The sequence below is a fragment of the Scatophagus argus genome, chromosome 23, assembly GCF_020382885.2.
Source record: "Scatophagus argus isolate fScaArg1 chromosome 23, fScaArg1.pri, whole genome shotgun sequence".
NCBI classification, from domain to species: domain Eukaryota; kingdom Metazoa; phylum Chordata; class Actinopteri; family Scatophagidae; genus Scatophagus; species Scatophagus argus.
In genome coordinates this window covers 13,232,141-13,362,296 of record NC_058515.1, presented here as the reverse complement: position 1 = coordinate 13,362,296, position 130,156 = coordinate 13,232,141, and the positions used below count along the sequence as shown (strand labels likewise).

Genomic DNA, 130,156 nt, shown 5'->3' with positions numbered 1-130,156 from the left:
AAGTTAGTGTTTTGTGGTTCAGGTTTGGGAAGTTGATTAATGCCTATTTTTGAAAATTGCACGTTGGCCTCAGACCCCCACATCACTACCAGGAGTGAACCAAATGAGTAGCTGTGGGTCATGGATTAATTAATTACCAGATCCAGGGTGTAACAAACTACATACATGTTTGTTTTAGGGTACAGAGCCAGCTTAAGTACAAATCCTAAGCTTTGACTGACTAGTGAATGAACCTGTGTGCCCTTTATTGGGTGACTGCACTGTCCAATACTACGTCAGGGTATATCTTTAAATAAACCTGCCCCACTACATGTGATGCATACTTTTTCAAACCCTAATAGTGAACCCAGTCCAAATACTTGCACATGTTAAAGTGCATGTGTGCACAGTTAAGCCCACAGTACACATAATTTGCGGCCTTGCTTGTATTCATCTCGCGGACACAAAACATACAGGATTTAAAACAAACACAGTTTGTCGGCGTGTTTCAGTGCCTCCTCTCAGTTGTGTCCAGCTCGACTCTGTTGTGTTCGCCAGAGTTTTGTCTTGTCTTTATTAGTACATCTGTTTTCAGTTGTTCTGTTGTAAGACAAAATGTCATGAAACAATTTTGCCTTCACTGTGATATATTATGGTGTTACGGCCAAAGAAGTAATTCTAAACGGTGTTCATTCAGATATTATGCTGTATATTCTTGATCACTGGTTAGATTCAGTTTGCAGTCGGGGTCAGGCAAATTACTCAGCAGAAATATATTCACCGTAAAATTATCTGTCAGCATGATTTGATTTAAAAACTCCAAACACAAAACCATCACGGTCTGTAATTATTTCATGGTGTTGATACAGGAACCCTTTTTTTCTACTAAACTGAAGAGTTTTTGACCAGGAAATAATTCTCTGCACATGATTTCTTTTTATTACATTCTTAAAGGATTTTCCCAACAGAGGCCTACAGTTCACAAACTGGATAGGCTGAATCATGATTTAATGGCAATAGATAATGGATGGATATAACTTTAACACACTGGAACTTTACCTCTCTTACGTGGATTTATTTTTGACAGTTTATGGCTTATTCTCCCAATTCATCAGTTCTGTTGGAAGAAATCTAAAGGGTCAGAAGCAGAAAAACAGTTTTCTTTAGGTATTCCTCCTTTTTCAAAGCCTTTAAAACTTACTCACACGAAAGCTTTTGAGAAGCAAAAATCTCTTTAGCGATGTCAAAAGTGAACATTTCATTGTTTAAGAGGTTGGATTACGGCTCAAGTCCATCGTCCTCAAGGGGGTGGAGGGGTGGAGGGCTAAGCCAGAGCTTTTGTTTGATGTAGACTTTGGTGTATTAAAGGAACAGTTCACCAAAGATGAAAATTCAGTCACTAACTACAAATGTAGTGACATTCATGGTCCCTTAATGACTTTGACGACGCCTTGACTTTTCTTCTAATGCTACCAGAAAGTTGATATGTTCTGGATGACCCCTGTGTGTGTGTGTGTGTGTGTGTGTGTGTGTGTGTGTGTGTGTGTGTGTGTGTGTGTGTGTGTGTGTGGTTCTTTGCAGACCCTCTGGGTTGAAGCTGTCGCTCTCGACTCATCGTCTCCCACAGCGAGTCAGAGCTCGTTTCTGGCCACATAATCTCTGTGAGAAGAAGAAGTTTGTGTTAATCTGTGGTTAGTTTGTGTTTGCGAGTTTGCATGTGGTCGACATATCTGTGCGTGAGTGAATTTTTCCGTGCATGTGTGGCAGGATTCCTGTGAGAACAGGTAAAGTGTGTGTGTGACAGGGAATGTGAGCGTATTGTAGCCGGCTGGTATTGACTCAGTTCCTGTTGCTCAGACTTCACATGGGGCTCGAGTTACTGTTACTGCTCATGGCTTCTGCACTCTCACACCTCAAGCACACACACACACACACACGCAGGTTGTATTTCCGCGTACTGTGCTTATCTTTATTTCCTCCTTTTTATAACCTGTTCGATTTTCTGTTTCTGGTGTTTTCACTCGCTGTTCCTTGTTCATTATTCTCTGAGATTTGTTGGCCTTACCTCCTGCCTTACCTCACGTGCTTCTCTCTCTCTCTCGTGTCAGTCGCCGCGTTCCCAGGCCTGCCATTGTCTCGGTGCACATTACAAAGCCGAGGAAACATTTCGATGTGGTAATCGGCCAGTTCAAGGTGTCATCCTACACCCTGAAGTGTCGTATCTCTTCTCCTGCCTTCCCTCTCTCCCCCTGTGTGTGTTCATCTCTGTGCATCCTCAGCATGCAAAGAGATGACGTGTGTGTGTGCGCTCTCCTGAGGGCAGGAATGAGCGAGCAAATGTTTATGAGTTGGGTCGCTGTGTGTGTGTGAAGCTGTTTATGTGTGTGTTTGTGATTCAAGGAATGCAATCCAATCCGCCTGGCAGTGTTGTTGTCTGCCCTCTTGGCCTCACCTGAGGTTATAAGGTGGAGGTTTCCCACAGCTGCTCATGTAACTCAGTGGAATAATCACATTGACCTTTCACTGCCAAACATGTGCACCAACCCAGGGACAATGAGATAATAAAAATGATTCCTGGTGGCTTTTTTAGCCTCCTGGGTGCTCCGCAGTACTAATTGTCAGATAATTATACACTCAACGAAACATAATAATTTTGATGTGCAGCGCCATCCAAAGGAGGACGGAGAAGAGCAAGTAGCCTGACAAGTTAGATGTTATTAATCGTCTTGTCACACACTGTTTGACTGATGTGTTTCTACTCCCGAACACTGGTATGCATCTTCACTGCTCCGTTCATGAGCCAGGCTGCCCCTGTGTGGGAAAAGCACTGCCATTAATCCGTGTGTAGACAACATAAAAACACAACAATTGTTGTGAAGTTTGTCATGCAACCAGAAGATCCAAAAAAGATAACTTAAACCTGCATTTTTTGACCACAGGGGGGCAGTGTGACAGGCTGTGAGGATAATTTTGACATAATATCATTGTATAAAGTTGACCTGCCGCGCACGTTTGCAAACGCTTGCCTTGTTTCCTCATCCACGTTCATTTGAAGTCATGTTTCTGGCCACATAATAAATGACAGCCCCATAATCTCTGTTTTGATCTCAACTCTGTAGTGACAACAATATTTTATTTGGCCGCTAAATGTTTCATGATGTTCACCAGCTAGTTGCTTGTTTTGGTTCTGGAGAGACGGCAAACAGGAAATCAGAGCTCGGAGACATTAAAACACTCAGGAGCTGAGGAAAACTGCAGTCGGGTAATAATGACATTGGGGGTCTCAAAAGGTGTGACCCTCTGCACTTTAAACAAGGAATTTCAGAGAACTGATTTCTCCCAGTAGACGCACATCCAAGTGGTAATCAAATAGTTTGAACCCCTCCTGAACTCAGAGTGTCAGCGGAAGGTCAAGAAGCTATTTATGCCCTCTTAAATCATCTTAAAAACTTCTTAGAATTCATGAGGATCAGTCTGATAATATACAACTTTGAACCCAAGTGGTTAAATGTGCAGCCCTCTGGTATTTTTGTGCTAAATTGGTGTCGTCTAGTGATGTACTGCAGGGTTTTTTTGTCCCCTGCCGGTAGCTAATCAAATGAAACAACCTGAGAAGGGAAAGTCATTTCCTCGGGCTGAACTGTAAATGCAGCCTCTGATGGGGTGACGCGAACAGGCGCTGCTTCTTATTAAGAGCTGACTAGGCGGCGAGGTCGAGAACCGCTGGACGAACTCAAGGTTTAAAGAGGTGATAAGAGTGTGACTGAATCCAGAGAAAGTCGGGAAATGGAAAGAAAAACCTCCATAGGGCCAATACATACTCTGGAAATGATCTGAACTATACCAGCGCCGTCAGTTCATATTAACTCTGGTGGTTCTGGGTTAACCCCAAACGCGTCACGTATTGAGATGGCTTGGATCGGCCCATCCTTTTGTATGACGACTACTTCTGACCTCCACAAGGCACCAAAAACGGCGCACGTGTGGTTGCAGTCAGATTGGTTTCCATCCAACGTGGTCCACCCCTGAACTGGCATGTTGCAACTGTCCTCTGCGGGCAAACGGAGACCAGCTTGAGGTCAGGCAGTGGGACGCAGTTTATGTCCCCGAGCTGCAATATAATCCCGTTTCTGCACTTTTTTTTGTGACTTGGTGGAACACGTGCCAGACCTTTAAGGCACTCAATGAGTCCATTACCTCACAGAAGCCCCCCCCATGTGGACTTGTATTGTTGAAGTTCTAGCACGAGCCAAACCCATTTCAAACCTTCTCTACATGACTGGCTTGTCATGTTGCGTAGCACCAGTGCGATGGAAAGTTATTTGCACATTTTGGTTTGATATTGTTGAGATGAATACTGTTGGACACAGGTTTTGTGGCCTGTCACATCCCAGTGATTTCTCCTACCAGTGAACGACCACTCGGGCCATCAGTCTGGGATTGGGCAGACAGCTGCTTTGAGCCTAATACTTTTCAACTCCATTAAAACTGTTTGTTTATTTCTAATATCTCTGCGCAGTCAGTAGCTGTGACTGACAATGCAATACCTCACAAACGTCCACTTGGGCTCCAGGATGAACTGATTTGAAGTTGGTGTTCAAAAGGTCTTTCACTATTTTTCCTTAAAACTGAACATGTAGAAGTCATTTTATACACAGTATGACATGGTTGTAGTATAGAGACAGTAATTCTAAAGCACCATAATCCTGGTAAAATGTACAGGATTTACTAATCCTAATGTGAAAACCTTTCACCCCTATCATCCTTTCATTCAACAAATCTCTGTAGGCACCTTGAACGTCCCTCAGTGTTGTAGCCATCAGCACGGTCGGTTAGCTACAAAAGTTATTTTACTCTCCCACGAATATTGGCCAGCTTACAGCTCTGCTCGGGTTGCAGCCGTATCGCCTGTTTTCATCTTAGTCCGAACACTGTTTGATTGCCTTGAACGTAGCTCGGGAATAAAGTTACAGAAACAGCCAGTGGACGCTATTGGCAGCAGAATCGGTCACGCCTGTCACTCAGCGAATGTCCGTTCAGTTTTTAAACAAACCCCACTTGTAACAACCGCCTATCAAATTATTGACAAGAATTTTAATTGTGCTTGATTTGTTCCAGTGTCGCCACAGCGGTTTCCTGTGCGTCAGATGTTTTTTTGAATGTTTTCCATAACGCGGCCCAGAGTTCTATTGCCACGACCTCCAGCCAGGTTTGTTTTCTTAGCTAACGCCTTGCTACAGGAACTTTGCACGCTCCCCTCGTGTTCCCAGTCTTCTCCAAAACACTCTGCAGATGTTTGGTTTAGTGACCTGATGTCCACTTGATATATTTGACAAACGGTTATTATACCTGTCATTGATTTATAGAGGCTGTATGGCTGCTTAACTGCGGTGCCGTGCATTCATGTGCGTCTTGATTCCAAGTCTGTGCATGAACAGAACTTTTCCTGTGTTTCCATAAAATTCGTCCATCCTATTTAATGTTCGATTTTCGGGAACATCCGTCACATGCTCAGCCTTTAAATGATTCCAAATCTCAGTCGGTGGAGGGTTGTGTTGCCGTTTCTGTCAGTAATTGCACCTCTGATGTACCAGAGAGAGGATGTCTAAAGCTGTCATTCACCATATGATGACATTAGAGAGCACAGAAGTTGTTTTTCTTCCTACCAATACTGGATATTTGAGGCCAATACCGATATTGATTTGATTATGTTTCGTCCCTCTGGGGCTGCAGCAAGATGTTTTGACAGTTGGACAATTCAACTTGTCGGTTCTCTCTGGTGGTCTCTTGGTGTTCACCCAAGTTTTGGGTTGTTTTCTAAATGTTTGACATTTCTGCACAGACTTTTTTTGCTGAACTGATTTATTAGTGCAGCTTTATCACTTGCTTCATCCTTCCTCCTTCCTCGCCGTCATCTTTTAACAAGATGCATCCAAGCGAATGACGACGATGATGATGATGTCACCCCGATAACATTCATCAGCTCCCACGCAGTCAGTGTTTATCTTGTGTTTTCCTCATCTTCATTCATTTGTGGGGCGAACGTCGTCATCCGTGTGTGAAAAACACACGACTCTGAGCCACACGGCTTTTCATTTTCTCATTCTTCGCGGGTTGTTTCCTTCAGCTTCCTGCGACACACCCCTTTGTGTGCCAACGGACGGGGGGGGGGCTGCTTTAAAGACCTTATCAAAGGCTCAGTAATGTTTGTTGCTTTGCTGCAGGAATAACCGCATTGTTTGGGTGCCCTGCAAGGTATTCTGATAGCACCACTCCCACTGATTCTGAAATTCTCATTTCCAATGGCCGGTAGTCAGGGCATCGAGGTTGAAACAGTAGTATTGTTCTCCTGAAAAAAAGTGTGTGTGTGTGTTAGTCAGGTTGAGCGCTTGTCTGGCCCCACTTAGTCTCTTCAGGATGTTTTGAGTTTTCTGTGTGTGTCCGTGTGAGTGTATGCGTTGCAGCTTTTATAAAACTAATTTCCTGGCTGGCTCTTAGGAAAACAGAGAGCATGTTGGGTAATAATGCGGGGAGACGAGGAGAGAACGGCAGCAATGTTGATATGAAGGGTGTGTGGCAGCTCTGTGATGGATGTGTTGTGTCGGTGTGCGTGTGAGAAAAGGGGGAGGATGGAGGGGAAAACGGGTGCAGTATGGAGAGAATGCTGATATGGAGATAACTGCTGCATGTAGGTGACCGGGTGGTGTGTGTGTGTGTCAGGAAGGGTGTTTCTGTATTGAGGGAGCAGGTTAAAAAAGCCAATAGGTCCTTTGTTAACACGGATATGAAAACAGAGAGAAAAGTAGATAAAGTCCTAAATACGACCAATGGCCTCCATTAATCAAAAAGCACTCGACGAGGCTCCTTATTCGCTCGAGCTTTTTGGTTTAAATAAAGTTGGATGCAGAGATTTTGGAGGTACTGTTTGCTTTTGATAACGATGCTTTTTTAAAACGCCGTCTCAGAGTGAATGTGGTAATGATGTTAAATGCTGCATGTGGGACCTCTAATAGAGCATATGCATCACACACTATACAGACAAAAGTATTGGGACACCTGACCATCACACCAACAGGGACTTTAATGTCGTCTCATTCTAAACCCACAGACAGCTTTGCAGCTCTAACAGCTTCCACTCTTCTGTGAAGGCTTTCCACAACATGTTGGAGTGTTTCTGTGGGAATTTGTGCCCATTCATGCAGTAGAGCATTTGTGAGGTCACACACTGATGTTGGACCAAAAGGCCTGGCTCACAATCTCCGTTCCAGTTCATCCCAAAGGTGTTGGATGGGGTTGAGGTCAGGGCTCTGTGTGGGCCAGTCAAGTTCTTCCACACCAAACTCATCCAACCATGTCTTTATGGAGCTTTGCTTTGTGCACTGGGGCACAGTCATGCTGGAATAGAAAAGGGCCTTCAACAAACTGTTGTCACAAAGTTGGAAGCATAGCATTGTCCAAAATGTCTTGGTATGCTGAAGCATTAAGATTTCCCTTCACTGGAAGTCAGGGGCTGAGCCCAAACCCTGAGGAACAGCCCCATACCACCCCTGAATTCATTAATAAAGAGGTCTGTCCCAATACTTTTGTCCATGTAGTGTATCTCTTTTTCTGCATGTCAACGTAGCCATCATGCACATCCCCAAAAAAATACTTCTAGCCATGTCTGAGTATTTTTACAGAGTAGTATTGGCACTTTTACTTCAGTGAATATCCCTCCACCAGTGTTCGTATGTCATGTCTCACATGTTTTCGTTTTTTCCTCCTCATGCCACACACACATGCTTCCCCCGTTCCAGAAAATGTTTCATTTGTCTTGGGAGTCTGACGTTATGGTGGACGCTTTAACTTGCACACACTATTATTCCCGGTCTACACGGATGCACACCGAAGTCTTTGTTCACGGAGCGGGGAAGGTGAGAGGCAGAAAACGTAAAGGAGGGAGACGGTTTCATCATCAGCCTGCGATCAGTCATTTTAATGGCCTCATTCGACTTGTTTGAAACCCATGAACTCCAGCGCCTGGATGTTTCATGTGCAGCGATGATGTATTGGCCACAGGTGCAACCGAGGCCTTTACAGTCACTCTGATGTGTGCGTCTAATGAAAAGCAGTGAGCGTGATATCCCCAGACTCTGCTGGTCCAACTCAGAAGAAGTTTGGCACTTTTTGTTCTGGTTTTAAGCCGTTGCACCGACTGGGCGGGATTTGAGAGGTAGGCAGGCACTGGTGTGACTCCGGTGGTTTGATACCTTTTGTTGCCGCCGCTGCTTGTTTCCATGCGACCCTGTCAGGCATCTGCAGCCTCAGTCAGCGCGAGAGACAGCCGGAAGAAATACATCACAGTGAGTCAGAAATTCCAGTGGCCCACTGCTTTACTTTTAATTTATTGGCTCATTGTTTTAATGGGTGCTCAGGATGTTGTCCTTGGCCCCCCTCTGTGAAGCTCCTTAGCATCGTCATAGTGGGTCAAAGGGCAGCAGCTGGAGCTGAGATCCTGAGAGACGCATGTGAGATGAAAATAGATGAATTGTCCGTGTCATACATTAGTGTAGCGTAGCTCTTTGTGCCGCCACATTTTCCCCACAGCATCTGCTCTTTGGCTGGAATTAGTTACCATAGCTTAGCAATGGGGAGGCTAAAATGTAAAAGCAGCAGTGTGGCTGAGCAGGACTACTAGTTTTGAGAGTGTTAAAGATTTCACTTCACATTGTGGATTAATTCACAGCAACATGTGCTGTGATCTGAAAACCAAAAGCAGCATTGCGGCCTTTGCAAGTCTTGCTTTGTGAGGATATTGCAGCTTTATTGGGTGAGCGAGATTAGCGGCAAAGCACTCGCAGATGCTTGCAGTTTTGATGGGCTGCCAGAGTTCTGTGTTCACACCCACACACACCCAGAGCGCCATACCTAAGAACACACTGATGTTATTATTAAGACATGTGTTTGTTGCATCGCTCTGTGGAAATGCAGCTGCTAATTTTATCTTCCTCTCGCATACAGCACAGAATCTGATTGGTGGAAAAGCGAGATGCTGTATGTCCGAGCAGGTTTGGCTGCATGTCGCTCTTCTTCTTTTGAGATCATTTTGATTTTAAACTTTGTGGAAAACAGGACAAAGACATAATCAGCTTTCAAAGTCATTGGGAAACATTAAATCAAACAGGCATAACCTCCCCCAGTGCTTACATGGGCATCTAATTCACTTTTTCGTCGTCGTGAGGTTTGGCATTGTAAACTCCTTTGTTAATTTCACTCCCGCGTCCGTATTTGGCCGAATGAATAGCAAAAAAGAAATCCTGCCAAACGTTTCTCTGCAGTTATCGAGAGCTCAGTTTGCACAAGAGCTTTATCATCGGGGGACCTCAGGCCTAACAAAATTATGGTTGGCAATTTGTGCTGTAATTTTTATTTGACAAATTACAGACGTGGTAGACTCACATGAGGGTGGAATTACTGACAGTCTGTGCAATTACTGGATGTCCCCAGATAATGAAAACCCCTGCAGGAATGTGGCTCAAAGGTGAGCTGCAGCTCTGCGCTAACCTTTTAACTGATTGAAAACATCTTTGTTATTTCAGTGGCTTCGGGGAACAGTTGAACGTATAGTAGCACACGTATCGTTCACGTGTCCGTGTGCGATTATGGCGTCCAAGCTCAAGCTGAGACGGCGTCTGTAGGCGATCACAGCTGCTGTGCAAGCTGGGTCCTAAACGACTGGATTTTAATGAGACACGGGCTGCTGTAAATGCTGCCGCATGCGTGTATATGAGCAGAAATTTGCTAAAATTTTGCCTTTCATAGCTTCATAAGCAGTGGAGAAATCCCAGTGAGTTCACTTCCTTGGTAGATTTCCTAGCTAAGTTTAATTCAGACAAAAATAAGTGAACCGACTCTGACGTCTGGCGACGGGCACTTTATTTGAGCACAACATAACACAAAGGAACATTAGTTTAAAAGGCACAATCAACAGAAGAACTTTACATTCCTCAAGTGGTGTCAAGAGGAGAAAAATGTGCTGAACAACATCTACATTCATAGACAATGAGTGTGAGTGAGCGGAAACTAAAATATACAAAAGATCTGGCAAATGCAACCGAGGAAAAGGGCGCAATCCAGCTGTGTTACGAGGTTCGCTGATGAGAAAATAAATTAAGTGTGAGTGTGGTGTTTGGGATGCTAAATTGGCTTGTAAGCCTCAGCTTCCTCCTACGAGTCAGAGGAGGGAGCTGAGAAAAAGAACGTGGCAGAAACTGCCATTGTTTTTAATTTCCACATGTGGAGTAAACCTCACCTCCTCCGGGACAGGACGGGGGGTATTTATGCCTTAGTTAAGCTTGATTTTAGGGTCCTCACTAGTCATACACGTTACCTCCCCACCCCCAGCTCATCCCCAAATACAAAAATCTGGATTGGTTTTTTCGAATGTGATTGTGCTGCTTCAAACGCTGTTTTTCATTGTGATGCACTGGGACAAACCCTGGCAACAGACACCACGTCAGAGTCTGCCGGACAACATCTTTGTGCTGCCTCGACGCCCGCCAGGCGACGTCGCAGCGTTTCTTTTCTCACTGCGGTCTGATTGTGTTAATTGCCAGCAGCAGTTGGAGGGTGGATTTCAAAACTTTTGCCGTTTTAACAACCCTAAATTTTACGAGCGGCACGTGTTTCTCGGAGCTGACGCGGAAGCAGATGTAAGCTCGCCGATTGGTTCGGTGGCACCTCGAGCAGCAACACTTTCTCCTTTCCAAGGAGGTTTAACTCAAACTGTGACTTCATGTCTTCCTCTGCTGTGAGTACACCACGCTGCACAGCCAGAACCACAGTCCGCTTTGTTGACTGAAGGCGCCCAGTAGAGATTTTGACCACCAGTGGAACTATGGAGAAACATTTTTAAGAGCTGATGTTTTTATTCAGATCCCAAACCTGTTAATGTGAGCATAATTTTGTTTGCAAACAAATCTTTAATGTTCATTTTAGACAAACTGTGGTAGAAGAGCCTACAGCAACATTTTTCACCACCATCTCAACAGGGGCTGGTTGCTGTTTCTTTTGGACAGCCAGGCTGTTGTACTAGAAACAGGGTTTGTGATATTACCCTTGGAAATATATAATTTGGTTCAGCAAGCCGCGCTATTTTCAAAACATAAACACAGCGTGGATCTTGGATGGCAGCTCAGCGCCGAACGTGGCCAGAAACTGGTCTCAGTGCTGATCTGCGTGAGGTTCGGGGCTCAGCTCAGACTCTACTGGAGTCCAAATGTTGGACAACATGGAACATAATTTAACAGACAATAGAGACTTTAAGTATGAGGCCATTGTTCCACGGCTTAGGCCTGTTTTCATCTCTGAGAATATAAACGATTGAGTCGGCCTCGTTTTGGATTCACAGCAGACCACTAACAAAGTGTTGGTTTCGAATGTCAGCGCACACACATACACACACGCTCCCTGACTCGTGTTCTGTTGGTCCTGCCGATCTGATTTCACTTGTCTAATTGGCTGTTTTCCATTCAGCACGTTTCACAGCAGCGCTCGCATAAATGGAAATCTAATGTGATCACCTTGGTTGCATAAATTTCCTTTGGGTGCCGCCGTGGCTGAGCGGTTGGTTAAAAGATGTTATTGGCTGGGAAAACTTTGGTCCGGCTTTGATTTCTCTTCCTGTTTCAGTGCAGTCAGAACATTTCTGTTGTTTTGTTAACTCCGAACCTCCAACGCATTGAATTTGAAATGACACGGTGACTGATGTTTAAGAGCGAGGTCTGGGCTTCGGTTTGAGGGTGTTTACATCCAGTTGCACAAACAGTTAATGTAAGCTCAAATGAAGTCATTCTCATAAAACAAAAATCTCCCGGCCCTCTTGGTGATACTCCAGAGCTCTTGCTAGTTTCACTGGCTTTTTGCCTTCTCTTTCTCTCTGTGAGTGCAACACATGGCCAGTTGAATTGAGGTCAAGTGTGCAGTCATAAAAACTCCCACACTGTCCACCCGAAGTGGATGAAAACACCCTTAAAACTGAAAGTACAGAGCTAAAACTCTGCTAATAGTTCCTGATTTTTGATGACTGAACTTGCCCCTATTCGAATGATGATTAAATTAAGAGTTTTGTTCTTTATGCATCAAACGGCAGCTTTCTTTGATTTAGAAACCTCCAATTACTGAGATGATTTGTGACGACATGGCCTCACGCTGAGCAGGCAGGCTTACACTTTTTATGCACTTAAATATAAACAGAGGTCGGTAATAAAGCAGCATGTGTGCGTGTGGCTCATGCATTCATCCTCGAACAGCGAGTGAAGCGTTGTGTGACAGTGCTGAGCGCTGAGCGAGCGCACTCTGCAGGGCACCGCAAATGAAAAACATTTAAGCTGCACAGACTTAATTAATCCACCAGCAGGAGATCACATCAGATGTGTTTCACTTGAGAAAATAATCTTTGGACTAAATCTCAACAGCACTACTGCTTTTGATTCGCAGCAGGGCGTGTTCAATGGACCTCCGGATGGAATTATGTTTCCTCGGCCCGTTGCTATACAGGGAGGTTAAAGGTCATGGGTTCAGCTTCAACTGTGGAGGTCAGCAGAGTGAGCAATGACTAGAAGTCCAGGTTAAAATAATAGTTAGCAAAACAAACCCACTGGAGGGGACCTAAATGACGAATAACCAATGTTTCTAATGACTACACGACTGCGTGAAGGTCATAACTCTGAAACAGCCACTGAAATGCTAAAATGGTGGTTATTCAGGATCAATAAACTTTCAACCACTTTTATCCCGGCTTCTGAAGCAAGCTATGAATTGGGTTCTGAGTCCAGCCGGGTCTGTTCCAGTCAGGGTCGGTTAGTGCTGACAGTCAGCAGACAAAGTCATGTACTTAATGTGAAATCTCACCCAGACTTTTATGGTCACCCGTGCTTGTTTTGGTATAAGAACAGGCGTCAGTTGGCGTTCTCGGTCTTTCAGTGTGTTGTCTACTGCAAGGCTCCCTGCTGACTGTCAAAGACTAACGTTGGTGTCCGGACTGTCCAGAGAGTTTCTGAATGAATGCAGCGGCCGAGCAGTTGCAGGAGGTTCTCTTTGCTCTCTCTGTGCCACCACACTGTAAATCTCTGCATACAACGCAGGAACTTCAAATATTTGTTTATTTCCTCAGCAACAATGTGCTACACATGTTCACAGCTACAAAACCATCCAGTACAGACACATTCAATGCAAAACATTTTCCCAGCTGGGCCCGGGGATTTATCCTCTCATGAGTGTGTATGTTGCATTATCATCACGGCTGGACCTGTTCCAGCTGACTGCTTGTTTTGTTTGGAGTGCGAGAAAGAGAAAAGGCCGTACGATTGTGGAGGTTTGCCCCGGATAATAAACCGACTGAGGCTCGAGTTCACAGAGGAAGAGCGAGCTCGGTGTGTGTGTGTAACGAGATGGAGCGTTGGTGGGCTCAGAGCAGCGGTTCCGACTGAAACATGACCAGGTGCAGGCCACAAGGCCGGAAAGCTGCTAAAACAGCAAGCTTTTAATTTTGTGCTTTGCACAAAATATAATCAGGACGTGCTGTTGCGTTTTGACGGCTTCCCTAACAAAACTTGAGTGTAACTTACATACATACAGGTATGTGTGAACCACAGTGCCAGGAGGATGGGATTAGCATGGATATTATCTCATTAAAAGTGTGTGTGTGTGTGTGTGTGTGTAAGCCAATAAATCCTTTTCTCTCAGGGGAAAAAAAACACATTGAAGGTTGAGTACAGAAACAAAGAAAACTGCGTGTCTAAATTTGCTTGACCTCTTTTTAAGAATTATCCATGTGAACCGAGCCCTTTGAACAAACACGTCCTGTAAACTCACACACACTCACACACACACACTCTCCCTACACGCCTCCGACTGATCACTGACAACTACCAGATGGCAGAGGGAGGCCAGACTGTTGGGATAAATGAGATCGTGTCAGAGTGTGTTTGCATCTTTACACTGGATGTGACACCGGTTGATATGTGTGTCTGCGGAGCTCAGACTCGCCTGGATGTGGTGCGAAGTGGTGTGTGTGTGTCTGTGTGTGTGTCCTCTATGCGTACGTGTGGATGTGTGTGCCAAAAAAAGAAAAAAACATGTGTAGGGGTTGAGTCTGTGCTAGTCGCTGCATGGTTTATGTCTGCAAATATCCTCTCTCGCTCCTCGTAATCTTTCTTTAGGGGGGCGTCTGTGTCTCGTTACTAAATCTGCTCTGTGTTTTCCTAAAATTCACCTTTTCTGTGTTCGCTTCATGAACCTTTTTTTTTTCTTTATAAAGGAACTTGCATCACATGGGAGTGTTTCCACCTGCCATGTTGTATAAGAATTGTGCAGAATGTTTTGCGAATGCTTTTTATGCCTAAATGCAGCCAATCTGCAACCTGGTCCATGTGACTAAGACAGTGATGGTCACATGACAGGAGTCACCTGACTTCATCCTGTCCTGCACATCTAAGACTCGTAAAATGACACATGAAGAGCTTGTGGGGCAAATGTTCTTAACAGTGACTCACAGTTTATACAGCAACCCATGAAAACATGTTGGTTTTAGCGGCTGGTGGTTGCACATTACGGGCATAGTTTGACATTTAGGGAAGTACACTTGTTAATTAGGTGAGTTTAATACATCTCAATTTGCTTAGCTGAGCACAAAGAGAGGAAACGAGCGGAAACGGCCAGCGTGGCTCAAAACCTTCCAGCGTGCTGGCCGTTTCCCCCCTGATTTCAGCACTTGTGCTAAGCTAGCTGATGTACAGACATGATGGTCAAATTCCTCGTCTTTCTCCAAACTCCAGGCTGTTTCTGTGGTTTTAATCCTGTGCTAAAGCAAGTCAAGTCCAGATGTTATTATTAACATCAGTGATGAAGCTCCAAAGCAACTGTTTATTTGTGATTTGTGGGACCAAAAAATCTTGGTTACAACTCGGCTACATTTGGTTCAAAACTTGAAATAGTTTTGCACACATCTGGGTGTTTTAACAACATTTCAGAGAGTTTATTTCAGTGTTAACCTTACACTTAAAACATGCTTCTGGGAATGATTTTTGTTTTTGTGCGACCAGGTCATCTTGTTTCCTACACCCAGTGTCTCTTGTTGTCTGGTCGAGTTGCTTAATTGATCCCGAAAACAGAAAAGTGAATGCAGCTTCACAGGGTAGACAAGAAAATCAACATGAACCGAATTCTTGACACGAAAAGAAGGAGAAAGCGAAAGAGAGAGAAGAGAGATCAACAGCAGGCCTGTCGGGCTGCATACCACCCTCTGCCTTTTTCTCTTTCTTTGCTTTTATCTTCTTTTGCCGGACTCATTCTTATTGGCATTTACGAGATTTCTCCCTCCCCCTCCTCCTTGTTTTCATTCCTCCTCTCTCCTCGCAGACTCTTAGGTTCAAAAGGCACTCTTATGTTGCTTCTCACAGTCTCATTAGTGTATCCAGTACAAAGAGGCAATCCGTATCCTCCTCTCAAAAATGTCCTTGCATTAAAATCCACAGTTCTAAGTGTCGATAGATAGTCCTCAGCAAAATCCAAGTGGTTTTGAGTCCAGTCACGGTAAAAGACATATGAATTACTTTTGAAATCAGCGCAGTTCATCGTCTCAACTCTCACTCTCAGCCATTCATATGTACAGTCCTCTCATGGCACGCTTTAAAAAAAATTATATTCCACAGATTTTTTTGCTTTGGTTTGATCATTTTCTTCTCTGCTACCATTTCACTGTCCATCCACACATATTCGAGTTTTTTTTTGTTTGTTTGTTTTTGTGTGTGTGTGTGTGTGTACATTCTTCGGTCTGGAATCTAAATCTGAGGGTCCAATTGCTTCCCATAAAAAAGGCTGTTGACGTACGAGATAAGTTGAGATTCATGTGTTCATTTTTGTTTTGCAGGCAGCAGGGAGGCCTAATTTTTCTTTTTTTTTTTTTTTTCTGGGGTGGGGTGGGGTGGGGGCGACTCTCGTTTAACAGGTTTATTTCTCTTCTTGACATCCATAAAGCAATTTTCATTCCCAAAAATCAACTTAAAATCGCTATCCTCACATTTATTTTGATTGCACATGTATCTCTGTATGCTCTCAAAGGTTTGGTTTCGCTTAATGGAGAGTAAGGAAGGCAAATCCACTCTTTCTTTTCCCTTTCACCCCATCCTCTTGCAGCGTTCACTCAAGCAAAACCTTCAGTCCTTCCATCCTTCAACGTATCCGTCCAAGCAAACGCAGAGGATCCGAATTCCAGGCCGACATCCCACAGCTCTTTTTCCAATCAACGGATATTCAAAAACCTCCAACCATTGTCCCCATTTTTTTTCTTTTTTCCACTCTTCCGTCCCCTTTCCCTCAGAGGTCCAAGCGGAAGGCGCCAAAGTAGCTTGAGGAGTCGTCCGCGTTGACCATCGTTGGGGAAGACACGGAGACGAAGAGCTCGTCGCCGGCCCTCAGCTCAAACAGTCCCCCCTGGTAGACGGAGTGGAGGGCGTACTCGGCGTCCGGGGCCCAGCACTTTGTTCCCACCCCCTTCAAGAGCTGCACAGAAGCGGAAATTCAGGTGAGAAAGACACACGCATGCAATGTGGCCACCTTAGTTCACGTGAAAATGGATAATGTACCTGTATGGGGCTCCGGTAGGAGGTTTTCTTGTAGACACATTGCACCAGCTGGTGGCTGGCGCTGCGCTGGTCCCCGTCACTGGTTGCTGGGGACGGATATCGGAAATACACCTGGAGGGGACAGGAGAGGGCAGGGTAGAGACAGAAGATCAAAATAAAATGAAGATTTGCATTTGTTTTTGATTTTAACTTGTAGTTCAGGCAATTTATGGTGTAAAACCTGAATTGATGGGATATGCACGGGCTGATTGGTTGAGATTATTAATTAGAAAAATACTCATTATTTGTAGATGCACGTTTGTTGAGAAATTCCATCAGTGCACATGCTGTTGGGTGAAATGAACACAGCTAACAATATAGTGTGATCACCTGCGAGTACAGGTAGTACCGCCCATCCTGTGGCACTCGCAGCTTCCCATTGGTCAGAGTCATGTTGTGCAGGTGAGCTCCAAAGCTCTGATTGGCCCATGACTGGACCACATGGCGGCAGGACTGGTGGAGATCCTTTGTGGGGATCGAAGGAGGGAACCCTGTTGGCGAGAAGAGACCACCGTGGGGTTAGGAATTATGCAGAGGAAACTGAACTTTCCAAATGGTTGGAAAAAACGGCTGACTGGAAATAACATGTGCATCAAGTGTTTCAAGCAAACGGCGGTAAACTCTCAGGTGTCCTGAGGCTTCCTTTCTCAAGTCCCTCATTTTCTACTTTATTGTCAGGACACAGACGCTGATTCAGAGCAGTTAAACTTCGGATCTTAACTTCCATCAAAGTGTCCTGTTTAATTTCATTTTGCCTGCCAGTCAAACAGTCTGTTTTCTGTGCCTGGAGAAGTCAAAGCACCATCTTTTTGAAAACACACACCACCCCTGATCTGCTGGCTGGTGCTGAGCCAGCCGGCCATTAGTCAGTGGCCAGCAATTCCTGGGTTTTCCTTCCACATTGAACAAGCGTCTGTTCCTGTAGATGCATAATTTCCTGTCTCTCTGCTTTATAGCTTTTTCATTCTTGTGCATGTTTAGATTTTGTGCAGCAATGCACGTAAATACTGCAGAATGCGCTTCCTGCTGCAGTACGGGAACTCTGGGTGTTATTGCTGTCATATTAAGGGATTTGATAATGTATGTGGGTGCGTGTGTGTGTGCGCGCGTGCGTATACAAGTGTCTGGTATTGCGCAAGCTTGGCTAACACGCCATTGTTTCCTTCACATTAGTAAGATAATGGCTTATTAGAAAATGACAGCCACTTCCTTATGAGAACTTCGCCCTCTTTTTGCTCTTCCCAACACACACACACACACACACACACACACACACACACACACACACTCAGACGCATACACACATATACGACACCGTCTTCGCCCTTTCAATGGAAATAACATCAGGCTGCTTTTTCCATATTGTCAACACCCCTCAGTTTGCACGCCAGCCTCAGATGAAACAACACAAAGTTATGGATAACAAACACACACACACACATACACACACACACACAAAGAAGAACAGGCCCCGCTTTAAATTCCATGTTTAATGGCTCACATAAGTCCATCATTATTCTATTCCATGACGCTGTCCTTATAAATATGTGTTTTACGGCTGTATTCGCCGATATAACTCACTCGCTCAGGCCTTAATGTTCTTCCTCCCATCATTTTAATAGACACACATAGGGATTTTAACACAAAAAAATAACCCATTGATGCACACAAAATGATAACTTCTACGATAATCAGCTTCCTGTCCTGCGCACGCTGCCTGAAACCCCTCCTGGACGAGATCGTATCGGCCTCCTCACCTTGAGAGCTGGTGTCTCTGAGGGTTAAGTGGGCTGATGGCCTCTGGGTCACTGAGGTCACGAACTTTGACCCTGAGTTGTTGAAATGGCGAGGCATGGTCCTCGCCTCTGGGGGGAAGAGAGAGGAAGTGGTTGGGGGGGGAGGAAAAAAAATCAGGAGCTGCGTTTTTAGCATTGCGCTGTGTGTGTTTGTGTTGGTATGTGTGGGACACTCACCTATGAAGGTTTGTTTGGAGATGATGTTCTCTGTCACCTGAAAGACAACGAGGAGACAAATCATTCAGTGAGATCTTTGGGCCACGGGACATTAGAGTAAAAATTAACCAGAGTCGATAAATGTAAATGAGTTTTTAGTTTTATGAATATGAAGTTAACTATTAGCCTGCAGCTGTTGTGTTTCTCCTTCCTGTGGCGGCTGAATGCTGATTGTGAGTGTGTGGGCGAGCAGACTGAAATGCTTGCAATAAAAACAGGGCTGTAATTTATTCAATCATTGACTCCATTCTGTTTTGTCCGTGGAGCCGAGGTTAGAGTTTGGTTTGAAGTTTGAACACAGGCCACGTCCTGCTTTCCTCCATGGCCGTTCACCTTTTAACCAAAAAGTCACATGTTGAATCACCTGTTATGGGTCACGTGGCCTGTCTAAAGCAACGCTCTGAGTCTCGCATGGTATAAATCTCCCAGATTAATTTGCTGAAATGCCACAAAGTCCTGAATTTGATTAATTTGGCCACTGTTTTTAATGGTCATCCAGCTATAACTGTGGTGTTATTCTTGGCAATGGCCTGTTTCTACTGCACTGAACACTCAACCCGACCTGCAAATTGGACATGATGGCTCTGTGGTTTCGGTGTGTGTGTGTGTGTGTGTGTGTGTATGAGCGTCCGTTTGAATGGCGAGCCCTTGTGTATACCCTATATACTCCAAGGGGAACCCAATACGTTAAAAGTAAAGAGCGTCAGCCCGCGCTTGCTCGTCTCGCTAGGCGTAGCGTGTCTGCCTTGGCCTCATGTTCCTCAAAGTCCTGAAAGCATAAAATTACCCGCACGCACACCCACATACACTTAAAGCAAGAGAGAAAATTGCCAACAGATTTTCTGCCCTGCATGCGGCTGCAGCTGAACAAGAAAAGTAGGAGGAAAAAGAAACGCAGGGCTATTTTTCAGACCCTTGAACCCACTGTGAGCTTTCAGGCCTCTGTCACGGTGACTCCAGAACAGCATGTTTTCAATATAGCCGACACGTCTGCTGTGTTTGACGGCTAAAAGCTCACCTGGGAAACCACTGGACGGCTAAAGAGTGAAATGGACAGTGAAGGCTGCATGCATAGTTTAGGTTCACAGCAGTGGAAGCTTTGTAATTCATTACGAAGGTGAAAGACTACAGTCATGTAGGGTTATGGACCATTTACAGTGTTTTCAAAACGCTTTGCATCTGGTTTGTATTTTGAGCACACCATATAGAGTTAGATATTAATACATTTAGAGTGAAATGCGTGAAGTTTAAAACTCAGAATTAATGTGACAGTCAAGGTTTTCAGTACCTTAAATATTCGGGGTCATTGGTGTATGGGTTTCTGTGTGTGTCAGCCTTGTGAAGGACTGTAGACCTGTACCCTCTTCCCTCTCACACTGTCAGCTTTTACATGTGGTCTTAAATGAAAACAACATTCAGAATGTCTAAAATGCAATTTGTATGTCTTTACAGTACACAGGATGGGTAGAGTAAGAAGGTTTTGGTGTTGCCACCACAAGATGGCGCCCATTCTTTTAATGTCAACTGCTGGAGTTGTGGTAAAAACCTGACGTCTGGCAGTAACAGCAACAGCGAAGAAGATTTTGTGATTCCCTCAGGGCTGACAGTCCTTCTATTTGCCCTGTTTGACACTGTTTTCTTTGGCAAGAAATGGGACACGACGTTTTCCGGCAACCGTTTCAGGATGCTAAGCTAACAAATGGTTAGCTTACCCCCTTAGCGAAAACAACATCAAAACATTTAGAACTATGAAGAAACAGTTCAGCCTGGGCGGCACAGAGGGTTCCAGTGTAGTAAAGTCACAGGAACCTGCGGGTGCTTTCCATTTCCTTGCCTTGTTTGGACAACTGCAGCTTGAAGTCATTATTCTGCCCTTTTAAATGAAAGGTCAATTATGGCTAACATCATGGGATAATCCCTGGTAATAAGGGCTTTAGCTTGTTGTAGCAGTTAATGACAACAGCAAGCACTGAGCAAAACCAACGTCAAGATTCCAACGTTTCTGTTGGCCAAACCATTGATCAAACTGGGTTATTTGCACCACACAACTCCATGAAAAATGAAGCCTTTTGAATTGAAGCTTACATTCATGGGAACAAGCGTAAAAAGGCATTTTTCCATGAAAACACTAACCACTGGCAGCAAGTTGACCATTGGCCTTTTGCAGCCTCAGTTAAGTGGATTCCAGTACCTTCTCACTGCCATGTTTGTCAGATTGGAGGGTCTTTGTTACCCAGGTCATTAGTACTTCTTTCTTGGCTGCAGTGAACACTGTGCACTAACAGAGGAGTAGGAGTTTTAGTAAATCTGTCTCCTCTTTCCAGTCTGCCTGACCACAACGGGCTCCCTGGGCTGTTGGGGTCGTCGTCAATCCAAAAGTCATTAAAGACCCAACACTAAACTCTCCTCCACGTCCCCCTTCAGTCCTCACTGCAAGGACTTCTGAAATATCCACACCCTTCGATTACATTCACCTCTTGTTTGAGGATTTCACTTCATCCTAGTGATTATTTTCTTCTATTTTCTTCTAATGGCCACTGAGATGACCTGTGATAGCATCGTGGGGCTCCTGCGGCTTTACTTGCCCTGCAGTGTGTGTTTCTAACACTGCTAAATGCTTGATATATCAGGAAACGCAGTAAGTGATACAAACATTTTCATACTTAACTAACCAGAGGCGACACGGATTTGAACTGACATTCCTCAGTTTGTAGGACGTCCACTGTTGACAGCTGCGTCATTATTCTTCCATTGTCAAGTGGGCGAGGATGATTTGAGGTGCAATACTGTTTGGGCATGCATGATCCTGCAGGAAAGTCTTAAACGTTTGTCAGGAAGAAAAAAAAAATCTTTTTGATGCTTAAATGAAACCCAGATGCAACATCAAACTTAACCTCAATTTTCGAACCACTAAACAACAGCCAGACAAACAGCCTTTGCCACTCAGTGAACTGCTTTGTGAGGGACTTTGTTAACGCAATAAATACTGCACGTCTGACCGTGCCAGAGGGTTAATCGCAACCTCTTGCCCCATGTGGAGCAAAGTCCTCTTTGCCTGCTTTCTGCCACCAGGAAGTAAGTCATGTTTATGTGTTTTTGTGCCTCATGCTTAACGAGCATTTTAACGGGTTGTTACGTGGTGGTTTACTGTGGAAGACTACACAGCTTTCCTCGTTAAGTGAGCCGCTTTTGTTTCCAGTAAATCGGATCGTGGCCTCTGATCTGACAAGCCCCAGAGTTCAAATTCGCTGCCAGCATAACCTTACGTGTGCTCATGTGGGCTCAGGCACTTTCAGTCTGTGTGTTCCTGCAGGCTTTAGGACAGTCTGTAAGAACACAAGACCAAAGGCCTTCCCAGCTGCAATAACTACAACAGCAAATAAACCGTGAGTTCTCCTCTTTCACCATGTTTAGGGCAACAAAAATAGTCTGATTTCTTCATGTTATACTTCCTCTTGCTAAAAGCGGAAAAAGAAGGCATAAATTAAAAAAAAATGAAAGGGGAAAAAAAGCTTACTGAACAAGGGAGAGTGATGGAGAGTAAGACAAGATGGTGCGAGTAAATCCTTTTTAAATTCCTCCTTGGCAGGTCTAATCCATTACATGCCTCCTGTCGTAGTTGTGGCTGCAGCTCAGACTACTTATACAACAGCAGGTGTTTTACCTTTAAAAATGTAATCTTAAAAGTGCATTTGGCGCTTTCATCGAGCTGGGAGGCTTGAAAGAGACGTAGATAAAAGAATTTTCGAAACTGAACTGCTGGGATGACTTTTAGGTCCCGCTGTGTGCCAGGCTCCAAAAGAACAGGTCCTGCACAAAACCACAAGTGTCAGCCTCATGTTGTTGAAGTGCTCCTTTAAAAACTGGAAACGTCAGCTAGCTGGTTAGGGTTCAGCCAGATGTGATTTAAGCATCGTGATTTTCACCTTATGATTGCTGTAGCTGCACAAGACTGACTGAGTCGGTTGTGGAGAGCAAACGTGAACCCGTGCATGCGGACCTAGCCAGACCGCAGTGCCAAAAATCAGAAGTTGGTGGGAAAAGAGAGAGAAAACCAGAGAGCTAAAGATGACGGACAATTATGGGAAACAAGAGAAGAAGAAGAAGAAGAGGAATGAGGGCTAAAAAAAAAAAACGGTGGGGAAACAGAGCAGAGTCAGAGTGGAAAAACTAGAGGAGGAGGAGGACTGAAAGAGAGGATTGAGAGAGGAAAAAGAAGGAGAGTGAAAGAGGGACAAGTATGCACATGAAGGAGCGTTTCTTCTGCAGATTAGCAGTAGCTGCAACCCAATACTTTAATATGCTGCTCGACCCCGACAGGCCCGGACTTGAAAATGTCTGTGTGCTGCAGAGTGTGTGTGTCAGCAGTGTGTAGTTCTTTGAGCTACGGTGGCAAACTCTTATCGACCCTGATCTGGCCCATGAGAGGCTACTCATTCCTCACTGTGTGTGTTGTCCAGTTTGGGGAAGTGCGGTTCACAAAGAGCACAGCAGCCAGTCGAGCTCATGTGTACCAAAGATGGAGCTGAAATGCCTGAATGTTTGTGTGTCTTAAATGGCCAGTGCTGCTCCTTTTAAGCTGGGACGATAATTAATAAGTAACTCAGACTTTGCTCAAAGCCAGATTGGTATGTAGATTTGAAGCAGGAATGTCCACAAGGTTTTTGTTTTGTTTTGTTCCTGATAAGGTTGTGTCAAAGGGAGCGGTTCTGTTAAAAAATAAGCCATCTGTCATTCTAGCAAAGTGGCACTGGGTTCCTTGTATGTTTGACTGAGAATTTAAACGAAGCACCTCTGCATCAACAATCTGTCTGCTCCTGCAACATCTTGCTTTCCCTTATCACCGTCTCTTTCCTTTCTAAAAGTTCCCCTGAGCCAGAACAGTAATTGATGCCTGACAGCTTAAGCCCCATGGAAAATTTCTACCCCAGGTGGTTCTCCACGCACACATCTGCGCTGATTTTTACTATATTATGTCCAATTTGGGATTGAAATGATATTCAAGGAGAGAAAAGGAACAAGTCTTTCCCACTTGAGATTTTTCAACTGTCTTTCAGCGTCTTTCAACCGTTCAAGCAGACCAGCCAGACCGGCCCGGCAGGAGAAAATCCAGCATGGGAGCCCTGCTGACACGGCTTGGACTCGACTCCTGGCTGATGTCTGGATGCAGAAAAATGAAATGGACGAAGCGAAACTCAAGAAACAGACTATCAGAGGCCGTCTACACCACAACATCCTGGATCAAGATGTGATCTTCCAGTATCTCTGTGAGAATCAGGCGTTGAAAGGTTATCAGACTCGCGGTGGTGGTTTGAGTTCCTAAGACCAGCTGAGTAAATGTGTGTGCAGAAGGAAAGTATTATCCGTGCACCGTACAGAAGCCAATATTATGTAATAATATAAACTTTCACTGCTTCCTCCACAGAGAGGCAGAAGAGCAGGAGGTTTTCAAAGATGCAGTCAAGAAACCTAAGCCTACGTGGCTTTTTTAAAATCTTCACCGTAAGGCCAAATGACTGGGCCGTCTCCATGACAACTGAGCAAACTCCTGATCATTTCGAGTACGTTAACCTCCTCCTTTCTCTGACGTTTTTCTTTATAAAACAAAAAAAAAAAGACTTTACAACTTAAACTTGGACTGTGGAAAACATTTTCTGTCGTGCTGTCACCGCAAGCATGAAGCACAATCTGTCTGGCTGTGATTCAGTGACTCGGCGGCCAAACAGGAACCGCTCATTAGCGCTTTATCGTTGAGAAGCGAGCGAGAAGCAGCTTTATGACAGGTAACGCACCAGTGGCCAACCCGATGCCAGGCACTGATAACTGACCTGTTTGGTGTGGGAGTTTCCTGCCAGACGAATGTTGTGTACAGCTAAGGAAGCTGGTGACACAAACACACACACACACAAGGAAGAACAGATTGATATCAAGGCCGTCTTTATTGGAGTGCTTTTCGAGTTTAGTCCGTCCAGTCACATAGATGAGACTCTGGGCTACTAGCTCGGTACTCTTCCTCTCGTCTGTGGACTTCAGCACGTGGTTTCACCACCAGGAACCAAAACGGGACAAAGTTGTTTCCACGCAACAAACGGAGCGTTACTGACTCACTCTGTTTGTGCATTTACCGCGCTGTAAATGTATTGTCCCGTTCGGTTTCCGTAAGCGACTGTAATATTGTAGGTGACGAAGCAGTTTTCTACGCAGCTGACTAATGCTTTCATGAATCTCTTTGTCTTCCTTTGCATGTGTCTCTTAATCTCTATTTCGCAACATGGTTTTCACTCCCGGGGCCACAAACAGCATGAAACTAGGCCAGGGGTGGGGTTGTTTTACAGCCTCAGTCCTGGTTACACATGAGTAAATATTAATAATCGGTATCAATGCCCATGTGAGGACATCATAATGAAGACATGTAGAGCCTTTAGGTCATGTATGTTCTCTGGTATTGGCTCAGATGAGTTTCCTCTGGGTGGCTACGGCTGTTTTGTTGCTGTATTTTCTCTTTCTGCCCCAACTTTTAATCATAGTCAATCAATTTCTAATCAAAGTGGATGTTGTAAATGGCACAACAACATGCTGGGTGCTCGCCTCAGCTGTCCTCATGCGTTGGCGTATAAAGAATTACTTTTAGTTTTATTGATTCGGCAGGAACTTGGACCTTCTCAGCTGCCACACCACAGGACACACACAGCCACTGCATGAATGACATGAGAGACAAAACCTGTAACGCAGAGATAACCACAACCGCACGTGACGGAGGGTCAGGTGGAGAACCGCCTTTGTACATATGGTAAAGGATGGAGAGAATGTTGAGGACATACAATATTCATTTGGTTTTCACATTCTTTTGGATTTGGATATTCTTGCGCTGGATTTATACTTTGTAATTGCAAAGGGAAGACCTCGGCTGTGTGGGCACTCTATAAAATGAGTGATAAGATAAGACAAAGTAAGATGAAGAATCACCAAATCATCACAGTCGGCTTAGCTAACGTCGTCATGTCCAGCTGCTGTGACAAAGCTTCCTTTTTCTGCTGTTTGAACTGTAACGTTATGTAAAACACACCACACACACACACACACACACACACACAAAATAGACCATTTCAAGGTTTTCTCTGCATCCTGAACCTACACAATTCACAACGAAATTTAATCAAATGGAGCAGCAGTCAGACTTCAAGTTCATCAAAGCTAATTTTTACTCGTCTCATAATTATGATTTATTTCTGTCTGTGCTGCAGTTACACTCAGATGATATAGCTTTACACTGTGTGGTGTGTGTATGTGTGTGTGTGTGTGTCCTGCATGCGATACACATGGCCTCTTCTAAAAATATGATCGGCTGAGCAAACCAGTGAAGGGGGATTTTTGGATGCTGTGACCTCCTCTGACAGAAAGTGGGATTTAGTCCAATTATAAAAAAGCAGCACAGTTTAACTTTTGCGAAATCGTGTGTGGTGAACATGCGTGGTGGCCTGTCAAACCCGGCAGACAGCGGCGGTTTGTCTCTGACACTGTTTGCTGTTCAGGGCGCAAACATTTATAAAGAGTTGCTGTTCATTTTCTTTAATTTTTTTTTTCCTTTAACACTAATTAGTCACGTTGCATGCTGATTAGATTGCTGCTTTCATGTTTTTTTTTTTTGTTGTTTTTTTTTGTGGTGTAGTTGTGATGTTGTCACGGCTTGAATTTGGCAAATTTACAAGGTTCAAAAAAATCGCTGATTATGTGCTCAGTATCCTTCAGTGATGCAGAGGCCGAGCCCATCTGCTGCATCGGGCAGGTCAGAACAAACGTCAAGGTTCGGTTTGGCCGAGACTCGACTTGAACTGATATCGAATATCTTTCTGTCTAAAAAAAAAAAAAAAAACTCTTGAGAGATGCATTTTATAGAAGACGAATTTGGCGAGCCTTTCCAAAACCCGCAATGTGGCGAGCCTCAAGCGCTTATTGTTAAGACTGTCAGAAGGGGCTCATTAATCAAACGTACAGCGAGGTTTCAGACTCTCCGCTTCCACTGTGATGACTTCATAGGAGCCGTGTGTTCATGCTTTCATCTCACACTCGTGTTTATGCCAGCTTTTCTGTTTTATTTTTCATGCTGACAGCGGAGGCAGACTGTGGTCAGGAAGTCAGTGCACATCGAGGGAACGGCTATAAATAACAAAGAGATAAAAAAACAGAGCCAAGGACACAGTGTGGTCAAAAGATATTAGACATGGATGCAACAACTTAAGGATTCACAGAAGCTCTTCCTATGGCTGAGGATGTTCTGTAAGGACTTTATTTTCAACAAGAACATCCTTGATTGTGGTAATGAAACCGTGACTTCATCGGGCGGGATGAACATGTCACATTTTCAAGGTCGCAGCAAAAGCCTGCAGTATGTTTTAACAGTGACAGTGCTGGGCCTGTTTGTCCTAACAGACTCACTGTTGAGTTTTTTTTAAAAAGAAGCCAGAAGCCAAGTTCTGACATTAAAACAATATTTGGCCTGTTTCTGCTCCATGTACAAATAATGTGGATCCTGGGGACCTGCTGGCCTGAGGTTTTCCATCCCTATAGGTCCACTGGAGCAGTGCTGCCTCTTTTACTTTGAAAACAGGCAGAATTTCAAAGTAACCATGGACAAAACATTGCAAAACATACAAGCACAGTGATGATACGATGACACTGAAACATAATCGTGATGGCGTAAATAAAACCCAGAAAAGATTTTATTAGCATCATAAGTCACACAGGATGACACCCTGAGACTTCAGACTTATTTCCTTTAACAGTGAAAGCTGAGTGGGTTGCGATCTGATAAACGTGTCGTCAGGTTTCGTCAAGAGCAAGAAAAATTTAGTCTCATCCTTTCCTGTTTGTCTTTTCGTCTAATCACTCCGGTTGAGGTTCACCCACTCATTAAGCCTGCTAATTTGTTCTTGTATGATAATGCTTAGCAGGAAATGAAGGCGGGCTGGGGATAAATCCGGCTTTAAACACTCCGGGTATGTGCTATTTATAAACTTACAGCAGGTGAACATGATTTAATTCATCTCACGGGAGCTCTGGGGAAATTCCCCAAAATAAGCACTGAAGCTTCTTGTCTTTTCTGTCAAACAGCTGATGACAAAGAAGCCAAAGAAGCTTCATTGTCACGGTGGAGTCGGGACATATAGATGGAGGGATTTTTTGGTGGGGTGAGGTGGGGGGGGAGTGTGGTCGACGCCGACACAGAGGTCTTTTGTGTTTGTGTATCAGCTGGAAATCACTAACAACACAGCAGCCCTCCACCCCTCCCTGTGTGTGTGTGTGTGTGTATACACAGCATGTCAGTGACTGACATTTGCTTTTGAATAGCCGACTGTAGGGCAGAAAAAGATAAGGAAGTGCTGCTGAGGAACAGACCCCAGATCAGACCACTTTAAATAGCAGTTGCGTCACGCTGGCCTATATCTCTTCATCCTCGGTGAGAGTGACAGGACCTTCTCATGAGGTGGCTACACCGACATTTGTCACACGAATACAATAACTTTTATCTTTAAGCCGACCGAAACTATAACCTCCAGCTTTTCTCAGCCATAACCAAACCACTCCATCTTCGTAAAAAAAGAAAAGAAAGCAGACACTAACACACGTCACAGCAATCACATAGTCAGTTTTAGTTAAAGAACTCTATAAGGAAGAATTTATCTTGCTAACAGGCGTTGATCTTTGTGTCCAAGGACTGAGATATCTTTTTGTCCAATGATATATGGCCTAGAAAATAAATCCCCCAGAGAACGCGTACGTGATGGAATGATGAATGACTTTTGATGAATGATGATGAACGACAGCAGTCTTCAATGCACCACATTCAGGTCTCATCACCGTGTCGGGCGTGAGGACACCCCTGGTTTGTGGACAAAACAATGGGTGCTGGTGTTTGGATGTACGTCACACGCAGCTTGTGTGCGCTGCCCTTAAGTGGGCCCGCTGCAATAAAAACACGGGGCCATCGAGGAACCACAGCAGGGAAACACTATTATCTTTGTGCGCATCACACAGTCGGACCAGTGTGAAGAGATTTTTGGAAAGAGAAGTAACTCTGGTCAGGTGCTGTGAAGCTAATAAGCATGGCCATTTGTTCATTGATGTTAAAAGACTGCGCCCGCTGATGAAGACTCTTGCATGGGCTCATTGATTTCATGTTGGGAATCAAGCTGTGGAGCTCGTGAAGTTTTTAAAGAAATCCTTAACCTGTTAAAATCCACCGGATCAGGGTTTGGTTTTGAGGACGCCAGTGACACCAGGAACTGTGAACTCACTGGCTCTCATAAAATCAGGCCAGCACGTCTTAAATCGTATGCAGATGCAGCTGACGTGTTGCTGAAGGTATCCGGTGGTTTTCATAGGCTGTAACATAGAGAACGGCGCCATTAATGCTACGCAAAGATGATTTACTGAAGACGAGGATCAGAAAAGGTTAAAAGGGTGACGGCAGGGACTCTGATGCTTTTTCTGTTGCTGCTTCTCCCTTTGGCTGCGTGTCTGAAGAGCTCATCCGGGTCTGTTGTTAATTGTTGCGTACTCAAAGGTGATGACGATAAATCGCAGAGTCATGTGTCTCTGACTTTCTTCTTTGGGAGCTTTGTGAATTCATGAGGTCCGGTTAAAGTGTTGCTCTGTGTGCCCGGGGTCATTTCAGTGCAACCCGTTTGCTTTCCTTCGAGTGCAGGTGATTCTTTGACCAATTCCTCGATTAAAGAACCAATTCAACACTGATTTTAAAGCATGCGCTTGTAAAACACAACGGCCTTTCAGATGGCAAACAAGAGACAAGCGCATGGAGAGCCAAAGTTTTACTGTGTGATGCCAAAATAAGATAAGATCTGCCTGAGATGTTAACCATTTTATTTTCACTTTTATTCATCAGTACTTAAGCAAATTGTTCTGAGGCACAAAGACTCCCTTGAAGAGAGCCTTCAAACATCCAAACGTCTCCCTTCATTTCTGAGCTCAAAGGGCATAATTCGGCTTGCGTGGTGCAACCGCGCCTGCTGCGTGTCCGTCCACACCCTGACCAGCTGTTCTGTATCAGCAGTCAAAAGCCAGATATTTTCTATGACTTCAGTGCTTGGACATGGAGCAGATTTAGAGATATGGCTCCCACAATGCATCTGTGTAGACAAAGAGAGCACAATGGAGTTGTCTGAAGTGACCTTTGGGTCAAAAGTTAAAATAAAATTGTTTGTTTTTGTCAGTCTTGATTATGTTTCTGATTATTATTTACTAGATACAACCTGAAAAACATGCAAAAAGAAGTGTATTCTTGAGCTCAGAAACAGGAGTTTCGAGTACTGGCTTTTAGGCACTTTCAACCATATCATGTGGTCTTCATCACTTCTGTCCTAAAGGTTAAGCATCAAAGTTCTCTTTTGACCTTGAGCAGTTGAAAAAGGAAACATTCCTCTTCTGTGTTGGCCATGACGAAGATGATGTTGCTGTTTCTTCGGCCAAGAATTAACTCAAAAACTCATTTTTCATGATCGTTACGGCACAGGAAAGTCTTTCTTACTAAATCCATAGATCCAATAGCAGACGCGGATCAGGTTTCAGTTGCTATTTCTAAGTCTCATCTAAACCCGGCCTCCCTTAAAAGACATAAAACCCCCGTTTCCTGAGCTGGGGAGCCACTTCTCACACTTTGACCTGAAGGCAAAACATTAAAATATATATACATAGATATATATATATGTATATGTATATACTGAAACAAGTAAAAATCTTTCAGTCTGAAATGCAGCCATCATTCACCCCGATGGTCTTTCAGTAAGACTAATGGTTAAGACCCAGGAGACAACATTTGACCAGGCTCTAACAGGAATTCCTGAAGCGTATATGCTAATCTTAACCCTGTTTCTGAGAGTTATCCATCACTGCAACTGGAAGCTGAGAGCTGACATGTTGGCAGTTTATCTCAGCAGGTGCAGATGTTACTGCGCTGTGTCTTAAACTGAGAACAGCAGGGGAGAAGAGTGGAGGAAAAGTTACAGCGGTCTCAGCTGGATCTGGAGGCTTTAGACTGGAATACCTGAGCTTAGTACGCATGCCATCCTAAACCCTGTGCTGTTTCTCTCCTGCCTCTCATCCCTTCTCCCGTCGTGTTCTGTGCTTCATCGTAGCTTCATTGACATGACCCATGCGTGTGCACAACACGATACAATAACTGCACATGTGCAGTTCATATGTTCACCAACACCACGAACAAAGAAGGAAATTCCACAGCTTTACCGTCTTCCTGTCTCTTTATTTTTGCCCTTCAACTCCATACTGGTTGTTTACCAGAGTCACCAGCTTTATATGGTTTATACTTGGCATTAATACCGACCCTTTTACAGTATGTATGGATGTAAAGTATGTTAGCCAGCGGCTGCTCACTGACTCGATTGCTGTAGTTATCTTTAGCTGTAGCTACAGTTAGCTCAGTCAGGTTTTGTAGACTGTCATGAAATGAACTGAAACCAGTGATTTCGAGGATGAGAAGCAGCTTGGTTTAAATGCTTATATGCCTTGGAATACAGTCAGCAGAAATGTTAAATGTATCTGACAGTGCAAAATCATCGGTGTGGTCCTGTAAAACTGTGTTTCATGTCGAGTCACTATGGAGGAATAAACAAAAAGACAGCAATAGGGACAATTTTGTGCTAAACTTTGGGTGATGCCCACTCAGACTGAAGCCTCCTTTTAGCTTTGGCTGTGAGGGACAGGAGAATTAAAGCTTAAATCTTCACTGTGATGTCCCTCTCACCTCCTCCTCCTCCTCCTCCTCCTCCTCCTCCTCCTGTTTATTTTCTCCCCTCTTTTCCTCCACGTCTCTCATCTCTTTCTCTTTTATTTGTTCCGGTCCGGTTGGGTTTGTTAACAGCTCCTTTCCTTCCCTCTTTCCTCCACACTGGTTTCCATTATTCCTCCTTCCCTCCCTCCAGTTCGGCTTCGCTCGGCTCAGATCTTTCGGTACACTCCCACCAGTCTGTGCACAGTCATCACCATCTTCATCATGTCATGCATCTCATGCCAGCGACTCTGTCATCATTATCTCCTCCACGTATTTGTCACATCATCATAATCATCATCATCATCACTCACTCACTGTTGATACTGTTTTGAGGCTTGTGTGCCCCGCAGAGGAATCCACATGCTGAGCCAAAACATTTTCTAATGATTTCCAGAGGATTAAACTGCAGCACACAAAGTGGGCTAATGCTCCTCTTTTTCATCTGGTTTTATTAGTTTTCCATTCTTTTCTCTTCACCTCATTCTTAGCACTCTGCCCGTCTCGCACTCATGGCTTGTTGTTTTCTGTTTTGTTTTTTTTGGGGGTTTTTTTCTATAGCAGACATGAGGGGCGAGGCTGAGCTATGTCCAGACCGCATAGTTTATCAGTGAACCAAATCCGAGCATCTGTTCTGGACTTGCTGGACTGTGTGCCAGGGCCCGAAGGCACAAAGACAGCAGTGTGTGTGTGTGTGAGTGCATACTGTGACTTATAACTGAGGTTTACTGCATTTCTGTGGGTAGTCAGACATCATTTTTGACTTTGGATTTGTCAGATATTGCAAATCTAAAGTCCAAAGTTAGCAAAACTAGTCTGGAGACCATTGTCATCTCTTTTCTCTGAACTTGAACGGATACAATTCGCTGTTTCGCCATCCTGCCAGCACTCAGGGCTTACAGTAAGTTCAACAAGCCAAAAACAGTTCAACTTGTTGCAAAAGAGAACCGGATCAAAACGCTTCGGGTAGATGATTTGCAGCCCAGAAGTCATGATCCTCCCAGCGTCCGTTGGTTGCAACAGCTGGGACGCCTCACAGACACCAGCAAGCTGCAGCAACAGGCCTCACAAGTTAGTTCACTCAGACTTGACCTCTATTTACCCTCAGAACCTCTCTTAGAGATTTACACCTGCCCAGGACACCAGTACAGCCACCGCGAATCAAAAAAAGCTTCTGGTCAGCACCATTGAGGGTTAAAGGAATAGTCTGGCATTTAGTTTGGAGGATATGTTTATTCGCTTTCTTGCCAGCAGTTTGCTGAGAAAATCTTAAATCTTAAGTATCAAGCAGGAGCCAGGAGATTCACCAGCAATGTTTGAAAAACCAAGACGGTCATTTACAGAACCTAACTATTGTTCTGAACATATTTTCAGAATCAAAGCCAAGATGGCAGCTCACGTTCTGGATAAGAAACTGTGTTGCAGCTTTGGGAATGGATGAATGCTTATGGATTGACCAGACTAGATTGAACATTTTAGTGCGTTTCAGGTAGGCAGATCATGGAAAACAACCGTTCCCTTTGAGCGAGGCGACTTCGCCTCCAGATGCCAACCGTGCAGGAGCCAGCTAAGGAATGTCAGCTAAACGCCAAGTCCAGTGAACCGGACCATGTGAGCTACATGGCTCAGCAAATCAATCATTTAGCAAGAAAAACGGCTCCTACCAGCCTCTAATGCACCACCGGCAGCTTATCACGGGCTACATCAATTGCAGGCTTCGATGAAGACATACAGCAGGCCTCACCGGGCGCTCGGTAGTGTTGGATCCTGAGCTCCTTTTCACAGCTCCCATCTGCTTTCTTGTGCCTTAGAAACACCAACATGGGTGATTTGAGGGCTCATTTTCCCACCTCTAACTGAGAATGCTGTGCACACGCTCCTAGATTATAATATATAGAATATATATACAAAAGTATTGGGACAGCTGACCATCAAACCAAAAGGGACTTTAAAGACATATCATTCAAAACACACAGACAGCTTTGCAGCTCTTACAGCTTCCACTCTTCTGGGGAGGCTTTCCACAAGATTTTGGAGTTTTTCTGTGGAAGTTTTTGCCAAACTCATCCAACCATGACTTTATGGAGCTTTGCTTTGTGCACTGGGGCACAGTCATGCTGGAACAGAAGAGGGCCTTCAACAAACTGTTGAAAGTTGGAAGCATAGCATTGTCCAAAATGTCTTGGTGTGCTGAAGCATTAAGATTTCCCTTCAATGGAAGTCAGGGGCCGAGTCCAAACCCTGAAGAACATCATCTGTCCAAATACTTTTATAGTGTATACTATATAGTGTATGTTTTAGTTTGAGAAAGCATTGCTCATTTAACTCCATGTTTGTCTGATAAATGGAACTGGACATAAATGAAATAAAGTAATGAGAGCTTATCAGTCATGGTTACATACTGCAGGTAGTAAACTTTATTAAACTGGAAATCTGGAACTCTAGTACTTTCACTGAGGCATTTTATAAGGAAAAAGATGGCGCCTACTCGGTCTGGCAGCCCAAACTAACCACAACTTTGGCTTTTTCGACTCAACGGCTCATTTTTTGAGAAGTGATGCAAGCTGACAAATAACATAACACCATGTTGTGTGCGTGTGTGTGTTTTTAACAAAATCAGCATGGAGGAATCACTAAAGGTGGACAGCTGTGTTGCTTTGTGTTACAAAGACACTCTGCTGGAGCAGATGGGAGTGTAAATGCATCAGTTGGGAAAAAATGGAGGAAAACACGCTTACGTGCTGACATGGAAATTGATGGGCTCTGAATTAACTCGGTGTGTGTGTATCTGCATGTGTGAATGTTTCAAACAAGGGTAATTGGATGTAAATTTTGTACACTGGAGGAGAAACTAGACATTCCTGTTCCTGTCCAGTGAGGACCAGAGGGGCATGGAGCAGGACCCCCCCTCCGATTGTATCGTACAAGTGGAGCAGAGAAAGAGATGGCGGGTGGGGTGGAAGGTAAAAGGAAAGAAGAAGCAGATAAAGTAAGCCAGAAAGAGAGAGACAGACTTAAAGAAAGAGGACAACAGGTTTAAACAAAGACAGACGTGAGTGTAGGAAATGAGGTGGTTGAAGACATACTGTGGTAAGCCTCCAGACGTTTAGACTTTAGTGGGAAAAGTCCTTTTGGCTGTGTCTGCAAGAAGATGACTTATATGAAAGAAGTGGTCTCTTATGAATGACTCTCTGTGTGTGTGCGTGTGTGCGTGTGAGAACAGAGCGACGACGGGGGATTCTCGGCAGTAATTGGTATGTTCATGCTCATTCACTGAGGGACGTCTAATGTAAATGCGTGTCACTTGCGGCCTCTCTTCTTGCTGTACGAGTGCAATGCGTCACATTAATGTGACTTGTTTCTGTGGACACTTGTTAAACCGTGCGACTCCCCAGAGGAAACCGTACTTACCAGAGCTACCGATGACAGTGGGTTGATTTGTGTTTTTCCATGGAAGAGCACACCTCAAGTCAAGTGAATTTTATTTACGCAGCTGAGAACCACAAATCACAATTAGCCTCAAGGGGTTTTTTGCAGTCTGCCCAGCATACAACACCTTCTGTCTCTTTATACACATCTTGGGATATAAATTCTTATCTTCGTGGTACAAAACAAAGATAGTAAAATCTGTTTGATCAGATCCCACCCGTCGGCGCCAAGTAATACCAGGTGTTTATCTACCTGAACTCAGTTGAAGCAGATGGAGAGACACCCTGTGGCTTGCCTGAAGATTATTATATTCATGCGCGCACACACACACACCTGAGCTACAGCTGACCCAAGAACAGCAAACAGCTCACGGAGGGCGAGACGAGAGGACTGAGGACACTGTGTGAGGCTCAGACATGATGGACAATTTCTGTGGATGTCATAATCCCGGATGTCCATTGTGAATAATCATCCATAAATCTGCTTAGAAATCATAGCACAAGAGGTGTTAAATCGGCCCAAGGAACGCAACTGACAGTGTCTGCGTTTCATCAACAGGAGTTGCACAAGACAAGTTTACTGTAACGCTTGACTCAGGTTTGACACAAGTTATCCAACCGTCTGTGAGTGGGCGGACACTTTTCACTTAAACAGAATTTGACCGGGGTCTGGCACAGGTTCACCACACGTCAGATCTCCAGATAAAGCTGACAGAAGCCGAGCAGGACGGACACGCACGCGCAGCTAGGACATGTATTAGCAAATCTGCTTGTGGTAACGTTTGCCTTAAAAAACACCCCGAAGCACAAAACTCTCAAGTATACGCAAGCTGGAACACGTGGATGGAAGCTTGTTGCAAAACAGGCGCAGGAGTGTTTATGCTCTGAAGTCTGACTAGTAACAGAAAAAAATAAGGCTCAAAATGCACACAAGTTCCAGAGATGCTCATAAGTCCCAAGCCTCTCGTCATTCTGTAATCTGCTGCACGCCATCTGAACATCCGTTATCATGTGGCATCAGCACTGATCCATTGCTCGGCATATGATCCCTTTAAACAGACCACTCGGTGGAATATGAAATGCCCAGACACTGCGTCATGTGTGGTCACGTCGCTCCACACGCGCCCCCAGCTGCAGTGAAGCATGTTTGACATTCTCCATGAAGGTACGACGGCTGAGTAAGCGGAGGTGAAGGTGAACAGTCCGGCAAGGAGCAGAGCGGGCGAAAAGGCAGCAAGACAACAACCAACAACAGTTCTTTGCTTACGGACTTGCAAACTTCCAGTGTACTGCTGGGTGTTTCTAAGTGAGTCGGCGAGATGTAGGAGACAAGTTAAGCAGCCAGCTGAGGTGCAAACTGAGAAAAATGAGGTGTCTCGCTTGCAGCGCTCTCATTTTCCAATAGCAGTAGGTTTTGTTCCACCCAGTCCATCATACACCATATGACAGCATCCAAGACAGCTGCACATTTATATGATTAATACGGGCTTGTGTTTTACTGTTTCAAGGTTAAACTTAAGTTCAAGGCTGGAAATGGGATGAAACTGGCCATCAAGTCAATATGTGAAGAGTGTGAAACATTGTTACTTTTGCTGAATTTATCATAGTCATTATTGTCAAAAACTGCATACGTGCCATTTTGACACTGTAGCGTCTCGTCCAAACGCCTCCCACGTAATCTGTTCAGCGACCTGAAACTCGCAGTAAATTTTTAGCCTTTTGTTGCACGTCTGAAAGTAAACCGTCCACAGTAATTTAACACATATGTATCTGATGGGTGTTACTCCCCAGCTGAAGATTTCTCCATGATGACGACGAGTACGCTCAGTTAGCCTGAACCCCAGTCTACAGGTTCAGTTCTGCATCAGTCCCCACAGCTCGCTGGATCTGAAACCAGCCTCCATCTGTTCTTCAACAGAGCCGGCGGCACGCACTTCATTTAGGGTTATTATTCATAATATATATCTTAGGGATTTTACAATTACAGTCTGGGTTTTATTAGCTGACACTGTTGAGATGTAAAGTAGATATTTCAGAATTGGCATATTGCTTTCCTGCAGACTGGACAATAGCAGTACAATATTCTGATAATATTCAGGTTATTTACCATTAAAAGACATTATTTCTAAAACGCAGTATTACGCAGTAGTTAGCCCTCTAGCGTCATTTCTGGAGTATAAAGACTGAGAATAATCCTGGTCAGGAGGTGACTGGGGTGCTTTGATGGGTCGAACACGTGTGGAAATATGAAATGTGCACTGGACTTGTTCTGAATGCCAGTGATGTTTTTCTTACCTTGGAGATGTATGCTTTTATGCCTTCGGCCAGTTTGATGCAGGGCTCTCCGAAGAGCTGGGCCAGCTGGTCGGGGATGTCCTGGTCCTTATCCAGAGCGTTCAGTAAACTCAGACACTTCAGCTCCTCTGTGACGCCTTGGCTACGCACCTGAAGGACAAATACACAGTCATTTGACATTACTTTTACACTGAATGAATAAAAGTCCTTCATACTGTTCCTCGTTGAGTCACTGCAGCATGTTTGATTTAATGTATGTTCACACCTGGACGAGTCTTGATAGAAAAAAAACAACAAAAACAATCGAATCTAAAGCTGTCGGTGCCCCCTGCCTTTGGAGTATCTGGATTTAAAAAGTGCCAAATATGGCCCGTATTTGGCACTTTTTAAAAATATGATTGAAAGTAAAGTCCCACATGCTGTTTTGATCACAACTTTTATATACTTTATGCACTGCATATTTAGATGAATCAGAGGGCTAGTGATGCACGTAATTTCAAACAAAAACCGTTAGCAATAATGATTATTAATGATTCTGCTTTTTGATGATATCCGACCGCTCCATTAATTTCATATAAACATCATTACTTTCCTTTTCATTGCCCTCATGGGACACTCAAGCAGCCATTTATTTCTGTGGCTACAAGTCAAACAAGCGTTCCTCGAGCCAGCCATCAGTCGCTCTGCACTCCTCTAATGCAGCGTGTGTCGGCTCGTTTCCGATCGCTCGTCTTCGTTTTGTTTGTTTCCTTTACGTTCTCTCGAGGCTTGTCCATTTGCGGCTTTCTGTAGCACATTTTTGGATTTCTTTAGACGCACTGGAACTGTCCTCAGTGTACTTGCCTTATCACGACGAGGCAAAGAAAGTGAAAGAAATAAAACCACATCGTGGATGGACGTGTGACCATCCTGAAAAACTGGGCGTCATACAACCTGAGACCAAATGTTTTGGCCTGCTGGATCAGACAGCCGAAACCCGACCCCTCACGAGACATCTAATAAGAGGCAATTAAAACAACAGTTCCTCTTGGGTGGGGACGGAGGGGAAATTGTTCCATTCTCCTTTTGCTACGCCTTTTTTGGGGAAAAAAAGCTTTCATGTAATTTCGGGCCTCATGGGTCAGATGAGACATGTTTGGGAACTGAACTGTCGAGGGAGGCTCATGTGTGTGTGTACTCTTCAGGGAGGTTGTAAGCGTCACGGTCTGAAAGCCCTGCTAATGACTCTGTAACAAGCGCTGATGAGGAGAGAGAGATTACAGAGCTGCACTCCTTAACCCCTCTTCTTTATTTCTTATTAATTTCTTTCCGCTTGACCTCCATTTTCTAATGAATCCCATTCCTCTCTCTCCCGGTTCTCACTCGTCTTTCTTTCTTTGCCACACAGCTTTCTTCAGGCCGTTCTTCAGGCTGATGCATGGGTGGGTTCCCCTCATGAAGTTAGCGATGTGTCTGGCTCTAAATGTGTGCCCGAATGAGTTCAAACTAAGCGGAGAAGGACGCAGGACTTACAGGAACGGCAGGGTTTCTTTGGGAAAGAAAGGGGCCACAACTCAGCAGTCTCAGCACATTGCTCAGGATGACTCACGTCTTGAATGGCTTCAAATGTCTATTCATGGACGAATCACAATGAGCCTAACAACGCGCACATGTCATCGGTCCAGTTGGGGCACATTCCAGTTGGTGCTGTCCAGATTTAGGTCAACTTCAGGAGGCTTGTGACATTAAATGAGGTCAAACACGCAAAGAGCACAAAGTTGTGAAAGACGCCGCTGACAGGCCCGACGTTAGATTATTCAGGAGTCCAGAGACGATGTGACGTGTCAGTAGTCTACACACGACACGTTCAAGCACGAAACCAAACCTACATTTGATCATTTCGAGGAAAAGGAATGCTAATTTAATTTGAGGGAAAAACATTATATTGGCTTGGATGGAACAGTCTTTCCAGTTACAGCCCCTTTGTGAAGCAGTATTTTTTATTACACTTTAGCATTGCTAGAATATTCTGAGCACTGCTTTTTATTCACAAAGGGCAATGTTAAAATTCCAACAGAACAATATAAAAACACTCTCCAGTACTCATTATTCTTATTAGCCTCTTTCAGCGTATTTAATGTATAATTTTGGACTGTTATCACCGACACATTAACATTAAAGCTGCTTTTTAATGGTATTCTGGTCAAGGTCAAGCTGATTTTAAGTGTTTTGGATGCACATTTGAACCTGAAATGTAAGTAATAAGTATTAAAGAAAAAAAAATCCCCACAGTATTCCCCCTCGTGTATCCATGTACTCTTTGATGTCTCTCAGTACTGCGATGAGAGAGAAGGAAGCGCGGCAGGTCGTCTGCGTACAGTCAGGACAGATCTGAACAAAAGAACTGCTGACGGTGGAGTCGGGGCAGAGACAAAGCAGTGCGTGATGACAGCTTCCACCAGCAGAAGAGTCCGGGAGGCTCACACATGCATGAGCGGAGCCGAGTCGCAACTAATGGAGTGAAAGTTTCTTCCTCACGCCTCTGCCAAAAACACACTCCCTGCTTTGGTGGCTCTGGTTGAAGGATTAATTGAGGAGTGTCTTCAGTATGTGAGAATAAAAGGTTAGGCTTTCTGCAGGGCGTGCATGTGTGTCCATTACGTTTTGACAGGGAGAGTAGGGAGGTTCTCATCCATGCTGGGGAAGAGATAAAGCTGCACTGATGCAGCGATGTGTGCAGGACAAGATGAGGAGAAAACTTTCCGCTCCATTAGTGTATGGAGACGAGGCCAGAGGCCAAAACCGAGCTACACAGAGAAACTTTATCTTCACGCTCATGTGCTTTCTTTTCCCTGTGTTTAAGCTGCAAAAAAAGTATATGGCAGGAGTGGACATACATTTACATGACATGTGGCTTATGTAGAAACTAACTGAATTGTGTCGGTTTGTTTTGTAGCCGGCTGCCATTTTACTGTGTCTAATGGTCTTTTTTTGTGGCAAACCAAACTTCCCGGGTGTGCTGGTCTGATGTATTCTGCCGAGCTTGCGATGAACAAAGCAAACATGCTGAGTTTAAGTATAAGCATATTAACACACCAGCGTTTGCTAATAAAAGCATTAAACACAAACCACAGGCTGGGGCTGATGGGGATGTCAGGTATTTTTGCAGGTATTTGCTCATAAATGACCCGTTGATGGTGCTAGATGAGAAGTCAGAAGAGCAGCAATGTTATTAGAGATCAACCTGAGGGGGAGTTTTAATGGAAAACCATCCAATAATTGTAGGGGAATGTCACTCAAAAGCACAAATCAGCACAAATCACATCACAAGGGTTCAGCCTCTGGGCACTGAGGACTTGTGTACCCAGTTTAATCCATCCAGTAGTTGTAGAGAGATTTCAGTGCGAACTCTCCTCTCAGCGGTCGTTTCTGCATTCAGTCGTGATGTACTGGTTGAGCAGCGAGCTGTCTGGTGTCTGGCTCCAACTGAAAGTCTGCACCACCACAGTACCAAAGCTGGTTCTTCCTTCATCCGGTTTCGGTCACCCCGCAGGGTCTTCGTTTACTTTTTCTGGCACGCCGAAAACCCTGCAAGTCTGCAGCTTTTTGTGTATTTTTGTCTATTCCGTTACATCGTCCTGTCGCTGACTTGCATCACAGCGCTCCTTTTGAGGCCAAAGAACAGAAAGTAGACTTTATTTTATTTCCTGTACTCGTATTGTGCTTTTGGTTTCGCGAAACTGCTGGAAAGCAGAGAGGAAAATGTAAGGAAAATTTTCTCCAGACCAGTAGAGACATGCAGGCCTCCTGAGATGGGGAGGGAGGGATCAGCCTCTACATCCCTGCCATGCCCTGGGAGCAACTGGAACTGCTCCACAGCTTTTAAAGAGGAACTGTCTGAAGAAGACCCTCCCCCCTTTGACAGCGGATTGTCTTTGCCAAGTCCTGACTCCGCTGAGCCAAATCTGCAAATCTCTCACCATTAGCTATCATTTCAGGTACTAGTTAAGGTGGTTCAACATTAACGAATCAGTAAGCTGACAGCAGGTCATCCTCAGGTGTGTAACCGACCTGATGTCTATCAAAAACTTGATAAATTACTTTTAATGTCTTTAAGAGGAATCCTAACATGGTTAGTAGCCCATGATCTGCTTTGCAGTCGTGCAGTTTTTCTTTAAAGCTGCAGACTTCATCCCTCATAAAGAGCGTATCTCCATTTTTGGCAGGAAACCGAAATTCTCGTCCCTGTAACTCGTCCCCTGAGGGGCGTATTTTCTCAGGGAGTTGACGCTGATGTCTTGTCCTTCCACGGCTCTTAAGCAATGAGTCCGTCGGGCCCGTCTAACAGCCAAACGTAGGCTAACACATGCTAAAAACATTCACCACCAACACACACACACGGGATCTGATGTAACTCTCCGCTGGGTCGAATGCCTGAATGTGTGATTTTGGCTCAGATGTAAGAAGAGAAAAGGACGAGAGCATCTGTAAATATGGTTTGTTCACAACCTCACATAGATTCTTACTCAGCTAAAGCGGTGCGCTACGGCGTCATGCGGCCATGTTGGTGGTCTTTGAGGTGGATTCGAGTATGTCTTCGTGGCCTTGGCGGCTTTCAGTTTCTATGTAACGCTGACAGACAAATTCAACAGTTCCTCGTGCCTAAAACCCTCTTATACTGCATGTTTTCTGATCTGTCATTGCTGAGTTTAGGGAAGGATTACAGATTATTTCTTTTTTCTTTGGCAGAAGCAGACATTCTAAACCCACAAAAATCTGTTTAACACGTTTACATCGAGCGAACGGGCTTTTCTCGACAGTTTGTTTTGTGGTGAAACTGCAGAGCTGCACACACGCCTGAATGATCTGAGGGTTTTTGTGTTTTTTTCAATCCCATCTTAGCCAGAAGACATGTGGTCTCTCATGGCTCTCCATAGTGAACTGGATGACGGGGCTCCAGAGGGAGACAGACGGAGAGAGGAAGGGTCCAGGCTGACAGAGCTCCTGTGATCCTGATGCCGGCCCTCTCAGGAAGCACTGAACAATGCTTCACTGTTCCCTCCCTGTGTGAGTCTCTGCGTGTATGTGTGTGCGTGTATATGTATTAGCTGTGTGTGTGTGTGTGTGGCCTGTCGCTCAGTGTGTGTGTAATTGTGTGTGTGTGTGTGTGTGTGTGTGTTTGGCTGGCCCTCGTTGAACACCAAACCCTGAAAAGAATATCTCAGAGGGCCACTTGGAAACCCGGCTACACTTTTGTGCGTGTGTGTGCGCGCGTGCATGAGTGTGTGTGTGTGCGTGTGTGTGTGTCTGTGTATGCATGCTTGTCTGGGTGTTCTTTGGCAGTCCAAAACTCTCATTTAAAGGGATTAGCAAGAGGAGAAGGTGGCCACGTAACTCAAGTCCAGCAGGCCAGAGGTCTGGACCGAGTGTGTATGTTCGTGTGTGTGTGTGGGTGTGTGTGTGTTGTGGCACAAGAGGGAAGAGAGAGAGAGAGAGAGAGAGGGACAGAGCTGGCTGTATCTCAGCCTTGTGATGAGACAGACAGGACCAGTGGACGGGGTGAAACAACAGCTGAGGCCTCTCCTGCATCGGCACAGCACATAAATAACTTCAGCCAAACACAGAGGCAGGGACGTACACAAGTCCAGAAGTGAAGTACAACACACTGGAGCCAGCTACTCATGTTGAGTTACGCCCTGCTGCCTCCGTGTCTCTAGTCTGACTTGTACTTTGCTGGATAATTTCATTTTCTGCTACTCCGTGATAATTCAGAGGGAAATGTTGCTGCTATGTTTATTTGGCAGCTTTAGTTGCTGGTGAAAGTTGCAGATTTAGTTTAATAATACAACATGTAGCTGAACCACCTTTAGCAGCTTCAACATTAAAGTGATGTACTTCTCTGAAGTAAGAACTGCATGACCTTTCCTTGTAACAGAGTGTTTCTACACTGTGGTATTGCTGCTTGTACTTAAATGTACTTCCTCCACTGTTAAAGTTTGCAAACTAAAACAAGTCAAACATGACGCGAATGAATCCAAAGAAACTAAACGACAGTCCGGTCTGATCAATTTGCATGCAAAATAAAAGAATAATAATTTAAAAAAATGCTCTTACTGCTTTAAAGACATACTGTAGTTTTCCTGACAGCCATTAATGCTGAGGAGTGGTGATTAGCAGTTGCTGGCTGTTATGAGACGTGGGAGGAAAATGAATTGCGAACTGATTTAGTGAAGTTGTGTATTCATAAACACTGGCACATTGTTTTGATTATGAGCTTAGGTGTGCTGGAGATTTACCACCTTTGCACTTACACAGCGACAACTCGACTGTTACGATGAGGCTCCCGGCACTTCGACTCTCTTTTGTGGGGAAAAAAGCGTCCCAAAGCAATCGTTAAAAGCTACGCCGCGCACGTCGTTTCGTTTCTTGACCCAAACCAGAAGACTGGCGTGTTTACGTGGCCGTACAAGCTCCTGGTGATTAGGTACAGTGTGTGTGTGCGCGGGTGAGAATGTGTCAGTTTTAGGTTTTATTTCACAACGCGTGCGTGTGTTACTGTGCTCGGGAGTTTATGTCCATAATTTGTTAAGGTATTTAATGTAAATGCATGTGTGTGTCAGCAGGTTTGTGTGTGTGTGTGTCATTCCTTCAGGGTTTCAGTGCATCTGGCAGACGGCCAGCGCGGTGCTGACATTGATTTATTTGTTAAAGCTGTCTGATTCGTTTAATGACCAGCACCTTTCTCAGCAATCACTCACGTTAAAGAGCAATCAGCCCGGGCACAATACTCTGACTTTTTTTTTTTACCGCGAGCCGTACACATATAGGAATAAAATAAAAAAATTGCTATTTGGATCTCTAGGAGGGGATAAACTATGAGTTTCTACCTCCCCTCGCGGTGCCGGCCAAGTTTTTGTCTGCAGCGAAAACACAGACTCTCCCTCACAGAAAGGCTGCCAGAGCTCAGCACACATACACAAAGGCTTTCAGGGGAGTATTCTGAACATCCGAGCCAAATGCACAATCATTAGAGGGTTTGGGGAGCACAACCCACTGTTTTCAACATGGGTTCGTGCAACCGCATGCGACCTAACATGCCAGCATCGGTTTCCTTCAGGAACAACAACAACAACAAAGGAAAAAGGAACAAGGAAAGATTTCAAATATAAATCAACTGAATTAATATGTATATTCTGTGGGTTTAACTTGCTTTTGACCAGTGGACTCGAATCAAAAGGGAGGCTTATTCTGCTGCTCTGGAGAGTGCACACAGATGTATGAAACATTCGCACTATGAATCCAGAAATTGTTCTTCATCTTCAAACATGAGGAAGTCCCAGCCCTGTCCTAAAGGTGACTCTAAACTTCCAAAACTTCCAAGCTCTTCCTCCCCGCCTCAATGGCTCACTCGTCTTTCCCTTAAAGATAAGAGCAGCAGCAGGTGCCCTAGAGATGAGCTGGCTTGTCAGGGTCAAGGTGACATTTTTAAAAACAATCTTCTGATGAGTAAAAAATGAAATCCTTAATAAAGAAAAATATCCTGAATGACAGGAGAGTTTTGCAGTTTCTCACCACATTTTGGCCATTTAGTTGATCCTCACTCCCAGTTTTAGTGTGCATTTTTGTGGCTCAGATTTCTTTCATCTTTCCTGCCCTGCAGTGACGTCACTCACGGTCACAGCTTTGATTTCTGCTCTTTTTACATGAATCAGCGTGCATTTTGCTGATAAGCTTACATGAAAGCTGCTCTGATTGCAGCTTTAAGAGTCATTTTAAAACGAGGAGGGGAGGGGTCTTCATTTTGGAGAAAGTGTGACTTTAATCACCACACACAATCAAAAGAGAGAAAGTGCAGAGGTTAGCTCCAGCTTCAAAAGTACATGCAGATATATGCTGAGTGCAGCACATTGTCCGATAATGAGCAACCGTTCGTCACCAAATCTGACCCGAAAACGCCTCGTCCTCACATTTATTTCTCCTGCAGTCTGTTTTATAATCAGCTCAGAGGAAATTACATGTGTGCTTTCCCTTTCAGTGAGGAATGCTGTTGGTGAGCTACATGTGCTTGAGGCTTTAGAGCTCACAGGTTTGTGATAGTGAACACAACCCTGCAACAAAAAAGCAGAAAACCACTCCCAGCCTTTGCATGAGGAACTATGACCTCCCTTTGTCAGTTTTGCTGTTTTGGAGTCCATCCAGCTTAAATAAAGTTTAGAGACGTACAAAAGCAGGGTGGACCTGCCTGCTGATATTCCGGTCGTTTCTTTCTTTCTTCTTGACATCCTTGTTCCTCAAAACAATTGAGAATGTTACTGTTTGGGTAAAAAGGGAGCAGTTAAGATTAGTTGTGATAAAGACGCAGGCTCTCTGTGGGAGTTTATTGTAACTCTGTTTATGGGAGTGTGGACTGCAATCTAAGTTAGTGGCATTGAGAAATTAAGAGTGGCCATAAACCTGTGCTCTCTCGTTCCAAGGGTTAAGTTTCTGGTTCTTGTCATCTGGCTCAGAATGGGGAAGAGAAGAGAGCGGGAAGAGGTCAGGACTTTCCAGTTTGTCTCAGTCACCTGTGCACACATACCGACAGAAATGCTCGAGGCGACTGATGTGACAGAGATACAGAGCGATTTACAAGGAGGAGAGTTGAGCTGTGTGTGCTCGCATGCTGGAATTTCTTAATCCCAAAATAAGACACATCTCAGAAAAGATAAAACTAATGGTGACTAATTCAGGCGCATCGGTCATCTCCAGTCGTCCCAAAACTTTCAATACTGGCTGGTAAAGATGTGATGTGAAACTAAAACAAATACTGGACAACTGGCAAGCAGTGCATCAGATCTATCAGCGTGACTTCTGTTTATCTGTAATGCGTAATGTCCAGGCTAATACGAAGAGCAAACAATGGTGTTTACATCTGGCTTCCACGCTTAGAGCCTTGGAGGGTTTTCTTGTTCTACTCCATGTGAAATATTCACCAGTGACTGATGACTTGCGCACAAAGACTTGACATGAATTCTTGTCAACCCTCCAAATAACCGAGAACCACAATAGACACTTCTGTTGTGTCCACCAAATTCAGACATTTGGGTCCATTTGGGACCGCTGAAGTATTGTTGTTTATGTAATCTTTGTAGACATGTGGACTTCTGCGCCAGCCCCAAATTGGGATGCAACTAGCAATTGAAAATGATCCTAATGGTTGCTACCTGACAACCAGTATAAATCAGACAAACAGCTGGATGTTATTTGCAGTCCTGGTGAACACTTTTACCCAAGGTAACCTCACATTCTTTAACTGTAGTTTTGACAGGTTAAACAAGTGGTTTTAGCTTAACTGCACATCTGCTTCATGCAAATAAGCCTGCATTCAATATTAGAGTTTCCTCCACTGGATGATTGCCGTATGGGTCGTATTTGGGAAATATAAAGTGAAGAAAAGTATAAAAGGCCAATGCTAGAATAGAAAGCACACAAATGGAAGTTGTTAAATGAAACACAGTTTGGGTCAGCATGTTGCTGTGGGGTCCATTCGGGTGCCTGTGGGTGGGCAGGTCCAGCATGGGTGGGCAAGCGTTTCTCTGAATGTGCTTCTGTGTGTGGAGGCGGTGAGCAAGCATGACTCAAGAGGGGCCTTTACAAGTGTTATTGTAGTGGTACAAATTGTAGGTGATCTCCGTTTTCTCTGGTGGGGTCCAGACGTCCCCACAAGAGCGAAGAAACACAATAAAGTGGGCAGTTTGAATGGCTGAAAAGGTTATTTCTAAGACAAAGGTTAGAGGCCGAACAAGGAGGGGAGTGAAAATGCCAAATGCTTACCACTGCGTTTACTTTTTATATAAAGCTTTTTTTTTTTTCTAAAATGGACTTTACGATCCTTTTAATTAATAAATGCATATAAACTGGGAAGAAAATTGCTGAAATGGAGGCGCAGTGACTTGACTCCTGTGTGTGGTCATCAATGCACGAGTCTGTGTAGTTACTGCTATGACAAATGAGGAGCTGATGGTGTCATCAGCTACATGGCGAGTGCATGTGTGCACTTGGTTTAGATTCATTAATATTTCCTGATGACAGGAAAATTCTCAAGAGGACGGATCCCACATGTTTTGGTTTTTTTTTTTGGCCATTTCAGCTGTGACTTGGATCCATCCACTCTTAGTTGGCAAAACCAGATGGACTGCATGACAGCGCAGTTCAAAGCCACACCAGCCTGACACTTCGAAAGGCCATTTCTGCAGCTGCTGCTTGTCAGTGTGCTCACATTTCACCTTCCAGTTAAAGCCATCATGGTGCATTTCTGCAGCGTGTTGAGAAACATCTTGAACGTTGCGTGAGAAACGCTGAACGCCGCCTTCGCTGCCAGCTCACACATTGGCCAGTTCTTAAATGTCAGAAAATATGTTAGCAATACTGATGGGATTTTTTGCTACTATTATGTTGTTTTCACATACCGTCACCTTTCCGAGAATCTAAAGTGGGATGTTGAAGTTCATTCAAGGTCTTGCTGAAAACAAAACTCCTTCCTTCATATGAGAAGGTCGAGGTTGCGACCTGAGCTTATGGCTAAGGAAGTATGCTCTCAGATTTTCAAAACTACAGAAAAGGCCTTTGTCTTCATCCTGGGACAAACGCAGAGAGGAACAATCAGACAGATTGTAATTTCCTACAGATATTCATGGTTCACAGAGGATGAATCCTGATCAACATCTACTAAAGGTATTGGCATCAAATTTGTGTACAGACATTCATGGTCTCCATACAAGTCGGCAGAGAAACACAATCATCGATTTGGCCAAGACATCCAACTAGCTATCTGTGGAAAAAAGACTTGGATTAATTTTGTCTGAGCAAATACAGTATGTCCTTTCTTTGAAAAGTCTTGGTATGTTTGAGTTAGATCTCTGCAAGTGATAAGGAAGCATTCCAATGAAAATCCAACTTTTAACCTTGTTAGCATGTCCGTATGATCTTTTTCATATGCTATCATGAGTTAAATAACAGTCAACAGCGTGGCTGAGCATTTTCGCTTTGGAACAGCAGTGTGCCGCTGATATCATGTGTAACATATGCATTCAAAGTCAGCCAATGTAAAGCACTACATGTGTAATTTTGATGAGTAAGTTTTTAGGGTTTTAATAGATGCCAGGAGAACTTTAAGACCGTGAATTCCAGTCATTTAAGATATGAAGACAGACCAAAGTCAAGGATTGACTTCTTTCAAAGTGTCAAAGTTGTCCTGATGTAGATATAAACACAATCAGTTTGAAGATTCGTTCGCCCAGAGTTTTATTCCTACAGAGCTAAATGACGGCGTAACTGTGCCGTAATCTTACAGTGGAGCCAAAAACATCTGCTTTCCTACCTTCACCTCCACTGTGTAACAGACTAAACTTCTACCAAAAACGACAACATCATTTCAAAGTCACACACTGAAATGAAGCTTTGACAGCTTCATGATTTCACTTCTTTCCCCAGAGCTTCTCTTACTAAGGCTTTCCATCCAGCAGCTGCACACAAAGCCAAATCCTCGCTCAGCGGCTGCATCATTGATTCATGGATGACCTCCATTCGCACACGTCCAAGAACCTTACAAGCTCCTAATGAGCGAGCGTTGTGCCGTTAGACCCCGAGCCAAAGATCATCTGCACTTTGGAGCCCACTGTAGAGCTGAGGAAGTGGAACATCGGCGATAATGTTTTGATGGGTTTCTGATCTACAAAAGCAATGATGATGGTTTTCGTTAAAAGCCAAAACCGCAGCGTTCTTCACAGTCACTGAGACACGAGGGAGACAAAGAGACGGCCAGCGTTCAGGTTTAGACAAGGAGGCAACTTGTGGAAGTGGGTGGAAAGACAGAAGAGATGATTTGGGAGAGATTAGACCACAGCGAGGAAAAGAGTGGCTTACTGGTTGTTTGATCGGTACAGCAATGAGTGCTGACAGAGGAACAGGAGGGTCTTGTTACTGGGTTCAAAACACCCATAGAGAACAAATGTGTGTGTGTGTGTGTGTGTGTGTGTGTGTGTGTCTGACGCAGGAAAACATTGGTGAGGAATTTTCGGCTGAAACTTTTCTTAATTTATAGTTTGCATGCAAACGCTCACAGCAGAAGTTTGCGTCTCGATGAATCGGTTAATAGTTAACAGTGAGAAATGACCATCATGAGTTAGTTAGTTGGAGTTTGGAAGTCATAAGGACTTTATTCGCTGACCTAAATGATTAATATCAAAGTGGTTGTTATTCCTTTGTGGAATAACTGGTGGGCTGATGGTCAGCGGTCACTTCAGCTCCAGAAGGCACAGGAGAAAAATTTGTGGTATGACAAAAGTTCGTCAGAGTCAACTCACTGTTTGGAGATTTGAAGTGCATGTTTACTACTTCATCTTCTATTGAAGAGGTGTGCGTTTGTTTGTGTGTGTCGCTGCTCAATTTGAATGAATTTCAATGGAATTTGGTGGTGAGTTTTCAGGATGCCGTGATGTTTTAATGCAGTTTAAATATTCTGTGGAAAATATTTCAAAACTGTCTCTTTTTTTGGCATGAAAACTGTGACTTCATTCGAAGAAAATCTATACTGCTTTTCGTTGTCAGAAACACTCCCTCGCGCCTCTGGAAACCCATTTTTCCTCTCCAGATATCATCAGCAATGTAAAGCTGAAGCTGTGGTTCCATTGGACAGGCAGGGCCAAGCAGCTTCGCTTCCACCTCTCTTTAGATATGATACATGAGTAGAAAATATGGGAAGGATTTGGTTTCCATGTGATGGGAGCCATATGGGGCCCTTACAGTGGAGATGGGAAATGAGGGATGATGGACAGACGAGAGGAAGAGTCAGAGGTCAGTGCTGAGGTGAATTTATATTCCCCAGTTTACATCCATCTGTAACCATCTGTTTACTAGTAACGCTGTAAACTATTACATACATTCTCTTGAACAGACATTGCGTTTCGTTATCAAACCTCACATGGGAGGAAACGCCCATGCATTTGCTCCGTTACTCTGCATCATTTTTCTTTTTTTTTGACAGTAAATTAAATGGCTTTCAGGTTTCTTCGACCTCTGCAGACATCACCATGAGCACTGAGATTTAATCGCTGGCATTTCCTGACTTTTTATTGACCCAGAAGTTGATTACATGATGAAATAATCTTCAGATTAATAACTGGATATACATGACATTTAATTACTGCTTTGTGTTCTCAGGCAGAGAGGGTGAAAACCGATATGAGGACGCTGGAAACAGGAATTCAGCTGACTGTGCAGTCAGCAGGTAAGCAGCAGTAAAGACACAAACTGAAAACATCGTGTTGCTGCGAACGTTTAGCACCACTGATATCAGCTACCAGCTGCAGGAGACGTTTATTAGGAGCTTTTAGTTCCCTCAAATCACAAGAGCAGCATTTATCAGCACTTTATAGCCACGTTGACTGAGCAAACAAAGTGATAACACACAGAACCAGCTGTTGCCACACACACACACACACACAAACACACACACACAGCTGTGGCCACATCCTAATGAGCATTCCAACGTGGGAACTCAAATATCCCGTTTTCACGTGTCAAACTGTTAAACTGAGGACGTGTGCGGACTCTTCGTAGCAGCTCTCCGTCGGCGTGAGTGTGAGGCGAGCCGACATGTTTGATAGCATATGCTGGTATTTGGTATCTCTTAGTGCTGCTCGACATTTCTTGGTTTGAACCCTCGCAGCCACGTCGCTTAGCTTAAACAAAGGGGGTAAACAACAAGGCTGGTTCTTCCCAGCACCTCTAAAGATGTATTGTTAACATGTTAGGCATCTTTTGTATTGTTACTTCATACATTGTGGTTTTTATTGTCAGAGGTTGTCAAGATTTTTGTGCTGTAAAACTTTTTTCTTGCTAAACTGGAGCTTGTTACATTCCTGACTTTCCCCTGAAAGCTTTTAAACACAGTATGACAGTATCACATCTGCATCTGCTTCATCCAGCACTTTCCTTCAGATCTTACTCAAACCCACATTTTGCTGCCAAAATCTCTTTCATCTGCATGTATCATCATCATCATCAGCAGCAGCAGCAGCAGCATCAGCATCTCCTTGCTTCACCCTCGTCTCTTTGAGCTCTCATGCCCACTCATGTTTCCTGTGATCCCTGCCTCCCTTTTCATCCTCATCCAAATAACCTGGCCACGAAAACATGCAGGTCTGTGCAGAGACGCAACACCGCGTCTGGTTCATGTGCCTCCGCGAGGCTCCTTATGCACGTGTGTTCCTCTGGACAAAACTGGGCCATCAAAACATCAAGTGATCCACCTCTTGAAATCCAACAGGTTGGACTGGGAGATCGGAAAATTCCGCCCGAATGTCTGTGACACGGGAATTTCAAGAGATTACTTAGCTGACGTCGCTTTGGCCTTGTCATCTCCACTTAGTCACGAGGACACAAAGCAAAGAAAATCGAGGTCAAATCTTCCTCCCTCAGCCTTAAGTGTGTCAGTGCAGCCTCTTGTGCTCTCCCTCTTGCTTCTTTTGCGTGTTACACCCATACGAACACCTTACGCAACTTTGGAGATCGTGCACACACACACACACACACACACACACACCATACAACTGCCAAACAATCACTTTGCTCCTGTACTTCTGCCTCACAAAGTAAAACAACTGCTTGTGTCACTCCTGAAAAATCCGTCCTCCCATCCCCCGAGCCCTAAAACTGATTGTAACCCGATTCTGCGACGTGGACTCAAACCATAGCACACACACACACAGAGGGAGAGCCTGCGGGGGGGAGAGAGAAAGAAGGAGAGAGGGAGAACTGTGTGTTTTGGCAACAGGGTCTGGTGTGGGAGGTTTATATTAGTTGCTCTGAGTTAAATCGAAATATTTGCAGTGAGAGGTTTGATTTGACTCTAAATTGGTTGCTGATGATAAACATGCGTCTGTGTGTTCACCTGTGTGTGTTTGTGTCCATTTTGAGGAGGAGAGGTTGAAGGTCGAACCTCCTGTGATGCACGCGCACACACACATACGCACACACACACACACACACACTTCCATTTTTACATCCATTGATTCCTTTAGCTAATAAAACCTGATCCAGTGTGAAACTAAACATACAGCAGGTTTATGTGGTGGTGGAGCAGCTGGCCCTTGCTGGTCTGTACCAGGCTACAGGAGGTCGCATGTGGGCAGTGACCACACAGGGAGGCTTAAAACAGGCTCAGGGGTGGATGTTCCTCACTGCTAATTTAACTTTAGACTGGTCGACTAGTTTGAAAGTAAGGAAACCCTCAAAACAGGCAAAAATTGGGCACAATTTAATCTATAAGTTTAAACAATTTAAACTTATAGATTAACAGTCAGAAACGGCAGTTGACCTGCATTGTTGACATCAGGAACAGATGCTAGTCAGTGTAGCGTTGTTGTCGGTATATTTTCTGCCGACTGACTAATTGCTGCCCTCGGGCGCCGACGTGTAAACGCAAAACCGAGTTGATCGCTTAAAAATGTGCCAAACCCCACTGAAAAAATGTCTGAAACAATCCATGTGAGTCCAGGCTTTCTGACCGACTCTAAACCTTCAAATTTAATTATACGGTCATGAAGGCCTCTAATATGGTCCTGATTATCCTGCCCGGCTTCAAAGTGTTTTAAGTTCAGCCGTTAACCTGCTGTAGCCGAACCCCAACACCAGATCCCACACAAAACCTGACTCTGATTCAAAACTGTGAACCTAACAAAAAATCTCAGTATCTCTCAGGACTTTCTTCACCTTGTTATCACACAGACAAAAAACAAAAAAAGAAACTGTTAATTTAATTTTATTTTTTTTTAGGAGGCTATGAGGGCCACATTCCCACACACATCTACACACACACCTTGTGCATCCACTTTAAGCTCTTCTGTGTATCAGACCACACACACACACACACACACACTCACACACTGGGTGTATTGTTGCATGTAAGGGTGAGTCAGAGCCTATCAGTGAACCCAAACAATAATAAAGTGGACCAGTGAAGTGTAAGGATTGGAATTCCAGTCACACACACACACACACACACACACACACACACAGATAACTCAGTGCAAATCCCAAATCTCACGCTAATCAACACAAATGACGCGACAACGTAAAAACGTAAAATTTCTGCATAAAAACGCGCCGCACATGAAGACATCGGGGGCTCACACAGATCGTAGCTTCATGCCAGCCCGCATCACGGGAATCATGAAACATGTCATTTCATCAGGTTTCAACGCTGACACAAGCGGCGGTACGAACTGCAGCGTGGCTGAAGACGAAGACGGGACGAAGGACTTATCCGATGTGAGATGTCCCTTCGATAACCAGCGAACTACAAGTGCAGCGTTTTGAATGCGAAGCTCACACGTGAAACGATTCATTTTAGAGAAGCTTCAGAAGATGAGTTCAGAAACCAACGAGCAAACCCGCTTATAGGATCAGAAGGTCTTGACTGCACATTTTTGGACCGTCTACTCCCTGATGCAAAGTCCATCAATTTCCAACACCTTTTTAAGGTGGCTGAAACCAAGAAAACTTTTTCTCATTATCAGCTAATCTGCCGCAAACCTATTTGATTAATCGATTTGTTTGGTCTGTGAATCGTCACTAAAGAGAGGGGGAAAAGAGCCCAAGGCCCGAGCTGTCTGACCTTCACCAAAGCACGCAGCATGTTTACGCTCAAAGTGACAGACCTGGACACAAAACCATCAGCTTCTGGATTTACACGCGAGTATTTGTTCTGCGCGTGAATGTCGCGTCGACGCTGGAGCCTTCCTCATTGTGCGCCGTTCATTGTTTCCAGCTATCTTTTGTCTTAGCCGGGCTGGCACTGGGGTGTAACTCCAGTGCGATTCAAAGACGGGCCTGTTTCCAGATTAAAAATAGCTGGCCTTCACATGAGAACCGGGGGATTCCCCGCATGCAACATACGTGGCTCCGGGTTTTTCACTTTGTCTCTGTCCACTGTCATCTCTGAACTATTCCTCGCGTGACTTCCTGCCACCGCCGACGGGTCAGAGAAGAAAGAGAAACTGATCAAGTTGTAAATGAGCTTTTCCTCCTCCTGTTCATACTCACTTCTTATGTACTCAGTAAGCACATGAAGGCGTTTCTGCTCTGCAGTGTTGCTGCTTTCATGCCAGTAGGCCGACTGGAAGCAGACCAAGCCGAACTCTGATATATTTGCCTCCATATTGTGTTCCCCTCATGACAGGAAGGCCATAAAATAAGTTTTCATCCTCTATTTGTGCACATTCGCATATTTAATGGCTGCGTCCGCCCTGCATGACGACGACCCTCTCAGACAGACATCACCCTGCTGTTGCTCAACTTCAGCAGAATCTGTGCAAAACCCAGTTTCGCCAGACAGATCATTTCGTCAGTCAGAAGGTTTCACTCAGACAACTCTCTGCATTGAAAGCATTAATAAAACTATATTTCTTCTTTCTTATTTTCAAGAGGAAACGTCGGGAAAATTTGCATTATTTTTCCAGCCACCACACAGTCCAAGACAGCGTGCCAGAGAGAGCGCGGCTCGGGATCTGTGCTTCAGTATTTAATGATGTACTGGACAGGTGCTGGGCACATGTGCTTGACGGAGGTCTTCCACAGCAACAGCGCACATCCCTGCGAAACTCATCGCCTCGGTTTGCACAGCGAACTTCCACCACGGAGAGGAAGGCGCGAAGCGTTTTCTCACCCTCTTACAGATGTGCAGACTCAGGGTTCGCCACTGGAGCCAGCTTCCTCTCTGGAGCGAGTGCCGTTACGCTTTGAACCGGCCTCTTGCCTACTGCATCCCTGCTGATTTCTACAAAAGACCAACATGTATATATGTATGCTTGCCCTGAAACCATATGTAGCACGTCGGTCTGTGGACCACATAGTGAAGCCTGCTGCAGGGCATCTGTGCCTTTTGAAATCCCTCTGTTCCGAGCAGGTAGCTTGCTGTTCCTTGAGAAACGTGGACTCTAATAAGCTGATAAGCTTTTCTCTCTCATATTTTCTGCCTCTCTACTCTGGACCCTCATAAAGCAGATGAGGAAAGTAATGGGGTCAGCTTGTCATTCTGCTATAGCCCCCATAGGAACATGTAAACCTGCAGCAGAGGCACAAAGATAAGCCTTGTTTTCACTTGGACCAACACTGAGAGCAGAGAGAGGACTCAAACCTCGGCCGTGCACGACTTTAAAATACCTTCACGTTGCGTGTGCTTACAATATTATTACCTGAATGAAATAAAAGTGGTTTAAATAAGCCCTCCCGGGGGATTAGTCCACCTCCATCACTGCCCTGCATGTTTCACCTCTGCACACAACATCTGCAACAAGCTGAAAGCCAATCGTGTGGACTACTTTCTGCCCACCTAAATGGTTACAACATGTTCCTCCAGGCACGCAGTTTGGATCTGTTTAGTTCAGTAAACGCTGCCGGACAGACAGACAGACAGACAGACTCTGCCTCGGTTGCTTGTAAATGTCGGGCAGCGTTGTTGAACGAGTTCGGCCGTTTTCCAAGCGCCTGACAAGTCAGACGCGGGGGCGAAGTTAAAAACGCTCCAGAAGTGGATTGGTGACAGAAACAACGTGTTTATATTGACGTGTTTTTATGGTGGATTTATAATACTCCAACTCAAACACTGTAGTATAATTTTGTGCACAAAACTGACAATTTTCCAGCATCACCGAAACGACAGAGCGTGCGTGGGACGTTAGTTTGAACTCATCCTGATTTATTTCTTATGCGCGAGGGCGACTTTTTCTGCAGGCTTTTGCGCCCACAAAGGGACTCGTGTGGCATAAAAAACCAAATCTTAACACTAACAGTGAGTGTAACCCAGCTCTTACCTGCGATATGGACATGTTCAGGTAGAGGAAGAGCCCCGTGGTGGAGGCAATCTGGAGCACCACAACCACGATCACCACCATCGCCACCCACATCTTGGACGGCGCTTCCCGGCGCCTCGTCCCGTTCGGCCCGCGGGCCGGGACCATCATGTAGGCGGTGGACTCGCTGCTCACCGATCTGAAATAATCCTGGTGCTGCTGCTGTGCGCTCGTAGTGGCCATGGCATTCCCGACGCATGAGCAGACCACAACACCAACAGCAAAACAACTGCGGCCAGCAACAACCTCCTCGCAAATGACCGAAAATTGGAGCAAAATTAGATCTCCATGCGTCCGCTCCCAATGGGGCTTTTCATTCGGAGCTCAGCTCAGCGAGGGCCGGTGAGGAAGAGGAGGGAGAGCGTGCGGAGTAGAAGAGAAAGACAGACTGGAAGTTAAAGTTTGGCTGTGTCCATACTCTGTGCTGCGTAAAAGTGGGACTGGAGCCGCTGGAGGTGGCAGGTCAGGACTGTTGAGCTGCAGCTGAGAGAAAGCTGTAAAGAGGGGCTGGCTTAACCTCCCCATCACCCTGGAGCTGTGGAGGAATGTCTCTCTCTCTCTCTCTCTCTCTCTCTCTCTCTCTCTCTCTCTCTCTCTCTCTCTCTCTCTCTCTCTTTACTTTCGAGGTATGGGCCGAGCCAAGCCACAATAAACAAGAAAAGCAGTTATTTGTCTTCATCCCCCTAAGAAACGGACTAAAGCCGGTGTGTTTTGCAGCTGATGCTCAGAATAAATTCCATCTTTCCTTCTTTCAGAATGTGACAGAGTTGATCGTGCAGACATCCCTGATGACGGATCTTTGAATCTGTGCACCACTGAGATTTTGATGCGTTTATGTAGCCTCCGTTAAAAGTTTCACATCTTTATTCTGTCTTACACGCATGTTTTTGTTCTTATAGAAACCGGCTTGGCTTGTCTCGACTCCCTGATTCTCGTCCTGAGCTTCAGTTGCAGGGTGAGCCGGCAGGGGGCGCCCTCTCTCTCTCTCTCTGTGTTTGACTCCTGTCACATCAGGACTTTGCAAGAGTTGATGGAGTTTAAGGAGCTGAGAAAGATGGACACAAGGTGAGCCGTGACTGAAGAAATCTTTAAGCAAAGAGGACAAGAAAATCTTATTTTTAGCTTCTTAGGTGTGACGGCAGTTTTCACATTTTTAAATCAAATAACAGGCAGATTAATCAGTGATGAAAACGATCATTTCCCCAATCAAAGTCTTATTTAAAAAATTAATAGCTTATTTTTTTAAATAGTAGTAGTAGTATAGTAGTACAAAATCTCATACTTCACCCCCTGAGCTGCTGCCTCCAGCGTCTGTGTGTGTGTCTGTGGTCTGTTTGACAGCTTTACTCTGTCTGAGAGCTAATATTTGCCCAACAACACACACACACACACACACACACACACACAGTTTATCACTGGGAGCAATTACATATTTGATCGGGAGTTTCCAAAAGCATCACGGAGCTGCAGACAGTCCACTGACTTCATTGTGAGTAGATGAGATAAGACCACATGAAGAGATGAAGTCAGTCTCTCGATTTTATAGCCGTCTGCGGGGCCTCCGTCCTGTCTTAAATCACTGGAAAACAGAGCAGTGAGTTTGGGCTTTCTCGTCTTGTCTTGTCTCTGTACGCAGTGATCATCAATCGTGATGATTTTTTTTTTTGTTTGGCTTTTTTTTATATGGTGAAATGTCATCAAAAGCACACAATGAATCAAGGGAGCGTCTGCTCTAAATAAGGGCCTCTCCTTTGTTTTATTTACATCACCACAAACAGCTGGAAAGCGGTCTGTGTGTGCCCAGCAGTCACATCTGTTTATCAAGGATGGGAGGCAGACGAGCTTTGGTTGTTGCCAGGGAAACAGCGATGGAATATCGGAGGGGACTTTTCTCCTCTCCAGACTTTGGTTAGTAAAAGTTCAAAGCAGGTTGAAACCAAGTGAGACCAGGAAAGAATTGCCAGTTCAGTTACACACACTACACATTTAGAAAAAGTGACACTTTTTTGGTGTAAAACTCCCTGGCATCCTGATCTGAGAGCTTTTTCTGAACTCGTGCCCACCTGCCCTGAGGAACTTTTTGATCCATGAAAAGCCGTTGCCAGATCCAGGTGTTGTCTAGAAAAATGGTCCCACTTCTCCTCAAGCAAACTGCGGTGAAATCCACCTGAGGGAGGCCTGCACCAGATGTGAGAGCCATCTGACAGGGACTTGACATGTCCACACTTCAGTGCAGATCTTTGTGGGGACGAAGGAGATGCTGCTGTCTGCAGGTGAGACGGGATAAATTCAAATAAAGCTGGTGAGAGAAGAGTCGAGCATCTTAAACGTCCACAGAAACTGACGTTGTTTTGACATCCAAGTCGACTCCTTGAAGGAAAATCCTGCCTCACACCGTCAACTGTCTTTATCTGGATATTTCAGCACTGCAGGGGACATAAGTTTGAAACACGAGGACAACACTTAGCATCTGCTCTGCATTCCCAGCAACAGTAAATCACGACTGTAATCCGTCCAAAACTAAAGATGGACAGACGTCGCCCACCAGCCCACCCATCCTGTGTGGTGATACTGTGACCAGCTTTCAGTTGTCTCTTGTCCCAGGTTCATCACCAAACCATGCAAGGTTTTTGGTGTGGTCCGTTTTGAGTCACAGCGGTTGCAGTGTATTGCGATGGTTTATCAAGCTGCAGCTGCGCTCAGGTAGCCACAAATCTTTTTTAATCACTTAATCGCTTTGATGATTCCTTGACTCCTCATATTGCGCCATCATTGGATCAAAATTTATATTTTAATCAGCACTTTGATGGCCAAGTGCCTGCAAATCTCACGACGTGCCCATCAGTGTCAGCTGTAATGTGTGTTCAGTGCAGATGTTAGCATGTTGTGAACATGAACACAGTGGGTGAACACAGTCATCATCATCATCATCACTTTGAACATGTTAGCATTTAGCTCAAAGCACGGCAGTGCCAGAGTACAGCTGGATTAAATTTCTTTTATCCAGATGTTTTGAAGAGTCTTTGAGGAATGTGGAAATCCCTTCAGAACAGCAGTGGCTGCTTTTAGATGATTCTCTGGGTTTTTCAGAGATTGATGTGTAATTATTTATTAGTTTAAGAAACTGATGGATTATTTTTTGCACATTTCCATTTCTAAGTGTTAAGTGTTAAGAAGGTTGAGCCTGCACGCCTCCCTCTGAGGTTGTGCTGATCCGACTCAGATTTATGAACCTAAAACCAGCAGTCGATGGTACCCTCATAAAACAGACTGATGGGTGCACTCAGCAGCCTTCAGATTCTCTTTCTCGTAGGCTCGCTGAGAGTAGAGAAACTTTGAAATCCCTTCCTCCAAAACTGGACGCTGCTATTGAACGCGGTGGTTCAGGTTAGCTTCAGTTCAAGGTGAAAGGAGGACGCCACTTTGCCAGACAGCCCGAGCACCGGGATCAACAGTCCTGTTGTCACAACCCTGAGGTCACCGCGACTCCAAGATCACACCGACATAACACTCTGTGACGATTTTCAAACGTTCAGAGGTTCAGTGTTTGAAAATCAGTCTGACTGTGTGATGAGCTCCGTCAAACTAATCTGGAAGAGGAAATGGAAACAGAAGCCGTTTCCAGCGTCTCAACCCAGAACTGAAAACTGTGTGTCTGCAAAAATAAAAGCACGCGTCCGCATATCTGAGCTGCATGTGTGTTCCTGGCACAGCACTGACATGCTGTCAAACAAGATGAAGTGGAGCGCAAGTGAAAAATGGATGCAAACAGCAGGACAGTCGGGGAGGAAATATCGTGAAAGTGAATGTCCTGCCATCAAAATGTCTCTTATACCTACACACATTTTGCAATAAAAGCGGGTGGCGCCATTGATTCTAATCTAATAGATAGATAGCTAGATACTTTATTGATCCCGGGGGAAGCTCAACTACACAGACATCTCCTCGCCGTCTGTTGCTCACAGCTCTGCCTCTGTAAGCTGGCTGGGCTCGAGGCGCACAGCACAGCCAGGTGCTGACTGAGGGCGAAGGGGATGGGGATGAAGAGGGATGAAGAGGGGCGCTAAATCTGGAACTTCAGCTCCATTCAAAGGGCCTTTAGTGGCAGGGCCAACCAGAACCAGACAAACCAAGCTTGAAACATCTACACAAACAGATCGGTCCATTTTTGTATATTCTAATTACAATTTCTTAACAAGTTCAGCATATTAACTTTATCAGGGGGAAATATGTCAGGGTTGTTTTTGTTTGCTGCTCCCAAGTGGCCAAAAAAAACAAACAAACAAACACCAGAATGGTTGCACTAACATCATATGTCAGATTAATGAAATGAGATTTATTTATTTTTTAAAAGCCCCTTTGCAAAATGACTCGAGCAAACTGTCAAAAAACGTCACTGTTTTATCCACACTGCTCCCCAGAACACGTATGGTGATCAAGGCTGTTAATTTCCTCTTCATCTCTGGTGGATAAACACTATTTTGCTTCCATGAAGGGTGGAGAAACTGAGTTTAGGTACCTCTGCTATTCATTTCCGTCAGACTACGTAAAAACGCTGCTGCTAAACATCCTTTGTGTGTCAGCTTGCCTTCTCCTTCTCCATGTCCTCCCTCAGTGTTTCTCTCTTTCTGGCAGCTGACCACCTGACAACACAACAAGCATTTCTCCAGATGTGTGTGTGTGTGTGTCCTCTGACACCACAGCTGTCCACCCAGCCCTGTAGCTCATCTATGTGCGTGTGTGTGTGTCAGTGTCCCGTGGTGAGAAAACATAATGGTGATCAGCAGTGGGAGTTAAAAGTTCAGACTCGGCATTCCATGACATATTAAGTATCAGGCCTCAAGGGACTGTTGCAAACTGCAGCCGGGTCAACGTGTGTGTGTTGTGCTCTGTTTTGTGTGTGTATGCGGCTCATATTAACACCTTGGGTTTGGCTCCAGCGTTCGCCTCCAAAAATCTCCAAGAAACAGATGTTGGCAGTTGATGCCGAATCTAGATTTTGAAATTTATGTCTAAATATCAAGAAGGCTGTGGGCGAGCGGCCGTGCTAGCGGCTAGCGGCTCACTTTCAGTGCTAACATGCTGAAGTTATGCAGGTTATGTTCACCATCCTTTGAGGCCCTGCTCAGGTGGACTTTGGGTGAAAAACCCAGACCTGTCATTCACATCGAAACTTGACCTTTGCCGGCTCTAGACGAAGAGCGAAGTGATCACCAAAGCTGATAGCATTCATCCTCTTGAGCCTTTGAAAGTTTAAATAAAGTTACACAGCAATCCATCCGGTGGGTTTTGAGATCCTCCAGGGATGGACTTTTGGTCTTAAATCTAAATTAAATAACGAGCGCGCCTCTTAATGTGCTCCCACTGACTGTTTTTCTCGCTCTCACCCCATCTGCGTTGGAGAGAGTGAGAGAGAGAGAGAAAATTGCTTTTCTATTATTTTCAGATTCGTTTGTGTGAACATGCATACAGACAAGCGCAAGAGAGCCGACGTCACTTTATAAAGACTTTCAGGCTGATGACAAGGGGATGAAAAGCCAGTAACTTCCCAACATCATGCTCGACTATAAAGTGGCGGCGTGCACTATTTGTTTGCGGCGCGACGCAAATTAATCACACATAATGCAATTTCATCCTTTGTCATTGTTGTGTTTATGAAACGCGTGTCTCTTGGTGGTTGCTCAAAACACACGAGAAGAGCGTTTCGGTCCGTAATGGAAAAGGAAATTTAATTTGCAAAACAGAATCTAAACAAACAAAACACGCACCAAGACAAATAAAGCTTCAACGGTCCGACAAGGACATTCATAGCGAAACAACAGAATTAAATCCAGTTGTTGATGTCCTACTGACAAAAATACGCAAACGCATTGCTCCTGCGTTGCCATCTACAGGACATTTATGATTACTGCAGTTGGATCAACTACATCCAACACCATGAGAGTTTTCCTGCCAGTGTTCCTTTTTCCATCTTGGACAGAAACGATTAAATAGGTATTTTGCAGTTAAACTCTTTATCTGGATGTACTCTAACTGAACTTTACTGAGAAATAAATTCAGTCAGTTTGTGCGTGTGTGCAAAAACAGTTCCATTAAACCACTAGGCAAGCGTGCTAACTTCATCGAGGGAGGAGGTGATGATGGTCTCTGCGAGTTTTTGGGCTAGCAGGTGAACACCGCCATCATTGGCTGTCTGCTCGCTGGCACTCAGGACCCAGTCAATGATGTCGCGTGAAAGAGCATCAGCAAAAGCCTCCATATTGGCTCCATGGTTACGTCCCACTTCAAAATGGTCTCTCGCCAAGTCCTCCGTGGGCAGTGAATGCATCAGATGCTCCATGAGTGCCAACCGGGGGTCAACGCTGGAGCCGTCTGAGTCATCCTCTTTGTCCTTTGGGGTTGGCGGCGGAGGTGAAGGCAGGAAAACCTTCGCCAGGCCTCCTTTCAGTTTCCTGGCGAAGCTATGTCTGCTCCTCTCAAGCTCAGGGAGGAGAGGTGTGGTCGGAGGGGCGTCGGGGTAGTCGAGGGATCCCACAAGGGGGAGTCCTGTCTGGGACAGAGGTGGATGATAGAGTTGGGTGTCTTTGGAAGTCTGGATTTCTTTACCTGGATCCAGCTCTGTGTCCATTTCTAATGAGTCTCTTTGGCTTTCACATCGATCGATAAAAGGCTGATTAACCTGTCCGCCATCCATCTTTATAACAGCTGATCTTGAGCTCTGGAAACCCCCTGCGGAGAGATCCTCATTGTTTTGACCACTACACGCCTCCTTCAGGGCAGCCTCTATGACTACTGAAGCTAACCCATCAGCTAACATCTCCAGCTTCTGATTAAATCTGGACACCTCAAAGTCCGCCGCAGGCTCCGCCGTTTCCATTTGGCTTGTGAACAACTGGATAATGTTCTCTGCCATATTTTGGGCAAACTTCTCAAGAACCCCATTGTTTAGGTGGCTGCTCCCAAGGCCTTCAGAAATGTTTTCTGGAGTGGACTCTGGCATGCCTGGCTCTGCACTCACTGTTTGCATTGGATCCTGTGAGGATGAAAGCAATAATCTCAGTCAAAGTGAAGAAAAGATTGTTTTTTTCCCCCCTGGAATCTTGTTTGGTGCTACAAGAATAAGATAAAAGTCAGTGCAAGGCACCAGTACAAAAAGAGTCCAAAAATGGTTTGACACGCTGCCTTGTTCCTATTATTAGTATGTATTACATTTTTTATTAAAGTATTCCTTGCCAACATGTTCGGTTAAAACCAGGCAGGACATAAATGTTTTTTCTAAATGGTGCAGCATTTTCCTTTCACTCTCTACTCTGCAAATATTTCTGCATGCCCTGTGTGTTTAAGATTAGAGAAGAAACACAGAAGCTACAAATTGAAAGATTGTTTGGCTTTATGTGTAAGAAACAGCAAAAGAGAAAGCAATCAGCGTTAATGTGAATTTAGAGGAAGAAAACACAGAAACGCAAAGAACAGAAAGTCCCCACTGAAGCCTCACATGGAAAGAAAGCACTGAGGCTGAGACCACAGCCTGTCACCATATGAGCTGTCAGCCGGCCAGGATGTGACAAGCAGGAAGTTCAGTTTGGTATTGAATTCAACAGAAAAGAGAAAGGCATCAACTTGACGTTTCTTTTGATATTTGTAACTTGAAGCTCAGAAAGCAGAACCAGAGCATAGCAAACGCAACGTGAAAAGTAGCCTAATGTGATGCTGACGTCTGGTGCGTATGTGAGAGGAGACATCTGTATCCATTTGAACACAATGGAAAAAAGCTTTGGACGGCCGCACAAATGTTTCAAAGGGTCTTTGTTTCGCTAAACTCGATTAAGGAAACAGGAGTGTTGGTGAAATACTGAGCCTGCCAGTGTGTTAGTGCAAACCGTGCTAATATGAAACAACATGGAAACTTGTATGGCTACCATTGCTCTCCAGGGTATGGGCTCACGAAGCTGTGTTGATATCTTCCTTAACTGCTGCTCTAGTCGGTCTAATGAATAAAATACGGACTGTCTGACTTTGTTTTTGCACCAATGAAGTACTTTTCTCCCAGTATTAAAGGAACAGTTTGACATTTTGGAAAATGCACTTATTTGTGAGTTAATTAATGCACACACATCTGTATAGTTAATGCAACTGTACAGACAGGAAGTAGTGATTATCTCATCTGACTCAGCAAGGAAGTGAATAAGCGTGTTTTTCAAAATGCTCGACTGTTTCTTTAAGCCTTTCAAGTGATTCTCAGATTAGCTCAAAATGGACCAAAAATGATCCTCAAAACATATGCAAATTGAAAATGTTTGCCACAATTAGGATAAATATTTTAATTGAAACAATTAGCAAGTTAGCTGATAGCCACGTTAGTTGACTAATGTAACATGAGTTAGCTCTTGATAACAATATTTCTGTGGTTGACTTTTTTTTAAAACTTTCTAGTTAGCAGAAACGTGCTTAGCTCGAGCATAGCTCAAACTACTGAACATATAAAACATGGGCTGTTAGCTGCACTATGCTAATATACCACAGTTGCTAAGCAGGTCGCACTTTAGGACATTTTGAGAAACCAGACAAGCAGATAAGACAGACTGAAAAAGTAATGTGAAACTGAACTCAACAGCAACTTCCTCATCTGTTAGACCTACTGTAAAAGGACTCTGTTGAATGGATTTCAGTTCGAGCATTTTACAGCCATCTGCAAATCCAAATGTGTTTAATTGATGTAAATGTAACAAAAATATTATTTAAATCAGGATCAAATTAAATACTGTTTTTGAGATCTTATTTTTCCTAGTGGTAACCATGTCTTTCCCAAACAAACACACTCACACATATATACAACTGACACACACTCATAGATTTTCTCTCTCCTCTCCAAGCTTCTTCCTCGGCCAAAGCGAATGACGCTCTGAGTGACAGCAGACTTTACCAAATGACTGCAGGCTCTTGGTGTGGGTTCAAAATGGCCAGAGCCCAGAGAGGAGGACGAGATACAGAATGAGGCCCAGATGTGGAAGAAATTACAGATGAAACAAAGAATGTTTTCTTTTGGCAATCCGGCTTTGACGTCCTGATGGGCAAACTAGTGTTTATGATATGAGGATGCTTCCCCACTTCTTTATTCCTGGGTGTTCTTGTGTTACAAAACCCTGTCCAAACAAAGTCTGTTGATTGTGACAGTTTGATCACACTAACACGCCTCTCAGACAACCAGACAGAGTTTCTACATGGTGCTCTCGTGTTGCAAAATATTAAAATGCAATGCCTCAACCATCCTTTTATTAAACCTGTGTTCCTTCCACCCACCCAGGGTTCAGCAGCCACTTTTAAATTACCAAATCATCAGGTTTTTGTGGTCTTCATTGCAAGGTCTGAGTTCACCTTTGATCGAGACAGTAACATTAAAAACGTACATAAAACAAGAAAATATGTCAAGGTTTCGTATCAGAAAGGGCCAAACAATCCTGCATTTTAAGATTTATTAAGTCTGGCAGATGAAAAGGGCATCCTCTGATTTATAGTGGTAACCTGGCAAGATGCAGGAGGCTTTGTGAGGGCCCACTGGATGAGGCTTTACCCAAAAGTTATGTAAAGATACTACAAAATATGAAAACAAAATACAGGAAACACCAGGCAGCATATACTGCCTGTGGATCAGCTTACCAGTCAGTTAACAGGGTGATGGTTCGCTCGTCGCCGTCTCCAGCGTGAATGAGTTTACACGGAAATGGTTTGACAAAGGAGTTCACGCGTTCCGCTCACTTCCTCTGAGTGTGTGTGTGTGTGTGTGTGTGTGTGTGTGTGTGTGTGTGTGTGTGTGTGTAGAAATACAGAGTAGATAGACAGGAAGAAGATGAGGAAATCAACGGCCGAGTAGGAGGAGAGGATGCAAAGGAGATAAAGCTTATCAGATTCAAACCAGAACCTCAGCCAAATTGATGCACAGCTGCAGGAGGAAGTATTCAGATCCTTCCTTAAAGTAAAGGTACTAATACAACACTATATAAATTTTACAAGTCCTGAAAATGTTACCTAAATGTATGTAAGCAAGTCCAGAATAAAGCAATTAAAGTATTAGAAGTAAAAGTACTCGTTGAGTAAATACATTGATTGTGTATTTATGTTCAGCAGTCCCACCAGCTGATTGGTTAATTTTCTGTGATGTATTAATTTAGTGTCCAAACCTCCCACCCTTGCAGATTTCTCATAGCAGCTTCAACCAAACCCAAAGAATTATAAAACTATACCTCCCAGGTCTGATGGAGACACACGCAATGTGGATAAACTGCTCTCATGTGCAGGCTTTTTGTCTTGGACGAGGACAGCGGGGAGGGGAGGTGAAATAAAAGCAGTGTGGTGAGATGATATCTCTCTGCAGACTTCATTAGACTCCAGGCTGCACTGCGAGATCTGCAGGCCGCGAAGTATCCTGTTCAAATAAAGTGAACATGGACTGAACTGGGTGGGTGGAGATGACATAGCACCATGTGGCATTAAAATGGATTAAAGACTTTGTTCTCCTAATGAGGCTGAGACACAAGGCTTTATGGCGTCCCCTGCTGTTATTCAGACAAGAATCAAAGATGACCGTCCCAAAACCGATGGCAGCTAGATGCAGTGTCCATGCCAAACCTGCCCTCTGGGTGCACAAATGTGATTTTATGGCCCTCTGTTATCCAAACTCTTACTGCAGTAACTCTGCTTTGTGGGCCCCAGTAGGCCCGCTGTGCTCACTCTGCTCCAGGGCAGGAACTATTTATCTGTGTGTCATGATCATTTAAAGGGATTTTAAGGGACATTAGAGTGTTATGTGACCGCCCAACGGGAAATCATGCCATGCCAGGGCTGCATTACACAAGCGAATTGAAAAAAATAAGACATTTCAGAGAAGAATATAGCCAAGTGTTACAAGCGCTTAATGAACGCCTTGTGGACTTTTTACTTGAAACCACCATTTTGGTATGAATGAATGAAGAACATGGAGGCACATCAGCATTTCAGGTGTCACCATGAAAAACAAAAAAGACTTTTTTAATGCAGCCATACCTCATGTCCCCTCACAGAAAGGAATAATCATGCAATCCCGTGAAACTGCTCTGAACAAATGTGTGCATATCGTGTAGATTACTGCTTCCCAGGCAGTCACAGAGCATGCATCGTAAAATACATATTGCAGAGCATGTACTTTATATATAAAGTGAAATAAAATCTGCATAAACGGTGAAATAAAGGTAGGAAAACGTCAACAACCATAAATATCGAGTGGGAATGTAAAAAATAGTCACTAAATTCAGGAGGGACTTGTTCGATCATGCGTACTAATGTGCATAAACTGTGTCACGTGTATATTAGCTTCCTGTCTGTCCTGAAATAACCACCATAACTCCGTGTCTTCAATAAAATCCCTAACGTTTAAACGGCTATTGATAACAGGATGTTTAAAAATCCTACTCACTCCTCCTCCGGGGTTCGTTGGATTTCAGCTGAGGTAAACGAGGTGAGCTGAGGTCGGTTTAAATTCCACGTAAATTTTGAACGGATTTTGCTTTATTAAAGACACACTTGAAACACACTCGAACAATTACATAACTTAGCAACATAAAATATATCACGAGTTGTTTTAAACGCTTCTGTTTTAGTACTCAACATTGAAATCGCCGACGCACCGGGCGGAGCCGCTACCATGAAACCAACGCTCCCCAGCAAATGCATCTCTAGCGACTTCCTGATTGGTCCGCCTGCTCAAATTCCAGCCAATGAGGACGAGCCGCAGCAAATTTGGATCTGCAGCCGCAACACTTCGGTCTGAGCGCTCGTCTACGAAGCAACAACATAGAAAACCTGAGCTGTTTACACCAGTTAAAAACGATCTGGTGCGGTGTCTTCTCCTTCATCAACTAAGAGAGTCAGACCGGCCGGAAAGTTGAAACACGGTAAGGAAAGAACAACAATTTTAGCGATTTTTATTAGCTTGCTAGCTTTTCATTTCAGGACCGCTTCACGCGTGGAAACCCCACCCAGCAAACACAAAGATGCGTTACGTTAAGCTGCTCGTTTTAAAAACCACGTATCTACCTTTCTATCTATGATTCTGTCTATCTCACCTAAAACTGTTTAACAGCAACACGCCGCGACTCGTTTTGTTCTTAAACCGAGCCGCCATTTTTGTGTACATGTCACTGAAGAGCAGATCTGAGTGCAGCCGCTGCGGGGTTTGTTTTCGGAGGAGTGAAGAAGAAAAAGCAGCAGCCAGCCAGCCATGCCTGCACCGCGGGGAAAGAAACCCACCGTCGCTGCTGGGAGCAAGATACCCAAGCTAACTGCTCCAGCATCCACTGAAAACCAGGTAGAAGCAGCACGCACGAACGCTTAGATGAGCAGCAGTGGAGATGCTGCAAACAAAGCAGCTTCTGTGGCTTCCCAGCCTGTGCGTGCAGTGAGTGATCAGTGTGTGTTTGTGCTGCAGGAGGAAGGCCCACAGGTGAAGAGGTCCTCCTCCCCTCCCCACGGAGCCCCCAAGAAGAGGACTGCTTTCATCGACATCACTAATGTAAGTCCTGTCTTACGGGGTTGTGGTTTTGGCAGCGTGGACAGCATTGAAATTCAGGGTCAAAGCCATAAAAACACTTGAAATGAGCTGAGCAGTTGGATTCGAGGATGGAGACACTTTGTCTCCGGTCGACACAAAAGCCTCCTCTGGTTGTTTAACCAACCCACCAAGATGTTCGCATTGTTATGGCTTCATGTTCTCAGGCTTTCTCATAATACCTTCTCCAGAGTGGGAATGTTTGATATCTCTCATTTAAGTCTTGATATCCTTTTAATTTCAGTCAGTTGTGCAACAGCCACCTGGCGTTTTGACAACATGTGTCTGCCTGGGGTGCATGTTTGCTCCCCTTTTAGCCATAAAATTGTTTTCCTGACTTCACTTGTAGTATTTATGATGACACTAGTGTTTACTCTTTGTGCTCCGGCTGGCTTTTCCTGACAACATATCAGAGCTGTTCAGCAGCTGACTGAGTAAAACCGTCACAACCGCATTGCTTGCGTTTGTTGACGCCAAAGCCTCAGGGTTGCACAGACAACCGGACTGGGAACATCACAGCAACACGTGTGGCGTGTAATGCACCTGTAGCTCAACAGCGATCACAGATCCTGGTGTCTGATGTTGTCATAAACCCGCCTTACTGTCTGAGAGTGTGAGGCTGTTTGCGCAGCTGCAGTCTGGATGCACAGTGGACGTTTGCCGGGTTCTGGATGGCCTCCCACCGTGTGTTGTTCTTGTCTTTGACGACAGGCTGTCGGCCTGTGCGCGTCAGACTGTCGGCCCGACGGCGACGGCAGCTTCGGGACAGTAAGTGGGATGCTGTGAGACTTTGGTGGCAGAGTGTGGTGTGGGGTCCGGGTCTGCACTTAATACATCTGGACATCCAATCTGTGGACTAATTCCTCCATTAAACTTAAAAATGCTGGAAGTTACTTGGAAATTTAATGGATATTTTTTTTCCCAGCTGAGTCCTCTGTGTGTCCCTGCGGGCCACCGTACACACTAGACTATAAGCAAGACAAACTCAAAGCCAAATCAGTTTGTAGTCGCCAGGTGTTAAAGGGTAATTCCAGCATTTTCAAACCTGAGTCCTGTATTTACATATTTTGGTGTGTAACTGACTCATACTTGCCAAAAGCCATTGAATCACGTTTTTCCACTCAAAATAGCTCTCAGGAAGTGTGTCATCTAACCACACGCTGTCATTTAGGCCTGTTAACAACTGTTATGGCACAGTGCTGGATGAGACTGGGGGTGTGTGTGTGTGTGTGTTTGAGTGACACGCTGCAGCCCTTGGCTCTGGTTCTCCACTGTGGTGTGACTGCCTCACCTGGCTGTGAAACGAGCACCACGTTTGTGTGTGTGTGTGTGTGTGTGTGTGAGATGCTCAGACTGTGATATGTCAGCTCCTGCACTTTTTAACATCAGTTATCGAATGTGTTCACTGGGATCAGGATCACAGAGTCCAGAATCTTAAAATACTGCTCTCTGTAAGCTAGCAAGAGTAAGCAGAGGGTGATCGAACAGAGGGGGTCGTTTCTCGGTTTATGATTGTTATTATTTTTTAACACACAATCCCACAGGCTCATAAGGTTCAGATCAGCCTTCCAGGGAGGAAGAAGGACGCGGCGAAGAAGCAGGCGAAGAAAACAAGCTCCACCTCGGTGTCGGCGAGGAATCAAGACAACCTGAAAAAGTAAAGACGGCTGTGCTTCTTTTTCTGACGTTCGTTCCGCTGAGACTTTCGTTCTCTGTCTCGTTCGCCTTTTAATTTGCAGCCTCCTCTTCTGTCCCGCAGGTCTTTATCTGTGAGCTCAGAGGGGAAAGAAAGGACTGATGCTGAGGAGGAGGGGAAGAAGCAGCCAGAGGAGGAGGAGGTGCAGAAGGATGTAGCAGCCCCAGTAGAGGAGCTGGTAGCTGCTGCGCCCCCTGCTGTCTGTGAAGTGCCTGCACACCTTCGCAAGCAAGCAGTAAGGACAAATCCTGCACCACCCGTCCCCCAAAAGACACTTCTGACCGTCACGCATGTCGGTTCCTCCTCTTTACTCACACTCTCTCCGTCCTGGCAGATCCCAGAGCAGTTTGACATCGACTCCGAGAACTCCGAGGACTGTTACATGTGTCCCGAGTACGCCAAGGACATCTTCGACTACCTAAAACACAGAGAGGTCAGCCAAGCCAAAAAAGAAGTTGACACCGTGTTTCTTTCATGCTTCTTGGAAGACTAAATCTGAAGGCAAACTGTCGTCATCTCATCTCCTTTTTTTTACTTGTCTCCAGGAAAAGTTTGTCCTCTCCAACTACATGCACATGCAGCCCAGCCTCAACCCGGAGATGAGGGCCATCCTGATTGATTGGCTGGTTGAAGTACAGGTGAGTCTTCAGAGTTTTCAAGGGTGGAAAGTAGGTGAGGCAAAATCAGTGCGTAATTAAAACCGCGGGGGGTTCAAATGCATTTTGAAGCGTGTTAATTGCAAAAGTCAGGGGGGACGCTTGCTCTGCTGCTCAGTTGGATGCCAGAAAGTAAATTACAGCACAGAGTTGTGCGTCTTCCTAATTATCAAGCTGCTTCTCCAGCTTATTTCCCCCTCTGTGTTTGTGCAGGATGTTGACTGCATTTTGCTTGTTTGTTTTTTAATGTCTGCTCAGGAGAACTTTGAGCTGTACCACGAGACCCTGTACCTGGCTGTGAAGATGGCCGACCACTACCTGTCCAAGACTCCGGTCCACCGGGAGATGCTGCAGCTCGTCGGCTCCACCGCCATGCTCATAGCCTCCAAATTCGAGGTGAGGACACACGGCAAACCATGCAGATGAAGCCCGGTGCGCCGTTTAAGACGCCCGCGAGCTCATGCATCCAATCCTTGGTGAAAAGAAGCCCGGGAGGCGGGATTATAGTCCTGACGTTGCTCCGTGTTTGCTTTTGGTGATCCTGCAGGAGCGCAGCCCGCCGTGTGTCGACGACTTCCTTTATATTTGCGATGATGCCTACAAGAGGGAGGAGCTTATTTCCACGGAGGCCAGCATCCTGCAGGCCCTGTCCTTCGACATCAACATCCCCATCGCCTACCGCTTCCTCAGACGCTACGCCAAGGTGAGTGTGTGTGTGTGTGTGTGTGTGTGTGTGAGAGAAGAGTGTGAAGCGGACGGTTGTTTAGAGGCTTCTCGTTGACTCGGGCATCACCCCACCCCCGCTCGTTCTGTCTCCACAGTGTGTGAGTGCGGGCATGGACACGCTGACCCTGGCCCGGTACTACTGCGAGCTGAGTCTCATGGAGATGGAGCTGGTGACGGAGCGCGGCTCGCTGCTGGCCTCCGCCTGCCTGCTGATGGCGCTCGTCACCAAAGACCTGGGAGGATGGGTGAGTGCTTCTCCTGCGTGGCTCTTTGTGTGTCGCTGGCCCGGCGTTTGGTTCCTGCTGCTCGCCGCCAGATTCTGTGATTTGGTCCAGCTGGTTTTTGGATGTCAAAGTTCCTCTAAGTGTCGCCAAACAACTCGCTTTATTGGATTTGACTTGAGAACAGAGTGGTTTGTCGATGTTCACCAGGTGTTTGTAAGCCTTTCAGTGCTTCACACACTCAGTCCAGTTGTGCAACAGGGATGGTTTGTGTCAGCAGAGAACTTTATTATTATGACTGTTTTTTTAAACCCAGTTGGTGCTCTGTTTGTCAGCGTTTCTGATTATTTCATTGTGGTGGAAACACAAACCTGTGGGACTTTTACAGGACAGCTTTGTTCCTTTTGATTATGTTGTTTGTTTTTTAAAAAGCCGTTCATTGGCCGTGCAAGTGAAATGGTTGAGAACAGCCAACCAGATCGCATGAATGTGGATTCACGGTTTCAGTGCCTGTTGTTTGTCCTGTGCTGCAGTCTCCCATCCTGCAGTTCCACTCGGGCTACCAGACGTCGCACCTGGCGCCCGTCGTCAGGAAGCTCCACGCGATGCTTTCGGCGCCTCCCGACGATAAGCTGAGAGCCATCAGGAACAAATACTCGCACAAGTAAGTGAAGGCGCGCGGAGGCTTTTGGCGCGACGCAGGAGCAGTTCAGGACGCTAACGGACTCTTTCATGTCTTCTCAGGGTGTTTTTCGAAGTCGCCTCCCTGCCGCTGGTCGACATCGACACTTTGGAGAAAGTTTTATCTCCGTGAAGGGAAAAGAAAACAGTCCTGCCAGTCTGAACTGAGTGGAAAATATTCAAAAGCTTCCCTCAAAGCTGTATATAATTTGTTAATATGTTTAATATTTATACGTGTAGTCGAGTCTGTCTTTTATATAATATTGAAAATAAATCTTCCAGTCCAGTTTGTGATGGGGGGGTTTTAATGTTGGCATTTGTTAACAGGTTTTGCCAGTTATTATGTTCAAGTGTGGCATTCGTTTTTATAGCCTTTTTATAAAAAGATAAAAGAAAGTAAATTGATGAGTGAATTGTAAGCCCCCCCGGTGAGTGTGTGTGTGTGTGTGTGTGATTTTTAAAAAGAGCATCAGGATTTGGTAAGTGCTTACTTTTACTGATGGCCCACAGGTTTTATAGGTTTTCAAATATTGTTGAAGTTAGCCCATGTGCGTGTGTTTTCATCCATTGTACAGTTTATCATGTTCGTAATCTACCATCTAAATTCATCTAATTGTTTGTGTAAAAGACGATGGATGATGCTGTGCTATTTTTAAAATGGCTGCCATGCGTATCTTAAAATAAAGAAGCGTTTTTTTCCCTTTCCCCTGTTTGTGTTTGATAAAGTGGATGTTTCTCAGCAGAATCTCATTTCCATGGCAGGTTTAACGTCGTGTGTTTTGGATTCGAACAGGAGTGCAGTTACGCCGCACGACCAGCAGAGGTCAGTGGCGCGCCGCGTTCCTCCAGGCTCAGCCGCAGTGGCGCTTCACTGAGCCCTCGTTTAAATACTTCTGACATGAGATCAGTTTTATTTGTTTAACGGGCGTCACGTTTTTATCCCGGCTGAGCTCAGAAGTTTTGTTCTTGACTTGTGAAATGGCAGGACATCAAATTCTTAACGTCTTAAAGTCACCTCTGACTCAAAGAAATGGTGCGTTCATGTCATCTCCGTGGCGAGTCTCTTTGTGGTGAATGTGTTGAAATGGGCCTCGTATCTTATGCTCAGAGTCTCCATATTTCATTTTCAAGGTCTTATTTTCCTGTGACCAAACTTTTCCCGCTGAAGCCCTCGGGTGCTGGTGGGCGGCGTGGCGCCTCCTGGTCTGTGGAGATTTGTGCAGATCAATAAGCTGTTCAGATGATGGCTCGGGTTCTGGAGAAACCTGCAGCGGCAGTACGAGGCGGCCTGCAGGCCTCGGTTGGAACTGGGACAGACCCAGCTTTAGAGTTTCGCTTTTGACCATGACAGAGCGCACCTTTGCAGGACTTCCTTTCTGTGTTTCAGCGGGGAGTCTTGGGAGTAGACATGCTGGACACCATGTTGGTGTCGCGCTGATGAACGCGTTACGTACTCGCTGCTCCCCTCATCCCGCGTGATCTTGAAGATGCTCTGAAACTGGTTTGACTCTTGCAAAATCCAGCTGCAGAAGAGCCTCCTTTGGTGACCACTAGAGGGCAGCAGTGCGAGGAAAGACGGTTTAGTCTAATTGGTGTTCCATCTGGACCACAGGCCGCCACGTCTCGAACCTGGTGTGCGTTTTCCTGTCTGAAGCTCAGCGGCAGGAGCAGGTCGGTGATGAGGAGATCACTTCCCGGGTAAGTCAGTCTGATTAAAGTGTGCCAAACGCATCTGAACCGGCGCCGCCAAACTGCATGTGAGCTATTGATGAGCGGAGGCCTGCGCGGCGGGCTTTGCGCAGTCCGGAGGGGCCGGTTGAGAGCTGGCAGCTTTGCAGTCTTTAGTTCCCACTTCAGAGGCGCAGCTGCTGCAGACGTCTCAGTTGGAGTATAAAGGGATAGTTCGGTTTTTCTGTGTTATCCGCAGTGCTTTTAGCTTCTCTGCCACGCGGTTTTGAAGCTTACGGCTGCTGTTGTGATGCCATAGACGTCTATGAAGTGTGCAGCCATTATCATTCCAGGCACAAGCCGCTCAGAGGGACAAACAGTGTTGTGATGTTTCACCCGCCGGTGGCCATTTTTGCTTTCTGTTAAAGTCAGGGGGGAAAAATGGCGACAAGTACAGCCGCTGTCATGTTTCATCATCAAAGTTAGTGTCGCCTTCTCACGTGTTCGGCCGGCAGAGCGCGTCTCCCACGTGGCCTGCCAAAGACCTGCTGGCTTTTACTGGGTGATTGATTGGTTATCGATAGGCGCACTGCTGGATTCGCTGGGGGTGCAAGCGGTTGCCGAACATTAAAGGGACAGTTCACCAAACGTACACATTTTTCCTCTCGTCTGCAGTGCTGCGTGGTTTGTTTCGTGTGTGTTTGTTTGATATCATGGAGGTTCACTTGTGGTGCTCGGCAGAAACTCAGCAGCGTCCGTCTCTTTCCGGTAAATCTGGACCCGGTTGGGTGAGACAATCCGCAGACTTTGTAGCAGGTTGAGCAGAAGGACACGCGCATCCACTCACAACGAAAGCGCCGCACACGCAATTGTCTCTCATCATGTGCGTGCGTGTGTGTCTCCGTCTGGTTTTGTTGGCGAGGACGTGTTCCCCCGGACTCTCGGCCTCCCTGGTCTTTCTTTTGTGCTTTATCAAACACGAAGGCCTCAAGGTGTTTGAGCACATCAGCTCCCTCCCCGGAGAGGGCGATGGGACCTTATTCTGGTCTTTGTCTGGGTGTCTTTCCATTCCCGTGAAGTAAATTGGACATTAATCAGGTCGTCTGTTATTGTCACTCCCCTTTACCAAACCAGGGCGCTTCCTCTCGTCTCTCAGCTCGACTGTAACCGCTCCTGAAAGGTTATTTCAGCTGCTGGGGCCTGAAACGATGTCCTCTGCTGTCGTTTCTCCGTCCTCCCCGCGGCCTCGCCTTCGACCCCCCGCCCAGCACGGGATTGAGCCTCCTGCCCTCTGATCACTTTTCTTCCGCAGAACCAAACTCTTTCGGGTTGGACGTCGCCATATTTGTGGACGTAAGTACGCGTCATGTTTTGTTTTGAAGGAGGAAGACATGCTGGGCCACTCTGACACACTTCGGTCCACTTGTCCGTCCCCTCAGAAACTGCAGTCCCGAAGTCGATTCGCTGAGCGAGGTCATGGACACAGTCGACCTCCATCAGCCAGCCTCGCTTTATTCCTGTGAAACACTTCCCACAGGCCGCCGGTTGAACTCAGCTGCTGCTGCTTCCTCTGTGGCTCACACTTCCTGTTTGATATCAGTCCTGCAGCACTCGGTGATCCCGTCCAGGCATTTGGACCTCAGCTGTGAAATTGTTTTTAAACAGAACTCATGCGTATCTGAGGATCTTTAAGCGTCCGGCAAACCGTCTCGTGTGCTTCACGTTGTCTCTGGACGTCGTGTGTGTGTGTGTGTGTGTGTGTGTGTGATGGAGGACTTGTGATGCAGACTGGGTTGAATTTATAGTCTCCAGATTCCACAAAGTGTCTCATGGAGATGTTCTCTGAGACACGGCAGCCTTTGTCACCTGACAGGACCAACAATACATCAGCTGGCTGATCTTTTCCCGGCTGAAAAGACCAGGTGTGTGTGTGTCGGACTCAGGTGAGTATTTCATCCTCTTCTTTCATCAGTGTGCGTTATCATCTTTCCGCCAAATGACGACAGTTCGGCATCCTTTCGGAAACGAGACGAGGCGAGAGGCGAGACGAGCGAGCGGCAGAGCAAAGGAACACGTGCGACGACGTGGCTCCTCGTGGGGAGCTGGCAGATCCGCGGAGAACACGAGTGCGGGTCTCGATCCCGGCGTTTCAGACGCCGCCTCTTCGGCACGCCCCTCTGAGCGTCAGGACCCGCAAGATCTGAGCCCCTGCACAACGCGGCGTCACAAACCCCCAGCATGGATGGAGGTCAGGGGTGAGTGGCAGGTCACACACACACACACACACACACACACACCCCCACTTCCACGTCCCGTGTGAAACGGAACACGCGCGTGGCTTCTTGTGCCTTAACTCAAACCAAAGTGGCGTTTGGCGTTAAGCTTGTGTTAAGGTTTTAATCTGTCGGCCACACGCGTGTCACAGGTGACGACCTGCGCTGACCAGGTGCTCGCGAACAAGCCCGGCTCTTTAAACAGTGTGCTGCTGACCCAAACACGTCCCTGCTTCTGTAGGGATTTTATCATGGATTGTTGTTGCCCAACTTCTTTCGATAAGCTTCTCTGTGTATGTGTGTGTGTGTGTGTGTGTGTGTGTGTGTGTGTGTGAGAGAGAGCTTTTTTTTTTTTGTGGCGTGTGTGGGTGTTAGAATAAAAGATAAAGAATAAAAAAGGGAGACAGAGAGAGAGAGAGAGAGAAGAGCCTCTGGGAAGAAAAGTGGAGAAAATAAGCACACAGTCACACACAACAAAGACGCTGACAGATGAACACACACACACACACACACACACACACACAGGCGGTGAACCTCAGCGGGCACATCTTTGTGGAACAATGCGACGCCCAGAGGTCAGCGCCACTGAAGTCGGAAACCTCCAGAGAATAACAAAGAGGTGAATTTTTCCTTGTGAGGACGTGGATCCAACACTCAGCGCTAAAGGCTCCGGTCTGACCCAAAGCACACTTAACAAATGTTGTGTAACGTGTGCTCGAGGTGCATCCAAAGTTAGAGAGGATTGTGTTTTGGCTTTCACTTTGGTTTCACTTTTTGCTTCTGACCTGAGTAAACCAGGTGTAACAGAAAATCTTCTGTAAGATCGTCTCAGGCTGTTATGTAAGACTGATGAGGCGTTCACATGCAAAGCAGATGTGTCGTATTCATCGGTTTCTGTGCAGACAGCAAAAATGCTGCATGGCACCTGCAGTCTGCAGAAAGCAAAGTCCTCCTGTCATATGAGGCATAAAATGCATTTGGTTATTAGAAATGTCTAGAAAAAGTCCGAGTCAAAGCTGCTACTGCCATCTACTGGCAAAAAACGATATTTCTCCCCTCCAGGCTACTTCAGGTGAAAGCAGGTGAGTTTTCCTCTGTTTTGCGAGTGACACAGAGCATTTTAAGTTGGATGAAGGTAACAACACAAGCCAACACAAGAACAACAATAACAATAATAATAATAATTCTGAACGTTATATCAAGACATATTCTTCCGGGCTGCCACATTTGCCCTACAAATTGCATGTGGAACAAAAGCAGTGATGTGTGATTGACTGCATTTCCCAGCATGCTTTTCATCAACCCACAGTCTAATGACTTAAATGCATTGTGTCTTCTTAAAAGGCGGCCATGTGGCGGAGTAATAAAGCCTCGCCGCCTCTCACTTCACCACCGTTTTGGCCATCAGCTGGCGCGTTTGCTGCTGTGCGTCTCGCCTCGTGTCTGAATTGCATTCTGGTCTATTTTCTGCTGCTGTGACTGCAGAAATTGGTGCCTCTGCCTCGGTTGTGATGAAGTTCAACCCCGTGTGAGTGTTGAGTGTCGCCGAAGCCATTACCTCTGATGTTCACACGTGGGTTGTTGGTGATAAGACAGTGACGGCATTAGATGGCCACACATGGGCTCATAAAGGCCCCTTTGATTCTGTGTGTGAAGTCTGTGACGGACTCGTGACAGCACGCGTGAACACGTCAGGTGCCGAGACCCAGACCGCCGGCCTCGAGTTCTCCTGGGATTCCCGCGTGTGTTTGTGCGTCTCAGAGCTGAGTCGAAGAGATGATGTTTCTTGTGTGTCTTTTGCAAACACGTTGCGGCACAAAGCAAAACTGTGGATCAGAAAATCAGCTCGCGGCTTGTGCGAATGAGGCGTTCAGGTACGTATGTGGGCCTCCTGAAGCCTCTTCAGAGGAAAAACCACATCCGTTTAGTTAATTTCCATGCATGCATCACGAGGCCTCAGGGCCGTTCATTTACTGAATCGCGTTTTGTGAGGTTTAAATATGCAAACGGTGTAATATCTGATTAATTATGCACTAATTTCCATCCTTTTCCACAAGAGAAGTCTAAACATTGAATAAAGCTCAAATTTCTTGGTTCACTGTGTTGTCATATTGGAGTCAAAGGTTATTTGTTGTTGTTTTTTTTCTTTTATCACCCCCATAAATCAGCCACATAACAAAAATCCATTTTCACCATGAGTTTGGGAATAAAATGTGAATGAGGCTGTGAATGTTACACGCTGTATGAGCTGATTGTATTAACACTTTGCTTGGCTTGATGTCTGACCTGCTGTGGATTTCAGCCTGTGGAAGTGCTGTGGAAAAACATATATTTATATTTTACCCCAACATGATGCGGCACGGCAGCACCTTTTCCCTTCAGTTTAGATTTTTTGGATTTGGTTTCCAGGCTCCGTGACCGAACAAAGCTGTGATGAAGTGCAGAGAAGTGATGCAAATTGCAAATTTTCCCATGTGGGTGAGACGAGATCTGAACACAATCTGATGCAACAACAGGCGAGAGTGTTTTCTGACCTCACCGTGTGTGTTCATCTCACTGTTCTCCTCTTTTTTCTCACCATGAAACATGAAAAAAAACGGATCCCCTGCTGCTCTGTTTGTTTTCTCCGTCCACGTCGGCGTGACTCATCTCGTCCTCCTCTGACTTTTCTCCAACCTCAAAGCTCAGAGTAGCTGCATCAACACCAAACTCTTATAAATAAGTCATAGTGTGTCTCTTTCAAACTGTGGGGTTTTTACATTAAACCATTGCTTAACTTTTGTTATGTGTCTACGTGCGGACAAAAATGTTGTTAAACTGTTAAAGCCGACGTTGTGACTGATGGCGGCTGAGACAGAAATCCTTTCTTTGTGTCAGAGGTTTGGTCTCGCTGCAGTTCATACAAACACACAGATGATCATGCAGTCCTGTCTGTGGTGGAACCAGAAGGTTTCTCATCATGTAGGACAGCCTGTAAGACACCTCAGAGGACCAAGACATTTTGGACAATGCTATGCTTCCAGCTTTGTGGCAACAGTTTGTTGAAGGCCCTTTTCTATTCCAGCATGACTGTGCCCCAGTGCACAAAGCAAAGCTCCATAAAGACATGGTTGGATGAGTTTGGTTTAAAAGTTTAAAGTTTAAAGTGACATATTTTGTCATTGGAGGGAACTCACTCCAACGAAATTTGTTCTCTGCATTTAACCCACCCAAGTGACGTGCACACACACACAGCAAACCCGGGGCAGTGGGCGACCGCGTGCAGCGCCCGGGGAGCAGTGGGGGTTAGGTACCTTGCTCAAGGGTACCTCAGCCATGGACACCGGGACGGGGAATCGAACCAGCGATCCACCGGTTACGGGTCCGACACCCTAACCACTGATCCACGACTGGTGTGGAAGAACTTGACTGGCCCACACAGAGCCCTGACCTCAACCCCATCCAACACCTTTGGGATGAACTGGAACGGAGATTGTGAGCCAGGCCTTTTGGTCCAACATCAGTGTGTGACCTCACAAATGCTCTGCTGCATGAATGGACAATGGTCAGATGTTCCAATACTTTTGTCTATATAGTTTATGTTCCCTGCAGAGCTGATCCTTCACCCTAAAGGGATTAATGGTCATGTTCTGTGGGTATCTGGAGCCATCATAATCAGTGTATCAGGACTTCAGTATAAATATCTTGTGCTGCCTCGCTGTTTATGTGCAACCATCTGGATTTTTATCCTGCGTTTGTCTCCATACTTAACTCATTATGGGCAGAGTAAGAAATTTCATTCGTTTTGGGATTTTATGAAGCGGAACAGATGTTAATGGGGTTGATATTTTAGGGAATAATCAAGGGATTATCGAGTAAAGTCCCTGTAATTGTGTTTCCTCTTATTGAAGCTGTTACAATGAAAGGAAAAGGCTCCATGATCTGAAGCCTCCACTTTATGGCAGGAAAAGACACTGAAGGAAGAGAGAGAGAGGGACACGAAGGAAGAGACGAGATTGACGGTTTGGATGAAGGGCTAAATCTGTGAGGGAAAAAACAACCTTTGCTGGAGAGGAACAGGATGACTTCAACAGTCTGGTCTTCAGAAGGAGGAGAAGAAGATTACAGGATGAGGACGAGGGATGAATGGAGGAGAAGAAAAGCCTAAATCCCTAATCCGGAATTTAATTTCCCACTTAAACCGATATTTGTAAAGATACATTCACGCGGATGCTTGTCGCTTACCATGAAATGAAGCGTAAAATGTCAAAGCCTTGTAACGCCGGATGATGTGAGCGGCTTGAAATGAGAGAAGAAGGAATTTAGCTGAATTCGGATCAGAAACGTCCTTACTGAAAGTGCCGTTTCAATGAAAGCACAATTTAAAGCTACATTAATCAATGTTTGTTTTTATATTAAGTGTGGGTAAAGTGACAGTTTGTGGTCAAAGAGTTTTTGGTCCATGTCCTGTCTGCTAACTATCTGCTAATGGAGGGTTTATGACCTGCACTGCAGCCAGCCACCAGGGGGCGATCAAGATGTTTCCTTTCATGTCGTTCATCTTCATATACAGTCAATGGTTGAGTCTTATGAAAAACCTTGTGACCAACTGGATGACCAACAGACCAGTGTTTTCAGTGAAAGAGCTGATGAACCAGCTGTACGAAGTTAGCATCTAACTGGTGAACATAGCTGAGTACTTGGCGGCGGGGTTGGGGGAGACCCAACACCCAAAAAGCAGAGTCCATATCGGACTTGGATTTGATTCTAATGTTGGTATCTGTCTGTCAGGAAAGTACATAAACAACTGTTTGCTAACATTTACCATATGAACTTCATGTGTTGTGTTTACGGGCTGCTCTGCTGCCCTCAAGTGGTCAGATGAGGAAAAACAATCAGTTTTTCTTCAAACTAAAGAAGAAATGAGGAATCAAAGGGTTGAAGCAAGGCGTCTGGACTTGTGAAGATCAACATCACTTCTGAACTGATGAAGCTTTGATTGAACATCACCTGGATGACTGAGAATCTTCACAGACAAGAAATGAGGAATAAACCTGTGAGCATGAACTTATATGTTTTGGTTTTTTTTAAACAAAACTGAGTATAAACTCATCCGACTTCAGGTGAATATGAGTATTTCTTTGGGCCTTCTGTTTATCACTGGGAGATAATTAAGTGTAGTTGCATCTACATTACAGTTTATAGCAGTTTCTCCCTCTGCAGAAGAAAATCCATCTGGGGCTGTTTTATGTTCCAGATTTGGATGATCCACATAAGCCAATTTCTTTTGAGTCACCTCTGTAGCATTCTTATCTCATATGAAATTTAATACGAGGAACACCAGACAATTTCCATAGAAATCTGGAATAAATTATATCCATCTCATCTTTGTTTGTGCCAAATTGAAACTGACGCTCTGGGCGGTTTCCTTTTCCCGCTGATGCAGCTTCGTTTTACAGTGAAGGTAATCCAATTCGCGGCCGAATGACCCACGCAGCGTCAAATTGTTTTAACAGCACAGGGGTAAGATGTAATAAAGTAAAGCCGGGGAAGTCGAGGGAAAAGAGGAAAGGAGGAAGAGCCAAAATAAAAGTGAGGAAGGAGGAAAATTTGTAGTGTGGGGAGGGAAACTGATAGGAAGTGAAAGTGGGCAGGAAATTGGCTAATAAAACCTTAAGATAAAACAGAAGGAGAAAGACAAAAGCAGATGGAAGAAAGGCGAGTGGAAAGAAGGTGTGTGGTGGTGTTAGAAAGGCGAAAGGATGTGAAAAGAGAACGGTGAGAAAGGAAAGCGAAGCAGTGAGAGAACAGAAGATAAAACTAGAAACATCCAGAAACAGGAGTTACATGAAGAGCACAGAGAACACCAGATCAGAGGGAGCCGGGAATTCACAAACAGAGGATTTATTCCTGTTACACTCTCACGCTAACTCTCCTTCAGCTTCTTTCAAGGACACAAAATCTCTCCTCTCGCCGTCCATCTCATGGCGAATCCTATCAACATCCCGCTGGCTTCAAATGATCCACCCTCATCGCGGGGCAGTAACGTGATCAGAGTTTTCCCCTTTTTTTATTCCCGCCTGCTCGCCTGCTTTGCTCTGTTCATCTGACACGTTCCCACGTCTTCTCATCCTTTGGTTTTGTCGTTCAGCTAAAAGCTAACATCTTCAGTTCAGTGCATGAATGTGCTTTAATCTGCCCGTTAGCACCGAACACGAGCTGAGGCTGATGGGAATGTTGGTCCCTTAAGTTAAGTTTCTCCCCGGGGCAGCAGTCCATCCAAACCTTGTTCAGATCCTTCAGTCAAAACCTCAAAATTCAACCTGCGGGGTCACCAAAGTTGGTCTGATTGATCGTCTGTCAACCATGAATGTCTTCATCAAACGTTGGTAGATGTTTTTAAAGAACAAATGAGTGTAAACAATAAATATAAACAAAAACATATGTGCAATGGCATGGCAATCTGTTTGACGGCTGTTGTCAGCCTGGACCAAAATGGTGGACCAGCCGATCCAGCCGTCACTGTCATCACTAAAGCCTTAACGGTGCGGTTCCCTGCGTGTAAACACGGCGAACGTGATGTCACAGATGACTTTAGTCACAAAGTCACGTGTGCTTCTGGATTTCACGCAGCTTCAAACGGAGGAAGCAGAAGTTCAGACGGACGCTGTTGTGTCAGGTGAGCGCGGCGGCGTGGAGACGAAACATCAGCCGCACCGTCATCCATTTAACTTCACTGCAGAGGAGGCACATTAAGAGTTCAGTGGAGGGAGAGACGGAAAGTGTGTGTGTGTGTGTGTGTGTGTGTGTGTGGGAGAGAGAGAGACACATCAAGTGTGGCTGAGAGACACAAAATTGCTTTAGTCAGCTGCACTTTGTTTGCTTCTCCAAAATTTATTTGAACAGGACCGAAACTTTGCTGGTCCCTGCAAAAGCTGTGGGCCCCCATGTCACGAGGGGCTCCTGGGGTCAGGACCCCACACACACACACACACACACAGAGCACATTTAGATGATTCAGCGCTCGGTCAGATGGCGCCCTGAGGGCAAGTGGGGAAGCTCAGAGGAGCCGCGACGACACGCTCAGAGTTGATGAGACTTTCTGCAGGAGGAGCTGAGGAAACAGGAAGTGAAACACACCTGCCGCCAGTGCTCATCCCTCAAGTGGAAGTTCTTTTGCTGCTGCTGCTGTCACCGTCAATATTCACCCGATTCTGCTGTGACCTTAAGATTTTCTGCTGTCGGCCACAGCTGCACTTCTGTCAGGCAGCGCAGCATTGTGTTACTCACATCAGATTCCACGTAACACGAGGTGCCGGGTCGGATCTGCTCAGTGTTGTGCTACCTCCACAGAGGCGGATGTGCAGCAGGGACGAGGTGGAGGGGAGTTGGACGGAGGCTCACTGACAGCATCCTGACTTCACCATGACTCATTACGCACAAACAGTGAGTCAGCGCCGAGCTCTGCAGCGTGCTGCTGCTTGTGTCATCAGTGAGGCTTCGGTGGTGCCTGTCTGCCCTGCTTTAATAACGTCACAGTCTAACATTCAGTGACGGTTCAGCCCCGGTTCAGCCCTGCTCTGGTTTGACTGCTGATGGCTGCTTCAGCCCTAATGTTCTCTTGTGTTTCAGTTGGTGTTTTAGCTGCGGTTTGGTCCTGCACTCAGCGATGTTACAATCCGGTTTCAGACGACTGTTCCCTGTCCCGTAGCCCTGTATGAGCCCGTCACATTCTCGCAATCTTTGATGACAAGCATGTCCAGTTTCTCAGTTGCACCACTGAAGGAGCGCCAGCCAGCAGGGATTTCACTCTCTTTTCCCTGCAGCTCTGCATTCAGATTGGGTTTAACATGACTGGAAAACCATATCTCACACTATGATGGATACACTGTACAATGAATGTGCAGTGCAGGGCACTTCCTATGGATCAGCTGGCCCTCCATACCCACCACTGCACACGGATCTGCCTTGTTGTTCTTGTGGTTCCTCTTTTCTCTCAGCATCCACTGATTTTCTGCTTCATTTCCACTTAAGCTTTCAGACATGATTCTCACTCTGTTATGATTTTTTTCCCTAAAGGTTCCCTTTCACATGCCATCGTCCCTGACGTTCTGCTGATAGAACCAGAAGAACATATGCTGTATGCAGGTTAACAATGCGGGCTGCTCAGCGGCGGGGAGTGAAGGAAGGCCAGTTGTTATGTGCACACGTGCTGTTTTATCTGTTGTTTTATCTTGCTGTTTCGTAACATCTGAACAAACAAGATACCAAACTGTAACTCTGCAGTGTCTCGTCTTTTGATCAAATCATAATTGCTGAAACTTTGGGTCAGATAATGTCAGTGATGCCACTCACGTTGTTCTCTCTCCTTTTCATTCAGGGTCACTCTTCTCTTTCTTTTTTCTCTTTTCTTTTCAACACGGATGTGGTGAAAAGAAAACCTTCACCAAGCTGTGCTCAGCACGGCGCTGGATGATGCTCTGCAGAGTTTCAAGAGACAAGCGAGCCACGTTATGTAAGAGCTCACTTAAAAGGGGAACTCAGGAGTTAATGAAAATGGACATTAATACTCCTCTTAAACCACCGGAATGAGAATCAAAAATTTTTACTAACTGCTCACGGGGAGAAGAAGCGACACGCAGAAACAAAGCGTTCCTGCTTTATTTCCAGGAGTGCGATTCTCGCCGCCTGAGTCAGGTTTGCTTTTTTGTGCGTGAGGAAGTTTGCCACCACTGAGACCGAACAACAACACACCAACACAGCCGCAGAACAGCAACGACGCCGTCTCTGCCGCTGCAGGCCACTCGACAGTCACTTTTTCCGATCAGCCACCCAGAACATATTGCAGCGCGGCTTTGTCACAAATTATCTACAGTGGCCTGCTGGGGACAGTATTGCATTCATGTGTGAATGTCTGAAAATTAAAATGACCCAAAAAAAAGTGAAAGGAAATGAAAAACAAAGGTACATCTGGCCCAATTAGGTTTTGTTTCACAGGAAGTTTGTGACCACTGAAGGGCATTTAAGGCCAGTGTGAGTCACACACACGTTTGGCGTAGGGGATGACACACACACATAAACACACACCTAATGAGTGCTCAAACAAACTTGGAATCAGCGCATGATCCTGCAGGCCAGGACAGTTTGTGTTGTGTTTGAGTGTGTGTGAGGAGATGGACAGACAGCAGTTGGAGTGCAGGTCAAACACACCTTTTCTTTAAAGCTTGAAGTTAAGCACAGGACAGGCAGAGTGGACGTTCGCCGGCATGTGTGGCTGCTGGACAGAGTCATGCTGTGTCAACGGTAGACATCAAACGGCCAAAATGTCCGCTGGAAAACATACCAGATAAATAGGTTATTGTGTGATGGATCAAACATGTAGGACTGATAGGGACAAAAATCTTTGGAACTAATGAATTATTGATGGAGAACAGGGAACTTGGCAATCGCAACCAGACTCCATTAACAAAAACAGTAATTTTACTGAGTGGAACACAGGAGTTGCTGGAGTGGTCCTGTCTCCATCGGTGACTTAGTTTGTGTTATTGTGAGACTTTCGGTGGTGGGAGAAGCATTCAGATCATTTACACAGGTTAAATTAGTCCCCCTTTCGGTTGCTCCTGGAATAAATAATCCTGGAATTATTGTACTGGCTTGATTAAATGATTGAAGTTGACTTAAATCCAGACTCCATTTGCCAAAACCAGTCATTTAACCGAGCAGAACAGAGGAGCTGGTGATACTTCCTGCAGTACTCGCGGCTCATCTGTCCCCTCCATGCTGACCGGAACCTGAACATGACCCCGTGTGACCCCACTGATGATACTGACTCCATGAGAGTCTCATATCCCGTCACTCTGAGCTCAGACATTCTGTCATCTGTGGTTTTCATTTGTATCTGCTGGACTGAAGGTAAAATGCAAAGGCCATGACTTCAATTCGTCCCTCTCAAGGTTAGTTTCTGCTCATTGCGCGGCATAAATGAAAGTAGTAAAATGCGTTTGAGGCCTCATTTTTCTCTTGACACTGAATCTAATATCTAAAAGGAGTGACGGCAGGATGACCTCGTAACCACAGCATACTGAGTGATTCAGTCTTACAAAACAGATCAAAGTGGATGAGAACCTTTACAAAAAAGACATCTTCTCTTGCATTAGGATTGACAGCATTTTCACATAAGTGCCCTTTTTTTAAAATTTCATTTTTACAAAGATACTGTGATCTTTCTTATCACATGTGTCTCCAATCAGACGTGCTGAAAAAGTTTTCTTTTCACGGGAGTCTTGTGCAAGGGAGCCATTCTTCCTTATTTAAGAAACTGATGGAACATTGTGTAATACAGAAACTGGAAGTAACTTTTAGGGCCACGTGGTTTTCAGGATCTCATTAACTAAGTGCTGTGTAGCTTACGTGAAACAAATTGTGTAAAGCCCTTTGCGGCTGATAAATTGCCTCAAGTGATGTCAGAGGCTGCAACACTTTAATGTTAGTTTTGTTTTGTTTTGTTTTAAGAATTTTTTAAAATATAATTAAGACAATGCAACACTTTCACTAACTTTACTTGAGGCCTGCATGACAAAAGCCGTCCCATTCATCACTGAATTACTGGTTTCTCCCCTGCTTTTTTGCATCACACTCCTGTTGCTCCCACTGCTGGTTTGATTTGTGTAATTGAAGTCTTCCTGGTTCCAGTTAGGGATGTTTGTTTTGTGTGATGAAGACAGCCCTTCAACCCACCCCTCCGTCACTTCTCTACAGCGTTTTCATACCTTTCGTACCAACATCTAATGAAGTTACTGAGAGCAGGCTGTTTAGTATGTTTACGTAGTATGTTTATGTTAGTATGCTAACATTTGCTAAGTAGCACAAAACACACCTGGGCCACAATGTGTAATTAGATCACCACAGTCATTAGGCTTTATTTTCCCGTATCTGTACAAAAGTTTACTGCAATCCACCAAATAGTTGAGTTATTTTAGCCTCATCATATGTTAAAGTTTAGCATCATCCCAAAGCATCATGCTATGCTGTCCCTGGCTTGACTTGGCCAAGGAAAGAAAGGCAGTGTGCTTTCAATCAACCTTGTCATACGGTCAGACTGTCAGTGTCTAACAGCCCATAAGGTTACGGTGAGAAAAGCATAACCAGCGATGGGGTGAAAATTGGAAGCTGCAAGCTAGTTCAGGCAGGAAACTGTTAGCTAAAATTCTGGCTGGTGGATGAAACAAACGCACCCTTCTTTCAAGGCGGGCTATTTGAACCGGTGGTTTGCCCACTGTGGGTGTGCTGTGCTGGTTTTAGACATGGCTCCTTTCCAGGCTTGCTTCTGGGCTTTATCACTTGAAAATACTTGTGAAGAATACTACATATCAGGTGAGTACCGACATTTTGAGACGGCTTGGTGGAAGGTAGGTGTTTGCGCTGCACACTGGCCAGATTTAGCAGCTCTGTTTGTTCACTGTCGGCCATTTTAGGAACAGGCCTCAAACACACAGAGAGTTTCACGTCTTCCGGACGACCCAGACTCGGTCAGACAGTTTTCACAGAGGAGCAGCCCATCAACGCTTCACTTCTACAAGGTAAGTACACTGCAGCTGTGCTGCTGCCAAAGCTTCTGTGTGGGACCACAGAGACTCTTCAGAGAAAAGTTTCACTGCTTCACGCCACACAAGTTAAGTATTTTATTTTTGTTTCTGCTGACATGCTGAGCTCGTGTTGATGTGTTGCTTTCAGTCTGTTTGTGTTTTTGCTGCCTGCCGGTTGATTTGCTCTCATTGTGCTGCTGCAACATGTGCTTTGGTGTTTGTTGTTGCAGTCATTTCTGTAAGAGGCTGAACTTTGTTTTCTTTTGGTGTTTGGTGTATTGTCACGCTTTAATGCTGCTGCGTGGTGCTGAAATATGAACATTAACGTCTGAGTCTTGGAGGCCTGGACTGGTCCTGCCTGCTTTTGTTCAGCCTGCTTTGGTTTTGCACATATTTTCCCTTTTGAGTTGCGTTTTTGGTATGTTGATCTTTGGAAAAGCAGACTTGAGTGTTTTCATGGCTTCTGCCACTCAAAATGTGTTGCGTTTGTTTTTCTTTTTAAACTTTATTTTCTGGTAAGCTCATATTTTACCCTGAAACGCTGAGTGAACTTGCTTTTCTGTCCCAGTGAAAATGATGGCACCTGTTCAGTGGGTCCCACTCGCTTCATGCCAGATGTCTTCTTGTACCCGTGGACAGTCGTGTGCCGCCTGTCAGCACAGCATCAAAGCTGTGGGTTCTTGTGAGTTTAATGTGTGAGCAACTTCTTGCCTTCTGCTTCAGGTTTGGATGTGCTGCCACTTGAAACTCGTTACCTAATGACTGGAAATGCCCACACAGTTGAGTTCACAGCTCTGCATCTCATGTGCATGTTTTATTTTTATTCATAATGCCTAATAAGTCAAAAAGATTTTGAGAGGAGATGTAACTTCGTCAGGTGGCCTGAAACACTTGTGGCTCCTTCTCTGCTGAATACACACATGCAAAGTTTATTTTGTTTTATTTTATTTTTATTTTATTTTTGTTCGGTTATTGACTGAGTGTTCGTATCTGCCACAGTGAAAGAAAAAGGTTTGTCATCAAAGACACTTGAGTGGAAATAATTTCACACTGTCACGTTCCCCACAAGAACATAAAGCGAAAGAAGCAGAACACAGAGCGACATGAAGTGAGTGAAGCGGGAGAAGTGGACCAGGTTTTCACCGCCGTCAAATATACTGTTGCCGTCCGTGGTGGGAGTTGGTGAACTGGTGCTTGTTGCAGGTAACTGACAGGTATAACCCAAGTCGCTGTCCACACCTGGTGAGGTGAAGGTAACAAAGCCCGGTTTGCTGCTGCCGGTGATGCTGCTGATCCATCGTTGGTACCGCGACACACGGGCGTAAACTCCAGGAGTCATCGGCTGAGCGCAGGCCAAACCAAAACTCACAACCCCACTCTGGAACCAGACTAAACCTTCACTATCTGTGGTCACCAGTGCCGAACCCGAGTCTCCCTGTGTGAGGAAAGCGGTTGCCGTTATTGAGACAGGATACAATTTGATAACTGACCTCTTTTGAAATGAATATGTATGGTTACCTGACATGTGTCCTTCCCTCCATCTTGGAGCCCAGCACACATCATGTTCTCTGTGAGTTCAGGGTAGGTGCATTGGCACTCGTTGTTTCCCACCACGGGTAAATTCACCTCCTGAAGGACGTCGGAAATGTCGCCTAATTGGAGAAATTTGCAGGTAAGATTGAAATTGAGATGGAAAATGCAAAATACAAACCCCAAGAAAAGAAAGATGGCTAAAATGTCCGAGGCGAGCGTTCGGCCCGTGAGCTTACCGCCAGCAGTTACACCCCAACCGGCGACCCAGCTGCTTGTCCCGGTGTGGAAAGTGCTGTTTTCTGAGGCTAAGCAGACGGGAAATATGCTATCTGAAAACTTCACGGGGGCCGACATCTTCAAAAGGCCTATGTCGTTGTTGTAGCTCAGGGGGTCGTATGATGGATGGACGATGATGTCACGAGCGTAACGTGACACCTCATCGGGGTTTGGTCCAGACTGGCTCAGGCGGCCCAGATAAACTGTCAAAGTGCCTACGGAGCTGTTTGAAGACAAAGACGAAGAACAGTTAATCTGATCCACTGACATTTGGTATCAAGAAGAGTCCTCTGGTGTTTCCCCTGACTGGGATTGGATCTTAATATTCATATTAGTTCAATGGGGCTGTGGACAGGCAGGACTGGCTGTCACTGCAGGCTGGTCCGCCTCCAGATGTGGTCTGACCAATCCGACCACACTCTGATAACACTGTATTCTGTTGGTTTGTCCTTATCCAGATACAGACTGTGTGTTAATGCCAGGTCTGAACGGGGTCTTTATGTCAGCTGGTGGGATGTACGTACTTTGTGTACTTCTACCTGAGCAATGATGAGAAATCACCTTTTGTGTACAACTGACCAACAAAAGTCTGGAATTTAAAGCCTGTTCTGTGACTTTCATTGTAAAGCTAAATGCACTTTTCTAGTGAGTTTGCCTCTTTCTCATTAAATCAGTCCAAACTGGTCCCCATCAGTACATTTTGTTTGGTTAAGTTAAGTTGGCTTTAATTGTACTGCACTTCCTTTTGTACTCTTGTTTAAACATTTTTGTGTCTGTTCTACTATAAATGTCAGTCATATGTTTGAGCTTTAGATACGTTGGTGTTATATGACAGGTGGAATGTGGATGGTTGAGTCGACATGTGACGGAAAGCATTTTGACGCTAAAACTTCAAAATGTGCTGTCATTTGTCATGTCAAAAGACATGTAATTAACAACCCTTTTTTAATTCTAGAAAATGGTTTCCTCACTCTGTTAGGCAGTGAGCAGCGGTCAGCACCCACTCGCTGGTAATCAGGGACCCTCCACAAAAGAATCCCAAGTCGTCGTTCAAACTGACTTGCCAGGGCCAACTTCCTGGAGACGCGTCCTGACCGCCGATTATTCTGGTCTTCAACAAAGCCACGCCGCACTCTGACAGAAGAGAAGAGAGTTAAACGTGCCGTATGAGCAACCAAACCTCTCAGCTAAAAGGACAAATTATAACGTGGCTGTGGTTAAGTCAATCAAGTCGCACCACTTCCTCCTACAGAGTGGACAGTCTTTGTTTGAGGAAAACATTCATGCTTGTTTGGCGTATTTAGAGTTTTTAAAAATAGACATTCTACGTAATGAATATGCTGTGTCGAATTTAAACAAGAAGAGCTTGTCAAGTTTACGATCCAGTCGTGTCTCAACTGGTTTCCTGAGGCGAAATACGCAATCTTGAACTTGGCAAATTTACTATGATGTTGCATGTCCCGAGGGCGATGGCGACAAGGGACAGACGAGCTTAAATTCACAAGGTCGGTTGTATTTCTGTCCATTTTCCAATGCATCTTATGAGGAGGAAACAAAATTTGAAAGTCTGAAAAGTTGGATGCCTACCGGGCTGCGCTGAAAGACACCCTGAAACACAAAGAGAAACACGTTCAGCAAACCTCCTGAAGCAGATGATGGACAACATTCGATACACCAACGAGAGACAGCATACGTTAAAGTTTAAATGTGACCCAAAATGCCAAAGCTAAAATGCTGACTTTTGTCCAGAGCAGTTAATGGGGGGGAAATCAGCTTCAAAATTATTTGGTAGACGAGAGGTAAAACAAAAGAATAAGTTAATCAGAAGTGCCAATACGATTCCTTTGTTTCTTAATGACTTTCTTTAATTCCTCATTGTTTAAATAGATAAATCAAAAAAGGGATCCAAATTATACATGCAATGTAGTGCAAAAAACATTATTGCAAATGGAGCAATGTGTAAAGACGGCTAATTACAAGAGTGATTTTAACTGATTAACTGATTTTAACTTACACGCACTTGAGCTTCATATCCGACTGGTTACAGGCAGGATGCCACACATGGCAACACGGTGCTTAGAAGAGCCAACTTCAGAGTGCTTTTACCTGACTAGATTTAGACCCCAGTGCCGTCATGAACCGAGTAATAAAGGTAAATAAACTGTCTTTCTTACCTGCATTTGACAGGATGATCACCGCAATTAATTTGCAGGGAAACTGGAAGACAGCCATTTAACCTGTGCCTCCTTGGCTTTGTGCTCGACTCTGAGTACCCTATTGCCAACACTCGGCTCCACCCACAGTGTCACGCCTTTTAAACACTTATTATTTCTTCATCTCACCAACCTGTCCACATGACATAACTGCTTTGAGACGCTCTATAGGAGGCCATGAGCAAAAGCATCAAGTCAAACATGTTTGACTTGTGTCGATGTGAACGAGGACTTTTTTTTTTTTTTTTTTTAATTGTTATTTCTGTATTTCTTCTTTTGAAAGTAAAGTTGCTTTAATGAAAGGGCTGCATCAGGAGTATTTTTGCCTTAGATTCACTGGAAATGTTGTCTTTTTTAAAAAAAATTGTTTCAAAGGGTGGGAACGCACACAGAGGCCGGGACCACCAACACAACTACCCCAGTACCATACCTTCAATACATTCAACACAGTATAAAAAGATAAATAAATAACAATACAAAAGGGTTTTTGTAGTAATGTAAAAACACAGGACACTAGATTTTCTCTAATTTAACAATTGACGTTACCTCACAAATTCAATGCTCGTGAGGTATGGGGAATTTCCAGTTTGACAGGCTAGTTATGTTGAAAATGCAATTAGTTTGGAATTATATTTTGTAAAGACTGCTTTTGCAAGGGACTTGTATAATACTTAAGTGCAGGTGGTTGACTACTTTAAACTGTAATGTGACTGTACTTGAACTCTATTTTGTCTCTGCCTCAGCTTGAGGTGTAAATCCCATCCACCTCTGGCTACGGGTTGTGCACAGCCTTAAAATATCTTCTAATGGTCAAACAAAAGCTATTTGAATGTCAGCTCTGTGGCAATTAAGGCACTAAAAGTCTCGGGGAATCTGGATTCTCACTGATTTCCCAACAAGGCCAAAAGCAGGTACATGATGTCACCTTACTAATTTGCACGTGGATGCATCTGATCTATCTTTACCCCCAAAGAGAGGCAAACACCCCCACATATCTTCTAAAATGACTTCAGATAGAACTTTTAAAAGCTCAGGATGTGCTCATGTCAATCGTGCAAAATGTTTGCACTGTTCATATTTTTATGAGCGGGTCATGACATCCAGTTTCTGATATATAATCTCTCACGTTTTCATCTAAGTATCAAATGTTAATTTAACTAGCATGTCATGTGATGGGCGGCTGTGGCTCAGGAGGCAGAGCGACCGTCCAGCGGTCGGTGACTCAATCCCTGTGGTCCACATGCCAAAGCGTGATTGGACGAGACGCTGAATGCCAAATTGTTCCTTATGGCTCCTGATGAGTGCAAAGTGAATTTACATGCCGTTGAACCTGTTGTCACTTGAATTGGTTTTTGAGACTCTGCAGCTCTTTGGCAGCTCAAGCCATAAAGTCGCTCATACAATCTAATACATGAGGAAAAATTTCTTGATTGACACCCAGCAGTGACCTCGTTTGCTGAAGCAGAAAAATGATAATAGCGTTCAATGTTCCACTGAAAAAAACCTGTCTGGCACTGCTGATGTGGAGATCATCCCATATCTGCTATCTTATCAAGTGTACTATGTACAATTATACTAAACAAAAAAACTGGCAGTGGAGTCAGTGAGTTGGTGCTTTTCATCAGTCCTCTGGTGGCAAGCGGGAGAACAAAAGCCAGAGCAGCCAACTAAACGAGAAGTGGGACCGAAGTGACTGGTGGAAAGGTCTTGTTTTGGTGTCTTTGGTCCAATGTGAGTAAAGGGTGAAGAGCAGGGATTTGTGAAGGAATGTGGACGGTGCCAGTTACACCCATCAATCATTACACAACGTTTAGACTGTGATGTGTGTGCAGATGCACGGCAGGATGAGCAACTTGACATCTGATAAAAACTCCATGAGAGGCACATCACACCCGAGTTCTGATGTCATCTAATCACTTTAATTGATGGAGTGGCACACATGGGAAGGTCCCTGCAATTACACAAGCACATTGCATGTATGTTTTGCGTGTGTGTGTATAATAAATTATCACGCGGTGTTCAACTACAACACATCCAAATTTGCAAGAAATGAAATAACTTTTTGTAATTAAGGCAGAAATTTCAGCCGGGCAGCGTAAAGGTTGATGTTAAACGCGGTCATCGTTTGGCTTGTGATGTTTTGGGTCTTCTGTGTGTCATTCAAGCAGCAGACTGACTTCACTCAATGCTTCATCCATGTGAGCATGTCTGTCAGATCCGCTCATTAAATCCTAACAAGCACCAGAGAGCTGCAAAAATAACCACATGAATTTTTGTGCACTTGACTTGTTCTGATCAAACCGGTTAGTCGAGAATAATTTCTCATTCCACACCGTGAAATCCAAAGACAGTTTAAACCATCATCACCACAGAACACCAATTACTGAGGCAACAACGACACACTTCACTTTTTTGTTGTTGTTGTTGTTGTTGTTGTTGTTTATGCTACAATGACCACAAACATTTGGCTGCAGTGACTTGTTTTCTAGAGTTGTGACGTGTTCAGTAATCAAGTGTAAGTGCAGCAATTTTTAGCTGGTCAGACATTCAGTTTAAATCATAATCACCTTATTGCATACCTTTTTAAAGGCTCATTAAGTCACGCTAAAGACTTTGATTTCGATGCGATGTGCTCTTACACCTGATGAGGTCAGCGGCAGCGAAGAAACGGAGAACAAAAGTGTCCTACGGGGTCCTGGATGGACACAGACACAGGACAAGAAGAGGTGCTATGAGAAGTGATGGTAAGAACAGGCAGGAGGCTGACAGGAGGAGGTTGATATGCAGCAGCAAGACAGGCTGTAATGATACTGATTAACTGATGCAATCACATGAAACCCTCTCATCCCTCTCAATCAGCTGGACGGAGAACGAGGGAGAATATTGATTGGAGGTGAGCAATGAATGGGGCAGGTCTCGTCAGTGTGAGCTGGATGCAAAGTGGACTGTGACTTGCCATTCGTTCCAGAGCCAGATCCTCTTGGCGATGTGTTATTTCTGTGGTATTTGAAACGGAGGTCAGTTGTGTGCGGTCAAAGACTCAGCGTGATAAATGCAGCCAGATGCACGCGTGTCTCCTTGTGTCTTGACGAAAGAACAAGTCTGACTCAAGACTTACAATCACCTTACAGTCTTTTTCCTTTTGCTTCGCTGTGACTTTTGTGGTTTGTGGTCTGGATGAGTGCAGAAAGCAGGACATATAAGGCGATAAGACAGGACTTTATGTGTCATTATGGATAGGTTTCCATAAGTAATCCTCCCTAAGAGCTTACATGACACAAAGGACAGCAGCACGGCCGAAACGATGAGTATCTCTCTTTAAACTAATCACCGATTCATAACGTTTGTTTTGCTTCTCGCAGCAACCGAACCCTCAAGCCAAGCATTGTGATTGTTTACTGCAGTTCCAACTGAGATGCACAATTCCCTAAAACCTGCAACTTCAGCTTCAAGTTCTTAACACTCACATTTCCTACTTTGTGTCTGGTCTGTGGCTTCGGTAGACATCAGCCTGCGGCGCTGATGAATCACCTCCGCTGCCAATTTCCATATTTCTCTCTGTCGACTTTCCCTCACAACGGCGTCGTCCTGATTGCCTAATTTTTCAAATGCAAATGACGTCTGTGCTGTTGTGTAAATGAGGAAATTATAGATTTTTTTTTTCTGTTTTGTGGCTGTGACAGCTTGATTTGAGCTATTGGAAAACTTTGGTGCAAAAACTAAACAAAGCGCTTGTGTATTAATTGTTTAATTTCGGCTCACTATGCAACCTCGGTCCTGACCGGATTAACTGAACCATAACCCCGTCTGCAGGTCTTATCCTCAACTTAACTAAAATCTCTGAAAATGACCTGCTGAGCCCTCGGTGAGCCGTAACGATCTGCTAAAGAGAAGGCCAGAGTCATCTGCAGAGTGTATTATCAATACATAGTGAGTGTATGTGAAGAAAAAGGATCCAGGAGGACGTCTGCTCCTGCTAGTCTAACTGTAAAACTGGAAATGAGGGGGACTCGAATCCGTTTAAAGTGTGCAATATACAACACATAATTTCATCACTGCTTGCCGGCTGCCGTGAAGTTCTCAGTCCTTTGTCTCCCAGAGCTTACATGAAACGAATAAGGCTGAGTTGCTTTGCCTCTCATTGTCTAATTCTTTCTCCCTGAAGCAAAAGATTTTTGCAAACGGCCTCTTTGGAAACTCTCCCACTGCCGAGATCACTTGGCTGGCCTGTGACGCCTCATATCTGCTTTCAGTTCCAGCTTTTTATTGTGACGGGGAGCGTACAGCTGCTGCTCTCGGCTCATTTATCTCAGCTTGTGCGTTTGTCTGGTCAATATATTGACGACCCCTTTACATGTGCAAACAACAGGCCGATAATCCCCAGGCTAACGCTGAGAGTGCAGTGAGGACTCTGAGTGTGTGAGCGAGTGAATGCGAGGGAGAGAAAGTGTGTGTGTGTTTGTGTGTTGCTTTTTCTTTTCTGGAAATGAAAATGCATGCATCTGGAGCCGACAGCTGGAATCTGCTGTGCGTGTGTTTGCGTGTTGTTGTGAGTCGGATGCAAAGCTTTAATTTATCTGCAGCGAGATGGAGGTTCACTTCAAAGTGATTGAACCTGAATAAATAAATAAATTTGGAATACCTGTTTAACTCCACCTTACTAGCACCTCTTCCTGTTTGTTCCCACCAAAAAAATAAATAATAAATAAATAAATAAATTGGTATTGAGGTATTTCTTAAAACTGCTGTCTGATTCCAGGTGGGAGGAACGTTCAGGACCTTTTAATGCATGAAAACAGACGGCTGCTTTGCGGTACTTTTTGTAGTTCATTTTTGGAACAGTCAACAAGCCTACACTACAGGAGACATAAGGAGGCGGTTTTGGAACGCGCTCGGATAAGCAATCAGACGTGTTCGAGGATGCTGAACCATTAAGAGCTTTACGAACAAAAGAAAGCCAACCCTCAGCCAGAGCAGTGATGTTAAAATGGAGGAGTAGTTTTCATATTAAGTCTGTTTTAGTTTCTTTCCTTCAGGTTGTCTCAACCACATACGCTATATAGACAAAAATACTGGGTCGCCTGACCATTACATAGACATACATAGTCCTTAATATGGAGTTGGTCCCCCCTTTGCAGCTTCTGTGAAGGCTTTCCACAACATGTTGGAGTGTTTCTGTGGGAATTTGTGCCCATTCATGCAGCAGAGCATTTGTGAGGTCACACACTGATGTTGGACCAAAAGGCCTGGCTCACAATCTCCGTTCCAGTTCATCCCAAAGGTGTTGGATGGGGTTGAGGTCAGGGCTCTGTGTGGGCCAGTCAAGTTCTTCCACACCAAACTCATCCAACCATGTCTTTATGGAGCTTTGCTTTGTGCACTGGGGCACAGTCATGCTGGAACAGAAAAGGGCCTACCCGTTACCACACCTGAACTCAATCATAAAGAGGTCTGTCCCAGTACTTTTAGGATTCAAGGAGCTTTATTGTTTCACAATAAGCTCACACATGTAGAAACATGAGGTAGAATGAAATTAGTTTCCCTGGTCCCGGTATGAATAACCTACAAATACCTAATGCTATAAATATAAAAACAACCAGAATAAAGAGACATAACCAGTGAACAGCATTGTGCAAATGAAGGAATGGTGTATTTCTTCTGTAATTCGATTTGTCCATAACAATCATAACGGCCAAATGAAAAAGAAATAATGCAAAATCTCCCGATCAATACTCGTTTAATGGACATTTTGTTCATGAGTTGTGGACACACACACATCTCATCCACTGAGTCTGTGTGCCAGCTGCAGCTTCTGTCTTTGCATTCACTCACCAAAGCTTCAGGTAGGCAGTTTGAAACGGCCAGATTGGAAAAGCAAACGTACGGATATGACAAGCCTGTGGAAGATATTTCTGGATCACTTTGTTTTGCTTTTTGAGACAAAATGCAATCAGATTAGCATGTAACAAGCTATTTCATACTGATTAGAAGTACAAACAGGGGAAACCTTTGCCTCCGTGCCAGCTGTACGGGCTCAGGCTCCCGAGCAACACATTTACATAAACAGTGGAATAATGGAAGTGATTCGTTTGAAGGTGTGAGTCAGTCAGTGTGCTTGTACTGGGAGCGACTTGATGAAAAGTGTGTGTGTGTGTGTGTGTGTGTGAGAGAGAGACCAGAGGGCTTTTCAGTTGTTTCCCAAGTTTATCTGTTTGTTTGTTTCTGTGTGTGTTCTCATTCTCAGGCATGACTCACATAAGCACACAGCATGCGAGAACACATGTGAGCTTAAGTGTGTGTGTGTGTGTGTGTGTCTACGTGCATCACACGATGGCCTGCTAGAAAAAAAAAATAGCCAAAGTGTTCAGTTTAAGCTTTAAAATAAGAACATTCAAAGGCAAAAAAACTGAATACTGGTTTTACTTCTTTGGAAAGATTTTCCAAAATTCACAAACACACAAAATTCAAAAACACACACACACACACACACACACACACAAAAGAAGAAGAAGAAGAAGAAGAAGAAGGTGATTTCATTCCCGCGAGGAGCCGTGATGTGACAGGAAAAGCTGCAGCAATCGCTACCAATTAGGACACTCTCTTCCTCTCTTCCTCTGCAGCTCCCAGTCAAAGTTGCTGTGTTCAAATTTGGATTTGGATGTAGCAGCGGGGAAGCATTTGCATGGCAGCCTCGCCAGGAAATACACACACACACACACACACACACACACACACAGTCCATTATTTTCCAGGCTAATTAATAATGTTCAATATAATCTTTTTTGTAAAGACTGTTCTGTCGGCTTGGTGCTGCAAAAAAAGCTGATCGAATTACCCACGCAGGGGAGTCGGCGACAGCATTCGTCTCTCTCTCTCTCTTCCTTTCATTCTTTGCCTCTCTCTTCCTTCATTACCCCCTCTTCCTCTCGCTCCTGCTGTTTTTTCTCAAGCCTGAAGTGCAAATGTACCGTTCACACGTTTCACAGCGCAGGGAACCGAAGGGAAGACTTTGACCAAAGTTTCTGGCTTTTACTCTTTTGTGGGGTGTATGATTTAAAAACAGAATTACTGGCATCAGTTTGATAAAGGATATAATAGTCTTTGATTACTCCAGAAGCCAACTGCGTTATGTAATGGAAGAGGAGTAGGCGTAATAAGCTGGAGCGACACTTTAAGAAAATCTTTTATGTTGTGTTGTGTGCTGTTGTTTCCATGAGTGTGTTCAGCAGTTCTGCCAAGTCGTTTCCAGTCTTGTATTGGAAAAAGAAAAGGTTCAGTTCGCAGTTGATCTGGATCTCTGCTGCAAACCCACTCCTGTAAATTCAAAAGCAAACTGATGGCCTCTACAAAAGCAGCACGCAGGCTCGGGACTCGGATGCACCTTTGGAGCCTACGGGGGGCTGAGGGACTGCAGTTGTGCTGTGGAGTCGCTTTAAACTTTGCAGTCAAAGTCGGCTCTGTTGTGCTGTGTTTCAGTTGCATGTGTGAGGTGTGCAGAAGCTGATAAATTGCCTCAAGTGATGTCACTTAGGACAGGTTCAGGAAGAGATCTGTAACGTATCTGATCTTCTTCCACCACTGCGTGTCAGCTCTGAAGCATTTCAGACCCTGCCTGTGGAGAATTCTTTGTGAAAATTAGCTCGTTAAAAATGATGATGTTTCACTCCAGCTCCTCCTCTGTGAATTTGCTTTTTCTCATGTTTCTCTGGCGGTGGAGCTCTGGTTGCTACCAGCAGTTTTTGGTCTTTGAGCAGCACAGCCAGTCTTGAGTCTGATTCCTCCTTCTGTCGTCACCTCTCCGGGTCGTGTCGACATGCGTTCGGATTTGACGGGAGTTGACAGTGAAGACGTTGGTCTCTGGGAGAAGACAAACAGTCTTCAGAAACTTCTTCCAGAGCTGCAGCTTCAGTGTGAATCTTTTTCTGTATGGTTTCAGTCTTTATAGAAGCTCCTGTGTGTGTGTGTGTGTGTGTGTGTGTGTGTGTGTGTTAGAGAGACTGTTGCGTAAGGGTGTTATTTTTGTGTGTTTGTATTCAATAGCAATTTTCTGTGTGTGCTGATTGGTGTGTGTGTGTGTGTGTGTGTGTGTGTTAAAATCCATTGGCCCAAATCTCCATTTCTCTGCATTAATCAGGTGTCGAGTCTCTGGTGGTCCCGTAATCCCTTCTTTAAATAACACTCACACACTAAGCAGCACACACACACACACACACACACACACACACCTGCCTGTCATGACTGTCAGGACAAACACCAGGAGGAATGAAATTTCACTCAGTCTAAGTCGCTCATTATGCAGCTTTATGCAAACAAAGTAAACACACACACACTAAGCAGCACACACACCTACACACACGCTTACACACAGCTGGACAGCACAAATAAAAAATGACTGTGTTCCCCTAGCGGCCATTATGCAAAACTTATATTCACACACGGCTCGGCCAGGTGGGTCCTCTATTGACCTCCTCCAGCAGCGGTGTTCACCCGCTGTGTGTGTGTGTGTGTGTGTGCGTGTGTGTGTTGCATCTGTATCGAAGCCAGCAGTGGTTTCTGACCCCTGATCCGCTTATCGCTTAATAACCCACAGCTGTTGGCAGCCTCATTGTGCGCTCACGAGTGTGTGTGTGCGCTCACGAGTGTGTGTGTGTGTGCTCACGAGTGTGTGTGTGCGCTCACGAGTGTGTGCGCGCGCTCATGTCGTGTACACAAAGGAAATGAAAACAAAGCACTCAAGTGTTTGTGTGATTTCAGACTCTGCTTTCTCTCCCCGACTCTGACGTGGGGTCGCGGGTCCACATCTGGCGTCACGCCGACGGTCGGATGCAGGTCTCATGGCTGTGGTGTTGTGATGTGGCGAAGATGTTATCTGCGAGGATAATTTTTTTTTTTCTGCTCTCTCAGGCTGTTTTTATCTGTTTACTCACTGCAGGAGCAGCTTTTTACATTTAGCTCTCGTGTTCTTGTGATAATCTGGTTTTTGTGGACACACACACACACACCAAAAAGACATGAAAGCATGAAATGATAAATTGACAGCTGGCAAATCACACACATGGCGAGCTGAGTGGATGTCACAGTGAACAATCGCAGAGCAAACTGAATGGATTTGTTAGCGTGTGCACACGGCGGGATATTGGTTCTCGTATTTTATTCTGGCATTCATAGATGTCACCCATCTGTTACACAGCAATGCCAGGTGGGCAAAGTGAGTGGCATGAACACTGGGAAGTGTGTGTGATGGTGTGTGTGAGAGTACGCAAACATTTCTCTGAGCCTTTTGTGTGTCTGCCTCTGTGGGTAATAACTGACCTCAGCGAGGCCTCCGAGGTAATGAACACTCGTCAAATTAGCAGACGGGGGTTTCATGGAAGACGCACTCAGTACGCGCACACACAAATACACACACACACACACACACACACTTTGTGGTGCTAACTTCGCGTCTCCAAAATGTTTGGATGGATATGAAGATGGACAACTCGAGAGAGCTCCACAAAAGTGAGACGTCTGGATTGCCCCCTGGTGGCTGGCTGCAGTACAGCTCATAAGCCCCCCCGATTCATGTTAGCAAATGGGACGTGGGCCAAACTAAAAACCTCCAAGTACACGTCAAGTAAATCTTTCCCAAAGATGGTTTGGGCAGATACAGAACCAGAACAAGACGCCAGCACTCGTATCAGGGATAATTTGGCTTCACTTTTGTTCAGTGGGAGGAGGTGGAGATGCATCGGCCATCTTTACCTAAAGTATTAGAGGACTTTTACAGTTTATTCAGCTTAAGAACGTGGAGAAAGGAGCACCTTTATCAGAAATGCTGAAAATCATCACATTGTTTGGAGACTGTGACTTAACAAGCAGTTCACCTGCAGAACTTTAAGAACTCGTTTTCCTCCTCAACACTGCAGCTTGCTGCTCTGATTAATTACATGACGTTATCCGCCACTCATTAATACCTACTGAGCCGAATCGGGCAGGTCCTGCTGCGTTCGTTTTGATCGATGCGGTTGTTAGATGACGGTTTGAACTCTTGGCTTTGCTCATTTTAAACACACGAAACAAACATGACCTCTGCTGAGGTCATTCTACCAGTTTGAGTTGTTCTCAAAGTTTTTTCGATGTTCCCAAAACAACATTACAGAAAGCTTCAGACCCCAGCAATGGATGTTGATTTGTGGTCACAGAAAAAGATTTTTAGCTGTCACGTTGTAGAAAATGAGGAGCCTGAGGGAGAGTTCAGCAAATACGCTAAAATTAGATGATGCAGAAGATGGTCTCCTGTCTCTGGGTGATTATGTCAGCATGAGCTATTTTCTGAAAGCGTTCAAAGTTGCAATAAATATCTTTGAGGTCGTTCTTTTTTTTGCCTCAGAGAGAACAGCCAGCTGTCAAAGTTCCAATAGCGTCCCCAAACGCATCACAGGTGAGATCCTTAAGAAATCGAGTATTTGATTGAAAATGGAGCCACACGGTGTTTGCTCTGCTGATTCATTCGATATCGTTCCCCTTCGGGATTCAAAGCATGCACACATGGCCGAGTATCTCCTTTTTGTCTGTGTTCGAGAGTGGAAAAAGTCGGCGAGTGATAAAGCTTATCAGAATATTGGAAAATCAAGGGAATCCCACAGAACGGGGAGCGCCGTGCCGCAGGAAAACACGCTGAAGAAAAGTAACATAAAAAAATCTCTATTTTATGCTTTTACTGATAAAACTAAAGCTAAAACTCCTGAAGGGACTTCTGAATGAATTCAAATGGCTGTCACCAGAGACAGGAGCTCGCTGAATGGATGGAACTTTATGATAATGACTCTTACAGACAAATTCACCACTCAGACTCTTGTAACGTTTTCGCCATGGGATCACAACGCGCAGTCCTCATAGCAACCGTGAATGTAAATCGGCTGAATGACGACAAAATGAACACAGTATTGCAATTTAAACGCACTTTAAATTGCCATTAGGTTTTATTAGAAAGAACATCAAAAGTCAAAACAAAAAGGAAAAAAGAAGAGAGGAAAGGAGAGGGCAAAGGTATAGTGCTGTATTTAAAGGAATTTAATGTCATAAGGGCAAATACAGAGAAGAGTCATTACAGCAGTCATTACAATGTTTGAATATTAGGATAGACATACAAAACCTTCACAAAAACAACCCAAACAATGGATGGGACACACATGGATTTTTGCAGTAATCAAAATTTATGTTGCCAGAAGTACGGCCTCTCTGTCCTTCTTTCTGATGTTCATGAAATACCAGAACGAGGGAGGGAAACTACCAGTCGAATGCCACGGCGTAAACATCTCACACATTTGTCTCTGTGTGTTCTTTGGAGTCCATTCATGCCTGCTTCTTTGTCACAAGCTGTCCCACGATCCTGCCAGAGGAGCGCCGAGCGCCAATGACAAAATGTGACCCGACTGAATAATTGATTTAAACAACTGCGGCATAAACAGCCAATCGTATTTGGTCCGTCACCAACTCTTGCAGAACTAATTGGTTTACAGTTAATGCTGAGACTGTGCAAGGACGTTTTCTCTCTCTCTCTCTGTCTCTGTCTCATTGTCTCTTTGTTGCTCGCTCCAAAAGTCAATGAAGGAGAAACAGAACAACAACCCACTTCCCTGATGAAATAAAAGTAATTTAAACAAATGCCTCACCTTGAAAACGCTTCGTCATCGCTCAGGCAACTTCCAAACCACCATTTTGGAGCACGGGTGGCCTCTGTTGTGTGTCTGCAGGTGTGCATAAGTATGCTTTTATCTGCCTTTGTGTGTGTCTGTTGCATCCCATTTCAATAAATTATCCTCAACCTTCCCCTTGACTCAGACCGTCTACCACTTCCTCTCCGCGTGACCAGCAGGGACAACCTCGGGGACAGGCGTCCAGGAGCGAGGGATCGGAACCGCTGACCCGATTGGTCTGAAATTCGGACCGGAATTGTAAATTAGAGAAGAGTGGGGCGGAGGTGACAGGCAGGGAATAGGAATGAAATGGATCGGTGTTGAGGTTAAGACCCCAGATCGTCAAGAATCAAAGAGGATCACGGTCCCGAGGACGTGGCGGTTTTGAGAAAGTGTTGCCTGGGCCTGCTGAGAGACAAGGAGGAATAATTGAAGGCGGCAGGAACAGCATGGGAGACGTGTCTTTTCACGCTGACCGTCTGGGGAAACTCAGTCACATTATTCAGCATTAGCCTCACTAGAAAACATTTCTGTTAGCATTCAGTGCAGCCAGACACAGAGATATTGTTAACTGGTACGGTAATGACACGTTAAAGAGAGCGTGGTACGGTATGAGCTCGGCGCAGTGTGCGTAGACGCTCACGCAACGTGCGTTTGCAGGTGGGTTAGCATGGACATGGATGACTGTGCTAAAAAGCTCGCCGTGAGCTTCACTTTGATGAGTCATGCTTTGTTTGCACCCTGCAGGGAGAGTCGGGTCAGTTGCTAATATTCTTCCTCCAGCCTGCTGGACACATGGAGAAAGAGTGTGTGTGTGTGTGTGTGTGTGTGTGTGTGCTGAGAGTATCTCTTGAGAGCGTCCACTCCTCGCTTCTTTTAGCTGAGGTCAGAATTACTAATGTCAGGCTAAGACTGGCGGTTAGGCACACAGATTTCATGGTTAAGCTCTGGGAATGCATTCTGTCAGTGAGGGCGACCACAATTACAGAAGTGTGTGTGTGTGTGTACAAGAGTAATGAATGAATGAAGAAAAGATCACATCAGTTCTGTTCTGATACAGCAGATGGGGACAGGAAAGAGGAGCTGCAGAGGAGGAGGAGGAGGAGGAGGAGCAGGAGGAGGGAGTTGGGCATCAGCCGCGGATGAAAATTGTGTAGTGAGAATATTTTCACGTCTTACCCTGTGAGCTGAGGATTTATTTCGACCTAATCAGAGGCGACTGTGGAAGACCAAACAAGACGGTTTTGAAGGCTGAAGCTTGTTTAACGATGAGTTAAACGAGATGGTTAAGCTCTTGTTAGTTCAGTAAAAGAGAGAAGCGTGAGTGTAGTGGGTTTACAGGAGAGCAGTGTAAGGATATTAAGCTCCCAGCTGAAACTACAGGGGGAGCTGCACTGCATAGACAAAAGTATCCAGACACGCCTCTTTATGGGGCTGTTTTCCAGAGGCTCAGCTCGTCTCCTGACCTCCAGTGAAGGGAAATCTTAATGCTTCAGCACACCAAGACATTTTGGACAATGCTATGCTTCCAACTTTGTGGCAACAGTTTGTTGAAGGCCCTTTTCTATTCCAGCATGACTGTGCCCCAGTGCACAAAGCAAAGCTCCATAAAGACATGGTTGGATGAGTTTGGTGTGGAAGAACTTGACTGGCCCACACAGAGTCCTGACCTCAACCCCATCCAACACCTTTGGGATGAACTGGAACATCAGTGTCTGAGCTCACAAATGCTCTGCTCTACCTCTAAGACTTCTGACGCTAACCATGAGTGGATACATCAAACCTAATCCTGCGAACACTTCAGCGGCATCCAGCCCTAATCATCAATGCTACCATTAGGCTTGCTACTTCTTTTTATGAGGAGCCAAGGTGACATCAATGAACAGACCACCTAACTACTGAGTTTCAAAGAGACTGTCAGGAAACATAAAACACACCAGTCAGACAAAAACTTTCTGGCCACGGCTAAAGGACCGCTGCGAATTGTCCAGAGCCCCTGCTGTTTGAGCACTTCAAACATTCAGCAGAGGTTACTCACAATGAAGCAACTGGATAATTAAATTAAATTCCTCTGCTGTTGCAAGCCAACCAATAGCTGGAAGTGATCAGGTCAGAAAGCCACATCGACCTGACAAATACTGCTGTGAACCTGGAGCGATCGTGACAAAGACCTTCAGCGGGAGGGTATGAAGGATTATTCCTTCTCGTGATAAGAGCTTACTAGAGCGTGTCGATGAGGACGGTTATGGAGGAGGGGATATGACTCATAGGGCAGAGGGTAGCCTGAGGTGGGTTTTTTTCTTTTCTAAAACAGATGAGTTTTCAGCCTGCAGTTGGAGCCGAGACAGCGAGGGACCCCGCGGTTCAGACTGCTGATGGAAGGTCATTCAACCAGCAGAGGAAGAGGAGTCACCGCAGCTTCACATCTGCTATAATGAGGGAAGTAATCTGAAGCTTACGTTGGGGAGGATTTCGGAAAGAGAACAGTACAGTCACGTATGACACAGCATCCCCGCCTGAAGCTGGCACACGCACAAACACACACGCAGAGCGGAGACAAACTCGCCAAGAAGGGCAAACCGAACGTTGTTTCTCAGCTCGGCGGTTTTAATCACAGCGTGCAAAGTTTTAATGTTACTTCAAGTTGTAGTGTAAGAATTTCACATTAGCCGGCCATGTTTTGTATCCACATGTGTGACACAGTGACCGCCACTCTGTTGCATTGTGGGAGATAACAGAGAGTTACTTTGCAGAAACCGTTTCCTGTTTTCGTGAAAACCTTTCTCGCGAGAAATAAAAAGCAGCTCAGTGTTAGCCGCGCACACTGAGGTCTGCTGGTTGATGTGTTTCCTCTAGGGGGCACTAAAAACGCACATCACGGACGTCACAAGACATCATCAATACTGCACGACGCAGCTTAAAGACGCTCTCGCCATGACCGAAAACAAAACGGGTTTTTCACACTAGAACAGGGACAAAATGAAGTAATTAAAGAAATTAAAATAAATACATGCATGGTAGAGAAACTACTAAAACAGTATACTAGGATGATTAGCATGTAGTACATTTAAAATGGGACCACCCAGCTGTAGTTTATAATGAAGCCTCACACCACCTCAGCCGTGAAATGCCAGGAAATAATTCAGCATTTTTGGAAGTTGAACTTTGAATTAAAAATGTGCGAGCGGCGCCAGTTGTCATTATCATTTAAATGACTCCCATAATTCACAAATTAGTTCAGGATCTGAGTGCCAGACTGGATCGGTTTTCAGTCAGTGTTTCGCGGTCTGACGAGACGCAGGCTGGCGTCAGTGGGTAAAGCGCACATACTGTTGACACACCGACAGGAGCTCATCGTCACATTAATGTACTGTGTGAATTACTTATGCTCGGTCTGTGTGAAAGCTGTTATCTCCGTGGAGCTCCTGACATCTCTTCTTGTGTTCTTCCTCACAAGAGCAGGGATGACTCACCTGTTTTAAAGATGCAACATCAACAGCCCCCATTGTCCTCTCTAACTCCTCCTGTGTCTCTATCCGTCCTCCGTCCTCCCTCTCTGTACTTTTGTCCCAAGATGGGTGGATAGAAAGAGATAAGGTGATTTGTTTTTAGCCACCCGACCTGCGTGCAAACAGTTTCTCCTCAAAGTGAGGCATCCACCATTGGAAAGTGGTGCCGACCACATTCCGGGAAGCCGTTAGAGCCTGACGTTCTGCTTTTTGAAATGTCAGTTTTGTTGGCTTTTGTTCGCTTTTATCCAAGTCGATGCTGAGGTTAAGAAAAGTTTCTCATGCAAGTGAGAATCCAAACCGAGCCACATCTGGTGAACGACAGCCAGGCCTGCACAGTCGAGGGAGAGGAGGAAGTTTAATTGTGGGAAAAACTCCAGTTAACACCCAGTTAATTTAATTTTTATTGTGTCTGTTGACCACAGTAGCACTTTTCAGTAAAAAAGAAAAAATATGAAACAGTTTGCTACATCCTGTGTTTGTTAACTAGGTAGCTGCTGTCTCCAAAATGTGAATAAATTTCATCTCACGTTTAATTTGATAGCATTTATCCAGCAAGCCTTTTAACTTAAGTTATACGACAGGATAAAACTAAAAAAAATCCAAAGTTAATTCACTGTACGTTTTCATCAGGAGATAACTGGATTCGTTAGCGCTGAAAAGTAATCATCGGTTTTGATAGTCATGTGTCAAATCTTCATCCATTTCACCTTCTCAGATGTGCCGTTTTGTCTCTTTGCTTTGTGAGTCGAGTATCTGGAGGTTTTGGCCTGCTGGTCAGACAAAACAAGCGAGCTGAATATACGTCAGAACGTGTGAATCTTAAGAATAACCATCAGATTAACACACACACACACACTCTTACAGGCCACGGAGAGGTTTCATAATAAATGCACAGACAAACAGACAGGAAGTGATGAGTGGACGCCGCCATGCTGCAAAATCCTCCAAGAACTGCTCCCTCGTAAATGAACACACTTCCTCACACACACACGCAGATAAGCCAAACAGATAAGCAAGCCATTCCAATTGTGTGGGTCTATTCTTCCCTAATATGAACTCACACACACACACAAACACATACAACAAACACACACAAAACACACACAGATTCCTCAGGACAGTCAATTTTCTGTACACAGTGACACAGATTGTAATCATCCACAGACATGACAAGCATTTTAATAGAAATCTGGCTGAGCACATTTCAGTGCTTATAGCAAATAGCCTCAAGATGTGTGTGTGTGTGTGTGTGTGTGTGTGTGTCCGTGTGTGTGCGCCTCCATGTGTGATCCTCTATCTCATTCAGTAGCCGCTCAGGGAAAATGTGACTTGAATTCTGATGCGTTTAATTGAAACCTGTTTTATCCTCCATTTACCACACTCATCTGGAGGATTATAGATGGAGACAGGAGGACGGAGGAGGACGGAGAACAAGGAGGAGAGAGGGAGATAAGAAGGTTAAATGGAGGAAGTGGCAGAGGGAGTGAAGGGATGCAGATAGGAGGAGGAAATGGGACTTTTTTGGCATTATTAGTGCAATTACTCTTCGCATTACAGTCATTTTACTTGCACAAATCCACAATTACCATACTTACAGCACAATCACTGTAATCACCTGTCAGTCAAGTGAGGCTGCTTGTGATGTCATGTTTTCCGCACCGGCCTTCGAGGTAACCACCCAGCCAATGAGAGCAACAAGTGTTGGCCAATCAGAGGCAGAGCAGGGCAGGTGATGCCTTTGCCATCCATAGGAAAAAAATTAAAGGCTCTCACGAAGGTTTACCCTCACAGATGACGAAAACGTGTCTCAGAAAAAGCACACGGTGTTGAGAGGATGAACATGTCAAAACCCCACAGATGTCTCCGGGCTACAAGTAGCCGCACGGCAACGAGAATAATTCTGTCTTTCTGCAAAAAGAGCTTCCCACCTCTAGCTGTTTATTGTGACGAGCCTGAGTGTTTGAGGGACAGAAGTAGAAGAAGAAGAAGAAGAAGAAGAAGAAGACAGGGCCAGGCGGATGTCAGGGCAGGCACTTCCTGTGCAGCTCCGCCTGCAGAGGATCAATCTCAGTTATTGCTCCTGGCATGCTCACTGACTGCTGTGAGGGTAAATGTGTGTGTTCACGTGTTCCTACTTTTCACCGGACCGTCAAGAGTTATTAGCACCGTGAGTGTGTGTGTGTGTGAGAGAGAGAGAGAGAGAGAGAGAGAGAAAGAGACACCTCTGAATAATTACATTAGCGCCAATTAGCAATGCATGGAGGCGACACATACCTCGCTTTGTCTATCAATTATCTCAACCCCTGGTGGGATGATTAGAGATAGTGGGGGGGGTGTTAATAGCAACATTAGCGTTTGCATATCTTCAGGCATTGGTTGTATTGTCTTGCAATACGAGTTGAGCAGCTGACATGCTGCCTCTACGTGATTTCATCCTGGGACGCGTCAACGTTATTTTGGTTGCCCAGAAAGCCACAATTTTCTTCAGCGCTGGTTGCTTTTTAAATTCTTTTCTGTCTCTTTGTTTTGCTTTTTTTTCTTCCTTTTTTTTTTCCACACGGGCGTCTTGACGTGTGTCACTGCTTCATGTTAGCATGAATGATTTCTGTGAACTGGCTACAGAAATCACATCTAGATCAAATCTCCTGCTGACACGCAATCATACTATAAAGTAGGTGTAATTTGGTCACGTGTCGTAATCTGACAGCAGGCCGACGAGGCCGTCTGCGTGGAGGATTTTATTTTCCTCACCACGGGACATGTCTGTCCTCTCTTATGTGTGTGTGTGCGTGTGACGCCAGGGCGAGTGTGTTTTGATATGGAGAGCATAATTCGCCAGCTTTATTGGAAAATTATCTTTTGGCTCAGTATGACACCAAAGATTTCGTTCTGGCTTGCTTTCAAAAGAGACAATTCACTTTTGGGTCTTATGTTTTCATTTTCCAACGAGCTTATCTCGCTGTAACTTTTAATAAGCTGGTGACATCTGATCCTAGCAGTGCCTGGAACGTACAGGCTTTTATTCTGAATAAGAGAGCAGGAAATGGTTAATTCGCTGCTGCGTTTGCTCCTCACTGCTTGTACCGTTTGTCACTTAAACCACTGAAGGTTAATGGACTACATGCCCTCCTCATACTGATGCTTTTACATGTCTTAACCCATTACCAACACATTAGATGCATCACTACAGATGATTTTCCAAAGCGTACAATCAACTTCTATGTGAATTATTCATTATTATCATGTGTTTGTAATTCATGGTATCAGGAGGTCATCCCACACTGATCACTGGTCCATCACTGTATGGACACGTCCTATAACACATATCACTTTCATCTGCTCTTTCTGAATTAACAAGATACATTATATAGACAAAAATATAGGGAAAGGGCTGTTCGCCAGGGTTTGGGCTCGGCCGCTGACCTCCAGCATGACTGTGCCCCAGTGCACAAAGCAAAGCTCCATAAAGACATGGTTGGATGAGTTTGGTGTGGAAGAACTTGACTGGCCCACACAGAGCCCTGACCTCAACCCCATCCAACACCTTTGGGATGAACTGGAACGGAGATTGTGAGCCAGGCCTTTTGGTCCAACATCAGTGTGTGACCTCACAAATGCTCTACTGCATGAATGGGCACAAATTCCCACAGAAACACTCCAACATGTTGTGGAAAGCCTTCACAGAGTGGAAGCTGTTAGAGCTGCAAAGCTGTCTGTGTGTTTAGAATGAGACAACATTAAAGTTTCTGTTGGTGTGATGGTCAGGTGTCCCAATACTTTTGTCTGTGTAATGGATCTCAAAATACTAAGAGAAGCTCGTCTTGCAAATCTATCTAGTTTCATTTTTGTTTGGTTGAGACACTGAGAGCCACTCATTTATTAGTATGTGTAGGCGTGTGTGCGTATGTGTCACGTAGCTTGACAGATTGGACCGGTGACAGCCAGACAAATACAAATACTTACTATATATTACTATTATTATTATAATTATTATTATTAATTATACTATATATTTTTACATACACATACTGAATTCGTCTTCTGCATTTGACCCATCCTTAGTTGAACACACACATGCAACACCCGGCAAATTACACACAGTGAAACACACACAGGAGCAGTGGGCAGCATCAAGCGCCCGGGGAGCATATTGGGGGCTAAGTGCCTTGCTCAAGGGCACATCAGCCGGCTAATGGAGAGGGGGAGCATTTGTCGCATTAATCACTCCACCACACCCAAATCTTTCCTGGCTCCGCCAAGCCGCCTCTCCAACCTCTAGGCCCGGCTGCCCCACATACATACAAATGAGCTAAAGGTACTTGAAAGAAGCAATAACTCAATTTATTTAAATAAAAAAGTTAAAATCATAAGCAGTATCGATCTCGATCAAGTTTGCTCAGCCTTTTGCTACCGTCACACTATGCTTTAGCAGTTACCAGTCTGATAATAACAATCTGTGACATTTTCTGATCAGACGGTGGATCTGTTTTCCTAAAGTCCTGGACCAGACAGACCACTCCTCTTTGTATGCACAAGACGTGTGTCTGTCTGATCCCAAAGTTCTGATGCTTTGTGAACTTGATGGGGTAGAAACCACTCAGAAACTTGCATCAGCATAATCATCAAGTTGCCAAATATTTATCTATTTTCTTCGGACTCTGTTTTCTGTTGAGTAAGAGCATCATCCATCCACAGCTCCCCAAAATGTTGTATCACTTCTCCAGGAAATGTGTTTTATAATTAATCGAGGTAAAATAAACGCAACATTATCATTGGTAACGAAGTCTTTGTGTGTTTGTGCACAAACTGGTCCCTTCAATCCATTACAGCAAATGAAAACAAAACACCAGTAATGTCCAATCATTTTTCCTGCCATCATTCATTCTCATTTTGGATGACACACACACACACACACACACACACACAGGCTCAACACAAATGCCATTTATCCGCCATCATGCATCCTAATCTATTCTACCCTTTCTGCGGTCCAGACAGTTTAAAAACAAATCTACGAGTCCAGACAGAAGCAAGTCGAAATCAATGGATTTTACAAATCCTCAGCCCCTCAGAGCTTCCCTCCTCCATCAGTGCCTTCTGGACGGTCGTGGTGAATTGAAAGGCGATGGTTTATTTAATAAAATAAAGACCACGCTATCGTATAGCATAAAAGTAATTTTATTTGGAGTAGCTGGAGGAGTCGGGGTGAGGATTGGATGAGGGTCGTGCTCAGTGGGATGAAAGCGGGTTTGTGAACGTGGGCCTGGATCGTCTCTCAAAACGTGGCGTTTCCTCTACATCCTAAAGTTTCCTTTTATAACCAGATAGCGTGAACTACAAACTATTTCTTTCCTCTCAGTGGAAGCTCTGGGTCTGTGGTGCTGCTTGGTTCAGAGAATGACAGAAAAGAACCCAAGATCTTTTTAATTAGCTAACAAGCATTTTTACTTGGGCAGTTTTCTGTAAGTTTTGGTGCTTCGCCAGCGTGTGAGGCTGATAGAGCGCAGGGTTGCGGAGCACTTTGTACTGAGGGATTGAAGTTCTCCAAAAGTTCAAAACATAAAGTTGTTCACTCCCACAGCTCTCAGCCAAAGATCGTATCAATTATGAATTAGTGTAAAGTATTAATTCCACAAGCCCACAGAGCAGTCAGAAGGCAATAAGATGCTCCTGGAGTTGTGTGTGCACTGAAATATTTATTCCCACTGGTGCTTAAAAGAAAATGAAATACTGTTCAGCTGCTCTGATTGGCCAACACTCACTCGAACATTTGCACCCGGCACGTCTCATACAGACGCATACCTGACACGCGGGGGAAACCGAACCAACACCGAACTCGACAAACATTGACTGTGCTGTTAAGGTTCGATAAAGGCTGGAGATGGTGCGATATTTTTATCCATTTATTATCTTAAATGCTGCTGCTGCTGCGGACAGCATAGATAGCGTCATTTCCTTTCATAAAGGACGATCTGGTGTACTCTGTGCTAATGGAAAGGAAGCAGTAAAGCACTTTGCCTTCAGATTCAGGGCGCTCGAACAGCCCTCATCACGCAGTTAGGAACCTTCTTCAGGAAGTAAAGGACTGTTTATTGTTGTTTGGGTGTGGCTTCCTGCTTACCTGATCATCATTACCTCCTCAAGCTGCTTATAATTAATATCATTATAGTTCACTCAGTCTTCACCAGTTTGTTCAGGTGTTTGAAGCGTTAGTTACATTCAAATTTCCAGCTTCCAGTGTTAACAAATCAGTGTGCTTATTTTCTGCCGTTACTGTTTATTGTTATTGAGTATAAAATGCTGAATCCTGCTGTTTTGGAAAGAGCAAATAAATTCTGTTGTTTAGAGACTGAAATGAAATGAAAAGTAGCAGCAGCTGCTTCTCGGCCTGTTTAGAATTACTGAATCTCCTGCTGACATCCTCACAAAAAGGCTTGTTAACAGGAAACGCACAACACGACGTTACGTGGTGTTACAGATTAGTTGGTCTGGTGTCCAATCAAAGTTTTTATGACTTAATGAGCCTCCTCGTCTCTCTCGGCGCTTCCCTCCCTCCCCGGTTGGTCTGCAGTTTTAGCAACACAATTTAGGGATTAAATTGGGGGATTTCAGGATTGCGGTGATATTAAAATCATGGTACCCCTCTCGCTCATTCAAAGAAGATTAATCCGGTGAAAAGAAAAGGGAGGAAATGAGGTCGACGCGAGTGTTTGGGACTGAGTAAGAAAGTCTGGAAATGATGAAGTGATTAAAACAAAAAGACACTTTGCAGGGGAGGAAAACGACGCCCATGACTTCACCTCTTTGACGCCGAGCTGGTGAGACTGTGAGGCCGACACACACACACACACACACACACACACACACACACATAATGCACAAGGAACATCACTCAAGCTTATCAGTTAACAGCTAAGTTTGAAAGTAATGACATTCTGTTCGAGTAAATTGTGTGTACTGTACTACGTCCTTATTTCACCTGGAATAATTTTAGCACTGCTAAAGATGACGCCCTGCTGCTTTTTGTCCCCTCCCCCACCCCCTCCAAAGTGTCTTGTTTGTGTTATTTCAGAAATCCAATTTCCTGCTACATTATTCACAGTAAGAACTGAAATGGCTGTTTAAAAAATTTAAAGTTTGAAACACAGATTGTCTCTTAAGATAGAAAACGGAGATGTTAAATATAAAGTGGCTGCACAGGGTCTTAAAAACACAAACAAAAAGCACAGGATGGTGTGAGAGATCACTAAAAATCCAAAAGGTTTATCACATTGGAGGAATGAATTTTTATCAGTCAACTCCAGCCAAGAGTGTAAAAAGATTTTGTCTCATGCTTTGGCCCGATTGTGGCTTGTGGACTGAGTCGAATGGCAAAAGGTTCAGTAAATTAGTAGTTTATGAGCTGAAATTGCGTCATGATGGCCGATGTATGAGAGCTCTCAGACTGACTTCCTGAGGTTGTTCCTAAAGCCCATCACTGGATTGGATTCTGAGAATGTGAACTATTTCCTTTATGGGTTTTTATGAGGTGTTAACAGTTCGACCAGTGCATGTTCAAATGAGCTATGACTTTTATTTTAGCACGCGTACATTTTGCTGCTAATACTGAAAGATGTTGCTTCAGATGCAGATTTTCTGAATGATTCTTTTCCTTCTAAATGAGCCTCTTTCGGGATGTTCTGCTCAGGTTAAGGATGTCATGTGAAGTGGCTCCCACAGAAGCAGCATCCCATTAGGAGCACAGTGGTCTTGTTAGCGAACTCTACGGTTGCGGCGGCTTGAGTCGTTTCCCGGCAGACGTCCTCCTCCCTGAAGATGAAATGAAAATTACAGCCTTGCATCAGAAAACAGCGGGGTGCTCGGTGGAGCTCTGGCACCGAAATGATTGGAGTGGGAGGCCCGAGTCCAAAGAGTTGCTTGAAATGCCGGCTCGCTGTTCTCCTGAGCACTGTTTTGACGTGAACTTTGTAAAGCCTGTGAATGTGCAGCGCAGGGACACGCCGAGCGTGTAGCGTCGGTTTGGTACACTTTCTGTCCTCTCCGAATGGCCGTCTGTGCTGCTGCTCGTTTGAAACGTCATCAGACATTTTAGGCTGAATTGTCTCAATAATTAAATTGTGCAGAGGGCTCAGGATTAAGAGTCAAACTATTTCTGTTCCAAGAGTAGAAGAAGAATTGGAGGACAGAGAGGAGGGTTTGGACTGTTTACTGAGTCAAACTTTTCTCCTCTTACAGTTCATGAGGTACGGAAAATGAAAATCTAATCTCATCATCTGATTTTATGTTTTTAAGACACAAACGCTGAAATCTGCACATTCAGTGTTTAACATTCCAACAACAACAGAGCTGGTTTAGAAGCCAGATGACCTGCAGAGTGTCTCACCGGCCTGTCAATCCATGAATGTGCCGACTCTGACACGGTTTGATGACGTTCTGGGGATGCGAACGAGCTCCGATTTTCTGAGCAGCAGTTCTTTCTCTGCGCTATGATGAAATTAATCCCATTTGAGTGTAAAAACTTTGCGTGTGCAGGATGTAAGCTTCTTATCCGTCGCCGGTGGAGCAGGCCCAGAGTGATGCCTGCTGTCTGCTCTGAGGACGTCCTTTTCCCACAGTAACACACCGACTGCTCAGACGTCTGAGGCTGCGGGAGGAGAAAGGCCTCTAATTACTTTATTGTGAATATGAGCGGGATCATCTGCAGAGTCCCGTGCATCCAAACAAAAGCTGCTTGTTTGAATTCGCAAACTTAATTGAACAGCTTCTACGCCGCGTTTCCCGTGGCGGAAAACAAAAGCAAAATCGCAGCTCGTGTAAATCAAACCAGCCATTTCAACTTTAGCGTGTTTACATTCAAATGCTGCAATTAACTAATCACGATGTGATTGAAACCCCGAAGAGAGTGAGGTGGTGTAATTACAATGCTCTCTGATGTTCTGACTGTAAGAAGGGTGGAATGCGAGCGCCTGGGTCTCATTACCGAAGTGTACTTTAGTCATGTTAACGTCTTCTGCAAACACACACACACACACACACCTCTGCAGATCAACATCTTTGTAAACTCCCCGCTTCCTTCCATGTCAGTGTTCTTCCATTTCACAGGAAGGCAAACTTAGAAGAATCTGTTGGGTTTGATGACAAGAGGTTGGTGGTCTGTAGAAAAGAGAGAGTGACTGTCGCCTGCAGCTTAGCGTGTAAAATTGGGGTCGCAAAGTGGCGTTCGCTTGCCCATTTCACGGAGATGGCGCCACTGAACCTTCTCGATCAGGCCACGCAGCAGGCTGATTAGCTGTGCATCACCCTGATGTAGTGATGACTCGCAGGACTGATTGGCGACATGCTAACTGCTAACACGTGTTAGTCACAGTAGCTGCTGTGCTTCTTCCAAATACAGTCTGATCTCCATCTGTTGGCGCCTGTCACATCCCGCACGCCAAAACATTTCATACGGCAAAGTACATGAGAATTTCACTTTAGAAGTCATTACATCTTCTCTAGCAGGTTTTTGTCGTAATGTCAAAAGTTTGTCTTCAAGTCAGTGAAGCTAATCCCGGCCTGCTGTTTGCGCAGTGGACGGTCGTGGAGGAAATACAAGCACTGAAACTGACGAGTGGCGGAAAAGTAACTTTTGTCTTTCAGCAGAGTTTTGTTGAGTCAGCACACTGCGACGCTCTGCCTCACGTTCACGCCGTGGGTCCCGTTCACGCCGTAGGTCCCGTTCACACCGTGAGTCCCGTTCACACCTGCCAGCTGCTGCACAAACACATGCAGTGCAAGCTGCTGAAGGTTAATCTTTCGGCTCAGAGCTGGTCAGTGCAGAGGCAGACATCTATTTATACTCACTGTTTGTTTTCTTACAGGGTTGCGACCTTTATTAACCGTGATCTCCATTGACATTTAAAGTTAAAAAATATCAACAGCGCTTGCATCAGTCCATCTTGAAACCTTTAATCGCTCCTAAGGTGGACTTTAGTTCTGTTTCACTCTGCAGTGGCTGCAGTAAAAATAACTTTATCTGTAAAGCACCTTTAAAAGTCTCCTCGCTGGGCGGCAGCTGGGAAGGACAAAGGGAGGTGATTGGCTGACAGGTAAACAGAGAGGGAGGCGGTCCAGGAGAGGTCCAGCACATCGGGTCATAACATTAAGGTTCAGTCCTGCAAGGCTTTAAATGACGTTGGATGTACGATTGGTGTGTAAAGGTTAAATCTTCTTTTCTACCAAAATGTGTGACCTTCAACACAACAGCACATTGTAGTACAGGACCTGGATGAGCTGAGGGCGAGCTCATCATCCTGGTTTCAGTCTGCAGTGATTTGAGACACGTGTTCCTTAACATTTTAACCGAAGCCGCCATCTTCACTCTGTTTTCTGTGAACGTAATCAGTCGGTGATTATGTCTGAGAACACAACACAGCCGAGAAAACAAGCCAGCGATGCACGTAATTTCTAGGAGATGGGATTGCACGTTCGATATGCAGTTAATTTAAGTTGTTTGTGCTTATTTTTGGAAACATATTTTTTGTTATGGATGGTGACAGCACAGTAACGTCTGCCAAGCCTTAACATGAAGGCAAGAAGGAGAGGAAGGACTTTCAAACTCTACGATTTAATGAGGATTAATGAAAAGCTGCATTAAAGCAACCCGGAGCCTTGGGCAAACATTTGGAAGAGACAAATCAGGATGTTTACTCTCACCGAACAGTTGTGGGTCACAGCTGGAATACACAAATAATCCTACATGTTGTGTTGAGCTGAAGTCTCCCACTGCAGAACATTAATTTGAATTTTCATTATGCATGATACACGTAATGTGACAGTGATGTGACAGAACACACTTTGAGACACACAGCGAGTTCCCCCAAATCCAATTTGCTTTCTTATTTACACAAAGCATGTGTGTAGTGCATGTTCTGTCACAAACAGGACATGAAGCTGGGATGAAAGTCGGCTTACTGTTGCCAGCGTAGTCGCACAAAGCATAAAAACTTTAATGTTTTCTCTCTCTCTCTCTCTCTCTCTCTCTCTGAATTTGAGTGTGTAACCTCCCTTCAGTTTACGTTCGTCCAAATCGTATCAATCAGTTTCACAAAATGTCCTTTAAGCCGTGCAAGTCTTCAGTGATCAGCATCTTGTATACGTAAAGTACCCGCGGCGTGCGACCGCCGCCCCACCTGTCAGCGATGCTTTACTTGTACATGACAGGAAACTTGAAGGGACAAAAAGGAAAAAGCAGATCTAAGTAACACTGAGTTCAGATTTCTCTGGGACGGTTTGGATTTCACTGCCGGCTTTTGATTCCCCGCCCCTTGTTTGCAGAGATCAGTCTCTCCTTGACATCAGGATCTGCTCTGAGCATATAAATCATTGGGAATTTGATGCTGCGCCTTGTGATGCACTCTGATAAGGCAGGTGTATTTTTCACATGCATTTGCAAAAAGAAAAAGTCTTCCCTGGAGCAGCTGCAGTTCACTGCACGCAAATGAAACCTCACAAGTGTGTCGGAGAGGCAGACGGGGGGAACGAGAGGGTGAGTGATGGTGAGAGGAGAGGGAGAGGGATGAGATGTGAAGGGGCTACAGGTGCAGAAATGCCTCAGTCTGATCTCTAATTCTGTATCTGGAACAAACACAGACGCTCCAATCCAAAAGCAGAGAGCCGTGCCAAGCTCCGGCGCCAACAAAGCCCAAAGAACGGTGATGAATTTACAGCCGGTCTGCTTGACAGATATGAAGACGGGACAATCGCTCAACGTCAAAGTAGCGCCAGCTCGGTAGTTAAACTGTGGTTGGTGGCACGGAGAGAAGCGTGTAAACGAGCCGAAAGACAAAGGTGGAGGAAAAACCGTCGGGGCGTAGTTCCACGTTGGCACATTAACATGAGAATACAACATTTGGTGGATATTTTAATCCAGAGGTGCTCTCTGCATTGCAGCATGGGAAGGCCCCAGGAGGACGGGCTGTGGCAGGAATATTGGATGAGAAGACTGACGCCACCGTCATGTCTGCTCTCTGAACGTGAGCCAGTTACCTCGGCTTAGAACAGAGACTGGATGATAAATGAATAAAAATAAATAATTTGCGAAGCAGCTTGTGTCTAACGAACTGCTGTGACTGTTTAATCAGAGTCAGGTGGTGATGAGAGACGCAGTCATGCTCTACCTGTGACTTTGTCATGTATTTAAATAGAAACTACTCAACAGTCCATGCAGCTTTGGCCCAAGTTAAAGTGCATTACATTTACACCGTTACATACACCGTTACATTTCAGTTTGGACTGAGTGCGAATGCCTCGTTATTCTTTCTTTTCCTAAGCTAAGACCCCCCCAAACAAGTCCAATAATAATAAAAAAAACCTGTCATGTTTCACAGTGTCAATCTGTGTTTCGTAGCTGTTGGTATTTAGAGCAACATTTCGGGTGTTTTCTTCGGAGGTCACACAGGAACGTTCCGGCAGATAAACAGGCGTGTCAGATAGCTTATCAAAGCGCAAAAACTGTCTCCGCTGTAATTGAGATAAGCTCCCTCACCGCTGCTATTCCCTCCAGTCGTCCACCCACCAAACAAGCCTGAATGAAAACAGCTTGCAAGGGCTCACACGCACGCACACGCACACACGCACACACACACACACACACACACACACACACACACACACACACACACACACACACACACACACTATACATGGGGTTATGAAGCAGTTTTATATCACCCAGAGCTGTTTTAGTCTGCACTTGACTGAATGCAGCACTGAAGTCACTGGAGTGATGCCTGGCCCACTCAGCTCTATTTTAACACCCCGAGTCATCTGTTGGTGTGTGTGTATGTGTGTGTGTGCGTGCGTGCGTGCGTGTGTTAATGGCACAGCAGTGTGAAGGTATTAAAAAACCTCCAAAGGCTCCTGCCTGAGGGAATTAAGGTGTGCTGCCGCTCATCGCACTTGCTTCGTTAAACCCTTGAAACAATAAGGTTGTCACCCTGAACGCTCAAGCTCTTCTGATTTCTCTTCAAGTCCTGACTGCAGTGAAATCTTCAGCGTCAGAATGTACTTGAAGTAGCAGGAGTAAAAATACTCGTCATGCAGTGTCATGTTTCAGAATAACGTTTATTTTATTATTACATTAATGTAATGGAGTGAAAAAAGCACAACTTGTGCTGCTGATTTGTGGTGGGTTGGAAGTACAAAGCAGCAGAAAACTGAGATATTTAAGTACAGTGCAAGTATACTTGAGTAATTTGACTGTGGTTAGACTGGAAAGGACACTGACAAGCAGTTAGATGTATTTTTGATTATTTCAGCTCTTTGTCTGGCCAGAGGTTTCCCAGAACTGGTACACTCTCGGAAAAAATGGTACAGTTCAGTACCTTAAAAGGTACAAACCCTTGTCTCTGTGGCAGTACCCTTAGAGGGTACAGAGCTGTACCTTGCGAAAGGGGCACATATTTGTACCCTCATGCTTTGTACCTTTAAGTGCCTGATGTGTACCTTCAGGATCAAATTTGTACCTTTTCTGGATGGTACAACTATTGTACCTTCAACAATGATACAAACCTGTACCACAATGGTACCACCACAGTGACAAGTGAATTTGTACCTTTAAAGGTACATCATTTGTACCTATAAAGACACATAATTGGTACATAAAAACATAAAAAAAAAGACGTTTTTTTTTTTTTTTTTAAAAGCATGTGTTTATTGTATTGAAATACAAAACAGTAAAAACTGATTTCACCATAGTATTGTAACTTCAAATGTCTTATTGAATAATTCATCATCAATCAATATCATCAATAAATCAGTAATTTCATTAGTATTTTAATTACAAATGCCTCATGGCAACAAACAACCTTCCTTCAACTGTGTATGTATCAAGGGCTTGAAAACTAGACTCTTGCCCAGGCATTATACAAATCCAATCATCATACTTCACTTCATAAGCATGAAAATGCTTGTCAAAACAGAATGGGAATAAAATTCGTCCACACAACAACCACTGTGTATCAATATTCAAAATGAACTTAATCTGAAAAAACACTGGAATATATTCTGAATGGACAATGAACACATCTCTTACTGCATACTTCACATTATTTAATACTGCTTCATTGACCCGTTGAAAAGTTTTTTCTGACACATTAGTAGACTGCAGTCCAACATGGTCAAGAATGGTGTTTTGAAGAGCAGGAGGCAAGGATGAAAATGAAATCTTTAAGCTAGTGCCTGGCACCTTTTCATAATCACCTAACATATTTTTTTGACTGAAATTCAAAACATTGTTTAAACTGATGTCGTTGACTTAGAGTCATGGATATGTTAATGAAGTTTTTAGAGTTTTCAGCAACCGTCTGTATATTTCAGCAACAAGATGTATATGTTTGACTTGGGATCGATACCTCCCATGAATGTTACCAATGGTGAAATATACAGCAGAAAGTTTGTGTTTACCACGTTTAGCACCCAGAGGATTAACTACCTCAAATTCGTCCTGATAGAAGTGTAGACGTAGGGCTTGGTTCCATCCACCTTGATGTTCACGGGGAGTCTACGCTCGCTGAATATTCGTCTCCAGTTTGATGTGCCGGCCACCTGAACAGTTGGGTAAGGTGTAGCTGGATCTCCCTAAAAGACAGGCAAAAGATGTCACCAGTGAAATTAGTAAAGAAATCACATGAATCAAATAATTTTTATTGCTATAATTATTATTACTCTGTACGATTGAAAGTTGAAATAAAATGGAACCACAAACATACATCATTCAGTGCAATGTAGTTGTCCAGTTTCTCTTTGAAGATAGTTGGTAAGAGCACCAAGGCAGCTCGGAACTCTAGGTCTTCCAAAACAAAAGTGAATACACAATAGATTAAGAATAGCAAACAAATAACAAAACCTGAAAGTGGGAAAAACAAATTCAGACCATAATAATCTAGACAAACAGGTGCATAATTCTAGACAAAATACATCACTTTGATTAAATACCGTCAACTTCCTCTGAAGTTACTTCAGCTCTGGCCTCCAAATATTCCTTCTCCAGACAGGACTTCCCATGGACTGCTTTCAGCACAGAGGGTACCAGACTTCTGAATGATTCTCGGAAACGTTGGCTTAAATCTGTGATTTTGCAGATTCGTCCCATTTCTTGATACAGCTACAACCAAATGACATATTACAAACAAAGAACATAAAAGAATGGCGCAAATTAGAGCAAATTTCACTAGTACAACATACTAATAAATATTCATTTGAATATTCTTTGGTTATTCAGAGAACCACAGAAAAGTTTTTTATGTATTTGTACAAAGGACCAAACCATTTTAGACATACCCCACATGGTGTTTTCAGGAAGGGATACTTTCTGATGGCCTCAACAGCTGACATTCCGTCTTGTTGCAGCTCACATCTTCTCAAGAGAAATGTGCGTCTCATTTTTTCCTCCACAATGGTTCTATCTGGTTGAGTCCGTTCATACTGCATTTGCAAGACTTTTACATGGGCATCAATTGAGACAGCATCTTCGCCAATAGGACCTTCTTCAGACTCATTTCTCTGCAAGTGCGCGTGTGCACACACACACAAACACACACACACACACATACACAGATATCATATTAAGATGCTATGCAACCTGCAGATTGCTTCAGATGCTATTCTGCTGTTCAATTAAGGACCTACCATTTCACGTCTTCTTTCACACGTAGTCTGGGTTGGTGCCTCTTTGGACTTGCCTTTGCGATGACCAAATTTTGCTTTGAATTGTTTGACTTCTTCTTCATCCACGAGTGGTGAACGTTCAGTTTTGAACTTCCTTTTCAATGACATGTGCCAGGTGTGCTATTCAAAATAGTCATTAGCAAAGGTTACTTTTGGCACTGGACTATTGAATTTAATAACAGAACAAATTGTCAGAGCGTATTGAGGGCATTCAATTTCAAATACTTACATATCCATTCCCTTCTATATCCTTCAAAAAAGGGTATTTGGTAACAAGTGCCTTGGCAACCTTCACATAATCTTCACCTGAAGGATACCTATCACAAAAAAACATCACAATATCACATTTCCCCACATGCTTATGAATGGGCAATTTGCTAAAAAAAAAAAAAAAAATGTCAGAAAACGCAAAATACAACAACAACAACAAAAATCATAGAAATGTGTAGTTACACTAAATTATTGCATCATACTGCAACACAGCAAAAGTGCTGCACTCATTGGAAACAAATTAGTCTTTTTTTAAGGGCACCTTTTTTATGTGAAACGTGTCAACACAGCAACAACAAAAAAAAAAAAAATAGAAAAATGACAATGTTGGAATTTGGAACTACTTTTACTAGAAACTTAAAATACTTACATTGTGTACTGAGCCATGGTTTCTTGAAGGACACCAACTATTTTGGTGCGATAAAATCCAGTTTTATGGCATGGTTCTTTACTGTCCAATTTAGTCTGTATGCTCTTGGGGAATTTTGGCACAACAAAGACACTGGGAAATCTTTGTGACACTTGTGGACTTTGAGCACAACTGTATGAAAACAGAACAAATAAATGTAAAACAAAACCCTGGATTTTTTCAACTTAAGTCTGTATTTCTGCATGGGACCGACTCAAACATGTAGAGCAATTTACATCTTTGCCCGCCTTGAGTCACGCCCAAGCAGAAATACAGCCTACAACAGAAAACTGAAATAAATGAACAAAACTATTGCTCTTTCAAGGAAATGCAGCAAATCTGATGGTGAATGTTCAAAACCCACCTCGACTCAGACACTGTAGCTGGAGCCACAACACTGTTGCAAATGTCTGTCTTTAGCTCTTGGATGACTTTCATAAATTTGACCTGCTTTTTGAAGGAACCCTCAAAGAGCTGGGAAATCATATGGTCTGTCAGGCCATCATTGACTGTTTCCCCATCGACTTCATATTCTAAAGAACAAAAAATATACCATTATTTAAGCTTTGTTTTGTACAATATAAATGTATCCCAGTCATCCATTAAACTGCTATGGTCACATGCGGTACACAGCCTAACAGCCTTTCACTGTGTGTGCGCGTGCGCAACTCAGGAAGCTTCCACACAGCAGCACGGTCAAGAATGGCTTCATGATATGGTTTTCTTAGAAAGAGGGCTAAATTAGGGGTACTTAAGTAGTGATTGGCAGATAGGTCGGTGTGTCGGTGTGTGTTATGACAGAAATATTTTTTCACTTTCCATATAATTAATTTGGAGGAGTAACAACGGGTCACTGATGGCACCAGTTAACAAACCACACAGAAATTAAACATTTCTAACCCTACAGTAACATTACCATTAGATCAGGGCGCACGATTCTCAGAGTTCATTATCTCTGTTAGCAGGCTACCTAGCACCGTGGCATAGCTAACTGATCAACTGACCTAGCCTGGATATTAACCAAGGCTAATTTATCAAACTCTTAGCGTCTGGCTTGTTCAAAGCGAACAACATGATAATGACATAATATGGACAATTGTTGGCCTATATCACTATATTTCCACATCTTTTTTTTCAGGTTAGTGCAACCTCAAGCACAAGTTAACTAACATTAGCTAGCTGGCAAAATGCACATGGAGTCAGCTAGCTTGCCAAGCAACCACCAAGGATTATCAAGCCCTGACATTTTACAAAAATGCGCCTATTATCGCCAGCGAGCTACTTTCATTTACCTTTGACCCGATCCCAACACTGCTAAATTTTAAACAGACATTTCAAAATAAGTAATGTTAAGACGACCCCATGTAACATCTTGGACGTGAGGGGAACTTGTGAAAATTCTTCAACTAATCATCGATAGCTGAGATTAGCTAGAATTAGCCACAACTCACTGATACTGTGCTGTGACAGCTATTAACAACGTTTACTCACCTGTGAATTTTTTCCGCTCATCCTCTGTAACCTCCAATCCACATTTGGAAAGCTGCAACAGAATCGAATGCTGTCTGCAGACCCGCGAAAAATGAATAACGAAAAAAAAAACGAAATGTCAACTTTCAGGAGTCGACGGACGCGCCGGCGCGTCTTTTTGACGTCACCGATTTAAGATGACGTAGCTGCAAGACGCAGCCTCGCTGAGTCTCCGTTTTAATTTGAGTCAAAAGTTAGGACTTCAAACTATATACAAGTTTTTAAATTTTCTTAATATGTCAAGTAAAACCCGAGTTATGATAAACAATACACGCGATGTTTTTTCCTGAGCACTCGGATTTTACATTTTTGTGTGATTTTAGGTCCAGTGTGTTAATACAGTAGGTCAAAATGAAAAATTAACAGTAAAGTCACACTTGAGAGATTGTTCTGAAAAAAATGATACCAAACAAGGCAAGGTAAAACATTTTTAAGTTGAAATATAAAGGTAAAATCAAAAGTATTCAAAAACGGACAATTATACACAGGACTCCCTTTTGAGAGGGTTAATCAGTACAAGACTAAATATTTTCTCCAGTCCAATTTTAAACATTATTTTCTCCTCCCGTTTACTGTTTCCATGGAGACAAAAGACCAAAGCGCCATACAACTAGATGAATACAAAATTAGACGAATTCAAGTCTTCTACTGCATTACTTGTGGGTCTATATAATTTTGTTTATTTTTTGTTTATTTTGTCAATTTTGTTATAAATACAAACAAATAACATTGGAGAGGAGAGGTCTTTTGACAATTGGCAGAGCACATGGGTACAATACCCTATGGTACAAATACGTACTTTCCCCAATTTTGTACTTTGAAAGGTACAACATAGTATCACATAGGTTCATTTCTGTATCCTTTAAGGTACAACAAACTGAAAGGAACAGTTTTGTACCTTAGGGTTTAATATTTGTACCCCCGTGTACCTTTATTTCTGACAGTGTACGTCGGACACGTCCGACCGCCTCGGTGCCAGCACTTTGATTAATGCCTTAAACGCTAGGAGCTGCTCATGCAAAGTTAATGAAGTGTCTGAAAGTGTTGCCTGATCTCATTCCAAGTGCCGGAAGCCAAAATCCGACAGTATCCATCCATCGGTGCATCCAACTTATCAACGCATGCACAGGAAGTTTTTGATGGGACAAACAGATTTAAGCATCTAAAAGTTGGACCCATTTGTGTAATTTTTATTTTCTTAAAGCATTTTTGTTTCGGCAGTGAGAACCCAAACCCAAACAAGTTTCCCTTCACGGCCAACCTTTAACTTTTACTCGCACATTCTCTGCTCTGCTGTTTCTCCCACCGTTGCCCATCACCTGACCTCCCTTCACCTACCTGCTCAGATTTGAACTTAAACCTAAACCGCTTGTCTCTGAGTCGTGCACGGAGGTTCAGCCAGCACTTCTGTCCAAAGCAGATTCATTTTTTTCCCATAGCAGGAGAAATTTAGATCGAGTGTGTTGCTATATGCTTCTTTGGCATTAATAGAAACCTCTGTGCAGCAGTTTTATGGGTAAATAGATAGATAGATAGATAGATAGATAGATACTTTATTGATCCTAAGGGGAATTCAAGTAACACAGCAGTGTGGATTCATTTGGTTTCTCCAAGTGCATGCAATGTTGAAATGGTGGACATGACATGCGAGCACTTCCTGTCTGCCTCTGCCTCACATGACGGCGATGTGATTTGATGTTACTCTTTTCTTTTTCGGTGCTCGTTTAAGCCGCGTCGTGCACTTCCTGTGGGGCAACGTGGCTGAGAAGACGGCCGAGCGCATTTAAATCTTTGACTACGTGATGCGATTTTAAGTCGTCTTTTGAATCTTCCGGCGTATCACAGCATCGACTGAGGTCAATAATTTACACTGAGTCAGTTGGAGATGAGGATGAGGTGGGAGAGACGAAGGGTAAGAAAATGAAAATGTGCTGTAAAGAGGCAAAATGAGGGGAGGAAATGGGAGGGAGATGGAAGGAGTGGCCCAGTGAGTGGAGGAAGTGGAGCAGAAAAATGAGGTAGGAGAGAAATAAAGGCAGAGTGACTCAGAAAGAGAGGGATGGTGATGAGGAGAGAGCACAGGTTCTGTCTAATGCAGTATTTATGATTTCAGCACACTGGGCTGGTTTTATTAGAAGTATTTTATCTTTAAAACAAAGCGCAAAAATACCAGACTTGGTGGAGGATGGTTTGAGGTGAAGCAGCACGAAGAAAGATGGAAAGCAAAAAACCCCAACCACAATCCTGCATCATCGTTAGGACGAGAGCTCGCATGGAGATGAATCTTCCTTTGCTATCCGGAGCATCTGGAAGCTGATAGGCCTGAAAAAGGTTAATCTGATTTAGTCTGGCCATATTCATTACAGAGCAGCATTAAAATGATCCATAATGATTCTGCCTAATGTATCTGCAGTTACTTTATTAGAATAGGTTTGATAAGAACAGAGAGAGGAGACAAGAGGAGGAAGGAAAGACAAATAACACAAGTGTAAATATCTTTTTTTTATATTAAAATAAAAATCTGGGGACACGTTTCCTTATATGCACAAGATGTGGTGGAGTCTGGTTTGCACATGACCAAAAAAAATAAAAAATAAAATAAAAATAAGCTACTTGACGGCACAGCCTGTTCCTCAGAATGAACTCTGTCCCATTAGATGATCATTTGAGGAAATGGTGGATAATCAGCGTGCAGCAGAGTCATTTTTCATGACACGTCATATTGCAGTTCGCCACAAGATGCCGGAGTCTAAGGAAGTATTGATGGGTGGAGGGACGGTGGAGCGGCGCTGCAGTCTGGGGATGACGGACCAAGACGAGAACCGACTGTGACAGCACACCTGCACTGATCACAGCTAATAAGTCAGCTTGAGAGTGAGGCAGGCCTGGTGCTTGTGTTATTCCAGCACTGTGAAGGGCAATCTGCTTTTTTCTGGGTGTAAGTACTGTCTGAGTACTGCAGAACAGTATCTGTTTTATTTAAACTGTTCTCAGCGTTTTACTTGACCTTTATTTAAGCAGCTAAGTCTCGGCGAGGTCAGAGAGCTCTTTTGCAAGGCAGAGCGAGCCAAAGAGGAGATCAAGTCAACGGATGTAACAAGACAAAGAGCCTAAGATTATGGCAACAAGCTCACAGTGATGACGCTGATCCCATCGCGTTGGCTTTTCTTTTCTGTGCATGATAACATTCGATTAGCGCTGAATAAATTGAATCTTTGGGCTTTTGACTCCTGCTTGGACACGAAAACCAATCTGAAAACTTTGTCTGCAAAGAACTGTCACAATTTTCACAAGGAAAGTGACTGAATTAAAAAGCTGACGGACTGAATCAACTATGAAAATGAGCATCATTTAAAGCGAGGGCTCGCTTGCGTGATGTGCAAGTAACGTCTCTTGCACTCGTGTCCTGGGACGTTTTTAAAGAATTCATGTGCGACAGCTTGAAACAAAAGAGGAGTTTGATGGAGTCGGGGAGAAACCACAGAGAAGCGGTGATGAGTTGGGTTGTTTAAGGTGCACTTAAATCCCCGGCGCCCGTTTCTCGTCCTCGCTGCAGTTCGAGTGCTCTGGTCACATCACAGGCGTCATTTCTCCTGACCGCCGTCACAAAAACCTCAAACCCACTTCTAACAAAACGTGTTTTTCTCTCACAGCCTTTCCAGTACATTTTCCAGTGGTGATCAGCATGTTCTCCGCATTTACAGACTAAATTACAAATGAGTTTTAGTCAAATGCAGAATTTTATCTTGTAATCTGTCCAAATCAGCTTTCAGAGCTCCACACTGAAAAGCTAAAAGCATCATTAGCTGGCAAAGTGAAGCCAAATGCTGTTTTTTTTGTTTTGTTTTGTTTTTTATCATGAAATATTCAGAAAACAATAAAACGCTTGGTCAACTTTGATAGCACGACTGCAAGCGCAGACAGACAGACAGAAAGGTGGAAGACAGGAAGGCTTAAAGTAAAGGTTAAAGGAGGACAGACAGATAATGAAGGAGGAGGGGGGGGGTTAAATTAAGGGGAATTAATTGGGAGAGAAAATAAAGATGCAGAGATGGAAAGATCTGCTAATGGAAGACGCAGCAGGGATGGATGGAGCTGATGGAATAAGATACGGCGGCTGCAGTCATTTGAGATATAAATAATGCGGCAGCTAAGTGTTTGGCGTCAGGGCAGCAGTTTCACATGACAATGAGTGAGGTTGCATCGACACAACGCCTGGAGGATCACTCCAGGCAGGAAGGGGTTTGTGCAGCAGAGAGTCAGGAAGTTGGAAACCATCAGCTTAATCTCTCAGATTCTGATGAATGGAATTAAAGCTGGAGAAATGATCTCATGTCATCGCTCATTTTTGGCATTTCACATCGGTAACCTGGTTTCTACGCTTGCAGTATTTCTGAACCTTGAGTCACTTCTGTAGGTGTGTTATTTTTGCAGTTCTCATTCTCTACGCCGCTATTTTACGTTTACATTTTGCTCTGTGTTTTCTATGGCTTTTCAGTGAGAACGCTTGAATTCTGCTCGATTGCTCTTTATTTTCATTCCTTATAATTCCTCCATTGGAATAAACATTCAGTCAGTCAGTCACCTACCTGCCTGCCATTCATTTCGGCCAAACGATACCCTGCTCTTCACGCCGATCCTGCACGGGGCACATTTTTCACATCCTGAATCGGCAGCCATCAGTTCTGCTGTTGTCCTGCTGCTCAGTTAACAGACTTTTTCTTCTAAATACTAATGTGTTTGAATTTTAAAATCTAAGACCGTCTCAAGACAACTGAAGTGCAGCGAGTCTCAGCAGAGTCGCACTGTCTCGAGTCTGTAAAGTTACAAGAGTTGTGCATGAAAGTTGTTTTTTCTGTCTTGTGTCTAAACATGAAGACAAACAGCCCTCCAATACACACACAGCA

The 130,156-nt window shown here is 44.5% G+C and overlaps 5 protein-coding genes and 1 long non-coding RNA gene across 10 annotated transcripts; 2 read left to right on the top strand and 4 right to left on the bottom strand.

Moving 5' to 3' along the window:
* Positions 1-13,103: 13,103 nt before the first annotated feature.
* Positions 13,104-56,599, bottom strand: tnfsf10l (TNF superfamily member 10, like). Its single transcript, XM_046381592.1, has 7 exons — positions 56,014-56,599; positions 37,181-37,330; positions 18,617-18,653; positions 18,401-18,508; positions 16,974-17,134; positions 16,605-16,715; positions 13,104-16,521 (listed from the first exon to the last, which is right to left on the bottom strand). The coding sequence occupies exons 1-7, from the start codon at positions 56,233-56,235 to the stop codon at positions 16,336-16,338; spliced, it is 975 nt and encodes a 324-aa protein (XP_046237548.1). The 5' UTR covers positions 56,236-56,599; the 3' UTR covers positions 13,104-16,335.
* LOC124055005 lies at positions 16,424-67,163 on the top strand. 2 transcript variants are annotated; one of them, XR_006842519.1, is made up of 3 exons: positions 16,424-16,543; positions 50,360-50,426; positions 65,872-67,163. It is a non-coding gene; the product is annotated as an uncharacterized LOC124055005 (long non-coding RNA). The 2 variants fall into 2 exon arrangements; XR_006842518.1 differs by lacking the exon at positions 65,872-67,163 and adding an exon at positions 64,926-65,711.
* On the bottom strand, positions 61,761-67,647 carry si:dkey-171c9.3. Of its 2 annotated transcripts, none has more exons than XM_046381594.1 (2): positions 67,502-67,647; positions 61,761-63,085 (listed from the first exon to the last, which is right to left on the bottom strand). In XM_046381594.1, exon 2 carries the CDS (start codon positions 63,077-63,079, stop codon positions 62,153-62,155), a length of 927 nt encoding a protein of 308 aa, XP_046237550.1. In that variant the 5' UTR covers positions 63,080-63,085; positions 67,502-67,647; the 3' UTR covers positions 61,761-62,152. The 2 variants fall into 2 exon arrangements, with proteins under 2 accessions (XP_046237550.1, XP_046237549.1); XM_046381593.1 differs by lacking the exon at positions 67,502-67,647 and adding an exon at positions 65,710-65,816.
* A 90-nt stretch (positions 67,648-67,737) lies between these two features.
* Positions 67,738-73,316, top strand: ccnb3 (cyclin B3). Of its 3 annotated transcripts, none has more exons than XM_046381589.1 (13): positions 67,738-67,979; positions 68,234-68,392; positions 68,513-68,596; positions 69,344-69,400; positions 70,177-70,289; positions 70,392-70,563; positions 70,663-70,761; positions 70,874-70,966; positions 71,243-71,380; positions 71,532-71,687; positions 71,806-71,955; positions 72,465-72,595; positions 72,676-73,316. In XM_046381589.1, the coding sequence occupies exons 2-13, from the start codon at positions 68,306-68,308 to the stop codon at positions 72,743-72,745; spliced, it is 1,350 nt and encodes a 449-aa protein (XP_046237545.1). In that variant the 5' UTR covers positions 67,738-67,979; positions 68,234-68,305; the 3' UTR covers positions 72,746-73,316. The 3 variants fall into 3 exon arrangements, with proteins under 3 accessions (XP_046237545.1, XP_046237544.1, XP_046237546.1); XM_046381588.1 differs by having other exon boundaries at positions 67,740-67,979; positions 68,237-68,392; XM_046381590.1 differs by lacking the exon at positions 69,344-69,400 and having other exon boundaries at positions 67,744-67,979; positions 68,237-68,392.
* Positions 73,317-89,082: 15,766 nt separating this feature from the next.
* On the bottom strand, positions 89,083-91,383 carry LOC124055040 (chymotrypsin-like protease CTRL-1). The gene is made up of 5 exons (XM_046381634.1): positions 91,371-91,383; positions 90,898-91,060; positions 89,887-90,149; positions 89,636-89,769; positions 89,083-89,552 (listed from the first exon to the last, which is right to left on the bottom strand). The coding sequence occupies exons 1-5, from the start codon at positions 91,381-91,383 to the stop codon at positions 89,163-89,165; spliced, it is 963 nt and encodes a 320-aa protein (XP_046237590.1). The 3' UTR covers positions 89,083-89,162.
* Positions 91,384-94,824: 3,441 nt separating this feature from the next.
* On the bottom strand, positions 94,825-124,077 carry LOC124055039 (sterile alpha motif domain-containing protein 3-like). The gene is made up of 8 exons (XM_046381633.1): positions 123,681-124,077; positions 123,270-123,357; positions 123,002-123,160; positions 122,654-122,875; positions 122,309-122,477; positions 122,083-122,162; positions 121,806-121,951; positions 94,825-94,834 (listed from the first exon to the last, which is right to left on the bottom strand). The coding sequence occupies exons 1-8, from the start codon at positions 123,695-123,697 to the stop codon at positions 94,825-94,827; spliced, it is 891 nt and encodes a 296-aa protein (XP_046237589.1). The 5' UTR covers positions 123,698-124,077.
* Between the last annotated feature and the right edge of the window lie 6,079 nt (positions 124,078-130,156).

Bases quoted from the DNA above. Each gene is read 5' to 3' on its own strand.
- tnfsf10l (XM_046381592.1), bottom strand. From the start codon at position 56,235: ATGGCCACTACGAGCGCACAGCAGCAGCACCAGGATTATTTCAGATCG. The intron at 37,331-56,013 runs GTAAGAGCTGGG...TTTGTCCTTCAG, and splicing joins TGAACATGTCCATATCGCAG to GTGCGTAGCCAAGGCGTCAC. The intron at 18,654-37,180 runs GTAAGAAAAACA...GTTGTCTTTCAG, and splicing joins TAAAAGCATACATCTCCAAG to GTGACAGAGAACATCATCTC.
- si:dkey-171c9.3 (XM_046381594.1), bottom strand. From the start codon at position 63,079: ATGCAAACAGTGAGTGCAGAGCCAGGCATGCCAGAGTCCACTCCAGAA.
- ccnb3 (XM_046381589.1), top strand. From the start codon at position 68,306: ATGCCTGCACCGCGGGGAAAGAAACCCACCGTCGCTGCTGGGAGCAAG. The intron at 69,401-70,176 runs GTAAGTGGGATG...ACAATCCCACAG, and splicing joins GCGACGGCAGCTTCGGGACA to GCTCATAAGGTTCAGATCAG. The intron at 70,762-70,873 runs GTCAGCCAAGCC...ACTTGTCTCCAG, and splicing joins ACTACCTAAAACACAGAGAG to GAAAAGTTTGTCCTCTCCAA.
- LOC124055040 (XM_046381634.1), bottom strand. The intron at 90,150-90,897 runs GTGAGGAAACCA...GTCTTCAAACAG, and splicing joins GCTGCTCACTGCCTAACAGA to CTCCGTAGGCACTTTGACAG. The intron at 89,770-89,886 runs GTAAGCTCACGG...TTCTCCAATTAG, and splicing joins TTGGGGTGTAACTGCTGGCG to GCGACATTTCCGACGTCCTT.
- LOC124055039 (XM_046381633.1), bottom strand. The intron at 122,876-123,001 runs GTAGGTCCTTAA...GCGCACTTGCAG, and splicing joins GTGAAAGAAGACGTGAAATG to AGAAATGAGTCTGAAGAAGG. The intron at 122,163-122,308 runs GTATTTAATCAA...TTGTTTTGGAAG, and splicing joins AACTTCAGAGGAAGTTGACG to ACCTAGAGTTCCGAGCTGCC.